Genomic DNA, 117,696 nt, shown 5'->3' with positions numbered 1-117,696 from the left:
CTCACATAATCACATAATCACATAATCACACTCACATAATCACATAATCACATAATCACAATCACATAATCACACTCACATAATCACATAATCACACTCACACACACTCACATAATCACATAATCACATAATCACATAATCACACTCACATAATCACATAATCACATAATCACACTCACATAATCACATAATCACATAATCACACTCACATAATCACATAATCACATAATCACATAATCACACTCACATAATCACATAATCACATAATCACATAATCACATAATCACACTCACACAATCACATAATCACACTCACATAATCACACTCACATAATCACATAATTACATAATCACACTCACATACTCACATAATCACACTCACACAATCACATAATCACACTCACATAATCACACTCACATAATCACATAATTACATAATCACACTCACATAATCACACTCAATCACATAATCACATAATCACATAATCACACTCACATAATCACACTCACACAATCACATAATCACACTCACATAATCACATAATCACACTCACATAATCACATAATCACACTCACATAATCACACTCACACAATCACATAATCACACTCACATAATCACACTCACACAATCACACTCACATAATCACATAATCACACTCACATAATCACATAATCACACTCACATAATCACACTCACATAATCACATAATCACACTCACATAATCACATAATCACACTCACATAATCACACATAATCACATAATCACACTCACATAATCACACTCACATAATCACATAATCACACTCACATAATCACATAATCACACTCACATAATCACACTCACACAATCACATAATCACAATCACATAATCACACTCACATAATCACACTCACATAATCACACTCACACTCACATAATCACATAATCACACTCACATAATCACACTAATCACATAATCAATCACATAATCACACTCACACTCACATAATCACATAATCACATAATCACATAATCACATAATCACACACTCACACAATCACATAATCACAATCACATAATCACACTCACATAATCACACTCACATAATCACACTCACACAATCACATAATCACACTCACATAATCACACTCACACAATCACATAATCACACTCACATAATCACATAATCACACTCACATAATCACATAATCACACTCACATAATCACACTCACACAATCACATAATCACACTCACACTCACATAATCACATAATCACACACTCACATAATCACATAATCACACTCACACTCACATAATCACATAATCACACACTCACATAATCACATAATCACATAATCACACTCACATAATCACACTCACACAATCACATAATCACACTCACATAATCACACTCACATAATCACATAATCACACTCACATAATCACATAATCACACTCACATAATCACACTCACATAATCACATAATCACATAATCACACTCACATAATCACATAATCACACTCACATAATCACATAATCACATAATCACACTCACATAATCACATAATCACACTCACATAATCACACACTCACATAATCACATAATCACACTCACATAATCACATAATCACATAATCACACTCACATAATCACATAATCACACTCACATAATCACATAATCACACTCACATAATCACATAATCACATAATCACACTCACATAATCACATAATCACACTCACATAATCACATAATCACATAATCACACTCACACTCACACAATCACATAATCACACAATCACATAATCACATAATCACACTCACATAATCACATAATCACACTCACATAATCACACTCACATAAATCACACACTCACATAATCACATAATCACACTCACATAATCACATAATCACATAATCACACTCACACAATCACATAATCACACTCACACACTCACATAATCACACTCACATAATCACATAATCACATAATCACACTCACATAATCACATAATCACACTCACATAATCACATAATCACACTCACATAATCACATAATCACACTCACATAATCACATAATCACACACTCACATAATCACACTCACATAATCACATAATCACAATCACACAATCACATAATCACACGTTTGCTGTAGGATGTAGCATCCTGTTTTAGTGTTTCAAAAGTGAATCCAAACAGAAAAATACAACATTCCAAGACAACTTAATAACACGCACATGACATTTTAGCAGTAAATTTGCCTGCCATGTCCGAACACTAAAAGGGTAGCATCCACAAGCTACCAGGTGCTGAATTTAAGACATCTCCATCATGTATCATATTGATACCAAATCAATTAGGAAGAGATGGAGAGGGATTTTAAAGATGAGGAAGAGGAGCTGGATGCTGGTAGTCTTATCTGGTGAAGAACCAATATGACACTCCGCGGAAGGGAAGCAACAACAAACATGGCTGCCTTATTTTCCAATCTTCCAAGGCCTTACGCCATCCCTACAGACAGACTGTATATAATAGTATATAGAAGTACATAGAATCTGCACATTCTAGAACCGATTCTATCATTCTAGAACCGATTCTATCATTCTAGAACCGATTCTATAATTCTAGAACCATCCAGAGCTTCACCATTCATATCAAGGCAGATGTTTAAACTCTGATAATGTTTTCAATACTTTTTTTCCTTATGATTCTATTTTTATTTGCAGTGTCACTTGAGGCATCCATCCTGTATAAAGACAAGCCAAAGTAGTGCACTATGTAGGGAATAGGGTTCTATAGGGCTCTGGTCTAAAGTAGTGCACTATATAGGGAATAGGGTTCTATAAGGGCTCTGGTCTAAAGTAGTGCACTATATAGGGAATAGGGTTCTATAGAGCTCTGGTCTAAAGTAGTGCACTATATAGGGAATAGGGTTCTATAGGGCTCTGGTCTAAAGTAGTGCACTATATAGGGAATAGGGTTCTATAGGGCTCTGGTCTAAAGTAGTGCACTATATAGGGAATAGGGTTCTATAGGGCTCTGGTCTAAAGTAGTGCACTATATAGGGAATAGGGTTCTATAGAGCTCTGGTCTAAAGTAGTGCACTATATAGGGAATAGGGTTCTATAGGGCTCTGGTCTAAAGTAGTGCACTATATATAGGGAATAGGGTTCTATAGGGCTCTGGTCTAAAGTAGTGCACTATATAGGGAATAGGGTTCTATAAGGCTCTGGTCTAAAGTAGTGCACTATATAGGGAATAGGGTTCTATAAGGCTCTGGTCTAAAGTAGTGCACTGTGTAGGGAATAGGGTTCTATAGGGCTCTGGTCATAAGCAGTGCACTATATATAGGGAATAGGGTTCTATAGCGCTCTGGTCTAAAGTAGTGCACTATATAGGGAATAGGGTTCTATAAGGCTCTGGTCTAAAGTAGTGCACTGTGTAGGGAATAGGGTTCTATAGGGCTCTGGTCTAAAGTAGTGCACTATATAGGGAATAGGGTTCTATAGGGCTCTGGTCATAAGCAGTGCACTACATAGGGAATAGGGTTCTATAGGGCTCTGGTCTAAAGTAGTGCACTGTGTAGGGAATAGGGTTCTATAGGGCTCTGGTCTAAAGTAGTGCACTATATAGGGAATAGGGTTCTATAGGGCTCTGGTCATAAGCAGTGCACTATATAGGGAATAGGGTTCTATAGGGCTCTGGTCTAAAGTAGTGCACTGTGTAGGGAATAGGGTTCTATAGGGCTCTGGTCTAAAGTAGTGCACTATATAGGGAATAGGGTTCTATAGGGCTCTGGTCATAAGCAGTGCACTATATAGGGAATAGGGTTCTATAGGGCTCTGGTCTAAAGTAGTGCACTATATAGGGAATAGGGTTCTATAGGGCTCTGGTCATAAGCAGTGCACTGTGTAGGGAATAGGGTTCTATAGGACTCTGGTCTAAAGTAGTGCACTATATAGGGAATAGGGTTCTATAGGGCTCTGGTCATAAGCAGTGCACTATATAGGGAATAGGGTTCTATAGGACTCTGGTCTAAAGTAGTGCACTATATATAGGGAATAGGGTTCTATAGGGCTCTGGTCTAAAGTAGTGCACTATATAGGGAATAGGGTTCTATAGGGCTCTGGTCATAAGCAGTGCACTATATAGGGAATAGGGTTCTATAGGGCTCTGGTCATAAGCAGTGCACTATATAGGGAATAGGGTTCTATAGGGCTCTGGTCATAAGCAGTGCACTATATAGGGAATAGGGTTCTATAGGGCTCTGGTCATAAGCAGTGCACTATATAGGGAATAGGGTTCTATAGGGCTCTGGTCATAAGCAGTGCACTATATAGGGAATAGGGTTCTATAGGGCTCTGGTCATAAGCAGTGCACTGTATAGGGAATAGGGTTCTATAGGGCTCTGGTCATAAGCAGTGCACTGTATAGGGAATAGGGTTCTATAGGGCTCTGGTCATAAGCAGTGCACTGTACAGCCCAGTGTGACCCAACTCCGGTCCTCCAGCACTCCCAACATCAACACATTGTTATTGTAGCCCAGGATAAAAATCCCCTGATTCAACTTGTCAAGTGGCTTGATGATTTAGTTTGGCTTGTCCTGGGGGCCACAACAGAAAAATGTCCTGGCTACTGGATACTGCAGTTGGGAACCACTGATTATAGAATGCCATTTGGGACGCATGAGTTTAAAAGACGAAAAGCTGCAAAAAATCTAAGTAAAGTATGTAAATGGCTGAGGTTGTTGCTTAGGCAACACTGGGCCAGAGAGCATGTTGTTGAAACAATCACAGCCAGCCAGTTACAGTGCCTTCGGAATGTATTCAGACCCCTTGACTTTTTCCACATTTTGTTACATTACAGCCTTATTCTAAAATATATATATATATATTTTTTTTTTAACACATCCACAGCAATCTACACACAATACTCCATAATGACATCACAATACCCCATAATGACATCACAATACTCTATAATGGCAAAGCAAAAACAGGTTTTTAGAATTTCTTGCAAGTATTTACATAAGTATTCAGACCCTCGAAGTTGCTCAACAACTGAGAGACTATTCAGGATCGAGGAAAAGTTGAACGGAGAAAAGTATAGAGAGATCATTGGTGAAAACCTTCTCCAGAGCGCTGAAGACCTCAGACTGGGGGTGAAGGTTCACCTTCCAACACAACGCAGGAGTGGCTTCGGGACAAGTCTCTGAATGTCCTTGAGTGACCTAGCCAGACCCCGGACTTGAACCCAATCAAACATCTCCGGAGAGACCTGAACATAGCTGTGCAGCAACACTCCCCATCCAACCTGACAGAGCTTGAGAGAATCTGCAGAGAAGAATGGGAAAACCTCCCCAAATACAGGCGTGCCAAGTTTGTAGCGTCAAACCCATGTATGACACTACAATGCTGCAGAAATGCTGTAATCGCTGTCAAAGGAGCTTCAACAAGGTACTGAGTAAAGGGTCTGAATACTTATGTAAATGTGATATTTAAGTTTTTTAATTTGTATAAATTAGCAAACATTTCTAAAAAAATAAAACAGTTTTTGCTTTGTCATTATGGGTTATTGTGATGTCATTATGGGGTATTGTGATGTCATTATGGGGTATTGTGATGTCATTATGGGGAATTGTGATGTCATTTAGGGGGTATTGTGATGTCATTATGGGGTATTGTGTGTAGATTGATGAGGGGGGAAAAAACTATTAAATACATTTTTGAATAAAGCTGTAACGTAAAACAAAATGTGAAAAAAAAGTCAAGGGGTCTGAATACTTTCCCGAATGCAATTTATAACAGTTCGGACGATTTGCTTGAGTTTTGTTGTAAAAGTCATAGTCAAACTAAAGCTTCATTCATTTGTTATTTTTTTATTTATTTTTATTTAACCTTTATTTAACCAGGTAGGCTAGTTGAGAACAAGTTCTCATTTGCAACTGTGACCTGGCCAAGATAAAGCATAGCAGTGTGAACAGACAACACAGAGTTACACATGGAGTAAATAGGATAGATACATAGAAATGTGTTGTGTCACGATGAAAAAGGCTCTACTTACTATGTTATGTCCATCATTCTAGTTGATAAATATTTATGTTCCATTTGAAAAGAAAGCTAAGCAGATCTATAATTAGTGAAGATAATGGTTAAGATATTGTGTGTTGGAATTTCTGTCTCATCAATGTATTTGTAAAAGTAATGCTGTCCGTTTGGTTTGCTGCTGTGTTTGACTTTTCTTTTCAAAAAGATCATTCTAATAATAGGTCTCCGATGTGTGCTTTGAACGAGAACAATCGCATGGTTTCATTGACAAGAACAAAACAGATGAGTAGTGGTATGAAATATTAGCCCGGTTGCATACATTTCTGTGACCGTCATCGATTCTACAGGCGTTGTGCTCAGAACCTTTTAAGCGGAAACACTGGGAAAAACATGCCAATGAGGGAAGACAAGGGAAGACATGTCAATGAGGGAAGACAAGGGAAGACATGTCAATGAGGGAAGACATGTCAATGAGGGAAGACAAGGGAAGACATGTCAATGAGGGAAGACAAGGGAAGACATGTCAATGAGGGAAGACATGACAATGAGGGAAGATGTGACAATGAGGGAAGACAAGACAATGAGGGAAGACGGGAAGACATGTGAATGAGGGAAGACGGGAAGACATGTGAATGAGGGAAGACATGTGAATGAGGGAAGACATGTGAATGAGGGAAGACATGTCAATGAGGGAAGACATGTCAATGAGGGAAGACAAGGGAAGACATGTCAATGAGGGAAGACATGACAATGAGGGAAGATGTGACAATGAGGGAAGACAAGACAATGAGGGAAGACGGGAAGACATGTGAATGAGGGAAGACGGGAAGACATGTGAATGAGGGAAGACATGTGAATGAGGGAAGACATGTCAATGAGGGAAGACATGTCAATGAGGGAAGACATGTCAATGAGGGAAGACATGTGAATGAGGGAAGACATGTCAATGAGGGAAGACATGTCAATGAGGGAAGACATGACAATGAGGGAAGACGGGAAGACATGTCAATGAGGGAAAACAAGGGAAGACGTCAATGAGGGAAGACATGTCAATGAGGGAAGACAAGACAATGAGGGAAGACATGTCAATGAGGGAAGACATGTCAATGAGGGAAGACATGTCAATGAGGGAAGACAAGACAATGAGGGAAGACATGTCAATGAGGGAAGACATGTCAATGAGGGAAGACATGATAATGAGGGAAGACATGTTTAATGAGGGAAGACATGTCAATGAGGGAAGACATGTCAATGAGGGAAGACATGTTAATGAGGGAAGACATGTCAATGAGGGAAGACATGTCAATGAGGGAAGACATGTCAATGAGGGAAGACGGGAAGACATGTCAATGAGGGAAGACAAGGGAAGACATGTCAATGAGGGAAGACAAGGGAAGACATGTCAATGAGGGAAGACGGGAAGACATGTCAATGAGGGAAGACATGTCAATGAGGGAAGACATGACAATGAGGGAAGACGGGAAGACATGTCAATGAGGGAAGACAAGACAATGAGGGAAGACATGTCAATGAGGGAAGACATGTCAATGAGGGAAGACATGCCAATGAGGGAAGACATGTCAATGAGGGAAGACATGTCAATGAGGGAAGACATGTTAATGAGGGAAGACATGTCAATGAGGGAAGACATGTTAATGAGGGAAGACATGTCAATGAGGGAAGACATGTCAATGAGGGAAGACATGTTAATGAGGGAAGACATGACAATGAGGGAAGACATGTTAATGAGGGAAGACATGTTAATGAGGGAAGACATGTTAATGAGGGAAGACATGCCAATGAGGGAAGACATGTCAATGAGGGAAGACATGTTAATGAGGGAAGACATGTCAATGAGGGAAGACATGTTAATGAGGGAAGACATGTCAATGAGGAATGAGGGAAGACATGCCAATGAGGGAAGACATGACAATGAGGGAAGACATGTCAATGAGGGAAGACATGTCAATGAGGGAAGACAAGGGAAGACATGTCAATGAGGGAAGACATGACAATGAGGTTCTCAGTTTTCAACAGACAAACTTTGTAAGTTCCCTTTTATTTCACTACATGAGGGAAGACACAGCTTTGTCGCAAAACCTGTAATGGACAAATGAACGATGGAATGACGGGAGGCCCCGGTAACAACAACGACATGTCAATGAGGGAAGACAAGGGAAGACATGTCAATGAGGGAAGACATGACAATGAGGTTCTCAGTTTTCAACAGACAAACTTTGTAAGTTCCCTTTTATTTCACTACATGTTTATGATATGAAACACAGCTTTGTCGCATAAACCTTATAATGGACAAATGAAACGATGGAATGACGAACGGAGGCCCCGGTAACAACAACGAACGGAGGCCCCGGTAACAACAACGAACGGAGGCCCCGGTAACAACAACGAACGGAGGCCCCGGTAACAACAACGAACGGAGGCCCCGGTAACAACAACAACCAAAAAATACACAAAATATTTTTTATGATCTTAAGATAAGAAAGAAAGTGAACATTTTATGAAATGTCATGTAGATAATGACTCTACTATAATTATCTTGTAGCAAACATGTGCATTAATAATAATAATGATAATAATCTCAGTGAGATTTAATCATTCTCATCCACGAGAATATAACCTGACATTTTGAAAATGTTAAAAATGTCATGTTGAAAAACCCTTTTAAAAAGCGACATGCTTCATTATGTTGATGAATGACTGTAATAGGTAGGCCTGCATGTGTTGATAATTTCTATTTTACTACTTTGTATTCTTAAGCGCTTACCAAAATGGCATCTTATTCCCTATACGGTGCACTACTTTTGACATGGTCAAGTGCACTACATAGGGAATAGGGTGCTATTATACGGTGCACTACATAGGGAATAGGGAGCCATTTCGGGCGCACTTTCAGTAAGGTAACAACTGTCTGTTATGGTAAGGGCGGCTTCTGTGTACCTGACTGGCAGTGTTACTGTAGTTAATTTAATTACAGTAAGTTGGGCGGCTTCTGTGTACCTGACTGGCAGTGTTACTGTAGTTAATTTAATTACAGTAAGTTGGGCGGCTTCTGTGTACCTGACTGGCAGTGTTACTGTAGTTAATTTAATTACAGTAAGTTGGGCGGCTTCTGTGTACCTGACTGGCAGTGTTACTGTAGTTAATTTAATTACAGTAAGTTGGGCTCACTGGCAGTGTTACTGTAGTTAATTTAATTACAGTAAGTTGGGCAGGTTCTGTGTACCTGACTGGCAGTGTTACTGTAGTTAACTTAATTACAGTAAGTTGGGCAGGTTCTGTGTACCTCACTGGCAGTGCTACTGTAGTTAACTTAATTAAAGTAAGTTACATTGTGGGCTGTTTACTTAATATAAGTTAAGATAATTATCTGTTTCGTTAATGACTGACTGTTATTTTTATTTTTTCTGCATACTTTAAAAAAAAAAGCATTTGTAAAAGAAAGAAGTTGTTAACAAAAATGTATTGATTTTTGTGGCATTATTGTATAAGGCACTGATATTTGAATTTAATCTTTGAATGAAGGAAAATGCACCTCCATCTTTAGTTTTACACAAGTTCCAACTATAGAATTAGAATGACTTGTTATGATTCTAAGGTTCCGTTTAGCGGTGACTCGTTGTGAGTTCCGACTGACCCTGAGCCAGTACCAACTCAGTCTGAGTTCCGACTGACCCTGAGCCAGTACCAACTCAGTTTGAGTTCCGACTGACCCTGAGCCAGTACCAACTCAGTCTGAGTTCCGACTGACCCTGAGCCAGTACCAACTCAGTTTGAGTTCCGACTGACCCTGAGCCAGTACCAACTCAGTGTGAGTTCCGACTGACCCTGAGCCAGTACCAACTCAGTTTGAGTTCCGACTGACCCTGAGCCAGTACCAACTCAGTGTGAGTTCCGACTGACCCTGAGCCAGTACCAACTCAGTGTGAGTTCCGACTGACCCTGAGCCAGTACCAACTCAGTGTGAGTTCCGACTGACCCTGAGCCAGTACCAACTCAGTTTGAGTTCCGACTGACCCTGAGCCAGTACCAACTCAGTTTGAGTTCCGACTGACCCTGAGCCAGTACCAACTCAGTGTGAGTTCCGACTGACCCTGAGCCAGTACCAACTCAGTGTGAGTTCCGACTGACCCTGAGCCAGTACCAACTCAGTTTGACTCATCTATCCTGTTCATTCCTACCAGTAGAAGAAGCTCCCTCCCTCTGTTGTTGTCTGGTGCACTGTGTCATATGTACAGTAGCTTGTTAATATGGCAAAACAAAAGCGTTAAATGTTTCTTTTTCAATGGAAAATGCTCCCCGGTGAGATTTTTAAAGTGGTTTTAAAAGCCAATAAACTTTTTTATAGAATGTTGCTCTTCGTTGTGTTTGCTTCGTTTCTAAATGGTAACGTTGAACCACACAGATCCACTGTATTCTATTTCACACGCATAGATATAGTACTGATGAAAAACTGGCCTCAAGTGGCAACACTATTGATGATAGCCTACTGAGAAGGTTTTCTGTGTCCCCTACGATGAACAGGAACTAACAGAAATACCTTATCTTTTTTTCCAATGAGTTTTATCCAAAGTTTTTCATTTGAATTTTTCTCCCACTTTCTTTATACAGTGCATTTGTAAAGTATTCAGAACCCTTGACCCTTTCCACATTTTGTTACGTTACAGACTTATTCCCAAATGGATTAAATCATTTTTCCCCATTATCAATCTACACACAATACCCCATAATGACAAAGTAAAAACAGGTTTTTAGAAATTTGGCCAAATCTTTTTTTTTTTATTAAAAAGTATTCAGACCCTTTACTCAGTACTTTGTTGAAGCACCTTTTGTCAGCGATTACAGCCTTGAGTCTTCTTGGGTATGACACTACAAGCTTGGCACACCTGTATTTGGGGAGTTTCTCCCATTCTTTTCTGCAGATCCTCTCAAGCTCTGTCAGGTTGGATGGAGAGTGCTGTTGCACAGATATTTTCAGGTCTCCAGAGATGTTCAGTTGGGTTCAAGTCCGGGTTCTGGCTGGTCCACTCAAAGACATTCAGAGACTTGTCCTGACGCCACTCCTGCGTTGTCTTGGCTGTGTGCTTAGGGTCGTTGACCTGTTGGAAGGTGAACCTTCACCCCAGTCTGAGGTCCTGAGCGCTCTGGAGCAGGTTTTCATCAAGGATCTCTCTGTAGTTTGCCCCTTCCATCTTTCCCTCGATCCTGAATAGTTTCCCAGTCCCTGCCGCTGAAAAGCGTCCCCACAGTGTGATGTTGCCACCACCATGCTTCATCGTAGGGATGGTGCCAGGTTTCCTCCAGACGTGACGCTTGGTATTCAGGTCAAAGAGTTCAATCTTGGTTTCATCAGACCAGAGAATCTTGTTTCTCATGGTCTGAGACTCCAAGAGGGCTGTCATGTGCCTTTTACTGAGGAATGTCTTCTGTCTGGCTACTCTACCATAAAGGCCTGATTGGTGAAATGCTGCAGAGATGGTTGTCCTTCCGGAAGGTTCTCCCATCTCCACAGAGGAACTCTGGAGCTCTGTCAGAGTGACCATCGGGTTCTTGGTCAGCTCCCTGACCAAGGCCCTTCTCCTCTGATTGCTCAGTTTGGCCGAGCGGCCAGCTCTAAGAAGAGTCTTGGTGGTACCAAACGTCTTCCATTTAAGAATGATGGAGGCCACTGTGTTCTTGGGGACCTTCAATGCTGCATAAATGTTTTGGTACCCTTCCCCAGATCTGTCCCTCGCCACAATCCTGTCTCTGAGCTCTAGAGACAATTCCAACGACCTCATGGCTTTGGTTTTTGCTCTGACATGCACTGTCAACTGTGGGACCTTATATAGACAGGTGTGTGCCTTTCCAAATCATGTCCAATCAACTGAATTTACCACAGGTGGACTCTAATCAAGTTGTAGAAACATCTCAAGGATGATCAATGGAAACAGGATGCACCTGAGCTCAGTTTTGAGTCCCAGAGCAAAGGGTCTGAATACTTATGTAAATAAGATATTTCTGTTTTTATTTTTCATACATTTGCAAAAATGTGCTTTGTCATTATGGGGTATTGTGAGTACATTTACATTACATTTACATTACATTTAAGTCATTTAGCAGACGCTCTTATCCAGAGCGACTTACAAATTGGTGCTTTCACCTTATGACATCCAGTGGAACAGCCACTTTACAATAGTGCATCTAGGTCTTTTAAGGGGGGAGGGAGGGGGGGAAGGATTACTTTATCCTATCCTAGGTATTCCTTAAAGAGGTGGGGTTTCAGGTGTCTCCGGAAGGTGGTGATTGACTCCGCTGTCCTGGCGTCGTGAGGGAGTTTGTTCCACCATTGGGGGGCCAGAGCAGCGAACAGTTTTGACTGGGCTGAGCGGGAACTGTACTTCCTCAGTGGGAGGGAGGCGAGCAGGCCAGAGGTGGATGAACGCAGTGCCCTTGTTTGGGTGTAGGGCCTGATCAGAGCCTGGAGGTACTGAGGTGCCGTTCCCTCACAGCTCCGTAGGCAAGCACCATGGTCTTGTAGCGGATGCGAGCTTCAACTGGAAGCCAGTGGAGAGAGCGGAGGAGCGGGGTGACGTGAGAGAACTTGGGAAGGTTGAACACCAGACGGGCTGCGGCGTTCTGGATGAGTTGTAGGGGTTTAATGGCACAGGCAGGGAGCCCAGCCAACAGCGAGTTGCAGTAATCCAGACGGGAGATGACAAGTGCCTGGATTAGGACCTGCGCCGCTTCCTGTGTGAGGCAGGGTCGTACTCTGCGGATGTTGTAGAGCATGAACCTACAGGAACGGGCCACCGCCTTGATGTTATTTGAGAACGACAGGGTGTTGTCCAGGATCACGCCAAGGTTCTTAGCGCTCTGGGACGAGGACACAATGGAGTTGTCAACCGTGATGGCGAGATCATGGAACGGGCAGTCCTTCCCCGGGAGGAAGAGCAGCTCCGTCTTGCCGAGGTTCAGCTTGAGGTGATGATCCGTCATCCACACTGATATGTCTGCCAGACATGCAGAGATGCGATTCGCCACCTGGTCGTCAGAAGGGGGAAAGGAGAAGATTAATTGTGTGTCGTCTGCATAGCAATGATAGGAGAGACCATGTGAGGTTATGACAGAGCCAAGTGACTTGGTGTATAGCGAGAATAGGAGAGGGCCTAGAACAGAGCCCTGGGGGACACCAGTGGTGAGAGCACGTGGTGAGGAGACGGATTCTCGCCACGCCACCTGGTAGGAGCGACCTGTCAGGTAGGACGCAATCCAAGCGTGGGCCGCGCCGGAGATGCCCAACTCGGAGAGGGTGGAGAGGAGGATCTGATGGTTCACAGTATCGAAGGCAGCCGATAGGTCTAGAAGGATGAGAGCAGAGGAGAGAGAGTTAGCTTTAGCAGTGCGGAGCGCCTCCGTGATACAGAGAAGAGCAGTCTCAGTTGAATGACTAGTCTTGAAACCTGACTGATTTGGATCAAGAAGGTCATTCTGAGAGAGATAGCGGGAGAGCTGGCCAAGGACGGCACGTTCAAGAGTTTTGGAGAGAAAAGAAAGAAGGGATACTGGTCTGTAGTTGTTGACATCGGAGGGATCGAGTGTAGGTTTTTTCAGAAGGGGTGCAACTCTCGCTCTCTTGAAGACAGGAGGGACGTAGCCAGCGGTCAGGGATGAGTTGATGAGCGAGGTGAGGTAAGGGAGAAGGTCACCGGAGATGGTCTGGAGAAGAGAGGAGGGGATAGGGTCAAGCGGGCAGGTTGTTGGGCGGCCGGCCGTCACAAGACGCGAGATGTCATCTGGAGAGAGAGGGGAGAAAGAGGTCAGAGCACAGGGTAGGGCAGTGTGAGCAGAACCAGCGGTGTCGTTTGACTTAGCAAACGAGGATCGGATGTCGTCGACCTTCTTTTCAAAATGGTTGACGAAGTCATCTGCAGAGAGGGAGGAGGGGGAGGGGGAGGAGGATTCAAGAGGGAGGAGAAGGTGGCAAAGAGCTTCCTAGGGTTAGAGGCAGATGCTTGGAATTTAGAGTGGTAGAAAGTGGCTTTAGCAGCAGAGACAGAGGAGGAAAATGTAGAGAGGAGGGAGTGAAAGGATGCCAGGTCCGCAGGGAGGCGAGTTTTCCTCCATTTCCGCTCGGCTGCCCGGAGCCCTGTTCTGTGAGCTCGCAATGAGTCGTCGAGCCACGGAGCGGGAGGGGAGGACCGAGCCGGCCTGGAGGATAGGGGACATAGAGAGTCAAAGGATGCAGAAAGGGAGGAGAGGAGGGTTGAGGAGGCAGAATCAGGAGATAGGTTGGAGAAGGTTTGAGCAGAGGGAAGAGATGATAGGATGGAAGAGGAGAGAGTAGCGGGGAGAGAGAGCGAAGGTTGGGACGGCGCGATACCATCCGAGTAGGGGCAGTGTGGGAAGTGTTGGATGAGAGCGAGAGGGAAAAGGATACAAGGTAGTGGTCGGAGACTTGGAGGGGAGTTGCAATGAGGTTAGTGGAGGAACAGCATCTAGTAAAGATGAGGTCGAGCGTATTGCCTGCCTTGTGAGTAGGGGGAAGGTGAGAGGGTGAGGTCAAAAGAGGAGAGGAGTGGAAAGAAGGAGGCAGAGAGGAATGAGTCGAAGGTAGACGTGGGGAGGTTAAAGTCGCCCAGAACTGTGAGAGGTGAGCCGTCCTCAGGAAAGGAGCTTATCAAGGCATCAAGCTCATTGATGAACTCTCCGAGGAACCTGGAGGGCGATAAATGATAAGGATGTTAAGCTTGAAAGGGCTAGTAACTGTGACAGCATGGAATTCAAAGGAGGCGATAGACAGATGGGTAAGGGGAGAAAGAGAGAATGACCACTTGGGAGAGATGAGGATCCCGGTGCCACCACCCCGCTGACCAGAAGCTCTCGGGGTGTGCGAGAGCACGTGGGCGGACGAAGAGAGAGCAGTAGGAGTAGCGGTGTCGTCTGTGGTGATCCATGTTTCCATCAGAGCCAAGAAGTCGAGGGACTGGAGGGAGGCATAGGCTGAGATGAACTCTGCCTTGTTGGCCGCAGATCGGCAGTTCCAGAGGCTACCGGAGACCTGGAACTCCACGTGGGTCGTGCGCGCTGGGACCACCAGATTAGGGTGGCCGCGGCCATGCGGTGTGGAGCGTTTGTATGGTCTGTGCAGAGAGGAGAGAACAGGGATAGACAGACACATAGTTGACAGGCTAGAGAAGAGGCTACGCTAATGCAGAGGAGATTGGAATGACAAGTGGACTACACGTCTCGAATGTTCAGAAAGTTAAGCTTACGTAGCAAGAATCTAATTGACTAAAATGATTAAAATGATACAGTACTGCTGGGGTAGGCTAGTAGATTGATGAGGAAACATTTGTCTTTAAATCAATTTTAGAATAAGGCTGTAATGTAACAAAATCTGGAAAAAGTCAAGGGGTCTGAATACTCTCCGAATGCTCTGTAGATATGGCAGAGCTGGGGGTCAACCTCAAGCCCCTACCCATCAAAAGGTTAGAGGTCAAGTCAGCCCATTGGATGGCTCCTGGGGTAACTGGGGAGGAGGGGCCTCCCTCTCCCCCCCACACAAATCCCCTCGACCAATCAGGAAAAAGTCTGTTGGTCTTGTCTCTCCGTTCCCAGGCCCTCCACCATATTTATAACATGTTAATGACCTTTACTCCTATTGATCATGACCTCGCCCAGCCTGACCCCTGACCTCTGACTCTTGACCCTGAGAGTGAGGAGCCTTGTCACTGTGCTGTGCCTCCACACAGTGACAGTGTTGTTTAAGCAGTATGTGGTCCAATCAATGACATAGAGCAATAAAGAACACACCCCTTCGCTGAGATGCTGACTAAAGAAAAATAAACTATACACACAAAGAAAAAAGTTGCACACTCATCTCTCCATGCTCTCAATATTGGTCAATTCTATATGAATTCCACACAGTGCCATTTGGCAGGGTATCCTAGTGGTTAGAGCGTTGGGACTTGTAACCAAAAGGTTGCAAATTCAAATCCACGAGCTGACAAGGTACAAATCTGTCGTTCTGCCCCTGAACAAGGCAGTTAACCCACTGTTCCTAGACCAGTTAACCCACTATTCCTAGACCAGTTAACCCACTGTTCCTAGACCAGTTAACCCACTGTTCCTAGGCCGTCATTTAAAATAAGAATTTGTTCTTAATTAACTGACTTGCCAAGTTAAATAAAGATACAATTTAGCAGTGTTGGGGAGTAGTGAACTACATCAAGTTCAACTAGTAATTTAATTATGTTTTGATGTAGCTTGGTGGTAGTTGAACTGAATTCAAATCTAGGTTGTGTTTTCAATGGTTAATTTTTTAAAAATGACCATGTAGCGGTGTAGCTAACTACTGGAACTACACGCTACTGTTTTACCATGTAGCTAACTACTGGAACTACACGCTACTGTTTTACCATGTAGCTAACTACTGGAACTACACACACTACTGTTTTACCATGTAGCTAACTACTGGAACTACACACTACTGTTTTACCATGTAGCGGTGTAGCTAACTACTGGAACTACACGCTACTGTTTTACCAGGTAGCAGTGTAGCTAACTACTGGAACTACACACTACTGTTTTACCATGCTAACTACTGAACTACACACACTACTGTTTTACCATGTAGCTAACTACTGGAACTACACACTACTGTTTTACCATGTAGCGGTGTAGCTAACTACTGGAACTACACACTACTGTTTTACCATGTAGCGGTGTAGCTAACTACTGGAACTACACACTACTGTTTTACCATGTAGCGGTGTAGCTAACTACTGGAATTACACACTACTGTTTTACCATGTAGCTAACTACTGGAACTGTAGCTTTAACTAACTGGAACTACACGCTACTGTTTTAGCTAACTATGTAGCTACTGTTTTACCATGTAGCTAACTACTGGAACTACACACTACTGTTTTACCATGTAGCGGTGTAGCTAACTACTGGAACTACACACTACTGTTTTACCATAGCAGTGTAGCTAACTACTGTTTTACCATGTAGAACTACACACACACTACTGTTTTACCATGTAGCGGTGTAGCTAACTACTGGAACTACACACTACTGTTTTGCCATGTAGCTAGCTAACTACTGGAACTACACACACACGCTACTGTTTTACCATGTAGCGGTGTAGCTAACTACTGGAACTACACACTACTGTTTTGCCATGTAGCTAACTACTGGAACTACACACACTACTGTTTTACCATGTAGCGGTGTAGCTAACTACTGGAACTACACACTACTGTTTTGCCATGTAGCTAACTACTGGAACTACACACACTACTGTTTTACCATGTAGCGGTGTAGCTAACTACTGGAACTACACACTACTGTTTTACCATGTAGCTAACTACTGGAACTACACACTACTGTTTTACCATGTAGCGGTGTAGCTAACTACTGGAACTACACACTACTGTTTTACCATGTAGCGGTGTAGCTAACTACTGGAACTACATACTACTGTTTTACCAGCTAACTACTGAACTACACACTACTGTTTTACCATAGCGGTGTAGCTAACTACACACACACTACTGTTTTACCATGTAGCGGTGTAGCTAACTACTGAACTACTACACTACTGTTTTTGTAGCCTAACTACTGGAACTACACACTACTGTTTTACCATGTAGCGGTGTAGCTAACTACTGGAACTACACACTACTGTTTTACCATGTAGCGGTGTAGCTAACTACTGGAACTACACACTACTGTTTTACCATGTAGCGGTGTAGCTAACTACTGGAACTACACACTACTGTTTTACCATGTAGCGGTGTAGCTAACTACTGGAACTACACACACTACTGTTTTACCATGTAGCTAACTACTGGAACTACACACACTACTGTTTTACCATGTAGCTAACTACTGGAACTACACACTACTGTTTTACCATGTAGCTAACTACTGGAACTACACACTACTGTTTTACCATGTAGCGGTGTAGCTAACTACTGGAACTACACGCTACTGTTTTACCATGTAGCTAACTACTGGAACTACACACTACTGTTTTACCATGTAGAGGTGTAGCTAACTACTGGAACTACACGCTACTGTTTTACCATGTAGCGGTGTAGCTAACTACTGGAACTACACACTACTGTTTTACCATGTAGCGGTGTAGCTAACTACTGGAACTACACGCTACTGTTTTACCATGTAGCTAACTACTGGAACTACACACTACTGTTTTACCATGTAGCTAACTACTGGAACTACACACTACTGTTTCACCATGTAGCGGTGTAGCTAACTACTGGAGCTACACACTACTGTTTCACCATGTAGCGGTGTAGCTAACTACTGGAACTACACACTACTGTTTTACCAGGTAGCGGTGTAGCTAACTACTGGAACTACACGCTACTGTTTTGCCATGTAGCTAACTACTGGAACTGCACACTACTGTTTACCATGTAGCGAACTACTGGAACTACACACTACTGTTTTACCATGTAGCGGTGTAGCTAACTACTGGAACTACACACTACTGTTTTACCATGTAGCGGTGTAGCTAACTACTGGAACTACACGCTACTGTTTTACCATGTAGCGGTGTAGCTAACTACTGGAACTACACACTACTGTTTTACCATGTAGCGGTGTAGCTAACTACTGGAACTACACGCTACTGTTTTACCATGTAGCGGTGTAGCTAACTACTGGAACTACACGCTACTGTTTTACCATGTAGCGGTGTAGCTAACTACTGGAACTACACGCTACTGTTTTACCATGTAGCGGTGTAGCTAACTACTGGATCTACACACTACTGTTTTACCATGTAGCGGTGTAGCTAACTACGTGGATGTCGATTATGGCAGCCCCCTCCCTGCATCTCTCTGATTCAGAGGGGTTTGGGTTAAATGCGGAAGACACATTTCAGTTGAATACATTCAGTTGGACAACTAACTAGGTATCCCCCCTTTCCCTTTCTCTATTAGGCTCAGTAACACATTCTGCTAACATCTGACTCCAGATCTGTTCTTTTAATTTTGTATTCTATGACGTTTCAGATTGAGATACGATACTTTTTCACAAAGTACTTTGGATTTAGTAAATTACTTTATTTTCAAAGTAACTTTAGTTAAGTAAACTATATTTTTCTTAAGAGTAGCTTAAGTGTAGTTTAAATTCTTCTGGTGTGAGGTAATGGGTAGCTTAGTAAACTATATTTTCAGCTTATTTTCCCCAACACTAACATTTAGGGCACATAAGTAGCCAGATTTGACCAGGGAATGAATGTGGGTGATACAATACTATAAACAGATATATAAACAGCAGCTCAGTATTGGACTGTGTGAGTTACAGCACTGTTAGGTCTTAATGATTTCACCAGGGACTGTTCAGGGTGGTGGATAATGTAGGCAGTCCTTTTGAATATGACATTATTATTTTTTTTTAAAGTCAAATACCCCTTTAACTGTTTCTACACAGCATTAAAACATCAAGTAAAGGAGAGATGTTGAGGTTCTGACTCAAACCTTAACAGATGGTCCTGTACTGATTTCACCTGCTTTACGAAACCTTTAAATGAAACAGAGCATATTTGTAAATGAATGAATACTAAAGAGATGACCGGACAGCGTTATCCTGGCCATTAGTCTTGATCAAATCAAATCAAATCAAATTTATTTATATAGCCCTTCGTACATCAGCTGATATCTCAAAGTGCTGTACAGAAACCCAGCCTAAAACCCCAAACAGCAAACAATGCAGGTGTAAAAGCACGGTCTTTTTGATCTTTGACTGAAGTGGGGCAGATATGATTAAATCAATCAATGGTCAGCTCTCTAATCAATATATAATTACACTGCACACTCCATCATGACAGGTTATTTAATACATCATTTAAACTTTCCTTTACTGACAGTTGAAGCTCACAAGCAATCTTTTTTCAAATTTGTATTTAACCTTATTTAACAAGGCAAGTCAGTTATTAACTCTTATTTTCAATGACAGCCTAGGAACAGTGGGTTAACTGCCTTGTTCAGGGGTAGAACGACAGATTTGTACCTTGTCAGCTCTGGGGATCTCTTCTTGCAACCCTTACTGGCCCAACGCTCTAAAGGAGATGTGTCGCGCTGCAAGTGGCAAATGGTGGTCGCACCATTTCACAGCATACTTGGCATGCTTTTTTTTTGCAATGGTATGGTAAAAAGGGGACAAAACCAAAAAATAAACTAATGAATAAAGTATTTTCCTCAAGTGTAAGGTTAGACAAAATGTCTAAATTAAATATTTGCCTATGTAGAGAGCAGAGAGAGAAAAAAATAGATTGGATTTTTTTTTTTTTTAGCTGACCACAGCACAGCTGATTTCAACCTCACAGCTGGAGCCTATTGTGTGTTTATTGAATGAGGGTGGAGAGATGAAAGGGTTAAGGGGAGAGGAGGGAGGAGCTTCATTGGCAAAAGACATAGCCACTCCAAGTCCATGGTGGCGGGTTGAATCAACAGCTGAATTAATGTAGGAAGCCTGCTGATTGGCTACCACCGTCAATATTTCTTCATAATTACCAAGTTCTACGGTCGAACAGAGCAGCTGTTTCATATAGGGACAACATCTAACAAATATATGGTGATGCCAGCAATTGTTGGATATCGTATGGTGCAGCATTGGGGAACATCCCCGGGTCGCCACTACACGCGCGCACACCAAGTCTATTTTTCTATGGGCACAAGCAAGGCTGTTGCGCTGAACGTATTTCAGCCACGCTGACGGTCACAAGTCATGAAGGCAGTCAAATTCCATGTGACCATTTAGTCGTGATAATTAGGCCATCAGCAGCATCAGAACTTGGAGAAGCCTAATTACCATGACTAATGTAATCGAAAATCTAACCAAACTCCTTGCCTGTGAAGCCCTTTTTGTGCAAAGCATTGATGACGGCACATGTTTCCTTGCAGGTAACCATGATTGACAGAGGAAGAACAATAATCCTCCTTTTTTTGAAGCTTCCAGTTTTTTATTTGAACTCAATTATCATGACAGAGTGATCTCCAGCCTTGTCCTCGTCAACACTCACACCTGTGTTAACGAGAGAATCACTGACATGATGTCAGCTGGTCCTTTTGTGGCAGGGCTGAAATGCAGTGGAAATGTTTTTGGGGGATTCAGTTCATTTGCATGCCAAAGAGGGACTTTGAAATGAATTGCAATTCATCTGATCACTCTTCATAACATTCTGGAGTATATGCAAATTGCCATCATACAAACTGAGGCAGCAGACTTTGTGAAAATTAATATTTGTGTCATTCTCAAAACTTTTGGCCACGACTGTAGAATATAGAGAAGACATCAAAACTATGAAATAACATGTGGAATCATGTAGGAACCAAAAAAGTGTTAAACAAATCAAAATATATTTTATATTCTTTAAAGTAGCCACCCTTTGCCTTGATGACAACTTTGCACGATCTTGGCATTCTCTCAACCAGCTTCACCTGGAATGCTTTTCCAACATTCTTTAAGGAGTTCCCACAAATGCTGAGCACTTGTTGGCTGCTTTTCCTTCACTCTGCGGTCCAACTCATCCTAAACCATCTCAATTGGGTTGAGGTCGGTGATTGTAAAGGCCAGGTCATCTGATGCAGCACTACATCACTCTCCTTGGTTCCACAGCCTGTTGGTGTGTTGGGCTATTGTCTTGTTGAAAAACAAATGACAGTCCCACTAAGCTCAAACCAGATGGGATCTCGAATCGCTGCAGAATGCTGTGGTAGCTATGCTGGTTAAGTGTGCCTTGAATTCTAAATAAATTACAGACAGTGTCACCAGCAAAACACCCCCATACCATCACACCTCCTCCTCCATGCTTCACGGTGGGAACCACACATGCGGAGATCATACTCTGCGTCTCACAAAGACACTGTGGTTGGAACCAAAAATCTCCAATTTGGACTCATCAGACCAAGTACACATTTCCCCCGGTCTAATGTCCATTGCTCGTGTTTCTTGGCCCAAGCAAGTCTCTTCTTATTATTGGTGTCCTTTAGTAGTGATTTCTTTGCAGCAATTCAACTATGAAGGCCTGAGTCTCCTCTAAACAGTTGATGTTGAGATGTGTCTGTTACTTGAACTCTGTGAAGCATTTATTTGGGCTGCAATCTGAGGTGCAATTAATTCTAATGAACATATCCTCTGCAGCAGAGGTAACTCTGGGTCTTCCATTCCTGTGGCGGTCCTCATGAGAGCCAGTTTCATCAGAGCGCTTGATGGTTTTTGTCACTGCAACTGAAGAAACTTTTAAGGTTCTTGAAATTTTCCGTATCGACTTATCTTCATGATGGGCTGTCGTTTGTCTTTGCTTATTTGAGCTGTTCTTGCCATAATATGGACTTGGTCTTTTACCAAATAGGGCTATCTTCTGTATACCAGCCCTAACTTGTCACAACACAACTGATTGGCTCAAACACACTAAGAAGGAAATACATTCCACAAATTAATGAACAACTGTTAATTGAAATGCATTCCAGGTGACTACCTCATGAAGCTGGTTGAGAGAATGCAAGAGTGTGCAAAGCAAAGCAATTGTTTTAACTTTTTTAAATGTAACCTTTATTTATCAAGGCAAATGGTTTGCTACTTTGAAGAATCTCAAATATAAAATATATTTGAAATTGTTTAACACTTTTTTTGGTTACTACATGATTCCATACGTGTTATTTCATAGTTGTGATGTCTTCACTATTATTCTACAATGTAGAAAATAGTACAAATACTGAAAAACCCTGGAATGAGTAGGTGTGTCCAAACTTTTGACTGGTACTATACATGTAGTGTGTTTCCACTAGCCACACAGTTTGGGAACCACTAGTGGAAACCCACCACATGCGCCCCACGATTAAAGCTTGGCTCAAGAAGCGCATGCCCCGTCAGGGGGGTTGGGGTCTCAGCCGGAGTCTGTCTCAGGAGTTCTCAGCACTGGTGTCATTCGTCATTTGAGGGAGGCTCGCAGCACGATGGGGAACGGCGGTCCTCCTTTATAGAATGACAGGACAATCGGAATAAATGGCGATTTTGAAAAGGAATCGATACCAGCAGTGTTTGCTGTGTTTTGTTTTGTTTATTCAACTATCAGGTTAAGTAATTTGTTTTATTCCTGTATCTTTTCTGTGTCAGTAGTTCTTTGCAACTGCAAGAGAGTTTGAGGTCCGTGTGTGTGTGTGTGACCAGACATAAACCGTACCAGACCGGATGACCACAGAATGTAGCCACAACCTTTTGGGCGGATAATATACCCGGCAAAAAAAAGGATGCACGAGAAAAAAAAGAAAAAAAAAATTATAACGTAAAAGGGAAAAAATAAGTTAATATTCTGTGTAAAATGCTATGATTAAATTACGTTTAGAGGAATCGAGTGACTGACTTGAGTGGTGGTGATTGTTTTGGCCAGTTAATTGCCAGTTGTTAATTCCTGCATGGACCAAAACCACGCATTCAAATATTCATATTAACTGATTTTTCCCAATTCAAACTGACAATTTGGTATATATTTTTTGGTCTCATCAACACTGTATTGTGTACCAAGTAACCTGAGCAATAGCTAGGCTATATACTGTATCAGAGTTATTTATTGTTCTTTCTATTTGAGATGTATTTATTAGGAAATACATGAAACGGTGGAGCATTTTACACTAAAAGCTATACACTGCTATGGTAACCATGCAAGTATTGTGCAATACATAAGTGCCCAATAGAGTCCCACAGACCTGACCTATCAATGCCTTCCTCTCCATCCATCCCCCCATCCATCCTTCCTCCTCCATCCATCCCTCCATCCTTCCTCTCCATCCATCCCTCCATCCTTCCTCTCCATCCATCCCTCCATCCTTCCTCTCCATCCATCCCTCCTTCCTCTCCATCCATCCATCCCTCCATCCTTCCTCTCCATCCATCCCTCCATCCATCCCTCCATCCTTCCTCTCCATCCATCCCTCCTTCCTCTCCATCCATCCCTCCATCCTTCCTCTCTATCCATCCCTCCTTCCTCTCCATCCATCCCTCCATCCTTCCTCTCCATCCATCCCTCCATCCTTCCTCTCTATCCATCCCTCCTTCCTCTCCATCATCCCTCCATCCTTCCTCTCCATCCATCCCTCCATCCTTCCTCTCCATCCATCCCTCCATCCTTCCTCTCCATCCATCCCTCCTTCCTCTCCATCCATCCCTCCATCCTTCCTCTCCATCCCTCCATCCTTCCTCCATCTCATTAACGGTCCCCTCTCCTTTCCATTTTCCAGGTGTTTTTTGTTTCAGTGAGCTCTCCTACATCACAGAACCCAGTGATGTTGTAGTAATAACCAGGAATCCAGTGACCCTGGACTGTGTGGCCCACGGTCAGCCTCCCATCACCATCAGATGGCTGAGGAATGGAGTCAGGGTAGAGGAGAGCGAACGACTACAGATCCTGTCCAACGGATCACTGTACATACCTGAGGTCAGGAGAGACGGGGAGGAGTCAGACAAAGGGTTCTATCAATGCCTCTCTCAGAATAGATATGGAGCCATATTAAGCCAAAGATCCCGACTGACTATCACAAGTAAGTATGGAGCATGAGGTAAATACAATGTGTCACTGGAAAGCATTGTATATACCTCTTAAAAGGTATATCAAACACATCATTGCAGGTTGTATGTGGAATGTTATAGTACAACAACAACAACAACAACAACGCACAAACACGTTATTGAGAAAAGTCCACATGTAAAGTTTTCCATGTCATTAGAAGTTGTCCAGTGTTTTTAGGAAGTGGACAGGCCTCTCCTTATTGGTGGTAAAATATTATTGTGGAGTTATAGACTTCTTTCAAAGTTTTTTTTTAAACATCAATTAAGTACTGATGGACAGTCTGAAGGATAAAGTCTGAAAAGTAATATGGAAGCACACACACACACACACACACACACACACACACACACACACACACACACACACACACACACACACACACACACACTTTCACTCACACACACACACACACACACACACACACACACACAGGCCTACACACTTTCACACACACACACACACACACACACACACACACACACACACACACACACACACACACACACACACACACACACACACACACACACACACACACACACACACAGGCCTACACACTTTCACACACACACCATTTCCTGGAAAATGGGATCAGTCAGTCTGCCGTGTTCTTGTGTTGGTTCATTGTCAGTGGAGACCAGTGCTCTCTCTGTGTCACTTTTAGCCCTTTGTCTGGCCTGCCCTGACTGTTCCTTACTGGCCCTGACTGTTCCTGACTGTTCCTGACTGGCCCTGACTGTTCCTTACTGGCCTTGACTGTTCCTGACTGGCCCTGACTGTTCCTTACTGGCCCTGACTGTTCCCTACTGGCCCTGACTGGCCCTGACTGTTCCTTACTGGCCCTGACTGTTCCTGACTGTTCCTGACTGGCCTTGACTGTTCCTGACTGGCCCTGACTGTTCCTTACTGGCCCTGACTGTTCCTGACTGACCCTGACTGTTCCTGACTGTTCCTTACTGGCCTTGACTGTTCCTTACTGGCCCTGACTGTTCCTGACTGGCCCTGACTGTTCCTGACTGGCCCTGACTGGCCCTGACTGGCCCTGACTGTTCCTGACTGGCCCTGACTGGCCCTGACTGGCCCTGACTGTTCCTTACTGGCCTTGACTGTTCCTGACTGTTCCTGACTGTTCCTGACTGGCCCTGACTGTTCCTGACTGGCCCTGACTGTTCCTGACTGTTCCTGACTGGCCCTGACTGTTCCTGACTGTTCCTGACTGTTCCTTACTGGCCTTGACTGTTCCTTACTGGCCCTGACTGTTCCTGACTGGCCCTGACTGTTTCTGACTGGCCCTGACTGTTCCTTACTGGCCCTGACTGGCCCTGACTGTGCCTGACTGGCCCTGACTGGCCCTGACTGTTCCTGACTGGCCCTGGCTGTTCCTGACTGTTCCTGACTGTTCCTGACTGGCCCTGACTGTTCCTGACTGTTCCTGACTGTTCCCTACTGGCCCTGACTGTTCCCTACTGGCCCTGACTGTTCCCTACTGGCCCTGACTGTTCCTGACAGTTCCTTACTGGCCCTGACGGTTCCTGACAGTTCCTTACTGGCCCTGACGGTTCCTGACAGTTCCTTACTGGCCCTAAAGAAAAGACTCTGTTGCAGGGCATTAGTTTGTCCACATCTCAGTGGACAGGACAGCTGTCCAGATCTATGGTCTATTGAGCATCACCAGGCCAGTTCTTAGACACAACCACATGGGTTTGCTTCGTTTAGTCTGGTTTATCTTTTTGGTAGGATATTTTTTTCATATTTTCCTGTTGGACATAATTTAGGGATTGGGGGAGGGGGGCGCTATTTTAAGTATCACATATTCCTTGTTTATCAAAAGCAACACCAATATCAATGTTGCTTAGTTTAGTGTAAGTTTTGATAATAGTTGTTAGATCTGGCAATGATGAGTGTGGCTCCTAAAGGGTTAAAGGTTTTGGCCAGCCGTATGGAGGCTGGGGAGGCAGAGGTTGGAGGAGGGGCATCTCTCTTTCTCTCTGCTGCTCCCCATCATTCCCAGAGGCCCAGAGAGGTCAAGGGTTACATGGGAAAGTCTTTGTGATGTCACCGCCTGGCCTAGCCTGCTCTGAGCTCTGTGCTGGGTCTGGGGGTTGCCCTGTCCTGCTGTCCTCTGTCCTTTCACTAGTCCGTTGGTCCTTTCAGTGGCTCTCTAGTCGCTGACCTCTCCCACACTCACTATCATTGTCAAGGGCAACTCTATTGTTCTATGTATGTATAGACTAGGCCCGATCTGTCATGCGGGTGACTAGGTTGTATTAATCAAACATCTGGAGAAGAAGAAAAAATGCTCAGGAAAGGAAAGCTACAAGAGTTTTGTGATGTTTATTATTATGTCTGATTTCAGTTTGATAACAGTCCGTGTTACACCACTGATGTCATAGAGCAACATGCTCTATGACATCACACTACACCCGCATCTTTACAGTCATACTACAGCAACATGCTCTATGACATCACACTACACCCGCATCTTTACAGTCATACTACAGCAACATGCTCTATGACATCACACTACACCCGCATCTTTACAGTCATACTACAGCAACATGCTCTATGACATCACACTACACCCGCATCTTTACAGTCATACTACAGCAACATGCTCTATGACATCACACTACACCCGCATCTTTACAGTCATACTACAGCAACATGCTCTATGACATCACACTACACCCGCATCTTTACAGTCATACTACAGCAACATGCTCTATGACATCACACTACACCCGCATCTTTACAATCATACTACAGCAACATGCTCTATGACATCACACTACACCCGCATCTTTACAGTCATACTACAGCAACATGCTCTATGACATCACACTACACCCGCATCTTTACAGTCATACTACAGCAACATGCTCTATGACATCACACTACACCCGCATCTTTACAGTCATACTACAGCAACATGCTCTATGACATCACACTACACCCGCATCTTTACAGTCATACTACAGCAACATGCTCTATGACATCACACTACACCCGCATCTTTACAGTCATACTACAGCAACATGCTCTATGACATCACACTACACCCGCATCTTTACAGTCATACTACAGCAACATGCTCTATGACATCACACTACACCCGCATCTTTACAGTCATACTACAGCAACATGCTCTATGACATCACACTACACCCGCATCTTTACAGTCATACTACAGCAACATGCTCTATGACATCACACTACACCCGCATCTTTACAGTCATACTACAGCAACATGCTCTATGACATCACACTACACCCGCATCTTTACAGTCATACTACAGCAACATTGTTTCATGTTCTAAAACACAACAACTAACAAAAAAACGAAGTCTCTTTTTTTTGGGGGGGGGGTAGACAATAGCTGACCAGACCGATAACAGTCTTCGATCTGACCAGGTCTCCCCCCCCCCCAATTTGGGCTGAAATTGGATGGACATGGGGGGCTGGGTTTGAACCCTGACCTCCTTTAAGGGAACCTTTGTGCAGTCTGACCTCTCCATTGATCTGCTGTTTACGACAAAGCTAGACTGGGCTGACCATATTAGTGGAGTAGTCTGCTGCCCGGGCCACACCCCCCAACATGGCTGACCCCGACCACCGGCAGAAACCCCCACCAGAGAGGATGGCCCAGGGTAGTTGGCTCTGGGTGGTGAGGACCTAGGCCTACATTCCATGGTGCCATTGTTTTCAAGATGTTTCTCATGTTACAAAAAAATCATTTTTTAATTTTTATTTTTTTACACTCCCCCCTTTTTCTTCCCAATTTCGATCTTGTCTCATCGCTGCAACTCCCCAACGTGCTCGGGAGAGGCGAAGGTCGAGTCATGCGTCCCCCGAAACATGACCCGCCAAATCGTGTTTCTTAACCCGGAACCCGGTTGCACCAATGTGTCGGAGGAAACACAGCTCAACTGATGGCCGAAGTTAGCTTGCAGGTGCCCGGCCCGCCACAAGGAGTCAGTAGAGCACGATGAGCCTGGCAAAACCCTCCCCTAACCCGGACGACGCTGTGTCAATTGTGCGCTTCCCTATGGGACTCCCAGTCACAGCCGGTTGTGACACAGCCTGGGATCGAACCCAGGTCTGTAGTGACGCCTCAAGCACTGCGATGCAGTACCTTAGACCGCTGCACCACTCAGGAGGCCCTTAACATTTTAATAAGATATTTAGGTGATTATCATAGGCAATGGGGAAGGCAGCCATTTAATTGCTGTTCTCTCCAATCCAGGGCAAGGATGACCTTCTCAACATTAGGTTTAGCTTTTATTTGTGTACAATATTGTTCTTATTAGGCTTCAAATTAAATGGGAAATATTTTTTATTCAAATCTGCTTTAGAGCAACATTTTTATGTTGACTTTAATAGGAGAAACTAGTCATTGATTTTCTGTGACTGGGGTCTTTAACATGGTATTGGCCTGGTCCTGTGACTGGGGTCTTTAACATGGTTTTGACCTGGTCCTGTGACTGGGGTCTTTAACATGGTTTTGACCTGGTCCTGTGACTGGGGTCTTTAACATGGCATTGACCTGGTCCTGTGACTGGGGTCTTTAACATGGTTTTGACCTGGTCCTGTGACTGGGGTCTTTAACATGGTATTGACCTGGTCCTGTGACTAGGGTCTTTAACATGGTATTGCCCCGGTCCTGTTCCTGTGACTGAGGTCTTTAACATGGTATTGACCTGGTCCTGTGACTGGGGTCTTTAACATGGTATTGATCTGGTCCTGTGACTGTGGTATTTAACATGGTATTGATCTGGTCCTGTGACTGTGGTATTTAACATGGTATTGACCTGGTCCTGTGACTGGGGTCTTTAACATGGTATTGACCTGGTCCTGTGACTGGGGTATTTAACATGGAATTGACCTGGTCCTGTAATATGGTATTGACCTGGTCCTGTGACTGGGGTCTTTAACATGGTATTGATCTGGTCCTGTGACTGGGGTATTTAACATGGTATTGATCTGGTCCTGTGACTGGGGTCTTTAACATGGTATTGACCTGGTCCTATGACTGGGATCTTTAACATGGTATTGGCCTGGTCCTGTGACTGGGGTCTTTAACATGGTATTGATCTGGTCCTGTGACTGGGGTCTTTAACATGGTATTGACCTGGTCCTGTGACTGGGGTATTTAACATGGAATTGACCTGGTCCTGTAACATGATATTGACCTGGTCCTGTGACTGGGGTCTTTAACATGGTATTGATCTGGTCCTGTGACTGGGGTATTTAACATGGTATTGATCTGGTCCTGTGACTGGGGTCTTTAACATGGTATTGACCTGGTCCTGTGACTGGGATCTTTAACATGGTATTGGCCTGGTCCTGTGACTGGGGTCTTTAACATGGTATTGATCTGGTCCTGTGACTGGGGTCTTTAACATGGTCTTGAACTGGTCCTGTGACTGGGGTCTTTAACATGGTATGGTCCTGTGACTGGGGTCTTTAACATGGTATGGTCCTGTGACTGGGGGTCTTTAACATGGTATTGATCTGGTCCTGTGACTGGGGTCTTTAACATGGTATGGTCCTGTGACTGGGGTCTTTAACATGGTATTGATCTGGACCTGGTCCTGTGACTGGGGTCTTTAACATGGCATTGGCTTGGTACTGTGACGGGTCTTTAACATGGTTTTGACCAGGTCCTGTGACTGGGGTCTTTAAAATGGTATTGGCCTGGTCATGTGACTGAGAGGGTCAGATGTGTTATCACTAAAAACACACATATTGAAGGTTAAACATATTGCCTTTGGTACCTATATGTTTCCATTGGATTTGTGTGAGTTTTAGGGTATACTTATGGAAAGATTCCTAGTTAACATCACTGAGCTCATCACTCAGCCACCCTGACTCAAATGGACACGACGTTAGTTTCTGTTGTTTCCAATGACACATTGTGTTTGTATTACGTACTCAATGGTCAGGCAGACAGAACCTTCTTAGTGTTCGTTATTGAAGATCTCTGTGATGATTCATTATCATACTTTTATTATTTATATTCCTCCTCTTCCTCCGCCTCCTCCTTCTTCATCTATCTGCAGTCTTAAAGCCTTATCTCCTGAGAGCCAGCCCATTGATTCGTGTTAATTTATGACCAATCATCATTCAATGCCATTCTCCCATTGATCTATTGATTGTTCTATTGATCCGGCCAGCTGACCAGCTGCACCAGATGATTGGCTCAAAGACAAGAGCGTGGTGGCTGGGATGTATTAAACTCCCTCGTGGGTTCAGATCACATTTATCAACGGATCAGGATTTGACAAGACTTGACCTTATATCTTCAAACTATTAGATTGAAAGGTGAATATTCAAATTGCCAAGCAAAGTTGTTGAAATCAATGACTTGATAACAAGTTAATCAGAGAAACGTTTTTAAATGGTTAGGGTCCTACAGACCTTCCAGTCAGCCATTTGTTCTTAACTGCCTCACCTGGACTCAATGGTAAAGTAAATAAATACATTTGAATATGTTGCACCAGTTTGCATCTAGAATTCATGAACTCCCTGGTTATTCTATGTGTGTTCTAAGGGCAGTCTGTGTGTTCTAAGGGCAGTCTGTGTGTTCTGAGGGCAGTCTGTGTGTTCTAAGGGCAGTCTGTGTGTTCTGAGGGCAGTCTGTGTGTTCTGAGGGCAGTCTGTGTGTTCTGAGGGCAGTCTGTGTGTTCTAAGGGCAGTCTGTGTGTTCTGGGGGCAGTCTGTGTGTTCTGAGGGCAGTCTGTGTGTTCTAAGGGCAGTCTGTGTGTTCTGAGGGCAGTCTGTGTGTTCTGAGGGCAGTCTGTGTGTTCTGAGGGCAGTCTGTGTGTTCTAAGGGCAGTCTGTGTGTTCTGAGGGCAGTCTGTGTGTTCTGAGGGCAGTCTGTGTGTTCTGAGGGCAGTCTGTGTGTTCTGAGGGCAGTCTGTGTGTTCTGAGGGCAGTCTGTGTGTTCTAAGGGCAGTCTGTGTGTTCTAAGGGCAGTCTGTGTGTTCTAAGGGCAGTTTAGAACATTGAGCCTCGCGGGCAGAAATACATTGAGTCTTACGTTGAGTGACCACTTCCTTTGGCCAGACTGTGTTGTGGAGAGTCAATACCAAACAGAGGGACCACTGCTTCCTTTGGCCAGACTGTGTGTTGTGGAGAGTCAATACCAAACAGAGTGACCACTTCCTTTGGCCAGACTGTGTGTTGTGGAGAGTCAATACCAAACAGAGGGACCACTGCTTCCTTTGGCCAGACTGTGTTGTGGAGAGTCAATACCAAACAGAGGGACCACTGCTTCCTTTGGCCAGACTGTGTGTTGTGTCCCATAGCTAATTGGTCTTTCATTGTGTGCTCCAGATATCTCACCGTTCGTGGTGCATCCTGTGCTTTTGGAGGTGACTGAGGGTTCCGTGGCCAGGTTCACCTGTCAGGTGACCTCTAACCCTCCTGCCAGCGTGACCTGGGAGCTAGACCAAAGCACACTACCGCTGGAGACAGACAGGTACAGTATATATGAATATCGGGGCAAAAATGTGTTTTAATGTAAAAAGGTTCTACAAGCGATGTTCAGGGTCTGCAGCTGGACCACGCTTACCATGACCACGAGTTGTGGTCAAGAAGCATTTGTCATTCCACTCCATAGCTGTATAGTTTTTAAAATATTATTCAAATTAGACTTGTATGGTATTAATATGTTACGTGTTGTTTATGTCAGGGTACAATTCAATATACAAGACCGCATTTGTCTCTATAAATCTCATCGCTTTTTTTTTGGGGGGGGGGGGTTTGTGTTTATACTGTTCTCTCGGGTCCTGGTACTAACTATCACTGACTATACCGTGTCTCTCTAGAATCACAGTCCTGCCCAACGGAGTTCTCCAGATCCACAACGTCCAGCTAGAGGATGCTGGGAAGTACCGCTGTGTGGCCAGAAATATCGGCAACCGCGTCAACAGCAGCGAGGCAACGCTCTCCGTTATCAAACCAGGTAAATTGAGAATAAGAACTGTCAACAAAAACATTTATTCAATAAAGGAAGCAATCTGTGTATTTCTCCTATGTACAGCTGTATCGTGGCTCCACTTCCTGGTATATTTCCATTAATGTACATAGAAACGTTGTTTATTGCTTTAATGCTTACTTGACATGTGTCTTGGTCTTCCTGTCTGTTTCAGGTGTCGGCCCTAAGCCCCGTCAGACGCCCCGGATCGTAGCGGGCCCCCAGAATGTGACGGTGTCCCTCCACCACACTGTGGTTCTGGAGTGTATCGCTACGGGCAACCCCAGACCCATCATATCCTGGAGCCGAGCCGACAGTAAACCCATTGACGTGTACAATGCCAGGGTGCTGGGCAGGTAAGACAGACATTCACCATGGATGTTTTTTTAAAATCTTAAACTGAGAATCAACGATCTGACGTTCGCCCTGAATACTGCTGTTTACTTCGTTCGTGGCCGTCTGTACCTTTAATCAACGTCCCATTTAGCTTGGCCTTTTAAAATCAGTGGTTGTATTAGTATTATTTAAGACATCCGTTGTGTTTTTGTGTTCTTTTGTGTTCTTTTAACGGTAAAAGTGTGTTTAACGGTAAAAGTGTGTTTTAACGGTAAAAGTGTGTTTTAACGGTAAAAGTGTGTTTAACGGTAAAAGTGTGTTTAACGGTAAAAGTGTGTTTTAACGGTAAAAGTGTGTTTAACGGTAAAAGTGTGTTTAACGGTAACAGTGTGTTTTAACGGTAAAAGTGTGTTTAACGGTAAAAGTGTGTTTAACGGTAAAAGTGTGTTTTAACGGTAAAAGTGTGTTTAACGGTAAAAGTGTGTTTAACGGTAAAAGTGTGTTTTAACGGTAAAAGTGTGTTTAACGGTAAAAGTGTGTTTCAAATGCGTCGAGTTTGATGTGTGTTTTTGTGTCAGTGGGAACCTCTTGATCAGTAATGTGAAGCCTCAGCACAATGGGGTCTACATCTGTAGAGCCTCCACACCAGGAACTCGTAACTACACCAACGCTGCTGCCAACCTCACCGTGTTCGGTGAGTACAATACTCTTTGGGTACATTTCCTTCCTGCACAACAGAATAAGCCTGTTCAGCCGATAATCTTCATTGAAAGTGTTTTTTTGTTGTTGTTGTCCAGGATTGGCTTAAATCAGTGTCTCCGATTCCAGAATCTTATGCCCGTATTCGTTGCTCCAATATACAGTGGGGCAAAAAAAGTAGTTAGTCAGCCACCGATTGTGCAAGTTCTCCCACTTAAAAAGATGAGAGAGGCCTGTAATTTTCATCATAGGTACACTTCAACAGACAAAATGGGGAAAAAAATCCAGAAAATCACATTGTAGGATTTTTAATGAATTTATTTGCAAATTATGGTGGAAAATAATAATAATAATGATGAAAATTACAGGCCTCTCTCATCTTTTTAAGTGGGAGAACTTGCACAATTGGTGGCTGACTATATACTTTTTTTACCCCACTGTATGTGTTTTCAGACAACAATGTAAAGTACTGGAACCACAGAGATCGAACTGTTATATTGTCTTTGACCTCAACCATCATCCGTGTATGTTTTGGATGGGATTGAATAGTGTTTTTTCAGGCGCTCAAAGAGCTTTATAAAGTAAAGGAGAAACTAACCTCAACTACCAGTTAAAGGGGAGGCTAACCTCATCTACCAGTTAAAGGGGAGGCTAACCTCATCTACCAGTTAAAGGGGAGGCTAACCTCATCTACCAGTTAAAGGGGAGGCTAACCTCATCTACCAGTTAAAGGGAGAAACTAACCTCATCTACCAGTTAAAGGGGAGGCTAACCTCATCTACCAGTTAAAGGGAGAAACTAACCTCATCTACCAGTTAAAGATGGAAACTAACCTCATCTACCAGTTAAAGGGGAGGCTAACCTCATCTACCAGTTAAAGAGGAAACTAACCTCATCTACCAGTTAAAGATGGAAACTAACCTCATCTACCTGTTAAAGGAGGAAACTAACCTCAACTACCAGTTAAAGGAGGAAACTAACCTCATCTACCAGTTAAAGGGGAAACAAACCTCATCTACCAGTTAAAGGGAGAAACTAACCTCATCTACCAGTTAAAGAGGAAACTAACCTCATCTACCAGTTAAAGAGGGAAACTAACCTCATCTACCAGTTAAAGAGGGAAACTAACCTCATCTACCAGTTAAAGAGGGAAACTAACCTCATCTACCAGTTAAAGAGGGAAACTAACCTCATCTACCAGTTAAAGAGGGAAACTAACCTCATCTACCAGTTAAAGAGGGAAACTAACCTCATCTACCAGTTAAAGAGGGAAACTAACCTCACTTACCTGTTAAAGGGTGAGGCTAACCTCATCTACCAGTTAAAGGGGAAACTAACCTCATCTACCAGTTAAAGGAGGAAACTAACCTCATCTACCAGTTAAAGGGAGAAACTAACCTCATCTACCAGTTAAAGATGGAAACTAACCTCATCTACCAGTTAAAGGGAGAAACTAACCTCATCTACCAGTTAAAGGAGGAAACTAACCTCATCTACCAGTTAAAGATGGAAACTAACCTCATCTACCAGTTAAAGGGAGAAACTAACCTCATCTACCAGTTAAAGGGGAGGCTAACCTCATCTACCAGTTAAAGGGGAAACTAACCTCATCTACCAGTTAAAGGGAGAAACTAACCTCATCTACCAGGTAAAGGAGGAAACTAACCTCATCTACCAGTTAAAGATGGAAACTAACCTCATCTACCAGTTAAAGGAGGAAACTAACCTCATCTACCAGTTAAAGGAGGAAACTAACCTCATCTACCAGTTAAAGGGGAGACTAACCTCATCTACCTGTTAAAGGGAGAAACTAACCTCATCTACCAGTTAAAGATGGAAACTAACCTCATCTACCAGTTAAAGGAGGAAACTAACCTCATCTACCAGTTAAAGGAGGAAACTAACCTCATCTACCAGTTAAAGAGGGAAACTAACCTCATCTACCAGTTAAAGGGAGAAACTAACCTCATCTACCAGTTAAAGGAGGAAACTAACCTCATCTACCAGCTAAAGGAGGAAACTAACCTCATCTACCTGTTAAAGGGAGAAACTAACCTCATCTACCAGTTAAAGATGGAAACTAACCTCATCTACCAGTTAAAGATGGAAACTAACCTCATCTACCAGTTAAAGGGGAAACTAACCTCATCTACCTGTTAAAGGGAGAAACTAACCTCATCTACCAGTTAAAGATGGAAACTAACCTCATCTACCAGTTAAAGGAGGAAACTAACCTCATCTACCAGTTAAAGGGGAGGCTAACCTCATCTACCTGTTAAAGGGAGAAACTAACCTCATCTACCAGTTAAAGGGGAAACTAACCTCATCTACCTGTTAAAGGGAGAAACTAACCTCATCTACCAGTTAAAGGAGGAAACTAACCTCATCTACCAGTTAAAGGGGAAACTAACCTCATCTACCAGTTAAAGGGGAAACTAACCTCATCTACCAGTTAAAGGGGAAACTAACCTCATCTATCTGTTAAAGGGGAAACTAACCTCATCTATCTGTTAAAGGGGAAACTAACCTCATCTATCTGTTAAAGGGGAAACTAACCTCATCTACCAGTTAAAGAGGGATACTAACCTCATCTACCAGTTAAAGAGGAAACTAACCTCATCTACCAGTTAAAGGGAGAAACTAACCTCATCCCAATTTGTAAGTCGCTCTGGATAAGAGCGTCTGCTAAATGACTTAAATGTAATGTAAATGTAATCTAACAGTTAAAGGGGGAACTAACCTCATATATCTGTTAAAGGGGAAACTAACCTCATCTACCAGTTAAAGGGGAAACTAACCTCATCTATCTGTTAAAGGGGAAACTAACCTCATCTACCAGTTAAAGAGGGATACTAACCTCATCTACCAGTTAAAGGGAGAAACTAACCTCATCTACCAGTTAGAGGGGAAACTAACCTCATCTACCAGTTAAAGAGGGATACTAACCTCATCTACCAGTTAAAGGGAGAAACTAACCTCATCTACCAGTTAGAGGGGAAACTAACCTCATCTACCAGTTAAAGAGGGAAACTAACCTCATCTACCAGTTAAAGAGGGAAACTAACCTCATCTACCAGTTAAAGAGGGAAACTAACCTCATCCACCAGTTAAAGGGAGAAACTAACCTCATCTACCAGTTAAAGAGGGAAACTAACCTCATCTACCAGTTAAAGGGGAAACTAACCTCATCACCAGTTAAAGGGAGAAACTAACCTCATCTACCAGTTAAAGGGGAAACTAACCTCATCTACTCGTTAAAGGGAGAAACTAACCTCATCTACCAGTTAAAGGGAGAAACTAACCTCATCTACCTGTTAAAGGGAGAAACTAACCTCATCTACCTGTTAAAGGGGAAACTAACCTCATCTACCAGTTAAAGGGAGAAACTAACCTCATCTACCAGTTAAAGGGGAAACTAACCTCATCTACCAGTTAAAGAGGAAAACTAACCTCATCTACCAGTTAAAGAGGGAAACTAACCTCATCTACCAGTTAAAGGGGAAACTAACCTCATCTACCAGTTAAAGGGAGAAACTAACCTCATCTACCAGTTAAAGAGGAAACTAACCTCATCTACCAGTTAAAGAGGGAAACTAACCTCATCTACCAGTTAAAGATGGAAACTAACCTCATCTACCAGTTAAAGGGGAAACTAACCTCATCTACCAGTTAAAGGGGAAACTAACTTCATCTACCAGTTAAAGGGAGAAACTAACCTCATCTACCTGTTAAAGGGAGAAACTAACCTCATCTACCTGTTAAAGGGAGAAACTAACCTCATCTACCAGTTAAAGGGAGAAACTAACCTCATCTACCAGTTAAAGGGGAAACTAACCTCATCTACCAGTTAAAGGGGAAACTAACCTCATCTACCTGTTAAAGGGAGAAACTAACCTCATCTACCTGTTAAAGGGAGAAACTAACCTCATCTACCTGTTAAAGGGAGAAACTCAACCAGTTAGAGGGGAAAACTAACATCTACCAGTTAAAGGGAAACTAACCTCATCTACCAGTTAAAGGGGAAACTAACCATCTACCCAGTTAAAGTCCCTACCAGTTAAAGGAGAAACTAACCTCATCTACCAGTTAAAGGGGCACTAACCTCATCTACCAGTTAAGGGGTAATCACCAGTTAAAGGGAGAAAAATAACCTCATCTACCAGTTAAAGTACAACAGGAAACTAACCTCATCTACCAGTTATCTACCAAGAAAATCTAGATCTGTTTCACCTGTTTTTAAAGGAGAAAACCTCATCTACCAGTTAAAGGATTGTAGTAATAGTGCCCTCATCTACATTTGAGGAAAACTAATCATGTCTACATCTACCAGTTAAAGGTGTTTAACCTCATCCACAGTAAACTGAGAAACTAACCTCATCTACCAGTTAAAGGGAGAACTAACCTCATCTACCAGTTAAAGAGGAAACTAACCTCATCTACCAGTTAAAGGGAAACTAACCTCATCTACCAGTTAAAGGGGGAAACTAACCTCATCTACCAGTTAAAGGGAGTTAAAGAAACTAACCTCATCTACCTGTTAAAGGGAGAAACTAACCTCATCTACCTGTTAAAGGGAGAAACTAACCTCATCTACCAGTTAAAGGAGAAACTAACCTCATCTACCAGTTAAAGGGGAAACTAACCTCATCTACCAGTTAAAGGGGAAACTAACCTCATCTACCTGTTAAAGGGAGAAACTAACCTCATCTACCTGTTAAAGGGAGAAACTAACCTCATCTACCTGTTAAAGGGGAAACTAACCTCATCTACCAGTTAAAGGGAGAAACTAACCTCATCTACCTGTTAAAGGGGAAACTAACCTCATCTACCCATTATGTCCCTCCAGAGCCTCCGTCCATGGTGGAGAGGCCAGAGAGCCAGACTCGTCCCAGGGCTGGCACTGCCCGTTTCATGTGCCAGGCTCAGGGTGTGCCCCCACCTCGCATCACCTGGCTGAAAAATGGAGAGGAGGTGCACCTGAACGGCAGGATCAAGATGTACAACAGGTAGAACCTCAACGTCTTCCACCTTATTAAACTTATTAGGCCACTTATCCCGAAACAAATCAAAATAGATGTTAGCTGTTTCACTTTATTTTTAGATTAGAAAACCTCACCGTTTCAGTATAACAAGAACAGATTGTAGTAATATGAATACATTTGAGGAAATTGAATCACAATGTTTACATAATAAAAACTGTATAAAGGGGAATTGGGAGAACCCCCCCCAATTTCCTGATTGTACTCGATGTTCACTAATTCTGTGTTTCCCTCCACAGTAAACTGGTGATCACTCAGATCATCCCGGAGGATGATGCCATCTACCAGTGTGTGGCGGAGAACGAGCAGGGCAGCGTTCTGTCCCTGGCACGCCTCATCGTGGTGATGTCTGAGGATCGGCCCAGTGCGCCCAGGAACATCCACGCTGAAACCATCTCCTCCTCAGCCATCCTACTGGCCTGGGAGAGACCCATCTACAACGCTGACAAAGTCATTGCTTTCTCTGTACACTACATGAAAGCTGAGGGTAAATGACTTGTTATAAGCCTGTATGAGCCTTAATAATGTCCTTATTACCGATGTAGGATCTTAATTTGAGCAAGTTTGCTACAGCAGGAAAATAATGGACATTTTTGGGCAAATCAAGTCTGACGTTTCAAAGTGGAAATTACAAACTTTAGAAGCCTTTTTAAACCTCAAAAACATTGGAAGTTTGCATTCCCTGCAGTGCAGGAAAATTCTCAGCAACAAAATAGTGATCAAATTAAGATCCCACATCTGTATAATGCTGACAATAAGTCATCACATACTCTGTACACGACATGAATCCTGAAGGCAGGAGTAAAGACAGGGAGAAATGAACATGTCGTCTTACAAGGATAGATGACAAAAGGAATGTCCACAAGCCACAGCTATCGGATCTCTCTAGGAAAAGAGATGAGTTATCAGAAGGGACTTTCTGGTTAAAACACGATGACAAATATTGTTTGATATGTGGGCGTTCTATAGAAATCACTGGCGAGAATAACAGAGGCGTGGAAAAGGTAGTTTTTTCTTCATACATTCATCTTTTCTGTCCAGAAAATAATTTAATTTAAAATATATATATATATATATTTTGTACCAATTTATGTTACAGGCGCCAAAGGTCACTGAGAACTGTTGCAAATTGTGGTTGAACTTTGTTGAACTTCACAATGAAGTTATTGAAAGGAGTGAGTCCAGTCCATCTCAATAGACTATGGAGGCAGGCAGGGCTCTAACCTCTACGGCTCTAGTAGTCTAATGTTTGACCAGCTTTCCTTGGAGGCCATCTGTTGTCGCCACGGCGAGGTCGAGGTTTAAACCGGAAGAATGGCCAACGCTCAGCTACGGCACGCCATTGTCCACCCTCAACCTTCTCAACCACAACGCTCTCGCTCTTAAAGGGACAGGACACCATTTTCTTTAAGCCTGATATAATGGTTTTGAAATAGGACTTACTCTTGTCTACTATATTCCAGACCAAACGGACCTCCAAACACTTGTAATGTTAGAAGATAAAATCTACAAACTATCAAAATTAAAGAAAGTCACACACTCCATATATAAACTCCCAGCAATTGAATGGGTATTTACCAACATTTCGACATCACTGTGCCTTCCTCAGGGTCCACAAGGAGAACCTGAAGAAGGCACAGTGATGCACGAAACGTGAAGCATTAGTCAGCACCGACACACAAATAAATGTTTCTGGGTGTGCGCCAGCTAATGTTTTTTAATCAGAAGATAATCTACAAACATTAGTTAACTGACATTTTAATTGCTGACAGTTGCTAAAAAAAAAAAAACACTTAAAAAGTGGATACAGACAAATGTAAACAAAAAGGTTTTCTTTAACTCACAGGTTAGGACTGTTTGAGGCCTTTAGGCAGGAAAGACATGTCACAGGTTAGGACTGTTTGAGGCCTTTAGGCAGGAAGACATGTCACAGATTAGGACTGTTTGAGGCCTTTAGGCAGGAAGACATGTTATAGATTAGGACTGTTTGAGGCCTTTAGGCAGGAAGACATGTCACAGATTAGGACTGTTTGAGGCCTTTAGGCAGGAAGACATGTTATAGATTAGGACTGTTTGAGGCCTTTAGGCAGGAAGACATGTTATAGATTAGGACTGTTTGAGGCCTTTAGGCAGGAAGACATGTCACAGATTAGGACTGTTTGAGGCCTTTAGGCAGGAAGACATGTCATAGATTAGGACTGTTTGAGGCCTTTAGGCAGGAAGACATGTCACAGATTAGGACTGTTTGAGGCCTTTAGGCAGGAAGACATGTTATAGACTTTTGAGGGCCTGTTTGAGGCCTTTGAGGCAGGAAGACATGTCACAGATTAGGACTGTTTGAGGCCTTTAGGCAGGAAGACATGTTATAGATTAGGACTGTTTGAGGCCTTTAGGCAGGAAGACATGTCACAGATTAGGACTGTTTGAGGCCTTTAGGCAGGAAGACATGTCACAGATTAGGACTGTTTGAGGCCTTTAGGCAGGAAGACATGTCACAGATTAGGACTGTTTGAGGCCTGTGGTCAGGAAAGACATGTCACAGATTAGGACTGTTTGAGGCCTTTAGGCAGGAAGACATGTCACAGATTAGGACTGTTTGAGGCCTTTAGGCAGGAAGACATGTCACAGATTAGGACTGTTTGAGGCCTTTAGGCAGGAAAGACATGTCACAGGTTAGGACTGTTTGAGGCCTTTAGGCAGGAAGACATGTTATAGATTAGGACTGTTTGAGGCCTTTAGGCAGGAATTAGACTGTTTGAGGCCTTTATAGATTAGGACTGTTTGAGGCCTTTAGGCAGGAAGACATGTCACAGATTAGGACTGTTTGAGGCCTTTAGGCAGGAAGACATGTTATAGATTAGGACTGTTTGAGGCCTTTAGGCAGGAAGACATGTCACAGATTAGGACTGTTTGAGGCCTTTAGGCAGGAAGACATGTTATAGATTAGGACTGTTTGAGGCCTTTAGGCAGGAAGACATGTTATAGATTAGGACTGTTTGAGGCCTTTAGGCAGGAAGACATGTTATAGATTAGGACTGTTTGAGGCCTTTAGGCAGGAAGACATGTCACAGATTAGGACTGTTTGAGGCCTTTAGGCAGGAAGACATGTCACAGATTAGGACTGTTTGAGGCCTTTAGGCAGGAAGACATGTTATAGATTAGGACTGTTTGAGGCCTTTAGGCAGGAAGACATGTCACAGATTAGGACTGTTTGAGGCCTTTAGGCAGGAAGACATGTTATAGATTAGGACTGTTTGAGGCCTTTAGGCAGGAAGACATGTCACAGATTAGGACTGTTTGAGGCCTTTAGGCAGGCAGACATGTTAAGACATGTTATAGATTAGGACTGTTTGAGGCCTTTAGGCAGGAAGACATGTCACAGATTAGGACTGTTTGAGGCCTTTAGGCAGGAAGACATGTCACAGATTAGGACTGTTTGAGGCCTGTGGTCAGGAAAGACATGTCACAGATTAGGACTGTTTGAGGCCTTTAGGCAGGAAGACATGTCACAGATTAGGACTGTTTGAGGCCTTTAGGCAGGAAAGACATGTCACAGATTAGGACTGTTTGAGGCCTTTAGGCAGGAAAGACATGTTATAGATTAGGACTGTTTGAGGCCTTTAGGCAGGAAGACATGTCACAGATTAGGACTGTTTGAGGCCTTTAGGCAGGAAAGACATGTTATAGATTAGGACTGTTTGAGGCCTTTAGGCAGGAAGACATGTTACAGATTAGGGCCTTTACAGGAAAGACATGTTTGAGGCCTTTTGAGGGCAGGAAGACATGTTATAGATTAGGACTGTTTGAGGCCTTTAGGCAGGAAGACATGTTATAGATTAGGACTGTTTGAGGCCTTTAGGCAGGAAGACATGTCACAGATTAGGACTGTTTGAGGCCTTTAGGCAGGAAGGACATGTTATCGATTAGGACTGTTTGAGGCCTTTAGGCAGGAAGGACATGTTATAGATTAGGACTGTTTGAGGCCTTTAGGCAGGAAGACATGTTATAGATTAGGACTGTTTGAGGCCTTTAGGCAGGAAGACATGTCACAGATTAGGACTGTTTGAGGCCTGTGGGCAGGAAGACATGTCACAGATTAGGACTGTTTGAGGCCTTTAGGCAGGAAGACATGTTATAGATTAGGACTGTTTGAGGCCTTTAGGCAGGAAGACATGTCACAGATTAGGACTGTTTGAGGCCTTTAGGCAGGAAGACATGTTATAGATTAGGACTGTTTGAGGCCTTTAGGCAGGAAGACATGTCACAGATTAGGACTGTTTGAGGCCTTTAGGCAGGAAGACATGTTATAGATTAGGACTGTTTGAGGCCTTTAGGCAGGAAGACATGTCACAGATTAGGACTGTTTGAGGCCTTTAGGCAGGAAGACATGTCACAGATTAGGACTGTTTGAGGCCTTTAGGCAGGAAGACATGTTATAGATTAGGACTGTTTGAGGCCTTTAGGCAGGAAGACATGTCACAGATTAGGACTGTTTGAGGCCTTTAGGCAGGAAGACATGTTATAGATTAGGACTGTTTGAGGCCTTTAGGCAGGAAGACATGTCACAGATTAGGACTGTTTGAGGCCTTTAGGCAGGAAGACATGTCACAGATTAGGACTGTTTGAGGCCTTTAGGCAGGAAGACATGTCACAGATTAGGACTGTTTGAGGCCTGTGGTCAGGAAAGACATGTCACAGATTAGGACTGTTTGAGGCCTTTAGGCAGGAAGACATGTCACAGATTAGGACTGTTTGAGGCCTTTAGGCAGGAAGACATGTCACAGATTAGGACTGTTTGAGGCCTTTAGGCAGGAAAGACATGTCACAGATTAGGACTGTTTGAGGCCTTTAGGCAGGAAGACATGTTATAGATTAGGACTGTTTTTAGAGGCCTTTTTGAGGCCTTTAGGCAGGAAGACATGTTATAGATTAGGACTGTTTGAGGCCTTTAGGCAGGAAGACATGTTATAGATTAGGACTGTTTGAGGCCTTTAGGCAGGAAGACATGTCACAGATTAGGACTGTTTGAGGCCTTTAGGCAGGAAGACATGTTATAGATTAGGACTGTTTGAGGCCTTTAGGCAGGAAGACATGTTATAGATTAGGACTGTTTGAGGCCTTTAGGCAGGAAAGACATGTCACAGATTAGGACTGTTTGAGGCCTTTAGGCAGGAAGACATGTTATAGATTAGGACTGTTTGAGGCCTTTAGGCAGGAAGACATGTTATAGATTAGGACTGTTTGAGGCCTTTAGGCAGGAAGACATGTTATAGATTAGGACTGTTTGAGGCCTTTAGATTAGCAGGAAGGAAGACATGTCACAGATTAGGACTGTTTGAGGCCTTTAGGCAGGAAGACATGTTATAGATTAGGACTTTGAGGCCTTTAGGCAGGAAGACATGTTACAGATTAGGACTGTTTGAGGCCTTTAGGCAGGAAGACATGTCACAGATTAGGACTGTTTGAGGCCTTTAGGCAGGAAAGACATGTCACAGATTAGGACTGTTTGAGGCCTTTAGGCAGGAAAGACATGTTATAGATTAGGACTGTTTGAGGCCTTTAGGCAGGAAGACATGTCACAGATTAGGACTGTTTGAGGCATTTAGGCAGGAAAGACATGTTATAGATTAGGACTGTTTGAGGCCTTTAGGCAGGAAGACATGTTACAGATTAGGACTGTTTGAGGCCTTTAGGCAGGAAGACATGTTACAGATTAGGACTGTTTGAGGCCTTTAGGCAGGAAGACATGTCACAGATTAGGACTGTTTGAGGCCTTTAGGCAGGAAAGACATGTTATAGATTAGGACTGTTTGAGGCCTTTAGGCAGGAAGACATGTCACAGATTAGGACTGTTTGAGGCCTTTAGGCAGGAAGGACATGTTATCGATTAGGACTGTTTGAGGCCTTTAGGCAGGAAGGACATGTTATAGATTAGGACTGTTTGAGGCCTTTAGGCAGGAAAGACATGTTATAGATTAGGACTGTTTGAGGCCTTTAGGCAGGAAGACATGTTACAGATTAGGACTGTTTGAGGCCTTTAGGCAGGAAGGACATGTTATAGATTAGGACTGTTTGAGGCCTTTAGGCAGGAAGACATGTTATAGATTAGGACTGTTTGAGGCCTTTAGGCAGGAAGACATGTTATAGATTAGGACTGTTTGAGGCCTTTAGGCAGGAAGGACACAGGGAATGTGACTCTGCTCTGCATTAGGTCAATGTTTACAGAAAATCTGAGAGGCAAGAGAGACTATTAGCAATAAGACGACCCAGCAAACCAGAAACATTCCCGGAACATTAGCTAACATTCCCTGTAATAGTCCAAGGGCCACCTACCAAAAATGTGTTGCTCCGTGACCCAGAAAACTGAACTGCAACATTATGTATATAGGGTTATGAGCATGAATGATTCAAAATTTGTAAACGTTGCACATACATTTTTTTTCCTTTAATCAAAGTTATGATATTTAGCATCAAAAACACAGTTTCACTTTGGTTACTTTTGTTGCACACTGGCTCACAGAACATCTCGGTTAATATAAGGCTCTTTGGGCAGCTGTACTTAGCCTACAAGGGCCATCATTGCTCTTTCCTGCTAGCTAAACTAAAGACAGGTCAACGTTTGCTAGCTTACACTGCTCTCAAAACATGCAAGGGTCCCGACAACAAAATAAAATACTGTTCTGGCATCTGAGATGTTGGTTGTTGTTGAGATTTAGCTTCTTATCTCGCATTGTTTTTTGGATTCCTCCGGTCCGGCGTTCCTTTTTGCAAACATGGACAATGGAATGTGTGTGTAACAATGGTAACCAAGACAACCTCATAATGTTGCTAGGGGAAATTACTCAACATGGGATATGATTTTGAAATTGTACCTTTTTAAAAAAAAAAAATTATAATATTTTAATTAATTTGCCATTTTTACAAGTTGTAGATCACAAATTCTTCAATTTAATTACAATTATCTACGAAATGAGGTTGCCATTTTACAGTTCTGTTTCAAGGGTGGTGGGTAGCCCTTTGACTACAAATTATAGTTAAGGTTTTATCTAATGTTAGGATGATAACATCCCCCCCCCCCCCCCAAAAAAAAAAAAAAAACATTCAAACAATGTTTTTTTAAATGAAATATCCGTAGAACGTTCTCCTAACTATAATGTTGTGCACAACATCTGTAACAGCCACCCACAGAACATTTCCCAAACGTTCTAATTACGTTTCCAGATCATGTAATAACACATATTTTGAGCATACTGTCGCAAACAAAATGTAAGAGCAACGTTCACAGAACCAATTTTGGTTTGCTGGGTAGTTTACCCAAACAGTGAATCCAATTTGTTTATATACCACAGGGTTATGAAGATCTCTGGTCTTTTTATATCTATTTTGATTTTGTTTTTAATTTTCTCATTTATTTAACCAGGTCCCATTTAGGTATTTCCTCTTTTTTAAAGGGAGCCCTACATTTGAAGCATCTTACACGTTACGTTAAACCAATGCTTTTCATCTGCTGCCTGTCCGTTCCAGGACTAAACAATGAGGAGTATCAGGCAGTGATTGGCAACGACACGACCAGCTACATCATAGATGACCTGGAGCCAGCCTGGAACTACTCGTTCTACATGGTGGCCTATATGCCGGTGGGAGCTAGCCGTATGTCTGACCAAGTCTGTCAACACACTCTGGAGGACGGTGAGTAAAGGCCATACAAATGTGTAATAATAACAATAAAATATACTTGAATTGAATTGAGTTGAGCAGTAGAGGACAGGGACTCAATGATTCCTGTCACTAAATCGCTTCATTTCAGATAATATTGACATAATATTCAGGTAAACGATGTGAGTCAATATATTATCGTATTACTATTTATTATATTGAATATACATATTCACTCGTGTTATTCTTCAGGTGTTGGCTCTTCTGAAGAAGGTTTTTACCTTTTTTGTAATGATGTTAAACATATTATGTGATCGTTTTACCTGGATTAGTTGATGCACTGATTGGAAGTCGCTTTGGAAATGAGAATCTGTTAAATGACTAATATATAATGATGTATATGATGTCGCTCTTCCTGTTCCCTCAGTGCCTCTACGTACCCCAGAGCTCAGTCTGACCAGCCACAGCCCTACAGACATCCAGGTGTCGTGGCAACCCCTGTCCACCAAACTGTCCCGTGGTAACATCTGGGCCTACCGACTCTCCTACCGCACGGCCGCAGACGCCACGGTTTTGTCTGTGGAACTGGCCCAGAACAACACCCAGTACCTCCTCGGTGATCTTCAGCCTGATACCATCTACCTTCTCCGGATCTCTGCAGCCACCAGGGTGGGGTGGTGTGAACCCTCCTCCTGGACCTCCCACCGCACTCCCAAAACCTCCAGTAATAAAGGTAACTAAACATCACACCCTAACCCAATACCTCCAGTAATAAAGGTAACTAACATCACACCCTAACCCAATACCTCCAGTAATAAAGGTAACTAAACATCACACCCTAACCCAATACCTCCAGTAATAAAGGTGACTAACATCACACCCTAACCCAATACCTCCAGTAATAAAGGTAACTAAACATCACACCCTACCTCCAGTAATAAAGGTAACTAACATCACACCCTAACCCAATACCTCCAGTAATAAAGGTAACTAACATCACACCCTAACCCAATACCTCCAGTAATAAAGGTAACTAACATCACACCCTAACCCAATACCTCCAGTAATAAAGGTGACTGTATTGATGTAGTCAGGTCCACATCTGATTGGTCAGGCTACTGTAATGATGTAGTCAGGTCCACATCTGATTGGTCAGGCTACTGTAATGATGTAGTCAGGCCCACATCTGATTGGTCAGGCTACTGTAATGATGTAGTCAGGTCCACATCTGATTGGTCAGGCTACTGTAATGATGTAGTCAGGCCCACATCTGATTGGTCAGACTACTGTAGTGATGTAGTCAGGTCCACATCTGATTGGTCAGACTACTGTATTGATGTAGTCAGGTCCACATCTGATTGGTCAGGCTACTGTAATGATGTAGTCAGGTCCACATCTGATTGGTCAGGCTACTGTAATGATGTAGTCAGGCCCACATCTGATTGGTCAGACTACTGTAATGATGTAGTCAGGTCCACATCTGATTGGTCAGGCTACTGTAATGATGTAGTCAGGCCCACATCTGATTGGTCAGACTACTGTAATGATGTAGTCAGGTCCACATCTGATTGGTCAGGCTACTGTAACGATGTAGTCAGGTCCACATCTGATTGGTCAGACTACTGTATTGATGTTGTCAGGTCCACATCTGATTGGTCAGACTACTGTAATGATGTAGTCAGGTCCACATCTGATTGGTCAGACTACTGTAATGATGTAGGTAGATCCACATCTGATTGGCCAGGCTACTGCAATGATGTAGTTAGGTCCACATCTGATTGGTCAGACTACTGTATTGATGTTGTCAGGTCCACATCTGATTGGTCAGACTACTGTAATGATGTAGTTAGGTCCACATCTGATTGGTCAGGCTACTGTATTGATGTAGTCAGGTCCACATCTGATTGGTCAGACTACTGTAATGATTTAGTCAGGTCCACATCTGATTGGTCAGACTACTGTAATGATTTAGTCAGGTCCACATATGATTGGTCAGACTACTGTAATGATGTAGTCAGGTCCACATCTGATTGGTCAGACTACTGTATTGATGTAGTCAGGTCCACATCTGCTTGGTCACTTATAGAAGTGTGTCCCAACTGGTGGGTCATGGTCAGTTCCTCATGGCTTATGGATAGAGTTTAGGGTTATGTGGTAGGGATAGTCTTCTCACACACAGTGGTTGTGTTTCTCTCTGTGAATTCCTAGCCTAACCTAGCCTAGCCTAGCCTAACCTAACCTAGCCTAGCCTAGCCTAGCCTAACCTAACCTAACCTAGCCTAGCCTAACCTAGCCTAACCTAGCCTAGCCTAACCTAACCTAACCTAACCTAGCCTAGCCTAGCCTAGCCTAACCTAGCCTAACCTAGCCTAACCTAGCCTAGCCTAACCTAACCTAGCCTAGCCTAACCTAGCCTAACCTAACCTAACCTAGCCTAGCCTAGCCTAACCTAACCTAACCTAGGCTAGCCTAGCCTAACCTAGCCTAGCCCCATGCAGAGTTCCTCAAGCTTGTTTCAAGCGCACAGCGCAGCAGGTGTTTATTGTAAAGGACCACAGGAGGAGGCAGGTAGCTGGGTCCAGGGGCAGGTAGCTGGGTCCAGGGGAAGGCAGAAAGTCATACACAGGAGGAGGCAGGTAGCTGGGTCCAGGGGCAGGCAGAAGGTCATACACAGGAGGAGGCAGGTAGCTGGGTCCAGGGGAAGGCAGAACGTCATACACAAGAGGAGGCAGGTAGCTGGGTCCAGGGGCAGGCAGAAGGTCATACACAGGAGGAGGCAGGTAGCTGGGTCCAGGGGCAGGTAGCTGGGTCCAGGGGCAGGCAGAAGGTCATACACAGGAGGAGGCAGGTAGCTGGGTCCAGGGGCAGGCAGAAGGTCATACACAGGAGGAGGCAGGTAGCTGGGTCCAGGGGCAGGCATAAGGTCATACACAGGAGGAGGCAGGTAGCTGGGTCCAGGGGCAGGCAGAAGGTCATACACAGGAGGAGGCAGGTAGCTGGGTCCAGGGGCAGGCAGAAGGTCATACACAGGAGGCAGGTAGCTGGGTCCAGGGGCAGGTAGCTGGGTCCAGGGGCAGGCAGAAGGTCATACACAGGAGGAGGCAGGTAGCTGGGTCCAGGGGCAGGCAGAAGATCGTACACAGGAGGAGGCAGGTAGCTGGGTCCAGGGGCAGGCAGAAGGTCACACACAGGAGGAGGCAGGTAGCTGGGTCCAGGGGCAGGCAGAACGTCATACACAGGAGGAGGCAGGTAGCTGGGTCCAGGGGCAGGCAGAAGGTCATACACAGGAGGAGGCAGGTAGCTGGGTCCAGGGGCAGGCAGAAGGTCATACACAGGAGGAGGCAGGTAGCTGGGTCCAGGGGCAGGCAGAAGGTCACACACAGGAGGAGGCAGGTAGCTGGGTCCAGGGGCAGGCAGAAGGTCACACACAGGAGGAGGCAGGCAGCTGGGTCCAGGGGCAGGCAGAAGGTCATACACAGGAGGAGGCAGGTAGCTGGGTCCAGGGGCAGGCAGAAGGTCATACACAGGAGGAGGCAGGTAGCTGGGTCCAGGGGCAGGCAGAAGGTCATACACAGGAGGAGGCAGGTAGCTGGGCCCAGGGGCAGGCAGAAGGTCATACACAGGAGGCAGGTAGCTGGGTCCAGGGGCAGGCAGAAGGTCATACACAGGAGGAGGCAGGTAGCTGGGTACAGGGGCAGGCAGAAGGTCATACACAGAAGGCAGGTAGCTGGGTCCAGGGGCAGGCAGGGAGGAGGCAGGTAGCTGGGTCCAGGGGCAGGCAGAAGGTCATACACAGGAGGAGGCAGGTAGCTGGGTCCAGGGGCAGGCAGAAGGTCATACACAGGAGGAGGCAGGTAGCTGGGTCCAGGGGCAGGCAGAAGGTCATACACAGGAGGAGGCAGGTAGCTGGGTCCAGGGGCAGGCAGAAGGTCATACACAGGAGGAGGCAGGTAGCTGGGTCCAGGGGCAGGCAGACGTTACAAGATGTGTGTAGGAAAGTAAACTCCTAAATCCGAATCGGCCCCTATGTGCCCTGGCCTGAAGCGGTGCCAGTATGTGTCCTTCATCATCCTCTTCATACCGACTCTCCTTCCTGTGTCCTTCATCATCCTCTTCATACCGACTCTCCTTCCTGTCTCCTTCATCATCCTCTTCATACTGACTCTCCTTCCTGTGTTCTTCATCATCCTCTTCGTACCGACTCTCCTTCCTGTGTCCTTCATCATCCTCTTCGTACCGACTCTCCTTCCTGTGTCCTTCATCATCCTCTTTCTCCCTGCTCTCCTTCCTGTGTCCTTCATCATCCTCTTCATACCGACTCTCCTTCATCATCCTCTTCATGCCGACTCTCCTTCCTGTGTCCTTCATCATCCTCTTCGTACCGACTCTCTTTCCTGTCTCCTTCATCATCCTCTTCATACCGACTCTCCTTCCTGTGTCCTTCATCATCCTCTTCATACCGACTCTCCTTCCTGTGTCCTTCATCATCCTCTTCGTACCGACTCTCCTTCCTGTGTCCTTCATCATCCTCTTAGTACTGACTCTCCTTCCTGTGTCCTTCATCATCCTCTTAGTACTGACTCTCCTTCCTGACTCTCCTTCCTCTGTCCTTCATCATCCTCTTCATACCGACTCTCCTTCCTGTGTCCTTCATCATCCTCTTCGTACCGACTCTCCTTCCTGTGTCCTGTCCTTCATCATCCTCTTCATACCGACTCTCCTTCCTCTGTCCTTCATCATCCTCTTCATACCGTCCTTCATCTCCTCCTTCCTGTGTCCTTCATCATCCTCTTCATGCTCTCCTTCCTGTGACTCCTCCTTCTCCTTCCGGTGTCCTTCATCATCCTCTTCATACCGACTCTCCTTCCTGTGTTCTTCATCATCCTCTTCGTACCGACTCTCCTTCCTGTGTCCTTCATCATCCTCTTCCTCCCTGCTCTCCTTCCTGTGTCCTTCATCATCCTCTTCATGCCGACTCTCCTTCCTCTGTCCTTCATCATCCTCTTCATGCCGACTCTCCTTCCTGTGTTCTTCATCATCCTCTTCATGCCGACTCTCCTTCCTGTGTCCTTCATCATCCTCTTCATGCAGACTCTCCTTCCTCTGTCCTTCATCATCCTCTTCATGCCGACTCTCCTTCCTGTGACCTTCATCATCCTCTTCGTACCGACTCTCCTTCCTGTGTCCTTCATCATCCTCTTCGTACCGACTCTCCTTCCTGTCTCCTTCATCATCCTCTTCATACCGACTCTCCTTCCTGTGTCCTTCATCATCCTCTTCGTACCGACTCTCCTTCCTGTCTCCTTCATCATCCTCTTCGTGCCGACTCTCCTTCCTGTGTCCTTCATCATCCTCTTCGTACCGACTCTCCTTCCTGTGTCCCTCATCATCCTCTTCGTACCGACTCTCCTTCCGGTGTCCTTCATCATCCTCTTCATACCGACTCTCCTTCCTGTGTTCTTCATCATCCTCTTCATACCGACTCTCCTTCCTGTGTCCTTCATCATCCTCTTCCTCCCTGCTCTCCTTCCTGTGTCCTTCATCATCCTCTTCATGCCGACTCTCCTTCCTGTGTCCTTCATCATCCTCTTCATGCCGACTCTCCTTCCTCTGTCCTTCATCATCCTCTTCATGCCGACTCTCCTTCCTGTGTTCTTCATCATCCTCTTCATGCCGACTCTCCTTCCTGTGTCCTTCATCATCCTCTTCATGCCGACTCTCCTTCCTCTGTCCTTCATCATCCTCTTCATGCCGACTCTCCTTCCTGTGTCCTTCATCATCCTCTTCATGCCGACTCTCCTTCCTGTGTCCTTCATCATCCTCTTCTTGCCGACTCTCCTTCCTGTGTCCTTCATCATCCTCTTCGTACCGACTCTCCTTCCTGTGTCCTTCATCATCCTCTTCGTACCGACTCTCCTTCCTGTGTCCTTCATCATCCTCTTCATACCGACTCTCCTTCCTGTCTCTTCATCATCCTCTTCATCATCCTCTTCGCCGACTCTCCTTCCTGTGTCCTTCATCATCCTCTTCATACCGACTCTCCTTCCTGTGTCCTTCATCATCCTCTTCGTACCGACTCTCCTTCCTGTCTCCTTCATCATCCTCTTCGTACCGACTCTCCTTCCTGTGTCCTTCATCATCCTCTTCGTACCGACTCTCCTTCCTGTCTCCTTCATCATCCTCTTCGTGCCGACTCTCCTTCCTGTGTCCTTCATCATCCTCTTCGTACCGACTCTCCTTCCTGTGTCCTTCATCATCCTCTTCGTACCGACTCTCCTTCCTGTGTCCTTCATCATCCTCTTCTTACCGACTCTCCTTCCTGTGTCCTTCATCATCCTCTTCGTACCGACTCTCCTTCCTGTGTCCTTCATCATCCTCTTCGTACCGACTCTCCTTCCTGTGTCCTTCATCATCCTCTTAGTACTGACTCTCCTTCCTGTGTCCTTCATCATCCTCTTAGTACTGACTCTCCTTCCTGTTTCCTTAATCATCCTCTTCGTACCGACTCTCCTTCCTGTGTCCTTCATCATCCTCTTCGTACCGACTCTCCTTCCTGTGTCCTTCATCATCCTCTTAGTACCGACTCTCCTTCCTCTGTCCTTCATCATCCTCTTCATACCGACTCTCCTTCCTCTGTCCTTCATCATCCTCTTCGTACCGACTCTCCTTCCTGTGTCCTTCATCATCCTCTTCATACCGACTCTCCTTCCTGTGTCCTTCATCATCCTCTTCATACCGACTCTCCTTCCTGTGTCCTTCATCATCCTCTTCATGCCGACTCTCCTTCCTGTGTCCTTCATCATCCTCTTAGTACCGACTCTCCTTCCTGTGTCCTTCATCATCCTCTTCATACCGACTCTCCTTCCTGTGTCCTTCATCATCCTCTTAGTACCGACTCTCCTTCCTGTGTCCTTCATCATCCTCTTCATACCGACTCTCCTTCCTGTTTCCTTAATCATCCTCTTCATGCCGACTCTCCTTCCGGTGTCCTTCATCATCCTCTTCATACCGACTCTCCTTCCTGTGTTCTTCATCATCCTCTTCATACCGACTCTCCTTCCTGTGTCCTTCATCATCCTCTTCATACCGACTCTCCTTCCTCTGTCCTTCATCATCCTCTTCGTACCGACTCTCCTTCCTGTGTGTCAGGATTTGGCCAGGGTTGTTCCGGTTTTTGGTCACTAGATGCCCCCATTGTGCCTTTTGACCTTTTGTTTTCCCTTGATCCCCATTATTATTTGCACCTGTGCCTCGTTTCCCCTGATTGTATTTAAACCCTTTGTTTTCCTCAGTCCTTTGCATGTTAGCACCCAGCCCTAGTATTCTGTTAACTCTTGTTGATCCCGGTGGATGCTCTTGTGGAATTCTGTTTTTTGTTCTTGTTTATTTATTTTTTGAGTATCTTTTGAGGCTTTTTGTGCTATTACCTACCACCTTGTGGATTTACCTTTTTTGTCTTGGAGGATTACCTTTGTTCTTGTGGAATTCCTTTTGAGGTTGTGGAGTTACATGTGTTCCTGAAGGACTTCACTTTTTACTACATTAAATACACAGTCTCAAGTACTGCTGTGTCTGCCTCATCTTCTGGGTTCTGCCGACTATTCGTGGCTCAGTTGGTTAAGTGACTGTTTCTTACTCCGGAGACCCAGGTTCGTAACCGGGTCCTGACAGAAACACAGAGCCAAAAATGAACCCAGAGGCAGCCAGTTCCCAGGACCTTGTTGCCATGCTGTCCCAGCACCAGGAGACTGTCCAACGCCACGAAGCCGCCCTGGTTCAGCAAGAGGCCTTAATGGCTAGACATTCTCATCTTCTGTCGGAGATGCTGACTTCCATAAAGCAGATATCTGATCGACTTACCTCGGCAACAGTTCCCGTCCCAGTACCTCAGATTCACGTACCCATGGCAGTTAACCCTCTGGCTGAACCTCGTCTTCCACCTCCCCAACGGTTCTCAGGTGATCCAAGTGCTTGTAAAGGGTTTCTCACCCAATGTTCTCTCTCCTTCGAGCTGCAACCCTCGTCGTTCCCCACCGACCGGTCTAAGATCGCATATATCATCACCCTGCTGTCGGAAAAAGCCCTGGACTGGGCTACTGCTGTGTGGGATGCCTATAGTTCCTGCTGTGCCAGCTACTCTGCCTTTGTTGAGGAATTCAAACGAGTGTTTCAAGGCCCAAGCAGTGGTCCTGACTCAGCCAAACAGCTCCTGACTCTCCACCAAGGTCGGCGCAGCGTGACGGACTATGCCATCCAGTTCCGCACGGTGGCAGCAGCGAGTGGTTGGAACAACGAGGCGCTCACTGTGTGCTTTCTGAAAGGCCTTTCCGACACTATCCAAGATGAACTGGCCACTCGGGAACCACCGGACAATCTCGAGTCCCTGATCAAGTTGGCCTCACGCATTGACCAGCGTCTGAGAGAGAGAGAACTCAACCGTAGACCTCTAGCCCCTATCAGTCCCAGCTCCGAGTCCCCACCTTTATCCTCGCTGGCTCCACTGGAACCCATGCAGATTGGACGCATCTCCCAGGCTGAGAGAGACCGCCGGATGAGGGAGCGACGCTGTCTATATTGCTGCAAACCGGGCCATTTCCGTTCCACGTGTCCCGGGCTCCAGGGAAACGCTCTGTCCCGTACAGACCGGGGGAACTGTAACGGGAAAGATAACCTCCTCCCATCCGTCCAACTCCCGTCTGCTCATTCCAGTCACCCTTTCCTGGGACAACCACAAGCTTCACCTTCAAGCCTTGGTAGACTCTGGAGCCGCAGGTAACTTCATGGATGGTGTCTGGGCGAAGGAGAATGGCGTTCCCTTTGAACCTCTAAGTGACCCCATGAGGGTTACTACATTGGATGGAAGCCCTTTGGGATCTGGACTTGTCACTCATGTCACTACCTCCTTGCGACTTTCAGTTTCACAACACAAGGAATTGATGAACTTTCATTTGATCTCCTGTTCCGAGTTCCCTCTCGTCCTTGGATACCCCTGGCTTCACAGCCATAACCCTCACATCGACTGGTCTGTGGGCACTATCAAGCAGTGGGGTCCTACGTGCCAAGCTACATGTATTTTCCCGAATTCCCCGAGTTCTACTCCCGAGTCTTTAGAATCCATCGACCTGACCCGAGTTCCCGAGTGTTACCATGACCTCAAACTGGTATTTAGCAAACAGAGGGCCACCATGCTACCACCCCATAGATCTTATGATTGCCCCATCGAACTGTTTCCGGGCACTTGTCCCCCAGGCGTCGGATCTTTTCCCTATCTCCACCCAAACGAGCTGCTATGGATACCTACATCAAGGACGCTCTGGAAGCAGGCCTCATGCGTCCATCCACCTCCCCGGCGGGAGCAGGGTTTTTCTTTGTGGCCAAGAAAGACGGTGGATTACGTCCTTGCATCGACTACCGGGGACTCAATGCCATAACCATCCGTAACCGTTACCCGCTACCCCTTATGGCCACAGCCTTCGAGCTGCTCCAGGAAGCAGTTGTTTTCACTAAGCTTGACCTGCGGAACGCATACCATCTTGTGCGGATCAGACCTGGTGACGAGTGGAAGACCGCGTTCAACACGCCTACTGGTCACTATGAATACTTGGTGATGCCCTTCGGCCTGACCAACGCCCCAGCGGTGTTCCAAGCGCTCATAAACGATGTGCTTAGGGATATGCTTAACATATTTGTGTTTGTTTACTTGGATGACATCCTCATCTTTTCGAGCTCTCTTCAAGAACACACAAAGCATGTCAGACAAGTACTCAAACGCCTCCTAGACAGCCATCTGTACGTTAAGCCGGAAAAATGTGAATTCCATTCATCCCGAGTACAATTCCTGGGATTTGTAGTGGAACCCGGTCGAGTCCAAATGGACCCCAGGAAGGTAGGGGCGGTAGCGGATTGGCCCACCCCAAATCCGTTAAGGAAGTTCAGCGTTTCCTGGGCTTCACAAACTTTTACCGCAAGTTCATCAAGAACTTCAGCTTGGTGGCAGCCCCTCTCTCAGCTTTAACCAAGGGTGGCAATGCAAGGTTTTGTGGGGAAGAGAAGCTGAGACGGCCTTCCAAGGACTCAAGCAGCGCGTCCTCTCTGCTCCCATCCTGATACTACCGACTACGGATGAACCGTTTGTGGTGGAGGTAGACGCCTCAGAGGTTGGTGTTGGAGCTGTCCTGTGTCAGAGGGGTGAAGACAAGAAGCTTCATCCGTGCGCTTTCTTCTCACACCGGCTTACCCCGGCTGAGAGGAACTACGATGTGGGGGATCGTGAACTCCTAGCGGTTAAGATGGCATTGAAGGAATGGAGACACTGGCTCGAGGGGCTTCTCACCCGTTTCAAGTGCTTACGGACCACAAAAATCTGGAGTATATCCAGCAGGCGAAGCGGTTGAACTCTAGACAAGCTAGATGGTCTCTTTTCTTCAATCGATTCCAGTTTATCCTCACCTATCGGCCCGGGTCGAAGAATCTCAAACCGGATGCCCTGTCCCGAGTCTACGCTCCTGCCATTCGAGATGACACGGACATGCCTGTCCTTCCTGCTGCTAAGATTGTGGCTCCGATTTCGTGGCAAGTTGAGGATACCGTGAGACGAGCTCAAGCTATCGAACCGGACCCGAAAGGGGGTCCTGCCAATCGGTTGTTTGTCCCCAAGGCAGTGAGGACTCAGGTCCTTCTGTGGGGGCACTCCTCTCGCCTCACCTGTCAACCGGGCGTAGGTCGCACCTTGGAGTTCATCCAGCGTAAGTTCTGGTGGCCTACCATAAGAGAAGACGTTGCCTCTTTCGTCAATGCCTGCCCCGTGTGCTGCCAGGGCAAATCTTCTCACCTCCGCCCTCAAGGACTCCTTCACCCTTTACCTATTCCCCACAGACCCTGGTCCCATATCTCGTTGGACTTTTTACTGGCCTTCCTCCATCCCATGGCAATACTACTATCCTAGTCATAATCGACAGGTTTTCAAAGGCGGCCAGGTTCGTCCCTCTGACTAAGTTACCTTCTGCCAAGGAGACGGCTGAGTTGGTAATTAATCATGTGTTCCGAGTCTTCGGCATTCCTCAAGATATGGTTTCTGACAGAGGTCCCCAGTTCGCCTCAAGGTTTTGGAAGGCCTTCTGCCAACTCATGGGTACTTCTGCCAGTCTATCTTCAGGGTACCATCCGGAGTCCAACGGCCAAACAGAGGGATGAATCAAGAGCTGGAAGCCACCCTCCGATGTATGACTCGTAACAACCCGTCCACATGGTCGTCCTTCATTGTTTGGGCCGAATACGCGCACAACACCTTGCGCTCCTCCTCCACTGGTATGTCCCCGCACAAGTGTCAGTTTGGCTATGCCCTCCATTGTTCCCGGACCAGGAGGCAGAAGTCAGAGTGCCTTCAGCCTTGAAGTTCGTCAGACGCTGTCGGCTTATGTGGAGGAAGACCCGTCTTAATCTTATGCGTTCCTCACAGAGGTACCAACAACAAGCCAACAGACGTCGCCGTCCCGGGCCTACCCTGCGCCCCGGCCAGAGAGTCTGGCTCTCCACAAGAGACTTACCACTACGGGTGGAGTCTCGCAAGCTGTCCCAAAAATACATCGGTCCTTTAAGGTTGCCAGGAGAGTTAACCCAGTTTCTTATCGCCTACACTTACCCAGATCCCTTAAGATTAATCCCACGTTTCACATTTCCTTATTAAAACCTGTTGTTTTTCTCCCCTTGTCCCGGCAGACAGACCTCCCCCTCCGCCTCGTGTCATTGGAGGCCAGCCGGCTTATACCGTCCATCGGATACTGGATTCCCGCCGGGTGCAGCGGTCCTGGCAGTATCTGGTGGACTGGGAAGGCTACGGTCCCGAGGAGCGCTCCTGGGTTCCTGCCAAAGATATACTGGACCCTGACCTCATTCGTCAGTTCAGGGCTCTCCACCCTGAGAGAGCTGGTAGGAACGTCAGGAGCCGTTCCTAGGGGGGATTCTGTCAGGATTTGGCCAGGGTTGTTCCGGTTTTTGGTCACTAGATGCCCCCATTGTGCCTTTTGACCTTTTGTTTTCCCTTGATCCCCATTATTATTTGCACCTGTGCCTCGTTTCCCCTGATTGTATTTAAACCCTTTGTTTTCCTCAGTCCTTTGCTCTGTGTTTGTATGTTAGCACCCAGCCCTAGTATTCTGTTAACTCTTGTTGATCCCGGTGGATGCTCTTGTGGAATTCTGTTTTTTGTTCTTGTTTATTTATTTTTTGAGTATCTTTTGAGGCTTTTTGTGCTATACCTACCACCTTGTGGATTTACCTTTTTTGTCTTGGAGGATTACTTTTGTTCTTGTGGAATTCCTTTTGAGGTTGTGGAGTTACATGTGTTCCTGAAGGACTTCACTTTTTACTACATTAAATACACAGTCTCAAGTACTGCTGTGTCTGCCTCATCTTCTGGGTTCTGCCGACTATTCGTGGCTCAGTTGGTTAAGTGACTGTTTCTCACTCCGGAGACCCGGGTTCGTAACCGGGTCCTGACACTGTGTCCTTCATCATCCTCTTCATACCGACTCTCCTTCCTGTCTCCATCATCCTCTTCCTCCCTGCTCTCCTTCCTGTGTCCTTCATCATCCTCTTCATGCCGACTCTCCTTCCTGTGTCCTTCATCATCCTCTTCATGCCGACTCTCCTTCCTCTGTCCTTCATCATCCTCTTCATGCCGACTCTCCTTCCTGTGTTCTTCATCATCCTCTTCATGCCCACTCTCCTTCCTGTGTCCTTCATCATCCTCTTCATGCCGACTCTCCTTCCTCTGTCCTTCATCATCCTCTTCATGCCGACTCTCCTTCCTCTGTCCTTCATCATCCTCTTCGTACCGACTCTCCTTCCTGTGTCCTTCATCATCCTCTTAGTACCGACTCTCCTTCCTCTGTCTTCATCATCCTCCCGGGTTCGTACCGACTCTCCTTCCTGTGTCCTTCATCATCCTCTTAGTACCGACTCTCCTTCCTTAAGTCTCCTTCATCAGACCTCTTTCCCTGCTCTCCTTCCTGTGTCCTTCATCATCCTCTTCATACCGACTCTCCTTCCTGTCTCCTTCATCATCCTCTTCCTCCCTGCTCTCCTTCCTGTGTCCTTCATCATCCTCTTCATGCCGACTCTCCTTCCTGTGTCCTTCATCATCCTCTTCATGCCGACTCTCCTTCCTCTGTCCTTCATCATCCTCTTCATGCCGACTCTCCTTCCTGTGTTCTTCATCATCCTCTTCATGCCCACTCTCCTTCCTGTGTCCTTCATCATCCTCTTCATGCCCACTCTCCTTCCTCTGTCCTTCATCATCCTCTTCATGCCGACTCTCCTTCCTGTGTCCTTCATCATCCTCTTCGTACCGACTCTCCTTCCTGTGTCCTTCATCATCCTCTTCATACTGACTCTCCTTCCTGTGTCCTTCATCATCCTCTTCATACCGACTCTCCTTCCTATGTCCTTCATCATCCTCTTCGTACCGACTCTCCTTCCTGTCCTTCATCATCCTCTTCATACCGACTCTCCTTCCTGTGTCCTTCATCATCCTCTTCATACCGACTCTCCTTCCTGTGTCCTTCATCATCCTCTTCATACCGACTCTCCTTCCTGTGTCCTTCATCATCCTCTTCGTACCGACTCTCCTTCCTGTGTCCTTCATCATCCTCTTCGTACCGACTCTTCCTTCATCATCCTCTTCTCTCCTTCCTGTGTCCTTCATCATCCTCTTCGCACTGACTCTCCTTCCTGTGTCCTTCATCATCCTCTTCTTCCTTAATCATCCTCTTCGTACCGACTCTCCTTCCTGTCTCCTTCATCATCCTCTTCGTACCGACTCTCCTTCCTGTCTCCTTCATCATCCTCTTCGTACCGACTCTCCTTCCTGTGTCCTTCATCATCCTCTTCGTACCGACTCTCCTTCCTGTGTCCATCATCCTCTTAGTACTGACTCTCCTTCCTGTGTCCTTCATCATCCTCTTAGTACTGACTCTCCTTCCTGTGTCCCCACAGTGCCACCTGCCCCACTGCTGCAGCAACTGGAGCCTCTCAACTGCACCACCATCTTGGTTCGATGGCAGCCATCTCCAGGCTCCGTGGTCGTCCAGGGTTACCGGCTCTGTTACCATGAGGAGGGCCAACCAGAACAGCCCTCCATCCAGCTCCAGCCGGAGGACACAGAATACACCATCAGTGGCCTGGGTGAGTGATAGTTACAGTAGGTATAGATTGGGTATAGGTATAGATTGGGTATAGGCGGGTATAGATATAGATTTGGGGATAGATTGGGTATAGATTGGGTTTAAGTGGGTATAGGTATATATTGGGTATAGGTATAGATTGGGTATAGGTGGGTATAGATTGGGTATAGGCGGGTATAGATATAGATTGGGTATAGGTGGGTATAGATATAGATTGGATATAGGTGGGTATAGATATAGATTGAGTACAGGTGAGTATAGATATAGATTGGGTATAGGTATAGATTGGGTACAAGTGGGTATAGATTGGGTACAAGTGGGTATAGATTGGGTACAAGCGGGTATAGGTATAGATTGGGTATAAGTATAGATTCTATACCTATACCCAATCTATACCCCCAATCTATACCTATACCCAATCTATACCCAATCTATACCTATACACACCTATACCCTGCCTATACCCAATCTATACCTGCCTATACCCAATCTATATCTATACCCGCATATACCCAATCTATACCTATACCTGCCTATACCCAATCAATACCCACCTGTACCCAATGTATATCTATACCCACCTATACCCAATCTATACCCACCTGTACCCAATCTATATCTATACCCACCTATACCCAATCTATACCCACCTGTACCCAATCTATATCTATACCCAATCTATACCCACCTGTACCCAATCTATATCTATACCCACCTATACCCACCTGTACCCAATCTATATCTATACCCACATATACCCAATCTATACCTATACCTGCCTCAGAGAGTCTGCTAAATGACTCACTACTGTAGTGGATAAGAGAGTCTGCTAAACACTACTGTAGTGGATTAGAGAGTCTGCTAAATGACTCACTACTGTAGTGGATTAGAGAGTCTGCTAAATGACTCACTACTGTAAGTCTCTCTGGATAAGAGAGTCTGCTAAATGACTCACTACTGTAGTGACTCTGGATAAGAGAGTCTGCTAAATGACTCACTACTGTAGTGGATTAGAGAGTCTGCTAAATGACTCACTACTGTAGTGGATAAGAGAGTCTGCTAAATGACTCACTACTGTAGTGGATTAGAGAGTCTGCTAAATGACTCACTACTGTAAGTCTCTCTGGATAAGAGAGTCTGCTAAATGACTCACTACTGTAGTGACTCTGGATAAGAGTCTGCTAAATGACTCACTACTGTAAGTCTCTCTGGATAAGAGAGTCTGCTAAATGACTCACTACTGTCGTGGATTAGAGAGTCTGCTAAATGACTCACTACTGTAGTGGATTAGAGAGTCTGCTAAATGACTCACTACTGTAGTGTCTCTGGATAAGAGAGTCTGCTAAATGACTCACTCCTGTAGTGGATTAGAGAGTCTGCTAAATGACTCACTACTGTAGTGACTCTGGATAAGAGTGTCTGCTAAATGACTCACTACTGTAAGTCTCTCTGGATAAGAGAGTCTGCTAAATGACTCACTACTGTAGTGGATAAGAGTGTCTGCTAAATGACTCACTACTGTAAGTCTCTCTGGATAAGAGAGTCTGCTAAATGACTCACTACTGTAGTGGATTAGAGAGTCTGCTAAATGACTCACTACTGTAGTGGATTAGAGAGTCTGCTAAATGACTCACTACTGTAGTGGATTAGAGTCTGCTAAATGACTCACTACTGTAAGTCTCTCTGGATAAGAGTGTCTGCTAAATGACTCACTACTGTAAGTCTCTCTGGATAAGAGAGTCTGCTAAATGACTCACTACTGTAGTGGATAAGAGAGTCTGCTAAATGACTCACTACTGTAGTGGATTAGAGAGTCTGCTAAATGACTCACTACTGTAAGTCTCTCTGGATAAGAGTGTCTGCTAAATGACTCACTACTGTAGTGGATTAGAGTCTGCTAAATGACTCACTACTGTAAATCTCTCTACCTGCCGCCCCTGTCAGATACAATCTAGGCTTTTAACAGTTAAAGGATTTATCTAGAAGGAAGTTTATAGATTTATCTTGAAGGAAGTTTATAGATTTATCTTGAAGGAAGTTTATAGATTTATCTAGGACGTTTATAGATTTATCTAGAAGGAAGTTTATAGATTTATCTTGAAGGAAGTTTATAGATTTATCTAGAAGGAAGTTTATAGATTTATCTAGAAGGAAGTTTATAGATTTATCTAGAAGGAAGTTTATAGATTTATCTTGAAGGAAGTTTATAGATTTATCTAGAAGGAAGTTTATAGATTTATCTAGAAGGAAGTTTATAGATTTATCTAGGACGTTTATAGATTTATCTAGAAGGACGTTTATAGATTTATATAGAAGGAAGTTTATAGATTTATCTAGAAGGAAGTTTATAGATGTTGAAGGGTAAGATAGTGGCAGTAGGGTGGACAATCCTTTCTATATATGCCTCCAAATTGAAGGGTAAAGACAGGGGCTGTCCAGTCAGTACACCCTCTCGATACACTGAGTGCACAAAACATTAGGAACACCTTCTTAATATTGAGTTGCCTCCCCCATTGCCCTCAGAACAGCCTCAATTCTACAGGGCGTTGGACTCTACAAGGTGTCGAAGGCGTTCCACAGTGATGCTGCCCCATGTTGACTCCAATGCTTCCACAGGGATGCTGGTCCATGTTGACTCCAATGCTTCCACAGGGATGCTGGCCCATGTTGACTCCAATGCTTCCACAGGGATGCTGGCCCATGTTGACTCCAATGCTTCCACAGGGATGCTGGCCCATGTTGACTCCAATGCTTCCACGGTGATGCTGCCCCATGTTGACTCCAATGCTTCCACAGGCCCATGGCCCATGTTGACTCCAATGCTTCCACAGGGATGCTGTCCCATGTTGACTCCAATGCTTCCACAGTGATGCTGCCCCATGTTGACTCCAATGCTTCCATAGGGATGCTGGCCCATGTTGACTCCAATGCTTCCACAGGGATGCTGGCCCATGTTGACTCCAATGCTTCCACAGGGATGCTGCCCCATGTTGACTCCAATGCTTCCACAGGGATGCTGCCCCATGTTGACTCCAATGCTTCCACAGGGATGCTGCCCCATGTTGACTCCAATGCTTCCACAGGGATGCTGGCCCATGTTGACTCCAATGCTTCCACAGGGATGCTGGCCCATGTCGATCCCAATGCTTCCCACAGTGGTGTCAAGTTGGCTGGATGTCCTTTGGGTGGTGGACTATTCTTGATACACACAGGAAACTGTTGAGCGTGAAAAAACCAGCAGCGTTGCAGTTCTTGACACATTCAAAACCAGTGCACCTGTCACCTACTACCATATCCCTGTTCAAAGGCACTTCAATATGTTGTGTTGCCCATTCACCCTCTGAATGGCACACACACACAATCCATGTGTATGGGGCGGCAGGGTAGCCTAGTGTTTAGTGGTTAGAGTGTTGGACTAGTACCCGAAATGTTGCAAGTTCAAATCCCTGAACTGACAAGGTACAAATCTGTCGTTCTGCCCCTGAACAGGCAGTTAACCCACTGTTCCTAGGCCGTCATTGAAAATAAGAATTTGTTCTTAACTGACTTGCCTGGTTAAATAAAGGTAAAAAATAAAAAATGTCTCAGGGCTTAAAAATCCTACTTTAACCCGTCTCCTCCCCTTCATCTACATGTCTCCTCCCCTTCATCTACATGTCTCCTCCCCTTCATCTACATGTCTCCTCCCCTTCATCTACACTGATTGAAGTGGATTTAACAAGTGACATCAATAAGGCATCATAGCTTTCACCTGTATTCACCAGGTCAGTCTATGTCATGGAGAGAGCAGGTGTTCTTAATGTTTTGTACCCTCAGTGTATATGTGTCCAAATTGAAAGGGTCATTTGAGTGGACAGCCCTTTCTATGGTATATACTACATCTGTCTAAGGTGGAGGGTAGATAGTGGGCTGGAGGGGCAGACAGGAGGAGGGTAGATAGAGGCTGGAGGGGCAGACAGGAGGAGGGTAGATAGAAGGCTGGAGGGGCAGTCAGGAGGAGGGTAGATAGAAGGCTGGAGGGGCAGTCAGGAGGAGGGTAGATAGAAGGCTGGAGGGGCAGTCAGGAGGAGGGTAGATAGAAGGCTGGAGGGGCAGTCAGGAGGAGGGTAGATAGAAGGCTGGAGGGGAAGTCAGGAGGAGGGTAGATGGAAGTCAGGAGGAGGGTAGATAGAAGGCTGGAGTGGAAGTCAGAAGGAGGGTAGATAGAAGGCTGGAGTGGAAGTCAGGAGGAGGGTAGATAGAAGGCTGGAGGAGAAGTCAGGAGGAGGGTAGATAGAAGGCTGGAGGGGCGGTCAGGAGGAGGGTAGATAGAAGGCTGGAGGAAGTCAGGAGGAGGGTAGATAGAAGGCTGGAGTGGAAGTCAGGAGGAGGGTAGATAGAAGGCTGGAGGGAAGTCAGGAGGAAGATAGGCTGGAGGGGCAGTCAGGAGGAGGGTAGATAGAAGACTGGAGGGGCAGTCAGGAGAGGGTAGATAGAAGGCTGGTCAGGAGGAGGGTAGATAGAAGGCTGGAGGGGAAGTCAGGAGGAGGGTAGATAGAAGGCTGGAGGGGCAGTCAGGAGGAGGGTAGATAGAAGGCTGGAGGGGCAGTCAGGACGAGGGTAGATAGAAGCCTGGAGGGTAGATCAGGAAGGGCTGATAGAAGGCAGCCAGGAGGAGGGTAGATAGAAGGCTGGAGGGGCAGCCAGGAGGAGGGTAGATAGAAGGCTGGAGGGGCAGTCAGGAGGAGGGTAGATAGAAGGCTGGAGGGGCAGTCAGGAGGAGGGCAGATAGAAGGCTGGAGGGGCAGCCAGGACAGGGGCAGATAGAAGCCTGAGGGTAGATAGAAGGCTGGAGGGGCAGTCAGGGAGGGTAGATAGAAGGCTGGAGGGCAGTCAGGGAGGGTAGATAGAAGGCTGGAGGGGCAGTCAGGAGGAGGGTAGATAGAAGGCTGGAGGGGCAGTCAGGAGGAGGGTAGATAGAAGGCTGGAGGGGCAGTCAGGAGGAGGGTAGATAGAAGGCTGGAGGGGAGGCCAGGAGGAGGGTAGATAGAAGGCTGGAGGGGCAGTCAGGAGGAGGGTAGATAGAAGGCTGGAGGGGCAGTCAGGAGGAGGGTAGATAGAAGGCTGGAGGGAAGTCAGGGAGGGTAGATAGGAAGGCTGGAGGGGCAGTCAGGAGGAGGGTAGATAGAAGGCTGAGGGGCAGTCAGGAGGAGGGTAGATAGAAGGCTGGAGGGGCAGTCAGGAGGAGGGTAGATAGAAGGCTGGAGGGGAAGTCAGGAGGAGGGTAGATAGAAGGCTGGAGGAAGTCAGGATAGATAGAAGGCTGGAGGGAAGTCAGGAGGTCAGGAGAGGGTAGATGGAAGTCAGGAGGAGGAGGAGGGTAGAAGGCTGGAGGGTCAGGAGGAGGGTAGATAGAAGCTGGAGGGGAAGTCAGTGGAAGTCAGAGGAGGGAAGTCAGGAGGAGGGTAGATAGAAGGCTGGAGGGGCAGTCAGGAGGAGGGTAGATAGAAGGCTGGAGGGGCAGTCAGGAGGAGGGTAGATAGAAGGCTGGAGGGGCAGTCAGGAGGAGGGTAGATAGAAGGCTGGAGGGGCAGGAGGAGGGTAGATAGAAGGCTGGAGGGGAAGTCAGGAGGAGGGTAGATAGAAGGCTGGAGGGCAGATAGAAGGCTGGAGGAAGGCAGGAGGGGTAGATAGAAGGCTGGAGGGGCAGTCAGGAGGAGGGTAGATAGAAGGCTGGAGGGGCAGTCAGGAGGAGGGTAGATAGAAGGCTGGAGGGCAAGTCAGGAGGAGGGTAGATGGGAGGAGATAGAAGTCAGGCTGGAGGAAGTCAGGAGGAGGGTAGATAGAAGGCTGGGGGCAGGGCAGATAGAAGGCTGGAGGGGCAGTCAGGAGGAGGGTAGATAGAAGGCTGGAGGGCAGTCAGGGGAGGGTAGATAGAAGGCTGGAGGAGGGTAGATAGAAGGCTGGAGGGTAGATAGAAGGCTGGAGGGGAAGTCAGGAGGAGGGTAGATAGAAGGCTGGAGGGGCAGTCAGGGGAGGGTAGATAGAAGGCTGGAGGGTAGATAGAAGGCTGGAGGGGCAGCCAGGACGAGGGTAGATAGAAGGCTGGAGGGGCAGTCAGGAGGAGGGTAGATAGAAGGCTGGAGGGGCAGTCAGGAGGAGGGGGGTAGATAGAAGGCTGGAGGGGAAGTCAGGAGGAGGGTAGATAGAAGGCTGGAGGGTAGATAGTGGAGGGGCAGGAGGAGATAGAAGGCTGAGTAGATAGAAGGCTGGAGGGGCAGATAGAAGGCAGGAGGAGGGGTAGATAGAAGGCTGGAGGGGCAGCCAGGAGGAGGGTAGATAGAAGGCTGGAGGGCAGTCAGGAGGAGGGTAGATAGAAGGCTGGAGGGGCAGTCAGAGGAGGGGTAGATAGAAGGCTGGAGGGGCAGCCAGGAGGAGGGTAGATAGAAGGCTGGAGGGGCAGTCAGGAGGAGGGTAGATAGAAGGCTGGAGGGGCAGTCAGGAGGAGGGTAGATAGAAGGCTGGAGGGGCAGTCAGGAGGAGGGTAGATAGAAGGCTGGAGGGGCAGTAGGAAGGGTAGAGGGGCTGGAGGGAGGGTAGATAGAAGGCTGGAGGGGCAGTCAGGAGGAGGGTAGATAGAAGGCTGGAGGGGCAGTCAGGAGGAGGGTAGATAGAAGGCTGGAGGGGCAGTCAGGAGGAGGGTAGATAAGGCTGGAGGGGAAGTAGAAGGCTGGAGGGGCAGTCAGGAGGAGGGTAGATAGAAGGCTGGAGGGGCAGTCAGGAGGGTAGATGGGAGGGGCAGTCAGAGGAGGGTAGATAGAAGGCTGGAGGGGCAGTCAGGAGGAGGGTAGATAGAAGGCTGGAGGGGCAGTCAGGAGGAGGGTAGATAGAAGGCTGGAGGGCAGTCAGGAGGAGGGTAGATAGAAGACTGGAGGGGCAGTCAGGAGGAGGGTAGATAGAAGGCTGGAGGGGCAGCAGGAGGAGGGTAGATAGAAGGCTGGAGGCAGTCAGGAGGAGGGTAGATAGAAGGCTGGAGGGGCAGTCAGGAGGAGGGCAGATAGAAGGCTGGAGGGCAGTCAGGAGGAGGGTAGATAGAAGGCTGGAGGGGCAGTCAGGAGGAGGGTAGATAGAAGGCTGGAGGGCAGTCAGGAGGAGGGTAGATAGAAGGCTGGAGGGGCAGTCAGGAGGAGGGTAGATAGAAGGCTGGAGGGGAAGTCAGGAGGAGGGTAGATAGAAGGCTGGAGGGGCAGTCAGGAGGAGGGTAGATAGAAGGCTGGAGGGTAGATAGAAGGCTGGAGGGGCAGTCAGGAGGAGGGTAGATAGAAGGCTGGAGGGGGAAGTCAGGAGGAGGGTAGATAGAAGGCTGGAGGGGCAGTCAGGAGGAGGGTAGATAGAAGGCTGGAGGGGCAGTCAGGAGGAGGGTAGATAGAAGGCTGGAGGGCAGTCAGGAGGAGGGTAGATAGAAGGCTGGAGGGGCAGTCAGGAGGAGGGTAGATAGAAGACTGGAGGGGCAGTGGAGGAGGGTAGATAGGAAGGCTGGAGGGGCAGTCAGGAGGAGGGTAGATAGAAGGCTGGAGGGAAGTCAGGAGGAGGGTAGATAGAAGGCTGGAGGGAGCCAGGAGGAGGGTAGATAGAAGGCTGGAGGGGCAGTCAGGAGGAGGGTAGATAGAAGGCTGGAGGGGCAGTCAGGAGGAGGGTAGATAGAAGGCTGGAGGGGCAGTCAGGAGGGGTAGATAGAAGGCTGGAGGGGCAGTCAGGAGGAGGGTAGATAGAAGGCTGGAGGGGCAGTCAGGAGGAGGGTAGATAGAAGGCTGGAGGGGCAGTCAGGAGGAGGGTAGATAGAAGGCTGGAGGGGAGAAGGGTAGAGGGCTGGAGGGGCGGTCAGGAGGAGGGTAGATAGAAGGCTGGAGGGGCGGTCAGGAGGAGGGTAGATAGAAGCAGGCTGGAGAGGGGAAGTCAGGAGGAGGGTAGATAGAAGGCTGGAGGGGCAGGAGGGGGTAGATAGAAGGCTGGAGGGGCAGTCAGGAGGAGGGTAGATAGAAGGCTGGAGGGGCAGTCAGGAGGAGGGTAGATAGAAGGCTGGAGGGGCAGTCAGAGGAGGGTAGATAGAAGGCTGGAGGGGCAGTCAGGAGGAGGGCAGATAGAAGGCTGGAGGGGCAGTCAGGAGGAGGGTAGATAGAAGGCTGGGGTAGGGGGCAGCCAGGAGGAGGTAGATAGAAGGCTGGAGGGGCAGTCAGGAGGAGGGTAGATAGAAGGCTGGAGGGGCAGTCAGGAGGGTAGATAGAAGGCTGGAGGGGCTGGTCAGGAGGAGGGTAGATAGAAGGCTGGAGGGGGTAGATAGAAGGCTGGAGGGGCAGCCAGGAGGAGGGTAGATAGAAGGCTGGAGGGGCAGTCAGGAGGAGGGTAGATAGAAGGCTGGAGGGGCAGTCAGGAGGAGGGTAGGTAGATAGAGAAGGCTGGAGGGGCAGTCAGGAGGAGGGTAGATAGAAGGCTGGAGGGGCAGCCAGGAGGAGGGTAGATAGAAGGCTGGAGGGGCAGTAGAGAAGGCTGGAGGGGCAGCCAGGACGAGGGTAGATAGAAGGCTGGAGGGGGCAGCCAGGGAGGGTAGATAGAAGGCTGGAGGGGCAGTCAGGAGGAGGGTAGATAGAAGGCTGGAGGGGCAGTCAGGAGGGTAGATAGAAGTGCAGGGTAGATAGAAGGCTGGAGGGGCAGTCAGGAGGAGGGTAGATAGAAGGCTGGAGGGGCAGTCAGGAGGAGGGTAGATAGAAGGCTGGAGGGTAGATAGGAGGCTGGAGGGGCAGCCAGGACGAGGGTAGATAGAAGGCTGGAGGGCAGTCAGGAGGAGGGTAGATAGAAGGCTGGAGGGGCAGCCAGGAGGAGGGCAGATAGAAGGCTGGAGGGGCAGTCAGGAGGAGGGTAGATAGAAGGCTGGAGGGCAGTCAGGAGGCTGGAGGGTAGATAGAAGGCTGGAGGGGCAGCCAGGAGGAGGGTAGATAGAAGGCTGGAGGGGCAGCCAGGACGAGGGTAGATAGAAGGCTGGAGGGGCAGCCAGGAGGAGGGTAGATAGAAGGCTGGAGGGGCAGTCAGGAGGAGGGTAGATAGAAGGCTGGAGGGGCAGTCAGGAGGAGGGTAGATAGAAGGCTGGAGGGTCAGATAGAAGGGTAGCTGGAGGGGCAGCCAGGAGGAGGGGTAGATAGAAGGCTGGAGGGGCAGCCAGGAGGAGGGTAGATAGAAGGCTGGAGGGCAGTCAGTCTGGAGGAGGAGGAGGGTAGATAGAAGGCTGGAGGGTGATAGCAGGCTAGGAGGCAGTCAGAGGAGTAGATAGAGGCTGGAGGGGCAGTCAGGAGGAGGGTAGATAGGTGGAGGGGCAGCCAGGACGAGGGTAGATAGAAGGCTGGAGGGGCAGCCAGGAGGAGGGTGCAGTAGAAGGCAGGGGCAGGAGGGTAGATAGAAGGCTGGAGGGGCAGTCAGGAGGAGGGTAGATAGAAGGCTGGAGGGGGCAGTCAGGAGGAGGGTAGATAGAAGGCTGGAGGGGCAGCCAGGACGAGGGTAGATAGAAGGCTGGAGGGGCAGCCAGAGAGGGTAGAGAAGGCTGGAGGGGCAGTCAGAGGAGGGTAGATAGAAGGCTGGAGGGCAGTCAGGAGTAGGGTAGATAGAAGGCTGGAGGGGCAGTCAGGAGGAGGGTAGATAGAAGGCTGGAGGGTAGATAGAAGGCTGGGAGGGGGCAGCCAGACGAGGGTGGAAGGCTGGAGGGGCAGTCAGGAGGAGGGTAGATAGAAGGCTGGAGGGGCAGCCAGGAGGAGGGTAGATAGAAAGGCTGGAGGGGCAGTCAGGAGGAGGGTAGATAGAAGGCTGGAGGGGAGGCCAGGAGGAGGGTAGATAGAAGGCTGGAGGGGCAGTCAGGAGGAGGGTAGATAGAAGGCTGGAGGGGGCTGGAGGCAGGACGAGGGTAGATAGGAAGGCTGGAGGGGTAGATAGAAGGCTGGAGGGACAGCCAGGAGGAGGGTAGATAGAAGGCTGGAGGGGCAGCCAGGAGGAGGGTAGATAGAAGGCTGGAGGGGCAGCCAGGACGAGGGTAGATAGAAGGCTGGAGGGTAGATAGAAGGCTGGAGGGGCAGCCAGGAGGAGGGTAGATAGAAGGCTGGAGGGGCAGCCAGGAGGAGGGTAGATAGAAGCTGGAGGGGCAGTCAGGAGGAGGGTAGATAGCTGGAGGGGCAGGAGGGTAGATAGGAAGGCTGGAGGGGAAGTCAGGAGGAGGGTAGATAGAAGGCTGGAGGGTAGATAGAAGGCTGGAGGGCAGTCAGGAGGAGGGTAGATAGAAGGCTGGAGGGGCAGTCAGGAGGAGGGTAGATAGAAGGCTGGAGGGCAGTCAGGAGGAGGGTAGATAGAAGGCTGGAGGGGCAGTCAGGAGGAGGGTAGATAGAAGACTGGAGGGGCAGTCAGGAGGAGGGTAGATAGAAGGCTGGAGGGGCAGTCAGGAGGAGGGTAGATAGAAGGCTGGAGGGGCAGTCAGGAGGAGGGTAGATAGAAGGCTGGAGGGGCAGTCAGGAGGAGGGTAGATAGAAGGCTGGAGGGGCAGTCCAGGAGGAGGGTAGATAGAAGGCTGGAGGGGCAGTCAGAGGAGGGTAGATAGGGCTGGAGGGGCAGTCAGGAGGAGGGTAGATAGAAGGCTGGAGGAGAAGAGGAGGAGGGTAGATAGAAGGCTGGAGGGGCAGTCAGGAGGAGGGTAGATAGAAGGCTGGAGGGGCAGTCAGGAGGAGGGTAGATAGAAGGCTGGAGGGGCAGTCAGAGGAGGGTAGATAGGCTGGAGGGGCAGTCAGGAGGAGGGTAGATAGAAGGCTGGAGGGGCAGTCAGGAGGAGGGTAGATAGAAGGCTGGAGGGGCAGTCAGGAGGAGGGTAGATAGAAGGCTGGAGGGGCAGTCAGGAGGAGGGTAGATAGAAGGCTGGAGGGGCAGTCAGGAGGAGGGTAGATAGAAGGCTGGAGGGGCAGTCAGGAGGAGGGTAGATAGAAGGCTGGAGGGGCAGTCAGGAGGAGGGTAGATAGAAGGCTGGAGGGGCAGTCAGGAGGAGGGTAGATAGAAGGCTGGAGGGCAGTCAGGAGGAGGGTAGATAGAAGGCTGGAGGGCAGTCAGGAGGAGGGTAGATAGAAGGCTGGAGGGTAGATAGAAGGCTGGAGGGGCAGCCAGGAGGAGGGTAGATAGAAGGCTGGAGGGGCAGTCAGGAGGAGGGTAGATAGAAGGCTGGAGGGGCAGTCAGGAGGAGGGTAGATAGAAGGCTGGAGGGGCAGCCAGGAGGAGGGTAGATAGAAGGCTGGAGGGTAGATAGAAGGCTGGAGGGGCAGCCAGGACGAGGGTAGATAGAAGGCTGGAGGGTAGATAGAAGGCTGGAGGGGCAGCCAGGAGGAGGGTAGATAGAAGGCTGGAGGGGCAGCCAGGAGGAGGGTAGATAGAAGGCTGGAGGGGCAGTCAGGAGGAGGGTAGATAGAAGGCTGGAGGGGCAGTCAGGAGGAGGGTAGATAGAAGGCTGGAGGGGCAGTCAGGAGGAGGGTAGATAGAAGGCTTGAGGGGCAGTCAGGAGGAGGGTAGATAGAAGGCTGGAGGGGCAGTCAGGAGTAGGGTAGATAGAAGGCTGGAGGGGCAGCCAGGACGAGGGTAGATAGAAGGCTGGAGGGGCAGCCAGGACGAGGGTAGATAGAAGGCTGGAGGGGCAGCCAGGAGGAGGGTAGATAGAAGGCTGGAGGGGCAGTCAGGAGGAGGGTAGATAGAAGGCTGGAGGGGAGGCCAGGAGGAGGGTAGATAGAAGGCTGGAGGGGCAGTCAGGAGGAGGGTAGATAGAAGGCTGGAGGGTAGATAGAAGGCTGGAGGGGCAGCCAGGAGGAGGGTAGATAGAAGGCTGGAGGGGCAGCCAGGAGGAGGGTAGATAGAAGGCTGGAGGGGCAGCCAGGACGAGGGTAGATAGAAGGCTGGAGGGTAGATAGAAGGCTGGAGGGGCAGCCAGGAGGAGGGTAGATAGAAGGCTGGAGGGGCAGCCAGGAGGAGGGTAGATAGAAGCCTGGAGGGGCAGTCAGGAGGAGGGTAGATAGAAGGCTGGAGGGGCAGTCAGGAGGAGGGTAGATAGAAGGCTGGAGGGGCAGTCAGGAGGAGGGTAGATAGAAGGCTGGAGGGGCAGTCAGGAGGAGGGTGGAGATAGAAGGCTGGAGGGAAGTCAGGAGGAGGGTAGATAGAAGGCTGGAGGGGCAGTCAGGAGGAGGGTAGATAGAAGGCTGGAGGGGCAGTCAGGAGGAGGGTAGATAGAAGGCTGGAGGGGCGGTCAGGAGGAGGGTAGATAGAAGGCTGGAGGGGCGGTCAGGAGGAGGGTAGATAGAAGGCTGGAGGGGCGGTCAGGAGGAGGGTAGATAGAAGGCTGGAGGGGCGGTCAGGAGGAGGGTAGATAGAAGGCTGGAGGGGCGGTCAGGAGGAGGGTAGATAGAAGGCTGGAGGGGCGGTCAGGAGGAGGGTAGATAGAAGGCTGGAGGGGCGGTCAGGAGGAGGGTAGATAGAAGGCTGGAGGGGCGGTCAGGAGGAGGGTAGATAGAAGGCTGGAGGGGCGGTCAGGAGGAGGGTAGATAGAAGGCTGGAGGGGCGGTCAGGAGGAGGGTAGATAGAAGGCTGGAGGGCGGTCAGGAGGAGGGTAGATAGAAGGCTGGAGGGGCGGTCAGGAGGAGGGTAGATAGAAGGCTGGAGGGGCGGTCAGGAGGAGGGTAGATAGAAGGCTGGAGGGGCGGTCAGGAGGAGGGTAGATAGAAGGCTGGAGGGGTCAGGAGGAGGGTAGATAGAAGGCTGGAGGGGCGGTCAGGAGGAGGGTAGATAGAAGGCTGGAGGGGCGGTCAGGAGGGGTAGGGTAGATAGATAGACGGCTGGAGGGTAGATAGAAGGCTGGAGGGGAGGCCAGGAGGAGGGTAGATAGAAGGCTGGAGGGTAGATAGAAGGCTGGAGGGGCGGCCAGGAGGAGGGTTGATAGAAGGCTGGAGGGGCAGTCAGGAGGAGGGTAGATATAAGGCTGGAGGGGCAGTCAGGAGGAGAGTAGATAGAAGGCTGGAGGGTAGATAGAAGGCTGGAGGGTAGATAGAAGGCTGGAGGGGCAGCCAGGAGGAGGGTAGATAGAAGGCTGGAGGGTAGATAGAAGGCTGGAGGGGAGGCCAGGAGGAGGGTAGATGAGAAGGCTGGAGGGGAAGTCAGGAGGAGGGTAGATAGAAGACTGGAGGGGTAGATAGAAGGCTGGAGGGGCAGCCAGGACGAGGGTAGATAGAAGGCTGGAGGGGCAGTCAGGAGGAGGGTAGATAGAAGGCTGGAGGAGGCCAGGAGGAGGGTAGATAGAAGGCTGGAGGGGCAGTCAGGAGGAGAGTAGATAGAAGGCTGGAGGGTAGATAGAAGGCTGGAGGGGCAGCCAGGACGAGGAGTAGATAGAAGGCTGGAGGGGCAGCCAGGAGGAGGGTAGATAGAAGGCTGGAGGGGCAGCCAGGAGGAGGGTAGATAGAAGGCTGGAGGGGCAGTCAGAGGAGGGTAGATAGAAGGCTGGAGGGGCAGTCAGGAGGAGGGTAGATAGAAGGCTGGAGGGGCAGTCAGGAGAAGGGTAGATAGAAGACTGGAGGGGCAGTCAGGAGGAGGGTAGATAGAAGACTGGAGGGGCAGTCAGGAGGAGGGTAGATAGACGGCTGGAGGGTAGATAGAAGGCTGGAGGGGAGGCCAGGAGGAGGGTAGATAGAAGGCTGGAGGGTAGATAGAAGGCTGGAGGGGCGGCCAGGAGGAGGGTTGATAGAAGGCTGGAGGGGCAGTCAGGAGGAGGGTAGATATAAGGCTGGAGGGGCAGTCAGGAGGAGAGTAGATAGAAGGCTGGAGGGTAGATAGAAGGCTGGAGGGTAGATAGAAGGCTGGAGGGGCAGCCAGGAGGAGGGTAGATAGAAGGCTGGAGGGGCAGTCAGGAGGAGGGTAGATAGAAGGCTGGAGGGGAGGCCAGGAGGAGGGTAGATAGAAGGCTGGAGGGGAAGTCAGGAGGAGGGTAGATAGAAGACTGGAGGGTAGATAGAAGGCTGGAGGGGCAGCCAGGACGAGGGTAGATAGAAGGCTGGAGGGGCAGTCAGGAGGAGGGTAGATAGAAGGCTGGAGGGGAGGCCAGGAGGAGGGTAGATAGAAGGCTGGAGGGGCAGTCAGGAGGAGAGTAGATAGAAGGCTGGAGGGTAGATAGAAGGCTGGAGGGGCAGCCAGGACGAGGGTAGATAGAAGGCTGGAGGGGCAGCCAGGAGGAGGGTAGATAGAAGGCTGGAGGGGCAGCCAGGAGGAGGGTAGATAGAAGGCTGGAGGGGCAGTCAGGAGGAGGGTAGATAGAAGGCTGGAGGGGCAGTCAGGAGGAGGGTAGATAGAAGGCTGGAGGGGCAGTCAGGAGAAGGGTAGATAGAAGACTGGAGGGGCAGTCAGGAGGAGGGTAGATAGAAGACTGGAGGGGCAGTCAGGAGGAGGGTAGATAGAAGGCTGGAGGGTAGATAGAAGGCTGGAGGGGCAGCCAGGAGGAGGGTAGATAGAAGGCTGGAGGGTAGATAGAAGGCTGGAGGGTAGATAGAAGCCTGGAGGGGCAGCCAGGAGGAGGGTAGATAGAAGGCTGGAGGGGCAGTCAGGAGGAGGGTAGATAGAAGACTGGAGGGGCAGTCAGGAGGAGGGGAGATAGAAGGCTGGAGGGGCAGTCAGGAGGAGGGTAGATAGAAGGCTGGAGGGGCAGTCAGGAGGAGGGTAGATAGAAGGCTGGAGGGGCAGTCAGGAGGAGGGTAGATAGAAGGCTGGAGGGGCAGTCAGGAGGAGGGTAGATAGAAGGCTGGAGGGTAGATAGAAGGCTGGAGGGGAAGTCAGGAGGAGGGTAGATAGAAGGCTGGAGGGGCAGTCAGGAGGAGGGTAGATAGAAGGCTGGAGGGGCAGTCAGGTGGAACAGAAGGTCCCGACAAGGGGAAACAAAGGGGGCTCCTCCCCTCCTCTACTCTACTCAGTTCAATTCAAGGGGCTTTATTGGCATGGGACACATATGTTAACATTGCCAAAGCAAGTGAGGTAGATAATATACATAAGTGAAATAAACAATAATAATGAACAGTAAACATTACACTCACAGAAGTTCCAAAAGAATAAAGACATTTCAAATGTCATAGAGTGGTCTACTCTCTCCTCTCCCACAGTCCTGAAGCCCAGATTCCTTCTGTTCTATCTTGGCCTGACCCTAGTCAACCCCCCTTGTCCCAGGGGCCTTGGGTCCTAGCAGCTGAATGCTGCCTCTGGCCCCCGCACCCCAGCCCCTAGCCCCAGGACTCCCACCAAGCCTCCTGGTCTCATCCCCCCATCACCACAATAACAGGCCTGGACACACACACACACACACAAACACCACCCCTCCCCTTTCCACTGGTCAATACCCAGAACCTAACCTTTCACACCAAGATATAAAACAAATCCTTAACGGTCCCCTAAAATACGTCATGATTTAGGAGATGGTTAGCGTGTGGTGCGTTTTCAAGTGAAAGACACTGAATTGAATTAAACTGAATTAAATAATTTTAGCATTAAGTATCTAGCAAGCGCAAAAGTAGGTGCCAGGCGCACCATTTTGTGTCAAGAACTGCAACGCTTCTGGGTTTTTCACGCTCATCAGTTTCTCCCGTGTGCATCAAGAATGGTCCACCACCCAAAGGTCAATCAGACAACTTGACAACTGTGGGAAGCATTGGAGTCAACATGGGCCAGCATCCCTGTGGAACGCTTTCGACACCTTGTAGAGTCCCATGCCTCGACGAATTAAGGCTGTTCTGAAGTCAAAAGGGGGGGGGCGACACTGAACTCTGTGTGAGTAGGGAACGGTCAGCTAAGACCAAGAGGTCGTCTGCCCTCCAGCTCATAGGGGCTAATACTTTAACTGACTAACTTTTGTTAACTTTTCATTTATTTCATTTATTTATTCTTATTTCTTATGTTTTGACTGATAATGGCCATTTCAGATGTGTCCTTTGTTTGCACTGATGTTTTTAACGCGAATGTGGGTCAGTTAGACAGAAAATATAATATATATTTCCACAGAAATGATTTATTAATCTACCATTTATTGTTTTCCAGACCCAAGGAGGAAGTACCACGTGAAACTGTTGGCATTAAGCCTTGTAGGAGATGGTTACCAGGCCGACCAGACACTCAGCACCCCAGGATGTGTATGTAAGTAAACAGAACAATCAGTTAAATCTGTTTCAGCTTCTGTTCCTCCTGAATTCTACAGGATCTCCCACTATTCAACACATCTCCCACTACCATTAAAAATACATTCTTCGACATCTGAAGCAATCGCACGCCATTTTCTACAGGAAATGTTATTTTGTTTTTTTGTGACAAATTGTTTTTGTTTTTCCCATCTGTGTGTGTCTTGTAGCTGTACGAGATCACCCTCCAGCCCCGGACCATGTGAGTGCGGTGGCTAACAGCTCGTCAGCGGTGTACCTGCGTTGGAGCCGTCCTGCCTTCGCCTCTAGGAAGGCTGTCAGCTACACAGCTCGCTGCACGCCTGTGGGCCTGGTGAACGCATCAGCCATACGCTACATACAGACGTGAGTTCATGACCAATGTTCTGCAACAGAACTGCTCGTGATCTATAAGATACTTATGATCGTCAATAAGACAAGAGGACCAAGGCACTCTTCATATAATTCATAAATATAATAATGAATAATTATAATAACTAATAATTAATAATTGTATTAATTAATTATTTTAATAATTAATCAATAATTATTATATTAATTGATTGACAATAATTAACAATTATAATAATTAATAAATAATAATGAATAATTATAATAATTAATAATTGTATTAATTATTTTAATAATTAATCAATAATAATTATATTAATTGATTAATAATAATTCTTAATAATTAATCAATAATATTGAATAATTATAATAATGAATTATATGATGAGTGCCTTGGTCCTCCTTTTCTTTTTGATGACCAATTCACCCCTTTGACCAAAGAGCCTCTTCTGTCTACCAAAACATACTATTGTTTACATTTACATTTACATTTAAGTCATTTAGCAGACGCTCTTATCCAGAGCGGCTTACAAATTGGTGCGTTCACCTTATGACATCCAGTGGAACAGCCACTTTACAATAGTGCATCTAAATCTTTTAAGGGGGGGGGGGGGGTGAGAAGGATTACTTTATCCTATCCTAGGTATTCCTTAAAGAGGTGGGGTTTCAGGTTTACCTTAGTAACACTCCCCTTCCTCCTCCTCCTTCTACAAGATACTTATGATGTTTATACCTGTATCCTGGAGTCTGTTGAGGAAGAAGAATACTTTACTACTAAATTAATACTAAAATTATTATAATGAACAAAAATATGAATGCAACAATTTAATAGATTTTACTGAGTTACAGTTCACATGAGGAAATCAGTCCATTGAAATAAATTCATTAGGCCCTAATCTATGGATTTCACATGACTGGGAATACAGATATGCATCTGTTGGTCACAGATACCTTTAAAATAAATGGGGCTCAGGATCTCCTCACGGTAGTTTTGTGCATTCCAAATTGCCATCGATAAAATGCAATTGTGTTTGTTGTCCTTAGCTTTATGCCTGCCCATACCATAACCCCACCTCCTCCATGGGGCTCTCTGTTCACAACCCCCCCCCCACCACCACCATGGGGCACTCTGTTCACAACCCCCCCACCTCCACCACGGGGCACTCTGTTCACAACCCCCCCACCTCCACCATGGGGCTCTCTGTTCACAACCCCACCTCTACCATGGGGCTCTCTGTTCACAACCCCACCTCCACCATGGGGCTCTCTGTTCACAACCCCCCCACCTCTGTTCACAACCCCACCTCCACCATGGGGCTCTCTGTTCACAACCCCACCTCCACCATGGGGCTCTCTGTTCACAACCCCACCTCCACCATGGGGCTCTCTGTTCACAACCCCACCTCCACCATGGGGCTCTCTGTTCACAACCCCACCTCCACCATGGGGCTCTCTGTTCACAACCCCACCTCCACCATGGGGCACTCTGTTCACAACCCCCCACCATACCATGGGGCACTGTTCACAACCCCCCACCACCACCATGGGGCACTGTTCACAACCCCCACCACCACCATGGGGCACTCTGTTCACAACCCCCCACCATGCTACCATGGGGCATTGTTCACAACCCCCCCGCCACCACCACGGGGCACTCTGTTCACAACCCCCCACCACCACCACGGGGCACTCTGTTCCACAACCCCCCACCACCACCACGGGGCACTCTGTTCACAACCCCCAGCCACCACCACGGGGCACTCTGTTCACAACCCCCACCACCACCACGGGGCACTCTGTTCACAACCCCCCCTCCCACCACCACCATGGGGCACTTTGTTCACAACCCCCACCGCCACCATGGGGCACTCTGTTCACAACCCCCTTCCGCTACCATGGGGCTCTCTGTTCACAACCCCCCACCTCCACCATGTGGCTCTCTGTTCACAACCCCCCACCACCACCATGTGTGGCTCTCTGTTCACAACCCCCACCACCACCATGTGGCTCTCTGTTCACAACCCCCATCACCACCATGTGGCACTCTGTTCACAACCCCCCACCACCATGTGGCTCTCTGTTCACAACCCCACCACCACCATGTGGCACTCTGTTCACAACCCCCCCACCACCACCATGTGGCACTCTGTTCACAACCCCCACCACCACCATGTGGCACTCTGTTCACAACCCCCCACCGCCACCATGTGGCTCTCTGTTCACAACCCCCACCGCCACCATGTGGCTCTCTGTTCACAACCCCCACCACCATGTGGCTCTCTGTTCACAACCCCCACCACCATGTGGCTCTCTGTTCACAACCCCCCCACCACCACCATGTGGCACTCTGTTCACAACCCCCCACCACCATGTGGCTCTCTGTTCACAACCCCCACCACCATGTGGCACTCTGTTCACAACCCCCCACCACCACCATGTGGCACTCTGTTCACAACCCCACCACCACCATGTGGCACTCTGTTCACAACCTCCCCACCACCACCATGTGGCTCTCTGTTCACAACCCCCACCGCCACCATGTGGCACTCTGTTCAACAACCCCCACCGCCACCATGTGGCTCTCTGTTCACAACCCCCCCCACCATGTGGCTCTCTGTTCACAACCCCCCCACCATGTGGCACTCTGTTCACAACCCCCCACCGCTACCATGGGGCATTGTTCACAACCCCCGCCACCACCACGGGGCACTCTGTTCACAACCCCCCACCACCACCACAGGGCACTCTGTTCACAACCCCCCACCACCACCACGGGGCACTCTGTTCACAACCCCCACCACCACCATGGGGCACTTTGTTCACAACCCCCACCGCCACCATGGGGCACTCTGTTCACAACCCCCTTCCGCTACCATGGGGCTCTCTGTTCACAACCCCCCACCTCCACCATGTGGCTCTCTGTTCACAACCCCCACCACCACCATGGGGCTCTCTGTTCACAACCCCCCCACCACCACCACCATGTGGCTCTCTGTTCACAACCCCCCACCACCACCATGTGGCTCTCTGTTCACAACCCCCCCACCACCATGTGGCACTCTGTTCACAACCCCCACCACCATGTGGCTCTCTGTTCACAACCCCCCACCACCACCATGTGGCACTCTGTTCCAACCCCACCACCACCATGTGGCACTCTGTTCACAACCCCCACCACCACCATGTGGCTCTCTGTTCACAACCCCCCACCACCACCATGTGGCACTCTGTTCACAACCCCCACCACCATGTGGCTCTCTGTTCACAACCCCCCACCACCACCATGTGGCACTCTGTTCACAACCCCCCACCACCACCATGTGGGCTCTCTGTTCACAACCCCCACCACCACCATGTGGCACTCTGTTCACAACCCCCCACCACCACCATGTGGCTCTCTGTTCACAACCCCCCACCACCACCATGTGGCACTCTGTTCACCCCCCACCACCATGTGGCTCTCTGTTCACAACCCCACCACCACCATGTGGCACTCTGTTCACAACCCCCCACCACCACCATGTGGCACTCTGTTCACAACCCCACCACCACCATGTGGCACTCTGTTCACAACCCCACCACCACCATGTGGCTCTCTGTTCACAACCCCCCACCACCACCATGTGGCTCTCTGTTCACAACCCCCACCACCACCATGGGGCTCTCTGTTCACAACCCTCTCTGTTCTAGCCCCCCACACCACCATGTGGCTCTCTGTTCACAACCCCCACCACCATGTGGCTCTCTGTTCACAACCCCCCCCCACCACCATGTGGCTCTCTGTTCACAACCCCCACCACCACCATGTGGCACTCTGTTCACAACCCCCACCACCATGTGGCTCTCTGTTCACAACCCCACCACCACCATGTGGCACTCTGTTCACAACCCCCACCACCACCATGTGGCACTCTGTTCACAACCCCACCACCACCATGTGGCACTCTGTTCACAACCCCCCACCACCACCATGTGGCTCTCTGTTCACAACCCCCACCACCATGGGGCTCTCTGTTCACAACCCCCACCACCACCATGTGGCTCTCTGTTCACAACCCCCACCGCCACCATGGGGCTCTCTGTTCACAACCCCCCACCACCACCATGTGGCTCTCTGTTCACAACCCCCACCACCACCATGTGGCTCTCTGTTCACAACCCCCCACCACCACCATGTGGCTCTCTGTTCACAACCCCACCACCATGTGGCTCTCTGTTCACAACCCCCCACCACCATGTGGCTCTCTGTTCACAACCCCCCACCACCACCACCATGTGGCTCTCTGTTCACAACCCCCCACCACCATGTGGCTCTCTGTTCACAACCCCCCACCACCATTTGGCTCTCTGTTCACAACCCCCACCACCACCATGTGGCTCTCTGTTCACAACCCCCACCACCACCATGTGGCTCTCTGTTCACAACCCCCACCACCACCATGTGGCTCACAACACCACCATGTGGCTCTCTGTTCACAACCCCCACCACCATGTGGCTCTCTGTTCACAACCCCCACCACCACCATGTGGCTCTCTGTTCACAACCCCCCCACCACCACCATGTGGCTCTCTGTTGTGGCTCCCTGTTCACAACTGTTCCCCCCCACCACCACCATGTGGCCTCTGTTCATGTGGCTCTCTGTTCACAACCCCCCACCGCCACCATGTGGCTCTCTGTTCACAACCCCCCACCACCACCATGTGGCTCTCTGTTCACAACCCCCCCACCACCACCATGTGGCTCTCTGTTCACAACCCCCCCACTACCATGTGGCTCTCTGTTCACAACCCCCACCGCCACCATGTGGCTCTCTGTTCACAACCCCCACCGCCACCATGTGGCTCTCTGTTCACAACCCCCCACCACCACCATGTGGCTCTCTGTTCACAACCCCCACCACCACCATGTGGCTCTCTGTTCACAACCCCCCCACCATGTGGCTCTCTGTTCACAACCCCCCACCACCACCATGTGGCTCTCTGTTCACAACCCCCACCACCACCACCATGTGGCTCTCTGTTCACAACCCCCACCACCACCATGTGGCTCTCTGTTCACAACCCCCCACCGCCACCATGTGGCTCTCTGTTCACAACCCCCCACCACCATGTGGCTCTCTGTTCACAACCCCACCACCGCCACCATGTGGCTCTCTGTTCACAACCCCACCACCACCATGTGGCTCTCTGTTCACAACCCCCCACCACCATGTGGCTCTCTGTTCACCCCACCACCACCATGTGGCTCTCTGTTCACAACCCCCACCACCACCATGTGGCTCTCTGTTCACAACCCCCCACCACCACCATGTGGCTCTCTGTTCACAACCCCCCACCGCCACCATGTGGCTCTCTGTTCACAACCCCCACCGCCACCATGTGGCTCTCTGTTCACAACCCCCCACCACCATGTGGCTCTCTGTTCACAACCCCCCACCACCACCATGTGGCTCTCTGTTCACAACCCCCCACCACCACCATGTGGCTCTCTGTTCACAACCCTCTGTTCACAACCCCCCACCATGTGGCTCTCTGTTCACAACCCCCACCACCACCACCATGTGGCTCTCTGTTCACAACCCCCCCACCACCATGTGGCACTCTGTTCTAGCCCCCACCCACCATGTGGCTCTCTGTTCACAACCCCCACCACCATGGGGCTCTCTGTTCACAACCCCACCACCACCATGTGGCTCTCTGTTCACAACCCCCACCACCACCATGTGGCTCTCTGTTCACAACCCCCACCACCACCATGTGGCTCTCTGTTCACAACCCCCCACCACCATGTGGCTCTCTGTTCACAACCCCCCACCACCATGTGGCTCTCTGTTCACAACCCCCCACCACCACCATGTGGCTCTCTGTTCACAACCCCACCACCACCATGTGGCACTCTGTTCACAACCCCCCACCACCACCATGTGGCACTCTGTTCACAACCCCACTCTGTTCACCACCACCATGTGGCTCTCTGTTCACAACCCCACCACCACCATGTGGCACTCTGTTCACAACCCCCCACCACCATGTGGCACTCTGTTCACAACCCCCACCACCACCATGGGGCACTTCTCTGTTCATGTGGCACTCTGTTCACAACCCCCCCCACCATGTGGCTCTCTGTTCACAACCCCCCACCACCACCATGTGGCTCTCTGTTCACAACCCCCACCACCACCATGGGGCTCTCTGTTCACAACCCCCACCCACCATGTGGCTCTCTGTTCACAACCCCCCACCATGTGGCTCTCTGTTCACCCATGTGGCTCTCTCTGTTCACAACCCCACCACCACCATGTGGCTCTCTGTTCACAACCCCCCACCATGTGGCTCTCTGTTCACAACCCCACCACCACCATGTGGCTCTCTGTTCACAACCCCCCACCACCATGGGGCTCTCTGTTCACAACCCCCCACTGTTCACCACCATGTGGCTCTCTGTTCACAACCCCACCACCACCATGTGGCTCTCTGTTCACAACCCCACCACCACCATGTGGCTCTCTGTTCACAACCCCCACCACCACCCCCCACCATGTGGCTCTCTGTTCACAACCCCCACCACCATGTGGCTCTCTGTTCACAACCCCCCACCACCACCATGTGGCTGTTCTGTTCACAACCCCACCACCACCATGTGGCTCTCTGTTCACAACCCCCCCACCACCATGTGGCTCTCTGTTCACAACCCCCCACCACCACCATGTGGCTCTCTGTTCACAACCCCCACCACCACCATGTGGCTCTCTGTTCACAACCCCACCACCATGTGGCTCTCTGTTCACAACCCCCACCATGTGGCTCTCTGTTCACAACCCCCCCACCACCATGTGGCTCTCTGTTCTAACCCCCACCACCACCATGTGGCTCTCTGTTCACAACCCCCCACCACCACCATGTGGCTCTCTGTTCACAACCCCCCACCACCACCATGTGGCTCTCTGTTCACAACCCCCACCACCACCATGTGGCTCTCTGTTCACAACCCCCCACCACCACCATGTGGCTCTCTGTTCACAACCCCGCCACCATGTGGCTCTCTGTTCACAACCCCCACCGCCACCATGTGGCTCTCTGTTCACAACCCCCACCGCCACCATGTGGCTCTCTGTTCACAACCCCCCCACCCCACCATGTGGCTCTCTGTTCACAACCCCCCACCACCATGTGGCTCTCTGTTCACAACCCCCACCACCACCATGTGGCTCTCTGTTCACAACCCCCACCACCACCATGTGGCTCTCTGTTCACAACCCCCACCACCACCATGTGGCTCTCTGTTCACAACCCCCCCGCCACCATGTGGCTCTCTGTTCACAACCCCCCACCATGTGGCTCTCTGTTCACAACCCCCACCACCACCATGTGGCTCTCTGTTCACAACCCCCCACCACCACCATGTGGCTCTCTGTTCACAACCCCCACCACCACCATGTGGCTCTCTGTTCACAACCCCCACCACCACCATGTGGCTCTCTGTTCACAACCCCCACCGCCACCATGTGGCTCTCTGTTCACACCCCCACCACCACCATGTGGCTCTCTGTTCACAACCCCCCCCCGCCACCATGTGGCTCTCTGTTCACCACCATGTGGCTCTCTGTTCACAACCCCCCACCACCACCATGTGGCTCTCTGTTCACAACCCCGCCACCATGTGGCTCTCTGTTCACCCCCGCCACCACCATGTGGCTCTCTGTTCACAACCCCCCACCACCATGTGGCTCTCTGTTCACAACCCCCCACCATGTGGCTCTCTGTTCACAACCCCCCACCATGTGGCTCTCTGTTCACAACCCCCACCGCCACCATGGGGCTCTCTGTTCACAACCCCCACCACCACCATGTGGCTCTCTGTTCACAACCCCCACCGCCACCATGGGGCTCTCTGTTCACAACCCCCAACACCACCATGTGGCCTCTGTTCACAACCCCCACCATGTGGCTCTCTGTTCCACCACCATGTGGCTCTCTGTTCACAACCCCACCGCACCATGTGGCTCTCTGTTCACAACCCCCCACCACCATGTGGCTCTCTGTTCACAACCCCCCACCACCATGTGGCTCTCTGTTCACAACCCCCCCACCACCACCACGTGGCACTCTGTTCACAACCCCCACCACCACCATGGGCACTCTGTTCACAACCCCCACCACCACCATGTGGCACTCTGTTCACAACCCCACCACCACCATGTGGCACTCTGTTCACAACCCCCACCACCACCATGGGGCCTTTGTTCACAACCCCCACCGCCACCATGTGGCTCTCTGTTCACAACCCAACCCCCCACCACCATGGGGCTCTCTGTTCACAACCCCCCACCACCACCATGTGGCTCTCTGTTCACAACCCCGCCACCATGTGGCTCTCTGTTCACAACCCCGCCACCATGTGGCTCTCTGTTCACAACCCCCACCACCACCATGTGGCTCTCTGTTCACAACCCCCCACCATGTGGCTCTCTGTTCACAACCCCCCACCATGTGGCTCTCTGTTCACAACCCCCACCATGGGGCTCTCTGTTCACAACCCCCCACCGCCACCATGTGGCTCTCTGTTCACAACCCCACCATGTGGCTCTCTGTTCACAACCCCGCCACCATGGGGCTCTTTGTTCACAACCATGTGGCTCTCCAACACCACCATGTGGCTCTCTGTTCACAACCCCACCACCACCATGTGGCTCTCTGTTCACAACCCCCACCATGTGGCTCTCTGTTCACAACCCCACCAACACCACCATGTGGCTCTCTGTTCACAACCCCACCACCACCATGTGGCTCTCTGTTCACAACCCCACCACCACCATGTGGCTCTCTGTTCACAACCCCCCACCACCACCACGTGGCTCTCTGTTCACAACCCCACCACCACCACCACCATGGGCACTCTGTTCACAACCCCCCACCACCACCATGTGGCTCTCTGTTCACAACCCCCCACCACCATGGGGCTCTCTGTTCACAACCCCACCGCCACCATGGGGCACTCTGTTCACAACCCCCTTCCGCTACCATGGGGCTCTCTGTTCACAACCCCCCACCGCCACCATGTGGCTCTCTGTTCACAACCCCCCACCACCACCATGTGGCTCTCTGTTCACAACCCCCACCACCACCATGTGGCTCTCTGTTCACAACCCCCCACCACCATGTGGCACTCTGTTCACAACCCCCCACCACCATGTGGCTCTCTGTTCACAACCCCCCACCACCACCATGTGGCACTCTGTTCACAACCCCCCACCACCACCATGTGGCACTCTGTTCACAACCCCCCACCACCACCATGTGGCACTCTGTTCACAACCCCCACCGCCACCATGTGGCTCTCTGTTCACAACCCCCACCGCCACCATGTGGCTCTCTGTTCACACCCCCCACCACCATGTGGCTCTCTGTTCACAACCCCCACCACCATGTGGCTCTCTGTTCACAACCCCCCACCACCACCATGTGGCTCTCTGTTCACAACCCCCCCACCATGTGGCTCTCTGTTCACAACCCCCCACCACCATGTGGCTCTCTGTTCACAACCCCCACCACCACCATGTGGCACTCTGTTCACAACCCCACCACCACCATGTGGCACTCTGTTCACAACCTCCCCACCACCACCATGTGGCTCTCTGTTCACAACCCCCACCGCCACCATGTGGCACTCTGTTCACAACCCCCCACCGCCACCATGTGGCTCTCTGTTCACAACCCCCACCACCATGTGGCTCTCTGTTCACAACCCCCCACCATGTGGCACTCTGTTCACAACCCCCCACCACCACCCATTGTTCACAACCCCCCACCACCATGTGGCACTCTGTTCACAACCCCCACCACCACCAGGGCACTCTGTTCACAACCCCCACCACCACCACCATGTGGCACTCTGTTCACAACCCCCACCACCACCATGGGGCACTTTGTTCACAACCCCCCACCGCCACCATGGGGCACTCTGTTCACAACCCCCTTCCGCTACCATGGGGCTCTCTGTTCACCCCCCACCTCCACCATGTGGCTCTCTGTTCACAACCCCCACCACCACCATGGGGCTCTCTGTTCACAACCCCCCACCACCATGTGGCTCTCTGTTCACAACCCCCCACCACCACCATGTGGCTCTCTGTTCACAACCCCACCACCACCATGTGGCACTCTGTTCACAACCCCCCCCACCACCATGTGGCTCTCTGTTCACAACCCCACCACCACCACCATGTGGCTCTCTGTTCACAACCCCACCACCACCATGTGGCACTCTGTTCACAACCCCCCACCACCACCATGTGGCTCTCTGTTCACAACCCCCACCACCACCATGTGGCACTCTGTTCACAACCCCCCACCACCATGTGGCTCTCTGTTCACAACCCCCCACCACCACCATGTGGCTCTCTGTTCACAACCCCACCACCACCACCATGTGGCTCTCTGTTCACAACCCCACCATGTGGCTCTCTGTTCACACCACCACCATGTGGCACTCTGTTCACAACCCCCACCACCATGTGGCTCTCTGTTCACAACCCCCCACCACCACCATGTGGCACTCTGTTCACAACCCCACCACCACCATGTGGCTCTCTGTTCACAACCCCACCACCACCATGTGGCTCTCTGTTCACAACCCCCACCACCACCATGTGGCACTCTGTTCACAACCCCACCACCACCATGTGGCACTCTGTTCACAACCCCACCACCACCATGTGGCTCTCTGTTCACAACCCCCCCCACCACCATGTGGCTCTCTGTTCACAACCCCCCACCGCCACCATGGGGCTCTCTGTTCACAACCCCCCACCGCCACCATGTGGCTCTCTGTTCACAACCCCCCACCACCATGTGGCTCTCTGTTCACAACCCCCACCACCATGTGGCTCTCTGTTCACAACCCCCCACCACCACCATGTGGCTCTCTGTTCACAACCCCCCACCACCATGTGGCTCTCTGTTCACAACCCCCACCACCACCATGTGGCACTCTGTTCACAACCCCCACCACCACCATGTGGCTCTCTGTTCACAACCCCCCACCACCATGTGGCACTCTGTTCACAACCCCCACCACCATGTGGCTCTCTGTTCACAACCCCCCACCACCATGGGGCTCTCTGTTCACAACCCCCACCACCACCATGTGGCTCTCTGTTCACAACCCCCACCGCCACCATGGGGCTCTCTGTTCACAACCCCCACCACCACCATGTGGCTCTCTGTTCACAACCCCCCACCACCACCATGTGGCTCTCTGTTCACAACCCCCACCACCACCATGTGGCTCTCTGTTCACAACCCCCCACCACCATGTGGCTCTCTGTTCACAACCCCCACCACCATGTGGCTCTCTGTTCACAACCCCCCCACCACCATGTGGCTCTCTGTTCACAACCCCCCACCACCACCATGTGGCTCTCTGTTCACAACCCCCACCACCATGTGGCTCTCTGTTCACAACCCCCCCCCACCACCATGTGGCTCTCTGTTCACAACCCCCCACCACCACCATGTGGCTCTCTGTTCACAACCCCCACCACCACCATGTGGCTCTCTGTTCACAACCCCCACCACCACCATGTGGCTCTCTGTTCACAACCCCCCACCACCATGTGGCTCTCTGTTCACAACCGCCACCATGTGGCTCTCTGTTCACAACCCCCACCACCACCATGTGGCTCTCTGTTCACAACCCCCCACCATGTGGCTCTCTGTTCACAACCCCCACCATGTGGCTCTCTGTTCACAACCACCACCACCACCATGTGGCTCTCTGTTCACAACCCCCCTGTTCCACCACCATGTGGCTCTCTGTTCACAACCCCCCACCACCATGTGGCTCTCTGTTCACAACCCCCACCACCCATGTGGCTCTCTGTTCACAACCCCCCACCGCCACCATGTGGCTCTCTGTTCACAACCCCCCACCGCCACCATGTGGCTCTCTGTTCACAACCCCCACCACCACCATGTGGCTCTCTGTTCACAACCCCCACCACCACCATGTGGCTCTCTGTTCACAACCCCCACCACCACCATGTGGCTCTCTGTTCACAACCCCCCACCACCACCATGTGGCTCTCTGTTCACAACCCCCACCGCCACCATGTGGCTCTCTGTTCACAACCCCCCACCGCCACCATGTGGCTCTCTGTTCACAACCCCCACCGCCACCATGTGGCTCTCTGTTCACAACCCCCACCACCACCATGTGGCTCTCTGTTCACAACCCCCCCCACCACCACCATGTGGCTCTCTGTTCACAACCCCCACCACCATGTGGCTCTCTGTTCACAACCCCCCACCACCACCATGTGGCTCTCTGTTCACAACCCCCCCACCACCACCATGTGGCTCTCTGTTCACAACCCCACCATGTGGCTCTCTGTTCACAACCCCCCATGTGGCCAACCCCCCCACCATGGGGCTCTCTGTTCACAACCCCCACCACCACCATGTGGCTCTCTGTTCACAACCCCCCCCACCACCATGGGGCTCTCTGTTCACAACCCCCACCACCACCATGTGGCTCTCTGTTCACCCCCCACCACCACCATGTGGCTCTCTGTTCACAACCCCCCACCATGTGGCTCTCTGTTCACAACCCCACCACCACCATGTGGCTCTCTGTTCACAACCCCACCACCACCATGTGGCTCTCTGTTCACAACCCCCACCACCACCATGTGGTTCAACCCCCACCACCACCATGGGGCTCACTGTTCACCCCCCACCATGTGGCTCTCTGTTCACAACCCCCCTCTGTTCACCACCATGTGGCTCTCTGTTCACAACCCCCCACCACCACCATGTGGCTCTCTGTTCACAACCCCCCACCCCATGTGGCTCTCTGTTCACCCCCACCACCATGTGGCTCTCTGTTCACAACCCCCCACCATGTGGCTCTCTGTTCACAACCCCCCCGCCACCATGTGGCTCTCTGTTCACAACCCCCACCACCACCATGTGGCTCTCTGTTCACAACCCCCCACCATGGGGCTCTCTGTTCACAACCCCCCACCACCACCATGTGGCTCTCTGTTCTTGTTCACAACCCCCCACCACCACCATGTGGCTCTCTGTTCACAACCCCACCACCACCATGTGGCTCTCTGTTCACAACCCCCACCACCACCATGGGGCTCTCTGTTCACAACCCCACCACCACCATGTGGCTCTCTGTTCACAACCCCACCATGTGGCTCTCTGTTCACAACCCCCACCACCACCATGTGGCTCTCTGTTCACAACCCCCCCACCACCATGTGGCTCTCTGTTCACAACCCCCACCACCACCATGTGGCTCTCTGTTCACAACCCCCCACCACCACCATGTGGCTCTCTGTTCACAACCCCCCCACCACCATGTGGGCTCTCTGTTCACAACCCCCACCACCATGTGGCTCTCTGTTCACAACCCCCCACCACCACCATGTGGCTCTCTGTTCACAACCCCCCACCACCACCATGTGGCTCTCTGTTCACAACCCCCACCACCACCATGTGGCTCTCTGTTCACAACCCCCCACCATGTGGCTCTCTGTTCACAACCCCCCCCACCACATGTGGCTCTCTGTTCACAACCCCCCACCACCATGTGGCTCTCTGTTCACAACCCCCCACCATGTGGCTCCTGTTCATGTGGCTCTCTGTTCACAACCCCCCACCGCCACCATGTGGCTCTCTGTTCACAACCCCCACCACCACCATGTGGCTCTCTGTTCACAACCCCCACCACCACCATGTGGCTCTCTGTTCACAACCCCCACCACCACCATGTGGCTCTCTGTTCACAACCCCCACCACCACCATGTGGCTCTCTGTTCACAACCCCCCACCACCATGTGGCTCTCTGTTCACAACCCCACCGCCACCATGTGGCTCTCTGTTCAACCCCCCCACCCACCATGTGGCTCTCTGTTCACAACCCCCCCACCATGTGGCTCTCTGTTCACAACCCCCCACCACCACCATGTGGCTCTCTGTTCACAACCCCCACCACCACCATGTGGCTCTCTGTTCACAACCCCCCACCACCACCACCATGTGGCTCTCTGTTCACAACCCCCACCATGTGGCTCTCTGTTCACTCCCCCACCACCACCATGTGGCTCTCTGTTCACAACCCCCCACCGCCACCATGTGGCTCTCTGTTCACAACCCCCCACCACCACCATGTGGCTCTCTGTTCACAACCCCCCACCACCACCATGTGGCTCTCTGTTCACAACCCCCCACCCACCATGTGGCTCTCTGTTCACCCCCCACCACCACCATGTGGCTCTGTTCTGTTCCCCACCGCCACCATGTGGCTCTCTGTTCCCCCCACCGCCACCATGTGGCTCTCTGTTCACAACCCCCCACCCATGTGGCTCTCTGTTCACAACCCCCACCACCACCATGTGGCTCTCTGTTCACAACCCCCACCACCATGTGGCTCTCTGTTCCCCCCACCACCACCATGTGGCTCTCTGTTCACAACCCCCACCACCATGTGGCTCTCTGTTCACAACCCCCCACCATGTGGCTCTCTGTTCACAACCCCCCCCACCATGTGGCTCTCTGTTCACAACCCCACCGCCACCATGTGGCTCTCTGTTCCTTGCCACCATGTGGGGGCTCTCTGTTCACAACCCCACCACCACCATGTGGCTCTCTGTTCACAACCCCACCACCACCATGTGGCTCTCTGTTCACAACCCCACCACCACCACCATGTGGCTCTCTGTTCACAACCCCACCACCACCATGTGGCTCTCTGTTCACAACCCCCACCACCACCATGTGGCTCTCTGTTCACAACCCCCACCACCACCATGTGGCTCTCTGTTCACAACCCCCCACCACCACCATGGGGCTCTCTGTTCACAACCCCCCACCACCACCATGTGGCTCTCTGTTCACAACCCCCCACCACCACCATGTGGCTCTCTGTTCACAACCCCCCACCACCACCATGTGGCTCTCTGTTCACAACCCCCACCACCACCATGGGGCTCTCTGTTCACAACCCCCACCACCATGTGGCTCTCTGTTCACAACCCCCCACCACCATGTGGCTCTCTGTTCACAACCCCCCACCATGGGGCTCTCTGTTCACAACCCCCCACCGCCACCATGTGGCTCTCTGTTCACAACCCCCCACCATGGGGCACTCTGTTCACAACCCCCACCACCACCATGTGGCTCTCTGTTCACAACCCCCCACCATGTGGCTCTCTGTTCACAACCCCCCACCACCATGTGGCTCTCTGTTCACAACCCCCCACCACCATGTGGCTCTCTGTTCACAACCCCCCACCTCCACCATGTGGCTCTCTGTTCACAACCCCCCACCTCCACCATGTGGCTCTCTGTTCACAACCCCCCACCACCACCATGTGGCTCTCTGTTCACAACCCCCACCACCACCATGTGGCTCTCTGTTCACAACCCCCACCACCACCATGTGGCTCTCTGTTCACAACCCCCCACCGCCACCATGTGGCTCTCTGTTCACAACCCCGCCACCATGTGGCTGTCTGTTCACAACCCCGCCACCATGTGGCTCTCTGTTCACAACCCCCACCGCCACCATGTGGCTCTCTGTTCACAACCCCCCACCGCCACCATGTGGCTCTCTGTTCACAACCCCCACCACCACCATGTGGCTCTCTGTTCACAACCCCCCACCACCACCATGTGGCTCTCTGTTCACAACCCCCACCACCACCATGTGGCTCTCTGTTCACAACCCCCCACCGCCACCATGTGGCTCTCTGTTCACAACCCCCCACCGCCACCATGTGGCTCTCTGTTCACAACCCCCACCGCCACCATGTGGCTCTCTGTTCACAACCCCCCACCATGTGGCTCTCTGTTCACAACCCCCCACCACCATGTGGCTCTCTGTTCACAACCCCCCACCACCACCATGTGGCTCTCTGTTCACAACCCCCACCACCACCATGTGGCTCTCTGTTCACAACCCCCCACCGCCACCATGTGGCTCTCTGTTCACAACCCCCCACCGCCACCATGTGGCTCTCTGTTCACAACCCCCCACCGCCACCATGTGGCTCTCTGTTCACAACCCCCCACCACCACCATGGGGCTCTCTGTTCACAACCCCCACCACCACCATGTGGCTCTCTGTTCACAACCCCCCACCATGTGGCTCTCTGTTCACAACCCCCACCACCACCATGTGGCTCTCTGTTCACAACCCCCCACCATGTGGCTCTCTGTTCACAACCCCCCACCATGTGGCTCTCTGTTCACAACCCCCCACCATGGGGCTCTCTGTTCACAACCCCCACCGCCACCATGTGGCTCTCTGTTCACAACCCCCCCACCGCCACCATGGGGCTCTTTGTTCACAACCCCTCCACCACCACCATGTGGCTCTCTGTTCACAACCCCACCACCACCATGTGGCTCTCTGTTCACAACCCCCCACCATGTGGCTCTCTGTTCACAACCCCACCACCACCATGTGGCTCTCTGTTCACAACCCCACCACCACCATGTGGCTCTCTGTTCACAACCCCCCCACCACCACCATGTGGCTCTCTGTTCACAACCCCCCCACCACCACCATGTGGCTCTCTGTTCACAACCCCCCCACCACCACCATGGGGCTCTCTGTTCACAACCCCCACCACCATGTGGCTCTCTGTTCACAACCCCCACCACCATGTGGCTCTCTGTTCACAACCCCCACCATGGGGCTCTCTGTTCACAACCCCCCACCGCCACCATGTGGCTCTCTGTTCACAACCCCCCACCACCATGTGGCTCTCTGTTCACAACCCCCCACCATGGGGCTCTCTGTTCACAACCCCCCACCACCACCATGTGGCTCTTTGTTCACAACCCCTCCACCACCACCATGTGGCTCTCTGTTCACAACCCCACCACCACCATGTGGCTCTCTGTTCACAACCCCCCCACCATGGGGCACTCTGTTCACAACCCCACCACCACCATGTGGCTCTCTGTTCACAACCCCCCACCATGGGGCACTCTGTTCACAACCCCCCACCACCACCATGTGGCTCTCTGTTCACAACCCCCCACCATGTGGCTCTCTGTTCACAACCCCCCACCACCATGTGGCTCTCTGTTCACAACCCCCCCCCACCACCATGTGGCTCTCTGTTCACAACCCCCCCCCTCCACCATGGCTCTCTGTTCACAACCCCCACCTCCACCATGTGGCTCTCTGTTCACAACCCCCCACCTCCACCATGTGGCTCTCTGTTCACAACCCCCCACCACCACCATGTGGCTCTCTGTTCACAACCCCCACCACCACCATGTGGCTCTCTGTTCACAACCCCCCACCACCACCATGTGGCTCTCTGTTCACAACCCCCACCATGTGGCTCTCTGTTCACAACCCCCACCATGTGGCTCTCTGTTCACAACCCCCCACCACCATGTGGCTCTCTGTTCACAACCCCCACCACCATGTGGCTCTCTGTTCACAACCCCCCACCTCCACCATGTGGCTCTCTGTTCACAACCCCACCACCACCATGTGGCTCTCTGTTCACAACCCCCCCACCACCACCATGTGGCACTCTGTTCACAACGCTGACATCCGCAAACCGCTCGCCCACACGATGCCATACACGTGTTCTGTGGTTGGGAGGCCAGTGGGACGTACTGTCAAATCCTCTAAAATTATGTTGGAGGTGGTTTATGGTAGAGAAATTAACATTCAATTCTCTGGCAACAGCTCTGGTGGACATTCCTGCAGTCAGCATGCCAATTGCACGCTTCCTCAAAACTTGAGACAAAACAAAACTGTACATTTTAGAGTGGCCTTTTATTGTCCCCAGCACAAGGTGCACCTGTGTAATAATCATGCTGTTTAATCAGATTCTTGATATGCCACACCTGTCAGGGGGATGAATTATCTTGACAAAGGAGAAATGCTCAGTAACAGGAATGTAAACAAATTTGTACACAACATTTTAGAGAAACAGGCTTTTTTTGTGCGTATGGAACATTTCTGGGGTGTTTTATTTCAGCTCATGAAACGTGGGACCAACACTTTCTACATGTTGCAGTGTACTTTACTACTATGCTATTGTCCTTTTACATTGTCATTTTTCCGATCATGGAAATTGATATTGCATGTGGTGATTTAGTTTTAAAAGTTTTACACTTTTACTTCTCTTCTGACAAGACACTGAAGCGCAACATTATTTTTCTTATTGAACCATGTCACGATTGCTAATATTTATTCTGGGATGTCTGTTTTGTCCTCGTCAGTACCAACCAGAGTGTGCTGATACAGAGCCTGGACTCCAACACTCGCTATGAGTTAGTGGTGCGTCTCCATGTCGACCAACTGGCCAGTCCATGGAGCGTGGTTGTCTTTCAGAGGACTCTACCAGCAGGTAAACAAACCTCTTATTCTTTTCTGACGCATCAGGTCACGTTTCCCAAGGATAAAAGTCCTTCATGACCTATTTATTAAACTTTTTTTTAAAGTGACATCAACAGCTTCCTTCTCAGTCTACTCAGATGTTCCCGGCCGGTTCTCTGCCCTGCACCTTGAGACTGATGCCCCATGTATATAGATAGAACACATAGAACACCGGTCACCTCATAGTCTGTGTATATATACACACTGTTGTGGACTCACTGTGTATGTATATACTGTATTCTCAACTCTAGCTCATCCTAATATACCTACTACTGTACATACCATTTACTTCCAAGTGATCTACTGTCTGAACACAACAGGTATTTACATTGGGGCGGCAGGGTAGCCTAGTGGTTAGAGCGTTGGACTAGTAACCGGAAGGTTGCAAGTTCAAACCCCCGAGCTGACAAGGTACAAATCTGTCGTTCTGCCCCTGAACAGGCAGTTAACCCCACTGTTCCTAGGCCGTCATTGAAAATAAGAATTTGTTCTTAACTGACTTGCCTGGTTAAATAAAGGTAAAATAAATCAATAAATAAATATTGTGTATTCAGACACCGTTCACACTGATTTATCTACTCTCGTTTGTTAGACTCGTTCTGACATTTTGTATTTGGATTAATTCTGTATTTGCTAGACATTCTACAGTCTACTGTTGGAGCTGGTAACATAAGCATGACGCTGCACCTGCTGTAACACCTGACAATGTTTTTGTATTGTATTTGCTAGACATTCTACAGTCTACTGTTGGAGCTGGTAACATAAGCATGACGCTGCACCTGCTGTAACACCTGACAATGTTTTTGTATTGTATTTGCTAGACATTCTACAGTCTACTGTTGGAGCTGGTAACATAAGCATGATGCTGCACCTGCTGTAACACCTGACAATGTTTTTGTATTGTATTTGCTAGACATTCTACGGTCTACTGTTGGAGCTGGTAACATAAGCATGATGCTGCACCTGCTGTAACACCTGACAATGTTTTTGTATTGTATTTGCTAGACATTCTACAGTCTACTGTTGGAGCTGGTAACATAAGCATGATGCTGCACCTGCTGTAACACCTGACAATGTTTTTGTATTGTATTTGCTAGACATTCTACAGTCTACTGTTGGAGCTGGTAACATAAGCATGATGCTGCACCTGCTGTAACACCTGACAATGTTTTTGTATTGTATTTGCTAGACATTCTACGGTCTACTGTTGGAGCTGGTAACATAAGCATGATGCTGCACCTGCTGTAACACCTGACAATGTTTTTGTATTGTATTTGCTAGACATTCTACAGTCTACTGTTGGAGCTGGTAACATAAGCATGATGCTGCACCTGCTGTAACACCTGACAATGTTTTTGTATTGTATTTGCTAGACATTCTACAGTCTACTGTTGGAGCTGGTAACATAAGCATGATGCTGCACCTGCTGTAACACCTGACAATGTTTTTGTATTGTATTTGCTAGACATTCTACAGTCTACTGTTGGTAACATAAGCTGATGTGCACCTGCTGTAACACCTGACAATGTTTTTTTATTGTATTTGCTAGACATTCTACGATGTTGGAGCTGGTAACATAAGCCCTGCTGTAACACCTGACAATGTTTTTGTATTGTATTTGCTAGACATTCTACGGTCTACTGTTGGAGCTGGTAACATAAGCATGATGCTGCACCTGCTGTAACACCTGACAATGTTTTTGTATTGTATTTGCTAGACATTCTACGGTCTACTGTTGGAGCTGGTAACATAAGCATGATGCTGCACCTGCTGTAACACCTGACAATGTTTTTGTATTGTATTTGCTAGACATTCTGGTCTACTGTTGGAGCTGGTAACATAAGCATGATGCTGCACCTGACAATGTTTTTGTATTGTAACACCTGACAATGTTTTTGTAACACCTTGTTTTTGTATTTGCTAGACATTCTACAGTCTACTGTTGGAGCTGGTAACATAAGCATGATGCTGCACCTGCTGTAACACCTGACAATGTTTTTGTATTGTATTTGCTAGACATTCTACGGTCTACTGTTGGAGCTGGTAACATAAGCATGATGCTGCACCTGCTGTAACACCTGACAATGTTTTTGTATTGTATTTGCTAGACATTCTACAGTCTACTGTTGGAGCTGGTAACATAAGCATGATGCTGCACCTGCTGTAACACCTGACAATGTTTTTGTATTGTATTTGCAGACATTCTACAGTCTACTGTTGGAGCTGGTAACATAAGCATGATGCTGCACCTGCTGTAACACCTGACAATGTTTTTGTATTGTATTTGCTAGACATTCTACAGTCTACTGTTGGAGCTGGTAACATAAGCATGATGCTGCACCTGCTGTAACACCTGACAATGTTTTTGTATTGTATTTGCTAGACATTCTACAGTCTACTGTTGGAGCTGGTAACATAAGCATGACGCTGCACCTGCTGTAACACCTGACAATGTTTTTGTACGCGACCAATAAACTTTTTTTAAATTACAATTTTATTTGAGATGGGCGAGAACCAGCGAACCCTTGTGCACACAATTAACATTCACCAATCAAAGCCAACTGTACTAGATGACGGACCGAGATCTAGTACAGTTGGCTTTGATTGGGTCATTTAAATATCTTAATTAGCTTAAATGATAATTAATGAGATACGTTTAAGCTAATTAAGATATTTAAATGGCCCTTTTCTGTTCGTCAGCGCCCAGCCACCCTCCCGAAGGTGTGAGGGTGTCTCTGATTGAGGACGGCACAGCCCTGGTTTCCTGGAGAGAACCAGAGGAGAACAACCTGGCAGTGACGCACTACACCATCCTGTACGCCTCACAGAGGGCCTGGCTGGCCGGATACTGGCAGACACTGCAGAAGGAGGGTGAGTGGAACAGCTAGATACTGCAGAGGGAGGGTGAGTGGAACAGCTAGATATTGGCAGACACTGCAGAGGGAGGGTGAGTGGAACAGATAGATACTGGCAGACACTGCAGAGGGAGGGTGAGTGGAACAGCTAGATATTGGCAGACACTGCAGAGGGAGGGTGAGTGGAACAGCTAGATACTGGCAGACACTGCAGAGGGAGGGTGAGTGGAACAGCCAGATACTGGCAGACACTGCAGAAGGAGGGTGAGTGGAACAGCTAGATACTGGCAGACACTGCAGAAGGAGGGTGAGTGGAACAGATAGATACTGGCAGACACTGCAGAGGGGGGGTGAGTGGAACAGCTAGATACTGGCAGACACTGCAGAGGGAGGGTGAGTGGAACAGCTAGATACTGGCAGACACTGCAGAGGGGGTGAGTGGAACAGCTAGATACTGGCAGACACTGCAGAGGGAGGGTGAGTGGAACAGCTAGATACTGGCAGACACTGCAGAGGGAGGGTGAGTGGAACAGCTAGATACTAGCAGACACTGCAGAGGGAGGGTGAGTGGAACAGCTAGATACTGGCAGACACTGCAGAGGGAGGGTGAGTGGAACAGCTAGATACTGGCAGACACTGCAGAGGGAGGGTGAGTGGAACAGCTAGATACTGGCAGACACTGCAGAGGGAGGGTGAGTGGAACAGCTAGATACTGGCAGACACTGCAGAGGGAGGGTGAGTGGAACAGCTAGATACTGGCAGACACTGCAGAGGGAGGGTGAGTGGAACAGCTAGATACTTTCAGACACTGCAGAGGGGGGGGGGGGTGAGTGGAACAGCTAGATATTGGCAGACACTGCAGAGGGAGGGTGAGTGGAACAGCTAGATACTGGCAGACACTGCAGAGGGAGGGTGAGTGGAACAGCCAGACACTGCAGAGGGAGGGTGAGTGGAACAGCTAGATACTGGAAGATACTACAGAGGGAGGGTGAGTGGATCAGCCAGACACTGCAGAAGGAGGGTGAGTGGATCAGCCAGACACTGCAGAGGGGGGATGCGTGCAACAGCTAGATACTGGCAGATACTGCAGAGGGAGGATGAATGTGATGGTTAGACAGCCATATACTGCAGAGGGAGGGTGTGTGGAACAGCTAGATACTGGCAGATACTGCAGAGGGAGGATGAGTGATATGGTTAGACAGCCAGATATTACAGAGGGAGGATGAGTGATATGGTTAGACAGCCAGATATTACAGAGGGAGGATGAGTGATATGGTTAGACAGCCAGATATTACAGAGGGAGGATGAGTGATATGGTTAGACAGCCAGATATTACAGAGGGAGGATGAGTGATATGGTTAGACAGCCAGATATTACAGAGGGAGGATGAGTGATATGGTTAGACAGCCAGATATTACAGAGGGAGGATGAGTGATATGGTTAGACAGCCAGATATTACAGAGGGAGGATGAGTGATATGGTTAGACAGCCAGATATTACAGAGGGAGGATGAGTGATATGGTTAGACAGCCAGATACTGCAGAGGGAGGATGAGTGATATAGTTAGACAGCCAGATATTACAGAGGGAGGATGAGTGATATGGTTAGACAGCCAGATATTACAGAGGGAGGATGAGTGATATGGTTAGACAGCCAGGTATTACAGAGGAATTGTAAACACAGGTGGACCTTTTGGAAGGGGAGGGTCTGGAGACAGGCTTGGGCAGAAGCTTTGAGAGCAGAGTGTTGTAGCTACTGTTTGAGTCCGTTGAGTGCAGATTTGAACCTTTCTGACGTATCTGACCAGTGTGCATCCCAGATGTGTGTCTGGGGTTTTGGGAATGGCTGTGTCCGCTCTAAAACCTGTCTGCCGTCCCTACAGGAAGTAACACCATGGCCCTGCTGGAGCGTCTGGAGCCTGGTAACGTCTACCTGGTGAAGATCTCTGCCTCCAACCAGGTGGGAGACGGGCCCTTCTCTACTACTGTGGAGCTGGCCCTGGGGCCTGGGTCTAGACACCGAGGGAAGAGCCCCAGGCACTCAGGCAGCGGCTCCTCCTCAGACACCACAGGTTAGTTATGTCGTAGTGTTGTTGGACTGGAGAGTGTTGTCGTAGTGTTGTTGGACTGGAGAGTGTTGTCACAGTGTTGTTGGACTGGAGAGTGTTGTCACAGTGTTGTTGGACTGGAGAGTGTTGTCGTAGTGTTGTTGGACTGGAGAGTGTTGTCGTAGTGTTGTTGGACTGGAGAGTGTTGTCGTAGTGTTGTTGGACTGGAGAGTGTTGTCACAGTGTTGTTGGACTGGAGAGTGTTGTCGTAGTGTTGTTGGACTGGAGAGTGTTGTCGTAGTGTTGTTGGACTGGAGAGTGTTGTCACAGTGTTGTTGGACTGGAGAGTGTTGTCACAGTGTTGTTGGACTGGAGAGTGTTGTCACAGTGTTGTTGGACTGGAGAGTGTTGTCGTAGTGTTGTTGGACTGGAGAGTGTTGTCGAGTGTTGTTGGACTGGAGAGTGTTGTCACAGTGTTGTTGGACTGGAGAGTGTTGTCACAGTGTTGTTGGACTGGAGAGTGTTGTCGTAGTGTTGTTGGACTGGAGAGTGTTGTCGTAGTGTTGTTGGACTGGAGAGTGTTGTCACAGTGTTGTTGGACTGGAGAGTGTTGTCACAGTGTTGTTGGACTGGAGAGTGTTGTCGTAGTGTTGTTGGACTGGAGAGTGTTGTCGTAGTGTTGTTGGACTGGAGAGTGTTGTCACAGTGTTGTTGGACTGGAGAGTGTTGTCACAGTGTTGTTGGACTGGAGAGTATTGTCACAGTGTTGTTGGACTGGAGAGTATTGTCGTAGTGTTGTTGGACTGGAGAGTATTGTCACAGTGTTGTTGGACTGGAGAGTATTGTCGTAGTGTTGTTGGACTGGAGAGTATTGTCACAGTGTTGTTGGACTGGAGAGTGTTGTCGTAGTGTTGTTGGACTGGAGAGTGTTGTCGTAGTGTTGTTGGACTGGAGAGTATTGTCGTTAGTATTGTCGTAGTGTTGTTGGACTGGAGAGTGTTGTCACAGTGTTGTTGGACTGGAGAGTGTTGTCGTAGTGTTGTTGGACTGGAGAGTGTTGTCGTAGTGTTGTTGGACTGGAGAGTATTGTCGTTAGTATTGTCGTAGTGTTGTTGGACTGGAGAGTGTTGTCGTTAGTATTGTGGCTAGTGGTCAGTGTTGTTGTCAGTGTTGTTATATATTGGACTTTGAACATACTGCAGTTGGAGACAACAAACAGGCTATATACAGGGTATTACGGAACAGAGTCAATGTGGAGGCTATATACAGGGTATTACGGAACAGAGTCAATGTGGAGGCTATATACAGGGTATTACGGTACAGAGTCAATGTGGAGGCTATATACAGGGTATTACGGAACAGAGTCAATGTGGAGGCTATATACAGGGTATTACGGAACAGAGTCAATGTGGAGGCTATATACAGGGTATTACGGTACAGAGTCAATGTGGAGGCTATATACAGAGTATTACGGTACAGAGTCAATGTGGAGGCTATATACAGGGGGTACCGGTACAGAGTCAATGTGGAGGCTATATACAGGGTGTTACGGTACAGAGTCAATGTGGAGGCTATATACAGGGGGTACCGGTACAGAGTCAATGTGGTGGCTATATACAGGGGGTACCGGTACAGAGTCAATGTGGAGGCTATATACAGGGGGTACCGGTACAGAGTCCATGTGGAGGCTATATACAGGGTATTACGGTACAGAGTCAATGTGGAGGCTATATACAGGGGGTACCGGTACAGAGTCAATGTGGTGGCTATATACAGGGTGTTACGGTACAGAGTCAATGTGGAGGCTATATACAGGGGGTACCGGTACAGAGTCAATGTGGAGGCTATATACAGGGGGTACCGGTACAGAGTCCATGTGGAAGCTATATACAGGGTATTACGGTACAGAGTCAATGTGGAGGCTATATACAGGGGCTACCGGTACAGAGTCAATGTGGTGGCTATATACAGGGGGTACCGGTACAGAGTCAATGTGGACGCTATATACAGGGTGTTACGGTACAGAGTCAATGTGGAGGCTATATACAGGGGGTACCGGTACAGAGTCAATGTGGAGGCTATATACAGGGTGTTACGGTACAGAGTCAATGTGGAGGCTATATACAGGGGGTACTGGTACAGAGTCAATGTGGAGGCTATATACAGGCTATTACGGAACAGAGTCAATGTGGAGGCTATATACAGGGTGTTACGGTACAGAGTCAATGTGGAGGCTATATACAGGGTGTTACGGTACAGAGTCAATGTGGAGGCTATATACAGGGTGTTACGGTACAGAGTCAATGTGGAGGCTATATACAGGGGGTACCGGTACAGAGTCAATGTGGAGGCTATATACAGGGGGTACCGGTACAGAGTCAATGTGCGGGGGCACCGGTGTCGAGGTAATATGTACATGTAGGTAGAGTTATTAAATTGATGTGATTACTCAGTGTGACATGATTTCTCATGTCTTCCAGTGTTCTCTGACGGCCTGTACCACACGGAGCAGAATTCCATGACAGGGATCATCGTGGGGGTCTGCATCGCTCTGGCCTGTATAGTGATGTGTACCATCATCCTCATCAGCAAAGGCAGATCCAGGTATTTACACGATGTCCATCTTAGTAATAGTCGTCTGTTTCTTCTGTTTCTTCTTCTTCTTCTGTTTCTTCTTCTTCTTCTGTTTCTTCTTCTTCTGTTTCTTCTTCTTCTGTTTCTTCTGTTTCTTCTTCTTCTCCTTCTTCTGTTTCTTCTGTTACTTCTTCTTCTCCTTCTTCTGTTTCTTCTTCTTCTCCTTCTTCTGTTTCTTCTTCTTCTTCTCCTTCTGTTTCTTCTTCTTCTTCTCCTTCTGTTTCTTCTTCTTCTTCTCCTTCTGTTTCTTCTGTTTATTCTCTTTCTTCTCCTTGTGTTTCTTCTTCTTCTCTTTCTTCTCCTTCTGTTTCTTCTTCTTCTCCTTCTGTTTCTTCTTCTTCTCTTTCTTCTCGTTCTGTTTTTTCTTCTTCTCTTTCTTCTCCTTCTGTTTCTTCTCCTTCTCTTTCTTCTCCTTCTGTTTCTTCTCCTTCTCTTTCTTCTTCTTCTGTTTCTTCTTCTTCTGTTTCTTCTTCTTCTGTTTCTTCTGTTTCTTCTTCTCTTTCTTCTGTTTCTTCTTCTTCTCTTTCTTCTCCTTCTGTTTCTTCTTCTTCTCTTTCTTCTCCTTCTGTTTCTTCTTCTTCTCTTTCTTCTGTTTCTTCTGTTTCTTCTTCTTCTCTTTCTTCTGTTTCTTCTGTTTCTTCTTCTTCTCTTTCTTCTGTTTCTTCTGTTTCTTCTTCTTCTCTTTCTTCTGTTTCTTCTGTTTCTTCTTCTTCTGTTTCTTCTTCTTCCGTTTCTTCTTCTTCTGTTTCTTCTTCTTCTTCTGTTTCTTCTTCTTCTTCTGTTTCTTCTGTTTCTTCTTCTTCTGTTTCTTCTGTTTCTTCTTCTTCTGTTTCTTCTGTTTCTTCTGTTTCTTCTTGTGTTTCTTCTTCTCTTTCTTCTCCTTCTGTTTCTTCTTCTTCTCTTTCTTCTGTTTCTTCTTCTTCTTCTCTTTCTTCTGTTTCTTCTGTTTCTTCTTCTTCTCTTTCTTCTGTTTCTTCTGTTTCTTCTTCTTCTCTTTCTTCTGTTTCTTCTGTTTCTTCTTCTTCTCTTTCTTCTGTTTCTTCTGTTTCTTCTTCTTCTCTTTCTTCTGTTTCTTCTGTTTCTTCTTCTTCTTCTCTTTCTTCTGTTTCTTCTGTTTCTTCTTCTTCTTCTTTCTTCTGTTTCTTCTGTTTCTTCTTCTTCTTCTCTTTCTTCTGTTTCTTCTGTTTCTTCTTCTTCTTCTCTTTCTTCTGTTTCTTCTGTTTCTTCTTCTGTTTCTTCTTCTCTTTCTTCTGTTTCTTCTGTTTCTTCTGTTTCTTCTGTTTCTGTTTCTTCTGTTTCTTCTGTTTCTTCTTCTTCTGTTTCTTCTGTTTCTTCTTCTGTTTCTTCTGTTTCTTCTTCTCTTTCTTCTGTTTCTTCTTCTCTTTCTTCTGTTTCTTCTTCTCTTTCTTCTGTTTCTTCTTCTTCTGTTTCTTCTTCTTCTCCTTCTTCTTCTGTTTCTTCTTCTTCTCCTTCTTCTTCTTCTCTTTCTTCTGTTTCTTCTTCTTCTGTTCCTTCTGTTTCTTCTTCTGTTTCTGTTTCTTCTCCTTCTGTTTCTTCTTCTTCTCCTTCTGTTTCTTCTTCTCCTTCTCAGACTATAGTCCATTTACTCATTCTAATGCTTCAGCCATTTTTGAAAGAACTCTCTTCCAATAGATTATTTTATATTGTCCCCTAACTTCTACTCTTCGCTCCAATAGGAAATCTTCCATCTGTAAGATCATGGACGTAGTGAACGGTGAGGGAACACATGGTCCACATACTGGTTTGGCCCTGGCCAATGAACACCAGGCTGAGAACATAGAGGCCCTGATGCCCATGATGGCCCCTCACTTCATTGATGCCAAGGTGAGACATGACTCCACAGACACAGGCCTTGAGTGTGTATGTATGAGACTGTATTTATGTCATATACTGTGCCTTCGGGAAAGTATTCAGACCCCTTTACACTTTTTCCACATTTTGTTAGGTTACAGCGTTATTCTAAAATGGATTACATTTTTATCAACCTCATCAACCTACAAACAATACCCCATAATGACAAAGAAAAACAGTTTTTTAAATTTTTTTTGCAAATGTATTAAATCGGGTTAAAGTCGGGTTCAAGTCCGGGCTCTGGTTGTGTCACTCACGGACTTTCAGAGACTTGTCCCGAAGCCACTCCTGCGTTGTCTTGGCTGTATGCTTAGGGTGGTTGTCCTGTTGGAAGGTGAATCTTCGCTCCAGTCTGAGGTCCTGATCACTCTGGAGCAGGTTTTCATCAAAGATCTCTCTGTACTTTGTTCTGTTCATCTTTCTCTCAATCCTGACTAGTCTCCCAGTCCCTGTCACGGAAAAACATCCCCACAGCATGATGCTGCCACCACCATGCTTCACCGTAGGGATGGTGCCAGGTTTCCTTCAGATGTGACGCTTGGCATTCAGGCCAAATAGTTTAATCTTGGTTTCAATTTTGTTTCTCCGTGGTCTGAGAGCCCTTTAGGTGCCTTTTGGCAAACTCCAAGTGGTCTGTCATGTGCCTTTTACTGAGGAGTGGCTTCCATCTAGCCACTCTACCATAAAGGCCTGATTGGTGGAGTGCTGCAGAGATGGGAGACCATCTCCACAGATGAACTCTGGAGCTCTGTTAGACTGACCACCAGGTTCTTGGAGATTTGTGAAAATTCCTTTTGGAATTATATATATTTTTTTGTAAGGTTGGAAAAGCGTTTACGTTTTTTAAATTTTTATGACGAGCCTCTTCAGTATAGCTCTAGGAAGAGTCTTGGTGGTTCTAAACTTCTTCCATTTAAGAATGAGGGAGGCCACGGTGTTCTTGGGGACCTTCAATGCTGCAGAATATTTTTGGTACCCTTCCCCAGATCTGTGCCTCGACACAATCCTGTCTCGGAGCTCTACTGACAATACCTTCGACCTCATGGCTTTGGTTTTTGCTCTGACATGCACTGTCAACTGTGGGACCTTCTATAGACAGGTGTGTGCCTTTCGAAATCATGTCCAATCAACTGAATTTACCACAGTTGGACTCCAATCAAGTTGTAGAAACATCTCAAGGATGATCAACGGAAACAGGATGCACCTGAGCTCAGTTTCATGTCTCACAGCAAAGGGTCTGAATACTTATGTAAATCTGAAGAAAAAAAATCTGTTTTTCGCTTTGTCAGTATGTGGTATTGTGTGTAGATTGCTGAGGATTTTTTAAATTTATTGAATCTAGTTTAGAATAAGGCTGTAACGTAACAAAATGTGGAAAAAGTGTAAAGGGGTCTGAATACTTTCTGAATGTACTCTACGCATTTATCTGTCTCTAATCTGGTTCTCTCTCTGTTTTCAGGGTGGGACAAACCTGGTGATTACAGGAGCCGGCCCGGTCTGCGGTATCAACCGCAGTAAGAGATGGCACTTTTTTAAGAGGGAGAGATACAATAGAACTATAAGCCAGGTCGGTCTTCAGACATGAACCAAATCATGTTGCTGCTATCAAAATACCAGTCTTCAACATGGAGTTTACAGTATTGACTATTGGTTATTTGTTATACAATGACAAAACGAACAAATATCTCTCCTCTCCTTTATCTCTAGGCTGAGAACAGAGCACGTCTGTACGAGGCAGGGAAGACCGTTCTGTGTTACGAGGAGAAGGAAGGTGCGCCTCTCCAGCCCTCCAGCCTGCATATCCTGTTCGGGCCACTAGGGGACTTGGAGAGCTCCGGGGGCTTCAGTGAGGCAAACAGCTCTGGAACTACTGAGACCAGCGACGGAAGTCGGGAGACAGGAGACTCTGGTCACTACTCCAACGAAGAGATAAGCAATGAGATGAGCAACCCGTCCACCGCCACCTCAGACCGTAACTCCAGGCCTCCGTCCTTCGGGTCGGAGTTGGATGACAGCCCAACTCCAGAGACGGAAGAAGAAGAAAAGCCTGGTTTTAAAGTGGAATCTGAGGTGACGCCACCAAGACCTCCCTACCGTCTCCACCAGCCTGGTCATGACACTGTCCAGCATCCCTGTTCCCTCTCGGCTGAGGAAGCTGTTTATCCTGCCCAGGCCACCGTCCAGCATCCCTGTTCCCTCTCGGCTGAGGAAGCTGTTTATCCTGCCCAGGCCACCGTCCAGCATCCCTGTTCCCTCTCGGCTGAGGAACCTGCTTATCCTGCCCAGGCCACCGTCCAGCATCCCTCACGGCCCTGTTCCCTCTCGGCTGAGGAAGCTGCTTATCCTGCCCAGGCCACCGTCCAGCATCCCTCACGTCCCTGTTCCCTCTCGGCTGAGGAAGCTGTTTATCCTGCCCAGGCCACCGTCCAGCATCCCTCACGGCCCTGTTCCCTCTTGGCTGAGGAAGCTGCTTATCCTGCCCAGGCCACCGTCCAGCATCCCTCACGGCCCTGTTCCCTCTCGGCTGAGGAAGCTGTTTATCCTGCCCAGGCCACGGCCCAGTCAGCACCCTGGTGATAGGTTACCCAACCTGAATGCGGCTTATTTTCAGTTGAAGCAGCCCACCTTTCTCGCTTCTTTGCCTCCTGAAATAGGTCCTTGGGCAAGGAACATACAGTTACATAGAGGGATCAGGAAGTTTAAGCTGTAAGGAGGAAATGGCTTCAGGTCTACCTCAAGATCTTTGTAATGAATGGTGTTGTTTTCCTGTTTCATTTTCATCTTATTTTCAGTCTGTCTGGTTTCTGTCTTTGTGTCAGGTCTTTAGGGATGATTTCTTAGACACCAACCTCAGCGGGGGTCGGAGACAACCGGATGCATCCGGTTTTCAATGGGGAACTGGAAAGAGAGACTTCTGCTTTAGGACGTTAACAAGTCGACATTCCATCTTAACTCCTCCTCCACATTTACAGGATTGGTTGAACAGTGTAGAAGAGAACCCCCCACACCCCACCCCCACCCCCTATTAGCACAACAAAGAAAGAAACACCACACAGATGATGTTTTGTCATGAATTGGTGAAAGGGATGATAAGCATGTTCAGTGAAGATTGGACATTGGAAGGAGCTTTACATTTTTTATTTTTTTATTTTTACAAAACTAAGCTTAATCTTTGTCCGGGAAACCAGTCCTTAATGTCTGTCCTAAACCAAAGCTCACCCAACAATGAATGTTCAAAAGGATGTAAAAACATATATTGTTTTTTGATACATTCTATAATTACGTATATTGTTTTCTTCCATTGAAGCAGAGGGTTGGTGACCCTCCTCATTGCTGATTGTCTACCTCAGTTACTCTGACTCTGTATATATAGTACTACCTCATTTATAACAGTATATTGTGCAAGTACCGTATTATACTACTACCTCATTTTAAGAGTATATTGTGCAGTATTATTTTCCCCAACTCAGGGTAATGAGGGTTGAAAATATTTCAAAGCCATGTCGTCTTACCTGCAGGAGTTATAGTTACAGGCTGAATTTAGTTTGAAGATTTGTGAAAATTCCTTTTGGAATTATTATATTTTTATTTGTTGGAAGTATTATATTTTTTTTGTAAGGTTGGAAAAGCGTTTACGTTTTATTTTTTATTTTTATGACGAGCCTCTTCAGTATAGTTCTAACATTGAAGTGCATTAGATACTGTATCACCAGTCTCTATTTGAGTAAGATCAAGTAACTAAAAATTCGACGTTGAACTGGCATTTGCAGTACAGCGTACCTTTAAAAGCTTTAAAATGGCCTTATTACGTGGAAAAGGGCTTTGCAGATGATTGTAGATACAGAGAACCAAAGAAAGAGTAAGAACACGCGACATAACAGCCGTATAGTATTGTAAGTCTACCCTGTAGGAACACGCGAAATAACAGCCCTACAGTATTGTAAGTGTTACCTGTAGGAACACGCGACATAACAGCCGTATAGTATTGTAAGTGTACCCTGTAGGAACACGTGAAATAACAGCCCTACAGTATTGTAAGTGTTACCTGTAGGAACACGCGACATAACAGCCGTATAGTATTGTAAGTATACCCTGTAGGAACACGTGAAATAACAGCCCTACAGTATTGTAAGTGTACCCTGTAGGAACACGCGAAATAACAGCCCTACAGTATTGTAAGTGTCCTCTGAATCATTTCGCTGCCGTGTCAAGTATGTATATTTCTCATTGAATTATCGAGTTGAATACAATTCTTATTGTACATTTTCAAGACACGTTTTTATATCTGGTTGAAAGCTTTAGTGCTCTGTCTTTCAGACGAGTGTTCTCCATTTGCCTTCTATGTACAGTAGATCATTGATGCTGAATGCAGCGTTGACACTGTGCTATTAGATGCCAAAGAGTTGTCTACTTCCTCAGATGGGGAGATTCAGATAGATGATAGATCAGACTGGGGAGGACTGATGCGTCCTCCAGATAGATCAGACGGGAGGACTGATTGGTCCTCCAGATAGATCAGACGGGAGGACGGATGGGTCCTCCAGATAGATCAGACGGGAGGACGGATGGGTCCTCCAGATAGATCAGACGGGAGGACTGATTGGTCCTCCAGATAGATCAGACGGGAGGACGGATGGGTCCTCCAGATAGATCAGATGGGAGGACGGATGGGTCCTCCAGATAGATCAGACGGGAGGACTGATGGGTCCTCCAGATAGATCAGACGGGAGGACTGATGGGTCCTCCAGATAGATCAGATGGGAGGACGGATGGGTCCTCCAGATAGATCAGATGGGAGGGCTGATGCGTCCTCCAGATAGATCAGATGGGATGATGTCACAGGAGATTCCAGAGTTGGGGCTAGTTCCATTTCAATTCAGTCAGTTCTGGGAGTAAACTGAAATTCCAATTATTTTCAAAAGGGAAATTTGGGAATTTTTAAATTTCAGTTAACTTACAGAATTTACTGAATTGAACCCGAATTAAGCCCAACACGGACAGGAGTTTGTCTCACACCAAAACAAAGAATCCAGTCAATGTATTGACAGAGATAGTGGATGGATGAAGAAGCATTTTGCTTTTTGAATTTGCATTCATCAAGCTGATATCACCTGCAGTCAACAATTCACATGAATAGCATTTTTTTTAAATGAATGTTGTATGATGGAGAAATGTATATTTCTATCCACTATATTTCTAGCCTGGTACCAGATTTGTTTGTGCTGTATAGCATGCCAGCCATGACAATGACCACAGGAGTTGGCTACACAGATCAAACACACCTGGGAGGAGGAGGCTGCTATTATATTACACACCCCAGTTTGACAATACCACAAGATTCTGACTATCAAATCAATAACCCCAATGTGTGAAGAGCAACGTAATCAAGTTTTATATCTTTGAAAAGCAAATAATCTTGACCAAAGAAGATGTTGTTTTAAATAATTAGTTATTTGGTTTTACTTCTCTTTTTTTTCAGGACAGTATTTGCATAATGTGTTATAAGTTGCTAGGATTTTGATTAACTAGAAAAGGCATTTTTAAAGTCGAATCATTGTGATGCCAAGTTCCATTTTGTTTTGTGTGGCTTGAGAGGTCAAAGAGCGTTCAGTTTTCAGTTGGATCGTGTTCTTGAGATTTCACCTGAAAGATGTTAAAAGTTTACTTTTGGGACTTTTTAAAACATTTTATTGTTTTGTTTATTTTAGGATAGTTTTATTTCATGTTAAAGCATATTTTTCCTGAGGTCATGTCTACACTTGTCACTTGCATGTGACTTCTGCTATCGGAATACGAAGGTCGCATTGAAAAGACGGGTCGCTTTGTGGTCTGATTGTGTTCAGATCTGGTTACCACTTCGGGAGTTGGTCAGGGATGCATTGTGTGCAGATTTCTCCTCAGTCTGGACACAATCAGGCTACTGAAAGTGCATACAGTGGGCGACGTCATCAGCACTCCTCTCATAAGTCTCCAGAAAGCTTGTTTTGAAATCGAGAGGCGCCTTTTTCATTATAACGTTGGAGGACATACATTGTTAGTGTGTGAGGAACGTGTTTGCTGGCCTCAGAAATGCTAGCCAACAAGCTAATATTTAGAATAGCTATTTTTTTTAGTTTGGCTAGTGTTATGCAAAACCTTTTGCAATCCCTTTAGTGTTGCTTGCTAGCTACAGAGGTTAGCTGGCTGGTTAGCTACAGTAGTTGGCTACAGAGGTTAGCTGGCTGGTTAGCTACAGTAGTTAGCTACAGAGGTTAGCTGGCTGGTTAGCTACAGTAGTTAGCTACAGAGGTTAGCTGGCTAGTTAGCTACAGTAGTTAGCTACAGAGGTTAGCTGGCTAGTTAGCTACAGTAATTAGCTATTGCCATCAGTTGTTCTTGTGTTATTATCATATTTAGCCTATTCCACCGTTTGTAGAATGCATAGTGGCATTTGAATATAGCGCAGGAAAAAGGGGAATCCGGAAACAATGTGGACACGGTTACACATTTATTTGTAGGTGTAGACACATGACACTTTCGGAATTCCCTGATCAGAATTCCATGATCAGAATTCCATGATCAGAATTACCTGATCAGAATTCCCTGATCAGAATTCCCTGATCAGAATTCCCTGATCAGAATTCCATGATCAGAATTCCCTGATCAGAATTCCCTGATCAGAATTCCCTGATCAGAATTCCATGATCAGAATACTAAAGCTGCGTGAACTGTCAAGTCTAGACACGGCCTTAGATGGATATAAGAAAAGACTGGGCTATTATCCCCCCTCTGTCTGTGTTCTCAGAGCCTGCGTCAGGGACAGGTTTTGTCGGCTAGGGGAGCTTGTGTCCTTTCATTTCTACTATTTAAAATGCGTTTTTGTTGTAATTTCCTGATTTTGTCATTCATATTTAGCATATCATGTATTTCTTTCTTTTTTTAAACAGTGTTTCTGTGTTACAAACCACATTATTTTATCCTCTCAAGATGGCCTCATCATTTGAATAAAAATGTTTCCTGAAAAAGTTTTCCAGTGATATTTTTTTTTCAAAAATCATTGATATGGATGTGATGAGGACATAGTTTTATCTCAGTGTCACCAAAATACACTATACAGTGTCAACAGATACACAGGATTGGTTCGTATATGTGGATCTAAGTCTGTCCAGCAAACCAAAAAATGGTTCTGTGTGAAAATTGCATTCTGGGAACTTTTGCAGCGAATGTTCTCATAACTCATAAAAACTGTCTAGTCGTGCTGATGATTTATAGAACGTTTTGTTTGAAACATTTACCTGTTGTTGCAAGAACATTTTCTAGAAAATATTGAATCTGTTCTTTGAAGGTTACCAGCATGTGTCATACGGGGCGGCAGGGTAGCCTAGTGGTTAGAGTGTAGGGGCGGCAGGGTAGCCTAGTGGTTAGAGTGGAGGGGCGGCAGGGTAGCCTAGTGGTTAGAGTGGAGGGGCAGCTGGGTAGCCTAGTGGTTAGAGTGGAGGGGCGGCAGGGTAGCCTAGTGGTTAGAGTGGAGGGGCGGCAGGGTAGCCTAGTGGTTAGAGTGGAGGGGCGGCAGGGTAGCCTAGTGGTTAGAGTGGAGGGGCGGCAGGGTAGCCTAGTGGTTAGAGTGGAGGGGCGGCAGGGTAGCCTAGTGGTTAGAGTGGAGGGGTGGCAGGGTAGCCTAGTGGTTAGAGTGGAGGGGCGGCAGGGTAGCCTAGTGGTTAGAGTGGAGGGGTGGCAGGTAGCCTAGTGGTTAGAGTGGAGGGGCGGCAGGGTAGCCTAGTGGTTAGAGCATTGGACTAGTAACCGGAAGGTTGCAAGTTCAAACCCCCGAGCTGACAAGGTACTAATCTGTCGTTCTGCCCCTGAACAGGCAGTTAACCCACTGTTCCTAGGCCGTCATTGAAAATAAGAATTTGTTCTTAACTGACTTGCCTAGTTAAATAAAGGTAAAATTTTTTTAAAAAATTTAGGTTATTGGGAACATTGTGGGAACGTCATAAAAGATAAGTTCACGAAAACACACAAACAAACAAAAGCTCCAGTTGTGCCGACATTCAGATCATGTCTGTAAAACAATGACAAGAATGTTGACAGAACAGCCTTTGAGGTTTAAAAAAAAGGTTCCCAGAACATTTAAATTAGGTTGTACATTACAGGCGATGGGTTCCCAAAACACAATGCTCAGTTGTGATGACATTCATACACTGTTTAAGTTAGGTTGCACAGAACATTCCCATAATGTTGTATGATGTTTCCACAATTTCCAAATAAGTCTGTTTTTCTATGACGTTCGTAGCCTCTTTGTTTTAGGTTTAACATAATATTCAAATATATATATATATATATAAACACAACATGCAACCATTTCAAAGATTTTACTGAGTTACGGTTCATATAAGGAAATCAGTCAATTGAAATCAATTCATTAGGCCCTAATCTATGGATTTCACATGACTGGGAATACAGATATGCATCTGTTGGTCACAGATACCTTAATAAAACAGTAGGGGCTGTGGATCAGAAAACCAGACAGTATCTGGTGTGACCACCATTTGTCTCATGCAGCACAACACATCTCCTCACTCCTCTTCAATGGCTGTGTGAAGTTGCTGGATATTGGCGGGAACTGGAACACGCTGTTGTACACGTCGATCCACAGCATCCCGAACATGCTCAATGGGTGACATGTCTGGTGAGTATGCAGGCCATGGAAGAACTGGGACATTTTCACCTTCCAGGAATTGTGGACAGATCCTCATGCTGAAACATGAGATGATGGCGGTGGATGAATGGCACGACAATTGGGCTTCAAGATCTCACCACAGTATCTCTGCCATCGATAAAAATGCAATTGTGTTTGTTGTCTGTAGCTTATGCCTGCCCATAACATAACCCCACCGCCACCATGGGGCTCTCTGTTCACAACCCCCCCCCCCCCCCCCCCACCATGGGGCACTCTGTTCACAACCCCCCCCCACCATGGGGCACTCTGTTCACAACCCCCCACCACCACCATGGGGCACTCTGTTCACAACCCCCCCCCCACCATGGGACACTCTGTTCACAACCCCCCACCATAGGGCACTCTGTTCACAACCCCCCACCATGGGGCACTCTGTTCACAACCCCCACCACCACCATGTGGCTCTCTGTTCACAACGTTGACATCAGCAAACCGCTCGCCCACACGATGCCATACACGTGGTTTGCCATCTGCGAGGTAAAGTTGAAACCGGGATTCATTTAATCTCGAACATTTCCTTTGGGTTTTTGTGCGGGATTGTTTTTCGTTTTCGCTAGTTCATGTTTGTTTTTCCCTGGACTGTGTCTGAGTGGGGTTTTATGGCTACTGCTGTAGTCCTGTGATTTTTTGAGTTGATTAAACGCCCTTTTCATTCATTACTTGTTTCTCCTGCGACTGCCATGGTTACACAATAAAACAATAAGTTATAAAAGAGCTTCCGTGATTGGGCAGAGGATAAAAGACTTGGCTAGGGAACCGAGCATTGCCGTTTCTGTCTAAACTCCACACCCACATCTCCTTGGGGAGTTTAGACAGAAACGGCAATGCTCGGTTCCCTAGCCAAGTCTTTTATCCTCTGCCCAATCACGGAAGCTCTTTTATAACTTATTGTTTTAGTGTGTAACCATGGCAGTATGGTCAATGAGGAATTGCATGGTTCCTTTTTTATCCTTCTTAAACATAACTAACCCATAACTAACCCATAATCCATAACTAACCCATAACTAACCCATAACTAACCCAGGGATATACTGCAACTGGGTTACTCACCATCACTTCCCCCACCCTCTTTATATGCTGTGTACTTCTGGTCCTATGTTTATATCCAAGACTGTGAATGTTGATCTAGGATCACTTTTGCTTTTCAGATCATTAAAAAAAAATAAGAAAGAGGTGACCATGTCAAGCATCTCAAAGTAGGAATTATATTGGGTTCATTTTTTTTTTTAATTAAAAAAGTTGTAACAGTCTAACAACCTGGGGGTGAATTATTGTAACGACCTTGGGTTTATAACCGCGGAAATCGACCTGGCCGCACGACCATGCTTTTGAATGTCTGGTGCAAATTGAACATCTACCGTCAGTAGTTCAGGAGTACGTCCTGCAGAGGGCAGCAAAAGCGCTTCAGACACCTGACGTCTGCTATGACAAACGAATAGAGGAAAGACGTAAAGACATGTTTGAACAATACAGGGCCTGTTTAACTCCGGCCATGGGATGATGTTTGTACGTAATGACTGCAAGTTATGACTATTTGCCTTGTTTAGTGTCGACAACTTTTGTCTGCATCTCTAGTTATGTATGGACCGCTGTTATCGCGTTCAAAACAACTGGGAACTCAGGGGGGAAAAATAGCTCCGACCAGAAAATCACTGACGTCATGATTTGACCTCGTATTTTTCAGAGCTCTCAGTTGTTTGAAACGCAGCATATGTCCCACACACTACGAGCTGCAAGAGCATCCGATGTGTGGACCAAAGCTAGCTAACTAACTACAGCGACACAGATACTGATGATAATGAACCCCTAGACAGCAAGTTATTCTTTTTTTGTGTGTTATTTCTTACATTATTGGCCCAGAACGTTTTTTGTGTGTCATTACATACAGCCGGAAATCATTTTTGGATGTCAGAGCAGCGGTAACAGGCGATAACAGCAGGAATACAACTTTCCTGAATTGGATCCTTAGTTCGTACCCCCTAGACTTATCCTAGAGGCTGCTCCAAGACCCCACAGGCGGAGAAGAGGTATTCAGAGTGGACTTCTAGTCCGACTCAGGAGGTGTGCACACCATCCACTGCTTCCGAGTATATTACTCGCTAATGTCTCTGGACAATAAAGCAGATGAGCTCAGGACGAGGATCTCTTTCCAGAGAGACATCAGGGACCGTAACATACTCTGTTTCACGGAATCATGGCTATATATCTGGATATACTGTCCCCGTCCATACAGCCAGCTGGGTTCTCAGACGGATTACCAGGACGTTGTACTCCGGGCATGCGCTGACCAACTGACAAGTGTCTTCACTGACATGTTCAATCTGTCTCTGACTGTGTCTGTAATACCAACATGTTTCAATCAGACCACCATAGTCTCTGTGCCCAAGAACACTTAAGGTAACCTGCCTAAATCACTACCTTCCCGTTGCACTCGCGTCTGTAGCCGTGAAGTGCTTTGAAAGGCTGGTCATGGCTCACATCAACTCCATTATTCCAGAAACCCTAGACCCACTCCAATTTGCATACCGTCCCAACAGATCCACACACGATGCAATCTCTATTGCGCTCCACACTGCTCTTTCCCACTTGGACAAAAGGAACACCAATGTGAGAATGCTATTCATTGACTACAGCTTTTCTGTTAAAAAATAAATAAAACAGATGTTTGTCTGTGTGACATTAGGTTAGTTTACTGGGATGTTTTCATGAATCAGTTTGTCTGTGTTTCACTCTCTCTTTCTCTTGTCATTGTTCAGTCTCATTCCGTTGTTTTCATTGCTACTTAACAGAGTAACAAAGGAAGAGCAGCAGCCACACAAGATGTGGTCACAAGCCCATTTCAATCCCATTCATCCCCTACAGTCTTTGTGTTGTTATCAAGGCGTGTTACTAATGCATACTAATCCCTACAGAGGCTCAAGGGGAACCTGGGAGGGCGGGTCAGTACAATTTACAAGTCTTCTTCTGTAAAATCCTTTAAGTCAAAATCACTTGTAGTGTGTCCACTACTATCTCTTCACTATAGCATCACTTGTTTTTCTCAATTATTTTAAATCGCCTCCGCATAGGAGATTCGGTTGACTCCTCAAAAATGTTGACACCTCAATTCTCCTTCACCCTTACAGGGCACTCCAGGAACTCATGATCATGATCCCCCACCTCAATCTCCTTCACCCTTACAGGGCAATCCAGGAACTCAGGATCATGATCCCCCACCTCAATCTCCTTCACCCTTACAGGGCACTCCAGGAACTCAGGATCATGATCCCCACCTCAATCTCATTCACCCTTACAGGGCACTCCAGGAACTCAGGATCATGATCCCCACCTCAATCTCCTTCACCCTTACAGGGCACTCCAGGAACTCAGGATCATGATCCCCCACCTCAATCTCCTTCACCCTTACAGGGCACTCCAGGAACTCAGGATCATGATCCCCCACCTCAATCTCCTTCACCCTTACAGGGCACTCCAGGAACTCAGGATCATGATCCCCACCTCAATCTCCTTCACCCTTACAGGGCACTCCAGGAACTCAGGATCATGATCCCCGCCTCAATCTCCTTCACCCTTACAGGGCACTCCAGGAACTCAGGATCATGATCCCCCGCCTCATTCTCCTTCACCCTTACAGGGCACTCCAGGAACTCAGGATCATGATCCCCCACCTCAATCTCCTTCACCCTTACAGGGCACTCCAGGAACTCAGGATCATGATCCCCCACCTCAATCTCCTTCACCCTTACAGGGCACTCCAGGAACTCAGGATCATGATCCCCACCTCAATCTCCTTCACCCTTACAGGGCACTCCAGGAACTCAGGATCATGATCCCCACCTCAATCTCCTTCACCCTTACAGGGCACTCCAGGAACTCAGGATCATGATCCCCCACCTCAATCTCCTTCACCCTTACAGGGCACTCCAGGAACTCAGGATCATGATCCCCCACCTCAATCTCCTTCACCCTTACAGGGCACTCCAGGAACTCAGGATCATGATCCCCACTGAATCTCCTTCACCCTTACAGGGCTTCCAGGAACTC

General features: G+C 48.1%; 1 protein-coding gene across 1 annotated transcript; it reads left to right on the top strand.

Moving 5' to 3' along the window:
- The first annotated feature begins 23,075 nt into the window (after positions 1–23,075).
- Positions 23,076–107,923, top strand: LOC115120646 (protogenin B-like). The gene is made up of 20 exons (XM_065022249.1): positions 23,076–23,145; positions 24,308–24,607; positions 31,972–32,116; positions 32,466–32,602; positions 32,790–32,970; positions 33,529–33,644; positions 38,496–38,655; positions 38,928–39,175; positions 46,213–46,377; positions 46,772–47,077; positions 60,340–60,528; positions 76,635–76,730; positions 76,942–77,116; positions 95,366–95,493; positions 98,223–98,393; positions 100,260–100,448; positions 102,905–103,028; positions 104,756–104,903; positions 106,390–106,497; positions 106,638–107,923. Exons 1-20 carry the CDS (start codon positions 23,076–23,078, stop codon positions 107,505–107,507), a joined length of 4,026 nt encoding a protein of 1,341 aa, XP_064878321.1. The 3' UTR covers positions 107,508–107,923.
- The last annotated feature ends 9,773 nt before the right edge of the window (positions 107,924–117,696 follow it).

This window comes from Oncorhynchus nerka, linkage group LG9a (assembly GCF_034236695.1).
Source record: "Oncorhynchus nerka isolate Pitt River linkage group LG9a, Oner_Uvic_2.0, whole genome shotgun sequence".
NCBI lineage: Eukaryota > Metazoa > Chordata > Actinopteri > Salmoniformes > Salmonidae > Oncorhynchus > Oncorhynchus nerka.
The sequence above is the reverse complement of the archived record's forward strand: the minus strand, read 5'-3'. Positions and strand labels throughout refer to the sequence as shown.

Excerpts from the sequence above, each read along its gene's own strand:
- LOC115120646 (XM_065022249.1), top strand. The coding sequence starts at position 23,076 with ATGGCGATTTTGAAAAGGAATCGATACCAGCAGTGTTTGCTGTGTTTT. Across the intron at positions 32,117-32,465 it reads CTACCGCTGGAGACAGACAG|AATCACAGTCCTGCCCAACG; the intron begins GTACAGTATATA and ends GTGTCTCTCTAG. Across the intron at positions 33,645-38,495 it reads TGCCAACCTCACCGTGTTCG|AGCCTCCGTCCATGGTGGAG; the intron begins GTGAGTACAATA and ends ATGTCCCTCCAG.